Here is a 121,896-nt window from a genome sequence, read left to right on the forward strand (position 1 = left end):
TCAGGTAGAGCCACTTCCAGGAAATTGACAAACAGTCCTCAAAGAATCAACTGGAAACAGGGGGCAACTGGCTGCTTCAGTGCTTGAATCTGAAACCAGCAGTGGTCCCACATCACTGCTAGCCCATCAGGCATCCCTGTGTAAGTTAGAAAAATGCTGAGCTTGGACCTATTTCAGCCCCACGATCTCTGACCAGGCATCTCTGTGCAGGGCTCAACCCCCACAGACAGTGGCCCTGGGAGCCTCTGTGATATGTCTCCTTCGCAGTATTAGCATTTTTAGAACTTTAATGGCTGTTCGGACATGGGTGGATGGATGAAAAGTGATGGTAGTGCAAGAATGATGCCATTGGACCAAGAGATGATCATATTGAGTGAAGTAAGTCAGACAGAGAAAGACAGATATCATGTGATGTCACCTATACGTGGAATCTAAAAAAAAAAAAGATATAAGTTTTATTTACAGACCAGAAATAGACTCATGGACATAGAAAATAAACTGTGGTTACCAGAGGGGAAAGGCAATGAGAGGGATAGATTAGGAGTTTGGGATTAACAGATACACATTAATTTATATAAAATAGATAAACAACAAAGACCTACTTTATAGCACAGGGAACTGTGTTTGGTTTCCTGTAATGAGTCATAATGGAAAAGAGTCTGAAATACACATATATATATATATGTCTGTGTATATATATATGTACAAGTGAATCACTTTGCTGTGCACCTGAAATTCACATTGTGGACTGACTACATTCCACTAAAAAAATAAGGAGGCAAACTAGGCCTGGGTCAAATCTCAGAAATACTTACACACTGATTAGGGCCACGATTAAGAACCTGGAGGACTTTCTGAAGGACATGATGTCTGCAGCCTTGTTTTTTAAGTAGCCTTCCTATGGGTTCTTAAAAGAATGTTCCTTTAAAATCAGAGTTTTTTTTAACAAGGTGAAACGTTGGGGAGAGCATTTTTGTCATTGCTTGAAGGTTGGATATAGCATGAACTGTGCAAGAAACTGCCAGCCATTCCATGTCCCCAGGCGGTCAGTTGGAGGCTGGAGCTGGAGAGGAGAGCCTTGTCCCTCAGGATAAGGCACTTGGAGCTTATCCTGTAGAAGGCAAGAGCTTCTAGTCATCAAGATGAAGTTTCAGCAGGGGCGAGATTTGGCCAGCAAAGCATTGGAGCCATCAGCGCCAGCTGCTTGCGGACCTGTTTGTGTGGAACGTGACTAGGGGCCAAGGCTGTGCCAGATATTACAATAGGAGCTTAACATAATTGATTCACATTAATCCTTCAAACAACCCTAAGGAGCATTTATCATCACCCATCCTGTTTTAGCAATAAGAAACCGAGGCACAGAGGGCTTAAGTAATTTGCCTGAGACCTCCAATTCATGACTGGTAGCCCTAAAATGTGACCCTGGGCAGTCTGCCTTGGGTCCAGACTTTTAACCCCTTCCCAAAACAATGGAGCAGAATTAGCAGCATCAACATGATGATCCCTGTGGTGCTTCTAAAGCCGGAACTCAATCTTGAACTTTAGCTCAGTGGATATGAAGACACTGATTTATTGGTATCACTCAACCATGTAGCCAGTGTACACAGGGCACCTGAGATTAGCCCAGTGCATTAGGCATTTAGGGGTTAAGAAGATGTAGTAGGTTTAGACTTGCTGTCTCACTCCTAAATTAGATGGTTAGACAATATAGGCACCCACTCAACTCCTCTCTGCGAAGTTAGTGAACAGGAAAACTTCTTTTTTTTAAATTTTTTTATTGAAGCATGTTTGATTTACAATGTTAGCTTCAGGTGTACAGCAAAGCAATTCAGTTATACATATACATACATTTTTTTTTCTTTTCAGATTCTTTTCCATTATATGTTATTATGAGAAATTGAATACAGTTCTCTGTGCTATACAGTAGGTCCTTGTTGTTTATCTATATTATATATAGTAATGTGTGTCTGTGAATCCCCAACCCTTAATTTATCCCTCCCCGCCCTTTCCCCTTTGGTAACCATAGTTTGTTTTTTATATCAGTGAGTAACAGGCATACTTCTTAAAGTCTCAAGTCTAAAGGGAGTGTCTTGTGTGTGTGTGTGTGTGCGTGTGTGCACGTGTGACCTGCAGAAGCATTCCCTTTGTTGGCCATACATGGTTAACCCAGCAACGAAACACAACAATAATCATAAACTTACTTAGTGCTAAATGCTTTGTATGGCTTATTCCATTTCAATCTTACAAAAATCCTTTAAAGAAAAAACTGAGGCTTAGAGAAGTTGCAAACGTTGCCCAAAGTCACAAGACTAACCAGTGAAGGAGACAGTCAAGACCAAGGCAGTCTGACTCCGGAGCACCGGCTCCAGGGAGTGACCGTGTATCGTGAGGGAAGACGTAGGTGAGGGACGTGCCTCTTGGCGGCTGTTGTAAGGTTTGCAGTGGTTTTACAGCTCTGGGTTTGCGGTTCCAAAACAGGAGGCATCTGTCTCTCCATGCCACTTTCTAGTACTTTCCTTAGCCTTAGGCCACACAATTATCTTTATCAAACAAGCAAGGGTGGTATTTAGATATATTTTCCTATAATTGAAAGTTTCAGAAAGAATTTTTTATATAAATAAGACACGTTTATGTATTTATGTTAATCACAGTAGTAATAACACCATTTTTGAATACCTGCATCACTTACTAACCATGAAGGCCTCATCCACATCACCTCATGTAACCTCGATACAATCCAGTAAAGCAGTCATCAGCCTCATTGGACAAGAAAGAATGCAAAGCTCAGATGCTCAGAACATCACACAAGGTCAACTGGACACAGCCCTTCCTTTTAAGGTCACAGCCTTACCCAACGCCCCGGCAGCCAGCACACCCAGAGCTAGCTCAGTAAGGCAGCCGCTTCCGGCCCTCACTGCCTCCAGCTTGGGCTCGTCATGCAGACACTCAGTGTACCCTGGTTTCAAAAGCTATCTCTGGCCATTGGGGTCTACACACTCCCCCAACCTTGGTATGCTCCACAGTCCCTTGTCCCAGCCACAGCCATGCAGAATCCCATTGACCAGTCCAGCCCCTGGTCTTCCTGCTGGTGAGGGACACAGACGGTGTTTGAACACAGTCAGGACTAGGTTAAAAACCTGGACCTTTCACTCCATCACCCTAACACTTAGATAATAGATCATTCTTGTGGGGCAGAGGGAGGATGGGGGGTGTGTGTGTGTCTGGATGTGTGTTAAAAGAAAACGCTTAAGTGCAATGTGATATCTTCGTGCGTCCTTGAGCGAGTGAAGAGAATTAAAAGTAGCAACTTCCTCGCTGGTTACTGACAGCGTCCCTGTGTCATTAAGCTTCGCGAAAGTTCTAGCCAAGCCAGCAGCGGTTCTTCCCGGCAGGACTTTCATGCCACTGCCATCACTCTCACTACCAACCAAGGAAATAATAAAAAATATTGGCTCCCCTGATTTGGGTTGGAGGCTCATTATAAAGCCAAAGAGTACTATTTTGTTTTTTCATCCTCTTAAAAATAAATCACCAAGCATTGTGCAGTGTACAAACATGATTTTCACCAGTTGAATAGTTAGAAGAGGACAAAATAGCAGAAAGAAATAGAAATGAAAGCATTTGGCTTACTTCATAGGTGAGACTGGGGACAGAAGCTAAATATGCTAAATTGTAGAAAAACCTTTAAAGCAGAAAGAGAAAACCCTTGCAGACTCGTCCAGCAGCTCCTGAGGAGGGTTCCCTGACCTGGAGTTAGGTTTATCTTCACCCTCTTCGCTAGGTGACGTCAGGAGAACGGCAGCATCTTAGCTCCCGAACATCTCTAAGCCTTCTTTCTCCTCAAGCACGCTGACAACCCGACCTCCAGGTCTTAACTCGTCAACGCCAAAGGCTGTGTGAATTTTCCTCGCAGCATGAACATAGGGGGAAACCAAGCCAGTGTGGCTTTCTTTAGAAAGACTCCATTCCCAAATTGCCACGTCCACGTGGGGTCCCTAAGGTTTCTGATGAGAATTATAAGCTGCCTCCTCTTTTGAACGTATGATGAAATGTATTCCTTTGAGGGGAAAAAATCTGATCACTGTGTCTGCACAAAATGGGCAGTTGGGTTGAAGGCAGGAGGGGAGCACAGAGGGGAGGGTGCTGTGTAGGGTGGAGGAAGATCAGAGCAGGGGAAGAGGGTAATAAATAGAGGAAGTGAAGCTAATTCTCCCTGGAGAGGAACCGGGCAGAGTGTGTCGATTATTCTGCCAGGGAGAATGAGCAGTTCGTCTTAGCTCAAGAAAAACTCATGTCAACATCTTGCCCCCCAAAAGCCTGAGGGGGTTCCCCACAAGGGAGAGGAAGCAGTTTTGAGGGTTTCACCACTGATTCTTCAGCAACTGGCTAGCAAGATTCAAAAAAACTAAACAAAACAAAATAAAACTCATGTGTTACATTTACACCTCCTCCCCCTTTTAAGTTGGATTCTTTATTACCACTGGCATTTGGGGTGGCATTTTAATACCCATGTCAAAAAAGTTGAAAGCAGTTTGCACTGGGGCTGTTCTTTAAGGATTTCCCTCTGTTTTTATCAGCCTGAAGAGCAGAAAAGTGCAAAGTTACTTCTTCCATCCCCATCAATGCCAGTAACTAAGATGCCAAAAGTCCCGATATTAAATGAAGGCTAAATGTTTTTAGCAGGAGATCTGTCTAATGAGCCTGCTCATTTTCAGAAACTCTGGCCCCTCCTTTGGACCATTTTTAATTCAGGCTTTCACATTTGCCAGTTAATTGATACCTAAAAGGCAGATACAAGGCAAAGAACAAACTTGGGAAAATATTTTCCACAAATATGAGTCAAAGGGCATTGCTATGGAGAACTCATACAGATAAGAAAAAACAGAGGCTTGCCACTGGGGAGATGCACAAGGCATGAATAAACAGCTCGCAAAAGAAGTCCAAGCGGCTGACAAACATAGAAGAAAATGTTCATCTCACTAGTAATCAAAGACATGCAAATGGCACACCGAGGCGAGGCCATTTTTCACCTCTCAAACTGGCAAAGTTGGCAAGAGGGTGAGGAAATGGTCCCCCCCCACACCCTGCTTGTGGGAGGGTAACCTGGTTAGTTTTTTAAATATTTTAAACCTCGAAAATGCGTTTTAGATTTAAAAGTATCTCTGACACATAAACTTTCTTCTATAGAACTGAACAAAGCTGCGGTCAAATATTTATGAGCAAGAATATTCATCATAGTATTATGATAGTATAATAGTAAAAAACAAAGCAACAGCCTCAATATCTCACAACAAAGGAGTGATGACACAAATTATGTCCTTTCTGTATGATAGAATAGAACCCGGTGGATTAAAATCGTATTTATGAAGAACACATAATATAGAAGATATAATTTAATATCAGGATTTTTAAACAGGATATATGAAATTAATGCTCTGATCCAGTTACATTTTTTTTAATAGAAAAATGACTAAGTAAGACTGGTTATTTCTGGTGATAGGAACTGAAGGTAACTTTTCTTCATTCACCTTCCCTTCTTCTTGAGGAAGAGTCTAGTGACACAGCTAAAAGCACAGAGTCTGCCGCCAGGGAACCCAGGTCCAAACTTGGACTTTACTTCTGTAACTACACAGTCCTAAGCGGGTAACTGAATCCCTCTGTCTCAGTCTCTCTAACTGTAATATGGGATTTGTGACAGTACTCGCTTCACAGCCTTGTTGTGAGGATTGATACCTGTAAAGAAATGTCATTATATCTGGCCTCAGATCCAGTCCACATTCAGTGACTGGTAGCTGCTATTATATTTTATAGTTGTCGGTATTTTCTAAATTTTCCAGTTATTAACTTAAAAATTAGAATTTTCAAAGCAGTGACTAGGCAAGGCTGGCCTGTGCTGGTCCATGTCTAGAGGACAAAGATGCAGGAATCACAGCTGCCGTCAAGTTGAATCGAAGCATCTGGGTAGTACACTTATTTAAAGAGAAAGAAAGAAAAGACAAAGACAAGAGGAAGGAAAGAAGGGAGAAAGGGAGGAAGGACGGGAGGGAAGACGGGAGGGTGGGAGGGGATCAGGGAGATGCGCTCTGGAAAGGCGATGGAGCATCGACAAATAGGCTGCATCAGGTCGCTGAGTCCTTGCTGGAGCTCCATGTTTAGTATACATGGTGCACAGCTCACACGCACACCATGTCGACAAGAATCACTTGGGGAGAGCAGAAGAGTTATTTTCAAAAGAAAGATTCCCAGGCCCTCTCTTGAAGCTGTTGATTTGATAAGTCAAGGCTGGAAACCAGGTAATCTCTGTTTTTAATAAGCAAGAAAGCTGGGATTCACCACCCTGGCCAGTTAGAAGCACTTCAGAGGTCGATGAGCTACTGAGCCCCACGCCAGGAAGCTAAAAGGATGTCCAGGGCAAGTCCTTCTGCCTAGATTGTTAAATAGAGACGAACCCTAGGAGGCAGGGAGCAGGACTGGGGACATCCAGGGCTTTATAACTCCTTGACTGTTTCATGCCATTAAAAATCACTTCTCGTCCTGTCATTTAAGGCCCATCCATGGTCTGGCCCATCCTGACCCTTCCAGCTTTATGCCCCCCTTGTCCTCAGGCACATTCTCTACCCCCAGGATGGCCCTACACTGTTTCTAGATCACATTTTCTTCTCTCAGCCTTTGCCTGGGCTGTGCCCCTCACCCAAATCTCTCTCTCTCCCTTAACCTCTCAGATTCTACCAGGCCCTCTAAGCCAGGGCCAAGTGTCTTCTCGAGAAACCTGTGTCCCGTCCACTCCTTAGTGACCATTTATATGGATAGCCTAGTTCAGAAGTTTGTTGTACTGACTGGTATTATTTATTGATTCTTTCACTTGTTAAAAAGCTTCAATAATACCTAGTATAAGAATATTGCCTTATAATATGTAAAAGATTTTCATCTCTATTACGTCTTTGGAGCTTCACCACAACCCCCCAAGATGGCTAACGTCATTATCGCCATCAGAGAGTTGAGGAAACTAAAGTTTAGAGAGGCTTTTTGTGCTTGCCTACCTTACAACTACCAATAAGTGGCAGAATTAAGAGACTTCACCAGTGGTCGAAGGAGTAGGGGATCCCCAGCTGAAAACGTGAAATGTGGGGGGTTAATGAGTGGCTGTTCGTTGCCCAGACCTGGGGGAGGGCTGAGGCATCAGGCTCTAAAGAACAGCTGCATCTTGGGGCTGAGCCTATGTCGTCTGCCAGCTCAAAGGGTGGGCTCATTACTGCAGCTGTTGCTGGCTTTAGGGAGCCAGCCAGCTGTTCCTGGGAGAGGGAATCAAAGGGAACAGAGGAAATGGAATCCTGCAAAAATAACCGTGCCTGTATGTTCTCCCTCCTCGTAGCTCAAAGCAGTTCTAAAGATGTAATCTAATTACTCTTTGTAGGAAGACCGGGTTGGGCAAGTCCAAGTGAGGAAGCCAGGCAGAGAGAAGGTAAGTGTCTTAAACTGGCTTTTCCTGGACATTCTTAAGAATGGAAAACAGAGTCTTTGAGGGTTGCACAACCTTCTCAATCATTTATGATCAGCTCTACAGAAGAGTGTTCTTGGGAGAGCTGGGGGAGCCCTGGGAGTGCTGGGGTGGCGCTAAGGAACAGACAATGGGGCTGGAGATACAATCCCCCCCCCACCCCCATCCCTGACCCACAATGCAAGCTGTTGCCCTCTTACGGATCTTAACAACTTTTTCCAACACTTTGGGTACTGTGCCTGCTGATGAACCCTTGGTCTGTTTTTCTCGATATTCTTATTTCCCATCTCACTTGTCACGAAGGCTTCCTGTTCCCCCCTCACCTCTCCCTTTCCTTCAGTCTGGACTTCCTCTTCTCCTTCTCCTTAGAAGACAGGCTGCTCATCCCATTGCTCTATCTTGGCCAGTACAGGTTTCCTGCCCAGGGTGAGAAGGGCCACCCCATTGCCTCTCCAAATCCTGTTTTCTGTGGTCTACTCTGACTACTGGTCAACCCCGCGGTCATGGCCTCTATTGTGTTTACAGTGGGTGCTACACGGGTTAACGCAAGGTTTTCCTCCTGCAATGTGGTCCACTCCACTGGATGATAAGCTGAGGACTAAGAGGAGAGGTTGCCTTTCTTCTAATTACCCTCCACTGCCCATCACTCACTGTGTAATGATATGTATTCAGTGCCCACTTGCTTGAAAACATCTTTACTCTTTTAAACTCATTTTGCTACTGTAAAGTATCCTGTTTTCTACTGGGTTGAACTTTCAAATCATTATGAATTTTTATGGAGAACTTTCCATGCATTTTGATTAGCCCTTTAGGTAGAGACTATTAGTACCCACATTTCACAGTGAAAACTCCGTGGCTCAAAGAGGTAAAAATAACTTGCTCGAGGTCACACGCTAGTGGTCCAAGATCTTAACCATTTGTTACAGTGCTTTGCACAGAACACTGAAAAGACCTTTTGGAAGCGTACGAATAAAGAGTTCTGATATAATAGACGTTCCAAATACATGGATGGGCTGGCATTTGGAGCATGGGGCGTTCCTCTCCAAAGGCTGGTCTCTTGCTACCATATCCTGAGCCTCATCTAGGAACAATATGGTCCAGTCAAGGTTTGGTCCTCTTTAGATACTTATTTGCAACTTATTACATGGCTAGTGACAACCAGCTTGGGGAAGGGGTGGTCGGGAGGGGGTTCAAACTCCAGTCACTGTACCTCTGTACATTGATTATTTGACCTCAGAAGACCTAGGGAAAGGGGCTTGAACTCTGATCTCTGTTTCCTGGGAAGCTATGACCCTGTATCTGTGGGCACTGCCTTGGAGACAATTCCTTTTTGACAAAAGTGATAGCCCTTCCTCTTAACTGAACCAACAATGGGTGAATTATGAGGTAAGCCAGCGAACTTTCTTGGGAAGCCTGAGGCCAAGGCATAAATGGGCTCAACTCGTTTTCAGGAGTAATCTTTGCTGAGAACACATTCTTGCTGAAGCTCTTTTTTAGAGACTGAACTGATCATATTACACCTCAGCCAAACCCTTTGGCAGGTTGTATGCTTCAGCTCAAGGTAACCTGCATGAAGGAGATGGAACACGCAGTTCAGAGCCACCATTGCCTGATGTCTGCTAGGCTGGATCCCACAGTGCAGGATGGAGAAGTTATCCTGGTAGCCCCATGGGCTCTACTGCCTTTGTCTGCTCCCTTTAATGAATGCTCTGTGCCCCCCGGGTTTCTTCCAACACCTACTCCTCTCACGTGAAGCCTGCTCTGGAGGGCTTTCCCCTTCCCTAAAACTGATGTACGCCTTGTCCACCCTCATCCACAGAGATGCTGTGCCTTACAACAAACAAACAGAAAGCCAAAGGATGTTCTCCAGGAGGAATTTCCATTAGAATTGACTAAAATACTTTCTAAGCTTCTATTCTGGGTCCAGGGAGGGGTTCTGATTCTGAGATTCAGAGGCAAAAGTCACAGACTTGCCCTCAAAGAACCAAGACTAGGCAACTCAATATGGCCTCAACCGCCACGTGTGGCCCTTGAAATGTAGCTGAAGCTGAAATGAGCTCTGAGTGTAAACTATGTACCAGATTTCAAATACTTAGTGTGATTTTTTAAAATCTCACTGATTATTTTTATATTATTACCTGTTGAAATAACATTTTGGATATATTGAGTTAAATCAAACATGTTATTAAGATTAATTTTACCTATTTATTTCCCTTCAACAAAATATGGCCAGTAGAAAATTAAAGATTACTGGCATTATGTTTCCATTGCACAGTCCTGGTGTACAAATGTCATAAGAGGAGGTGGATCATGCTATGAAGTATTGTAAAGACGCTGGAAACGTGCTGTGGGAGGAGAGAGAAGGGGGAAATAAGTTTCAGCTGGACAACCCAGGAAGGCTTCCTGAACAAAGTGACATCAGAACTGGGTCTTGAAATAGGATTAGAGGGAAAAGGCTTGGAGGCATCCACACCCAGATCTAAGATGGGAACTTTGGACCTTAGCTGGTTGGAGGACCAAAACAGATTTTGTGGTGCTAGGGTCCTCTGAGTGTTTCCAAATCTGTATCAGAATGTCCTGGTAGTTTTAAAAGAGCACAGGTTCCTGGGATCACCCCAAACCCTCTGAGCCAGAGTTCATGGGTGCGAGGCCCAGACATCCGTGTTTCACAAAGCTCCGTGGGCGGTCCTCCCACAGCTTGCCGATCCCAGTCTGGGAACCTGTGTTTGAAAGTGCAGGGTGCAAACGGTCATCTTTGTACCTCTGAGATGCCAGCCATGGCTAGAAGCATTCTTGGCATCTCTGTTCTTGTTATACATCCTTTGAGGAGAAGCACCTGAAATACAGAGCTTGATAAAACAGCTCACATCCTGGGCCGGTCTGGCAGATTCCCCCACCATGGGAGCCCAAGGGGAGGGCTCATGGGCTGTGCTCATCTCCTTATTACCACCTAAGGTACCTGTTGAGTGGCTCTTGCCTGCTCAGTGACCAGCCCCGGCCAGAGCAGTGATTCCAGCCAAAAAAAAAAAAAAAAAAAAAAAAAAAAAAAAATTCCCTGCAGGCTAATATTTGATCACTCTGGACAGTGTGTTATATACTTTCAAAAGCTCTTTATGGCTGCAGTGGATTAAAACAAGGAGGTAGAAAGAGAGTAAGAGAGAGAGAGAGACAGAGAGAGAAAAAGGGAAGGAGGGAGGGAGAGAGAGATTCGTTATTCTGACTGTACTATGGTGAATGGATCTGTGCCCCCAAACAATGTTATTTCCCGTCTCTACTTTCTTCACCCCCTACATTCCTCTCTGATGTATAGCAGTGTGTCTCTAAGTGTGACCCAAAGAGCCCCTGACTCGGAATCTATGGCAGTGGGGGCCAACAATTTGTCTAACAGACTCTTCAGACGAGTCCTACAAAGTCTGAATTTAAGAACAGTTGGTCTAGAGGTTTGCAGTCCCCAAGGCACTCATCTGGCACCAGATCCAGCAGTTTCCCCTATCAATGTTGGGCAGCCTCATGCATCCTACCCTCTCTCATTTCCATTGGCTCCCTTTGAGCTGTGCACAGTGTCACTTAATGTCACCCTTACTGGGTTGAAAAAGCAATGGCCTCCTCCAAGCCGGCTTTGCTCTCACAAACTCACTTCCAGATAAGCTAATTCATTCAACTGGCAACACACATTTCCCAGGAACTGTATCTATTATGCACCAGAAACCCCCCTATGTTCTGGAGATGTACAAGGAACCAGACAAGGTCTCTGGACCAGGGTGCTCACTCTCTACAACTGAGGTTAGCAGTGTGACAGAGGTCAGAAGTGGGCTTTGGGTGTCAGATGCAGCACACAGCAATCATCGTGTACATTCCCATGTAAATTTTACTGGTAACCAAAAGATTCCCAAAAGTTTTAAAGGTTTTGTGTAACTGAAAAAGGGCTACCAGCTACTGGATGGATTGATAACAACGTTGAGCACTTTCTAGAAAGAGGAAAAGTCATCGCTGGAGACCTAGCAAAACGATGCCAAGGCAGGATCATCGTGACGCTGTCACTAGCAGGTGAACTGTTTGCTCCAGGATGGGTGACATCAAGATGCAGAGAAGTTTCCTTATGCACTGAGATACAAAGGGTCTCTTGAGGCACAACTAAGTGTCACCGATGACAGTCTGTCCTCCTGATGGTGTATCTCATTTCTGAGAATTGAGGTTAGGATGGAGGGATGGATGGCCAGAAAGAGTGTTTTGGTAGAAATGAATTGGGAGCCATAACGTAGGAGCAACTGGGGCTGTGCAGAGAGGGCTTGCTGGGTGAGATTTAAAGCCGTTGGACCAGCATCATCTCCTGCTCATGTTGTTCTGAGCACGGGGCCCCACAGCTGCAAAGCTGACCAGAATCATTTAGGAGAGACCTTTCCAAGGAGCAGCACGATCGACACCAGAATCTAGAGGGGAGATTTCTGCTTCTGCAGCCATTCTTCCTGGAGAGGAAGCTTCCCCGGGGCCTCCGCTGTGAGGCTGGTATCTGGGGAGAGCAGAGAGGATGCCTGAAACTCCCCATCTGACCCCCAGCTCAGCCACCCCCGATGTGTTTGCAGGAATGCCCCGGGGCAGGGGAAGGAGCAGCCCCTCTCTGGACTGGAGCGGGGTGGGGAGTGAAGGTGAGGAAGCTGCAGCTCAAGCTTTGAACCTGATCTCTCACCCTCAACAGGAAGACTCAGCCCCAGCAACGACTTTCTGATGACTCCCAGTTTGGCACTTCAAGGCCTTGTCTTTGAGGATGGGGATGGGATTTTCCAAGGAGGAAGGGAACTTGCCTAATCTTCTGACTTGTAAAAGCCAGTCTCAGAAAGTTTGGGGAGAGGCTGCAGTAGGTGAGTAATCCTTGTTTCCAGGGGAGGCCTTCTTGGTCCAAATGCCAACGCAGGTGGTTGGTGAATGCCGGCTGATCTTCGAATACAGGCTGGCCCTCTCAAGAAATCCACAGAAGGATCGCGTCCAGCTCTTTGTTCTGATGGCTCTTTGCTCTTCAGCCCAGGAGCATGTTTCACAGGCCGGTCCCGTCTGCCAGGAACCTGTGCCCTTCAGCGCGCCCCACCGCCTCCCCTGGGAAAGGACGGTTTGTGTTAGTCTCCTGAGTTCAGATCCTGGTTCCACCAGTCACTCACTGCAGAACCTTCGATCAGTTTTCCCTCTGAGCCAGGGCTCAGCTGTAACACGAGGGTAGTTATGAACTGTATCTCGTTGGGTTGTGGTGAAGATTAAATAAGACAGAGCACCGAGCCCACGGAGGTGCCTGTGGGATTTGTCTCTTTCATCTTTCACGTTTAGCACAGCAAACACACAGTATGTCTTCTCATAAACCTGACACCGGCTACCTTGCATGAGTCATTCTCCGAACCTCTGTTTCCTAGATGGTTTCTAGGATCCCTTCCAGCAGCAAAAATGTAAGGGCCTGAGACTCTGAGCTTGTTTCCAACAGGCTTTCTCTGGGTCAGAAAGCAGCTCTGTTCAGCAAATCCTACGGGGCTGCAGAGGATGGGTCCAAACCAAGCCGTGCAGCTGTTGGGCCGCAGACGTCTGTGTGAAAGATGAGTAGAAAGAAAGGAAAACTCCAAGAGGAGCTGCAAAGGAAGACAGCTGCAAGTCTGTCCTGAGTAAATCAAATTGTGACGTTTATTGGGCTATTTCCAGAATAACACCAGCAAGAAAACTGCAATGGAGGGTAATCTTGTCCAAGAAGGAGCTTAGCTAAGTAGCCTGCAACAGCCAGGCTTGTTGACTGGAGTCAGGCTGGCTAAATGAAAAGGCCATAGGTTTGGAGATACACGGACTTGGGTTTTAATTCTGTCCCCATTACTTCTTAACAGTGACTTGGGGCAGGTTATTGAACCTCTTTGAGCCTCATTTTTCTCCTCCCTTAACAACAACATAAAAAGGTAAATGACGAAACTTGCAGGGAGGTTATGGGGGTGAGAAATTAACAAAAGTACTTGATATACAGTTGGTATTCAATAAATAGAAGCTATATGACTATGAGCATAGCACCCAGGGCACATAGGCTGGAAACCTCTGCACCTGGAGCCATCATTTCTCAAATCTGTACCTGGTACAGCGTAGAGAAAAGGGGGGTCGGCGGAAGAGGAGGCAGGCAAGCCTTGGGCGGGGGAGTAGGTAGAGGGGAGAAAGGAGATCAAAAGGCCTATAAATATCTGTCAAACTTTAAAATGCAAATCCCTTGTCTACAGCCCTGTTGGGACCAAATCATCATTTGTCACCTTTCCAGGAAGAGCTTGAGAGAGGAAAAGGTTAAGCATAGTCTTTCCCTTCATGGAGCGTTTTAGTTTGGTTTGGTGTGCTTTTGTGGACAAGCTTGGATTTCATTCAACTCAGACCTGGAAGCACCAGCAGAGGGTTAAGACACTAACTGCATAAGGTTTTCTTTGTGAATAGACAATGAGTTGGTCCAGGAAACTGTCTAACCCTTACCATAGCCCCTGCAATTTGCATGATACTTGGCGTAGAGCACCTGCCTGTTGAATGAATGAGTGGATGGATGGATGGAAGGATGCATGGATGGATGGACATGAATTCTGAGCATAGTAAGTCATCTTCACCAGCTGATGACCTAGTCCTCAGGGATCTCCTTATCAACACTTCACCGGGAGCCACGGTTAGAGGTGGGGGAGTCCCTTCTGAGGGGTAGTCCTCATAAGGGGCAGCTGTGGACCTTTAAGAAACTCTTGGATGGCCTCTGTCAGTGGCCAGGGCTCTGTGCAGCCCCTCCCTGGGTAGACATGATGCTGCAGGGCAGCTCTGTCCCTCACCTGCCCCAAAGAGGTAGCTTCATCGTTTGAGTCCTGTTGGAGATTTATTTCTCAAGAAAGTATGGAATTCCAGGTTAATCCTACATAGGAGACCTTCAAGGGTAAGAGAGCCAATAATTATGTGACACCCTGGGCCGGGTCCTGGCACATCTCCCCCCGCGCAGCCACCATCATCACTCCCTTTCCTCCTCACCTCTTCCCTTGCTGGTCTTGCTTTCTCATGAAATCGTATTTGTACATAATGTATGAGTGGGCTTATTTTTTGTTTTTTGTTTTTAAGACAAAAGGATCTAACAAATGTGCCCAGACTGGAATGCCCTAAAGCACATGTCATTTACAAGACTCTCCTGGATAAACTCACCTGACTTTGGCTTATGCAAGAACCCGATAGTCCTTTTTCCCCATCTCCAAACTGCCTCCACCATTCAAGCCTCCTATCAAGTTCCTCACCCCTAGGGAGCCTCTGGGGATCGCCTGGGTCCTCACTGACTGACCACTCTTGTACATTCTGATGCCCTCTGCTGCCACCCTTTTCACCCAGGACTTATTTGTAATATCTGTTATTTAAGAACAGAAGAGTCTGGTATCACAACTAAGTTATAAACATCTTAAAGAGAGGGACCAGACATTACCCCTGTGTACTCTTCACCAAGTCTCACCAGAACTGAATCCATCTCAAGATTTCAATCAAAAATCGCGTGTTGGTGGTCAAAGCTCCGGCTTCGGCTTCAGGAAGGTTTGGGTTCAAAGGTTAACTTCATCCACTCCTTCATTCAACAAGGATGTATTAAACGCCTGCTACATAGTAGGCCCCGCTGCCAGCTCTGGGGAAATAACAAAAAACAAGGCAAAATTTCTTCTTTTATGTTGTTACGCTAATGACATGAGACAAGCAAACAAAATCTAATCATCTATGAAGAAGATAGTGAGGTGGGAGTGAGGAAGCAGCTGCTCAGCGAGCGTGCTCACAGAAGTACTAGCTGAAAGGTGTAATGGAGTGTACCACCCAGAGGTCTGCCAGAAGTCCAGGCAGAGGGAACACCAAGTTCATGAGCCAGAATGCGGAATGAGCTCTGCTCAGGGGCTAAGGAGACAAAAGAAAGCCGGTGCCCCTGGAGCCAGGTGAGCGAGAGGGAAGAGGCGGGAGAGAAGGTTAGGGAGACAGGTAGGGGTCAACCGCAGAGGACTTCACAGGCTCTGTCAAGGACTTTGGAATTTAGACTGAGTGAGATGGGAAGCTTTTGCAGGAGGGCTGTTTGAAAATGATTTGTGTTTTATTTGTCTGGCTGATGTGTGCCTGTCAAAGGTCATGAGTGTTTTGAAGCAGATAGATCAGTTAGAAGGCACTTTTTGTAGTTCCTTTAAGAGATGATGGAACCTGCACTTTGGAGGTAGCAAACCAACTGGGAGGAGGAGTATGCGCTAATGGTGTGACCACAGCCTTGTTGCTTTCCTTCCTTGGGTTGCTTTCAAGATGAATAAAAATGTACTTAACGGATTCAATTATAATGGGGCCTCTGGCCCATTGTTGGCACTGTGCAACGGTGATTCAAGTCAGAAATGAATGCTGAAAAGGAGACACTTTTAACTAATGCTCTGCTGAGAACTTGCAACCTTGTCTTGAGGACATCTGGCCCTGGTGGTCAGAGCTTTGAAGGAAGGGGACGAATCTTCTGGGATATACGGTATCCTGCCAGTATTTCAGGGTGTGTTTTATTATTTTTGAATATTTTTTAATTCATTATTTTTTAAATTGAAGTATAGTCAGCTACAATGTGTCAATTTCTGGGACATTATGCCATACACCAGAAATTGACACATTGTGGTCATTTCTTTTCTTTTTAAACTTTTTTTTATTGAGTTATAGTTATTTTACAACGTTGTGTCAAATTCCAGCATAGAGCACAATTTTCCAGTTATACATGAACATACATATATTCATTGTCACATTTTTTTGTCTCCATGAGCTACCACAAGATCTTGTATATATTTCCCTGTGCTATACAGTATAATCTTCGTTATCTAGTCTACACATGCCTGTCAGTATCTACAAATTTTGAATTCCCAGTCTATCCCTTCCCACCCCTCCTCCCCCTTGGCAACCACAAGTTTGTATTCTATGTCTATGAGTCTGTTTCTGTTTTATATTTATGTTCTTTTTTTTTAGATTCCACATATGAGTGATCTCATATGGTATTTTTCTTTCTCTTTCTGGCTTACTTCACTTAGAATGACATTCTCCAGGGACATCCATGTTGCTGCAAATGGCATTATGTTGTCAGTTTTTATGGCTGAATAGTATTCCATTGTATAAATATACATTGGGGTCATTTCTTGAATGTTCACAATAGTGCTTTTCTGAGATTCTAAACTGCTCTGACTCAGTGGCCAGTTTCCTATAAATAAGATTAGTAGAGGTCATTGCATCTCTCTGATGAGCGGTTTCTTTAAAAGGGCCACAGATTTGGATAAATGTGGAGTATATAGAAGCCTTAATTCTTGCCAAAGGAGCCTTGGAGTCAGACTAGCTCTAGGTTCAAATCCTGGTCCTGTATCTTACTAGATGTTGAACTTGAATAAATTCCTTAGCTTCCCTTAGCCTCATGTATAAATAGAGGATAAAAGAGCCTGCCTCTCAGAGTTCTTGTGGGGCATGTATGAGGAATTTGAAGAATCAGTGAGGTGGGTGGACCTAGTAGTAAACAATCGATATGTGTCATTTCTCTTCTCCCAAAATTCATTAAAGTTTTGCATAACTGTGTGGACTCACTCATACCCTTTAGTGCCCCGTATGCCTTGTTTTCTTCACATGTAGACTGGAGACAACTGTCTTCTCAAAAAAAATTATACAGGTTACAGTGGAACACATTTTAATGACATCCTTTGTGGTTCATCAATGGATTTAGCATATCGAAATCAGTAATGCCAAATTTATACAGTAGTACATGTCTCTCAAAAGCTGTCCTTGGCGCATAAATGAGAGGAGAGAGGGGCAGAAGCGTCGTTCCCACTGATGAGGAGGAAAAGCAAGCTGAAGGAGGCTTGTCCAAGGCAGCTAGTCTCCTCCAGAACTAGGACAATTACTCAGACCACTGCCTGCCTCCCAGGTTATAGAAAGTGTCCTTTGGTCTGTTTCACAGGATGTAGACCTGGTTGTACTGAGTCCTTTGACACCTCCCATTGAACTATCCCAGCTGTGAAGTCGTGGGGCCTTCACAAGGTCTGGATGAGAGACGTCTGTGTTTGGACAACCCTGTGAAATAAGCCTTCTGGCATCTGGCAGCCACAGACTCACCATTCTCAGTTTAATAAAAGTGTACATGACTTTAGCGGTAATAATTTCTCTGGAGCAGTTACTGCAACCAGTGTTGGTTTAAAACAAAACAAGACAAAAAGGCAAAGGATTTGTAGTCTACATTCCCACGGATGGTGAATAAATCACTCATTCTCATTTTCAGAGTCAAAGGACAGCCCTTTCAGACTTCACTCACAGCTAAAAGGCAGGTCTCTGTTGGGTGGTAAATGAAGAGATTTAAGTTATGATGATACAAACACTACAGAATTCTTTCATTAGGCCTTGGACCGGAGGATTCAAAACACACAGGCACCTTTTCCCATTTGGGAGGTCAACAGCTTCCTTTTCAGGTCTTGGCACAGAATAATGCTGAGGAAGCCCAGACACTTAATCCCTATTAAAGAAAAGTTCTAATTTGGTGCTTACGGAAAGATTTCTTCTAAATATTAGCAAAATAGTCAAAGTCATTCTGCCCACAGAAGGGTCAGCCGACTTTGCTGATGGCTCCCCCAAACAGGCAGTTTATTGAATTTATCTGGCCTGGGGCTCAATAAGCTATCTATTCTGACAGTCATCAGAAACGTTTCCACATTTTTTGACTATTATTGGGGCTGACTCAACGGCATCTCAGTTTAAAGGCAATGTGGCAAGTCCTTGCAAGAGGCTAATGCAAGCTGTTAGATGAGCCCGATAAAAGCTTTTCCTGGCTCAGAAGGTGATAAACATTGCCACGTTAATCTGCAGATGAAAGGAGGCTGACTTCAGTAATATTATTTAAGCTGTTTTACCCTAAGTGCTACCAGCACCACAGGAACAGTCAGCATGTGATTTAGCCCCTTTACCCTCAGAAAGCAAGGCAAAGCACCATGGCACCTTAAAATGACTTAAAGGGGACTAGCGATCAGGCTGACGGAAGGAACCATCCAACTGGATTTGATCTTTCTCCCCAGAGGATGGAAGAACTAAGCTCCTGACTTCATCAGCAGGCCATCAGCACCCATTCACTGAATGCTTTCCATGCCAGCCCCTCTGCTATGTCCTACAGATTCAGAAATACAAGATGCTCACAGCCTGGTACCTGAGACAAACATGCAAATCAGTCGACACAAAATTACTTATAGGTGATATCTTAGAAATCTATAGGAATTTGTAGCGACCCATTAGAAGCTACATAAACCTTTTTTAGAGAAGACCATGTTCACCCTGAGTCTTGATCAGGAAATAAGAGTTGGTGAAGCAGAGAATCAAACTGTGCAACATTCTGGCAGGGTACAAAATATTGCAATACAGTCCTTACAGATTTGTTGAGAGGATTAAAAAAGCTAGTGAAGAGCCTTAGTTCACACAGAGTAGGCAATCAGGAAATGCTAGTTTCCCCCCTTGCCCAGCAATTTTAAAAATTCCTTCTCTTCTCTTCTCTGGCCAGGTAGGGTGCACCTTTTGTACTTAATGTGTGTGAATTGATGAACTCACATATAAAGCTTTATATGTGGTTCATATGCTCAGAATCCTTTAGCATCCTGGTCAGTTTCTTTGCCACAGTTCTTTTCCCTTTGTCCTAAGATACCCTAGCTTGCTTTCTGCTCCTGATCCTTATTAATTCTTCTCAATACCTGGAGATTCCTTCACCTGCATAGCAGTTTGTTCTCTGGAGAGACTAGAGAGCCAAGTAAGACTCCACAGTTGAAATAGACTGATCACCATTGCTAAAGCATGCCAACTCTCATTCTTTATTCTATGTCAAGGTTACTTCAAACTCGTCACTCAGCCATTGAAATGTCCCCTGCATGTAGTGCTCCCATTCTGCTAATCACATTGCTGCCTAGACTTCAAAGCCTGGTCAAATTCTTTTAGTTTGCTGAAAGAATCTTCCCTCCTCTGAAAGACTCGTGTAGTGTTGGTTGCCTATTCCATTCAACAATTCTGTGCTAGCTAATCCAATTCATTCTTGGATGTAAATATGCCCTACCTTGCTCCAGACTGTCGATTTCATGAAAGTAAAACTTGGGTTTTACCCCACTTTGTCTTTCCAGGAAGCCCTTAGCATTTGACATGCATAATGCTTATTCAGTTGACCCTGAATAAATGTGTCTGGCTTGAATGAATGTGCACTATCCAAATGACTTCACATGGAACCAGGAACCAGTTCCAGCAAGGCTCGGAACTGCATCCAGAGTTAGAAGTGTCAGACACCTCGAGGTCTCTACCATCTCTATCACCATACTCATTCCCAGTGATGTCAGAAATTGGTTAAGTAAGCAGATCTATAGATGAGGAGAGAAGCTTTGGCTAAAGAACCACATCTGAGTCATAAGCACAAAAGCAGCTGAAGTCTTGAGAGTAGAAAATATCTAGAGTGAACAGAGAAAGAGAACTGAAGGAACACAAGTATTTAATGAGAGTGAATATTTGAGCCTTTGAGAATTTTAAAACAAAAGGCAAGGAGATAGGAGACAAAACAAGAGGAAGTGTTGACATGAAAAACAAGAGAACAGAAGTTTCCAAGAAAGAGGGAATTTCAGTAGTCCTAAATTCTGCATAAAAGTAAATTTAACACTGTAAATTGTTTATTAGCTTTAGTAACTTGTAGGTCAATTGGTGACCTGGCAAGAAAATAGAGGCAATGAACAAAAATAAACTACTTGATTTCAGGACTTACTATAACTACTACAGTGATCAAGACAGGGTGGTACTGGAGTGATGATAGACAGACAGATCGGTGAAAAGCACAGTGCAGCAACAGACCCACACTTACAAAGTCCATCAATTTTCAACAAAGGAGCCAAGGAAATTCAATGAGGAAAAAGATACGTCTTTTCAACAAATCGTGATGGCATAACTGCATTTCTGTGTGGGAAAAAAATGTTCCTTAATCCTGATCTTACACTGTACACAAAAATTAACTTGAAACGAATTACCAATCCAAATATAAGAGGTAAAGACCGTTCAACTTGTAGAAGAAAACATAGAAAAAATAGTTGGGACACAAAGATATCTTAAATAAGCCACTGGAAACAAAAATTAATAATAAAGTAGATATTACAATTTTAAATATTCTGTTCTTTGAAAGAAATAGTTAAAATGAAAAAATAAGCCAGACTCAGGGATACAATATTTGCAAAACATACCTAACAAAAAGCTTGTATCCATGAAAAAAAAAAAAGGAACACTTATAATTTGGTAACAAGAAGACAAACTACCCAATTTAAAAATTGGCAAAAAAAATAGAATTTCACAAAAGATATATGAATGGCCAATATGTACATAATACTTAATCCACCAGTTATCAGAAAAATGCAAAGAAAATCACACTGGGATGCCCTATACATCAATTAGAATGATTAAAATGAAAAAGATTGATAACATTAGGTTTTGGTGATGATGTAGCATAATTGAAACCCCCATATATTGCTGGTGGGAACACAAAACAGTTCTATCCCTTTGGAAAAGAGTGTAGTAGTGTCTTAAAAAATTAAACATTTGCTGATCATATGAACCAACAATCTCACTTAGATATTTATCCAAAAGAAATGAAAATGTGTGTCTACCTAAAGACCTATATTTGAATATTCATGGCTACACTATCCATAATAACCAAAATGTGAAAATAACCTTATTTTCCATCAACTGGTGAATAAATAACAAATTATTAATAAGAAAAATACTGTCATATCACTCTACAATGAAAAGGAACAAGATACTAATACACACCACATAGATAATTCTTAAAAACATGCTAAGTAGAAAGTCAAATACAAAGATTATAAACTGCATGATCCCATTTATAGAAATTCTAGAAAAGGCAAACATAGTGAGGAAAGCGTATCAGTTGTTGTCTGGGATCAAGGTTTAGGAGAGATACTTAACTGCAAAGGAGCATATAGAAACTTCAGGGCGATGGAACTTTTCCTTACCTCGATTGTGGTGGAAGTTATACAATGATATACAATTACCAAAATTCATCAAACTTTACACTTAAAATGAGTGTATTTAATTGCATGTAAATTATACCTCAATAAAGAAAAAAGTCAGTGAAAAAGGAATCAAGTCTTTAGATATTTTTTCTGAGAACATAAATCAAGACTGAGTGTGGGATCAGGTGAGCAGTTCAAAACAAAATTAATTACTTCAAAGCAAAACTTCATCCTCATCCCTTTCAATGTATAGCACTGGGTTTTTGTGCACCTCTAACCTCAGAATTTAGAAAGAGCTGTACATATATCTATGCAGTAATGTCCAACTAATGTCAAAACAATAATTTCTTGAAAAAATAAAATTTACATTACATAGACATTTAGAATTGAGATTACTAAAAATGTGGTGATTTTACCAAGGAAATAACACTCTGGGTAGCCATACTGTCACCTTTTCCTATGTCAGGTCTTCAAGGTAAACTTATTAATTTCACAGGTAAATTCATGTCATTTATAATTATTCTAAGCTATTTAAGGGCATTTGGGAAATTTTTAAAAGAGGAAGCTCACAGAAAAGTCCAACTAAGAGTGTTAAGAGGCGTTCAAATGATTTAGTTCACACATCTGATTTTCAGCTTTCAGCTTAGTTGGCTTTAGAGAATCAAAAACGCTCCAATTGTACATTTATCAACAGTTATAAATCAAACATGACATTCACATCTACTATGTATCTCTAGACTTCTGCTCAAAGATACACATGTAGAGACACTGATGCCATTAAATAGTGAGACATCATACTTATTGATATGGAACATTTCTAAGATACATTAACATGTTGGTACAGAATACCTCTGGAAGGATCAAGAAATTAGAAACCATGCTTGCCTCTAGATACAAGAACTGGAGTCTGGTCATTAATGACAAAAAGGAGATTGACTTTTTCACTCTTCTTTTTTTTTTTTTTTTTTTTGGTTCTGTTTCACCTTTATAATTAACCACATTAAAGAATTACCTTAAAAAGTAAATACAGTTGACCCTTGAACAACACAGATTTGAACTGCACGGGTCCACTTTAATGTGGGTTTTTCAATAAATAAGTACTACAGTAGCACATGGTCTGCAGTTGGTTGAATCTGAGGATGTGGACCTGTAATCACAGAGGACCGACTGTAAAGTTCTATGAGGATTTTCAACTGTGCTGGGCGGAAGGAGGGGTCTGTACTCCTAAACACCCTTGAACTGTTCAAAGGTCACCTGTAACACTTACGCAAATAATCAGATTTAAAAAATACATCAGTTCAATTAGGAAAGGTGGGTTTCTCAAGAGCAGCGACTGACTGCCTAAATTTAGTACTCCCCTTGTCCAGGAGATTTTATATATATTAAGTGCTTCGTAAACATAGCACTTTTCTATAACAACATTAAACTCAACTCAGAGCATCTTCTATATTTTAGTGGAATTTTCAATAAACCAAAATCATAACTTCAGAGAAAGCACAAAAATTCAACAGTACTCCAAATTTGAATCTAATTTTTACAATGTGGCATAATGTAATAAATACTAAACAAAACTTCCATCCCTGGTCTCAGGAAAATAAATCTCTTCACTTCTCTGGACTTATTTTCAAGTCTAGAAAGTAATGATGGCTGTGCATATATGAGTGAGGTTAGACTATATACATTTTGGATATTAAAGTCTGAATGAGTAAAATTCTCTTGGCTTTTAAAACAGCTTTACTGTGATATAATTCACACACTATAGAATCTACCTATTTAAATTGCACAATTCAATGGTTTTAGCACATTCAAACTTTTGCAATAATCGTCGCAATCAATTATAGAACATCTTCATCATCCACCCACTCCTCCCAAAAAGCATCTTACTAGCAGTCTTTTCCCTTCTCCGTCCTCAACACTCCCTTCAGGCCAGGCCTTGGCAACCATGAATCTTACCTTCTGTTTATATTCTAGATTTGCCTATTTGGAACATTTTGTATGAACTTAATCATATATGGTCTTTTGTTACTGGCCTCTTTCATGTAGCATGTTTTCAAAATTCATCATACTACAGTATTTATCAGTTACTTTTTTTTTTTATTGCCAATATTTCGTTGTATGGAAGCACCACATTTGGTTTCTCCACTCATCACTTGATGGGCATTTGGGTTGTTTCCACTTTTAGGCTGTTGTGAATAACGCCGCTACAGACATTTGTATACAAGTTTTTGTGTGGAAGTTGTCTTCATTTCTCTTGGGTATACACCCCAAAAAGATTTGCTGTGTCTCATGGTAACTATGTTTAGCCAACTGAGGAACCACCAGCCTTTTTTCCAAAGAGGCTACCTCATTTTACACTCCTACCAGCAGGATATGAAGGTTCCAGTTTCTCCATATCCTCAGACTTGTTTTCGTCTTTTTAAATTCTAGCCATCCTATTAGGTGTCAACTGGTATCTCTTTGTGCTTGATTGGCAATTTTCTGATGACTAATGAAGTTGAGAATTTCTTCATCTGTTTATTGGCCATTTGGATATCTTATTTGAAGAAATGTCTATTCAGATATTTTACCTACTTTTAAGTTCTTTTTGAATAAAACCCTTAGTTAATTAATTTAAAAAATTTTGTTGGAGGGGGAGGTAATTAGATTTATTTATTTTTTAAGGGAGGTACTGGGGACTGAACCCAGGACCTTGTGCATGCTAGGCATGTACTCTGCTGAGCCACACTCTCCTTAAGTTCTTTTTATTGAGTTGTATTCTTTATACAAGTCCCTCTAGATACAAGCCTCTTTATTACTTTTATGATTCCCAAATATTTTCTCCCATTGTAATGTCTTCTTTTTCTTAATGATGTCCTCTAAAACACGAAAGCTTTTAGTTCTGATGAAGTCCGATTTATTTTTTCTTGTCTGAGCTTTGATGTCATATTTAAGAAACCCTTGTCTAATTCAAAGTTACAAAGATTAATGTCTATGTTTTCTTCTAAGAATTTTAGTTTTAGCTCTTACATTTAAGTCTCTAATCCATTTTTTTTGTGTTAATTTTTATATATTGTATGAGGTCGAGACCAAACTTTATTCTTTTGCATGTGGATAGCCAGTTGTTAACAGTGGCGTTTGCTCAGACTACTGTTTCCCCATTAAATTGTCTTGGCAGTCTGGTTGAAAATCAACTGAGCATAAATGGGAGGACATATTTCTGGATCTTCAGCACTATCCCACTGACCTCCATGTCTACCTTTATGCCACTCAATACTTTCTTCATTACTATAGCTTTGTGGTCAAGTTTTGAAATCAGAATCAGGAAAGGCAAATCCTGTCCTACCTTTTTTTTTTTTTTTAAAAGATTTTTTTCGCCTATTCTGTGCCCCTTAAATTTCCATATATATTTTAGTATTAGCTTATCAATTTCTACAAAGAAATCAGCTGGGATTGATGGGGATTGCACTGAATCTGTTGGGGAATATTGCCATCTTAATATCAAGTTTTCTGATCCATGAACATGGGATTTTTTTTATTTATTTAGGTTTTCTTTAATTACTTTCAATGATATTTTGTAGTTTTCAGAGTATAAATTTTGTACTTCTGTTAAATTTATTCCGAAGTATTTTATTCTTTTTGATATTGCTGCAAAAAGAATTTTCTTAACTTCATTTAGTATTATTCATTGTGGGGGCACAGATATACAATTGATGCTTATATACTGACCTTGTATCCTGCAACACTGTTGAACTCATTTATCAGTTCAAATAGTTTTTAATGGATTCTTTAGAATTTTGTAAATACATGATTTTGTCATCTGCAAGTAGCAAAAATTTTATTTTTTCCTTTCCAATCTGGCTCCCTCTAGACTTTTTGAGTGCTAAATAGATTAATGTACAACTTAATATTTGGAAGTACTGAAGTCAATATTGTATACATTCATCTTAAAACAAAACGGAAAGAAAAAAGTGCTATAAAAGAAAAAGAACACAGGAAAAACCAATGAATTGAGAGGCAAGAAATCTGGTTTCCCCACCACTATTTAATTAGCTGTGTGATCCTGAGCAAGTTTCTGATCCTCTCTGGTTATACAATCTATTTTCCAAATCTTCTTCCACTTGGCAGACCTGTGAACTTGGGATATTTAAGAAGTAGCTTTCCTCAGTTTATTCTGCTACTATAACCATAATTTTTACTACATATATTGATCATCTTCCACTTTTTCCTTTTTTTTTTTTTCGTCCCTCACAAAAGAAAGTAAGATTACTGAAGCTGGGAAGACAACTGAAAGTATCTTCACATTGTGAGAAAATATAACTCTCAGAAAGGCATCATAGAAGACAATGTGAGAATGTAGGCAGTTATAAAGAGCTATCCTCTTGGGAACAAGCTGGAATATCAAAAAATGCTTTAGAGGCCTGTGGAAGAAATGAGTGAAAAAGAGGAAATGGAGGGAGCATTTATTCTATCTAGTACTGCAGTAACTTTTTAAGAATATAACGAAGGAATAATAAAGATTATTTTTTAAAATGGCAAAAGTATGTTATAAAAATATACATCACCTGAAGTTTTCACTACAGAGGACTGTTTTTTAAAATCAAAGTTTTAGGTTACAATTTTTTTTATCACAGTTTTGATTGCAAGTGACTCACAACATATAAAACCACATTAAATTTTTCTACTATACATTAACTAGAGACCTTCCCTCTGCTTCTGCTAATGCCATTAGAATGCTGATTTGTATCTGAATATTCGAAATTTCATTTCAAGTGTTTTGGAACCTTAGTTTTAATCTCTGACTTAAAGGAAGAGGACTATCCAAGTAAGTGCCAGAGTTGTCTTTTTCTTTATGACACTGCAGAAAACTCAGAGAAACTTTTGCTGCATCTGGGAAGGAGTTTTCCTCATTTCCAGCTGTTTTATAAACCTGGACACACTGTTCAGTTTCTTTTCTATGTGCCTTAGGGTTATTCAATTTGTTGCCGTCATTTTTCTTGAATCCAGCTGGGCTATACTGCTGAGAACTCTGTTTCATTTTTCGAGTTGTGAACTTAGCTTTTCCAAACTCTGGGACACTTTCTTCCTCAGAGGAAGGTCTATCAAGGCAAACACTCTTCTTCATTACAATTTTCTCAGTGATTTGTGCATCCACTTTTCTACTACGATTGAAAGCAGTATTTGATGGTTCAGTTCTAACACTGGAGGTCCCTGCTATTGGGTTATTGAGAGAATAAGGTATAGAAATATTTGCTTTATAGTTTTCTTGAAACAGCTGGTCTCCTTTTAGAACTTTACAGTTTCTAGATTCATTTTGCAAATTAATTCCTAGAAGGTCCTTTGAAAGATGTGATAGACCATCAGAACTACTGTTAGCAACACAGTGCTCTTTTACAGTAAGGAGTGACAAAGTTTTTAGGCCAACATCTGGTTGCACATTATTCTGAGGATATGATGATTTTATATGTATTCGTTCCCTTAAAGGCAAATCCTGAAGATGTAAACCAGTGATGCCAGAAAGCAGGTGCTCTTCTGGAGCAGTCTTTTGAAGATTCCAATCCAACAATTTATCAGTACTTGTGGTGTACCATTCTGATTCACGTGACAACTGCTCTGTGATATTTTTAAAGCTATCAGGGATAGCTGTCTCAAGTTCTGATTTTGGACCATGAGAGAAAGTATTCTTTGGGATCGCTGGAGAATTACTAAAAGAAGTACCTTCCCAGTCAATGGTGCTCAAGTGCAGATCAGCAATTGTGGATATACTATGGGATGAGGTACTGGGTTGACTAGATTCTGCAGTTACAGCTTTAATTTGCTGTGTAGCCGAAGGTCTCAGAGAAGATACTAACTGTTCCTGTCTATCCAGACAGGGAGCCTCTTCAGGTAAAAGCAAGGTATCCAATGATGCAGAAATAGATTCTTGGGGTACCGTAGAATCGGGGAAAATTTCCAAATTTAACTTGGAACTCTGCTTAGAAAAGATTTCACATGTGGGCTTGAAAGTTGTGTGTGACTGAAAACTCATCATAGTATCTGATTCTGGCAAACTGCTTCCTTTGGACTTAATTTTCATGCCTGAAAAGAAAAAAAATGTATAATACAATTAAAATCTATTTTATTTTCCTTAATGTGGGTAAATAAACTAGAGCTGAGGTCAGAAATCTATATAAGCAATTTTTGCCTTCTTTGTCTTAGCCCATTCCTGAAAACTGCTGTATATAATTATTATAAAATTATTAATGTTATAAATGAGTGTTATACTATAAAATAATGTTCAAATTTCCTGAGTTCTCAAAAATAAAGAAAATGTATTTATAATCCAAAATATGTTACACATACTAGTTGCTCAATAAAAGGTTAGTATAATTACTATTATTAACAGTTGGTTAAGTTAGCAGACACCAAGTAGAATGGTTTATTCTTAGATTATTTTAGATTTTAATGCCAAGTTTGTCAAGACAGAGAAGCAGGACAGCACAGATTCAAACAGGACAGGTAGCTCTTCTGTAAAATTTGTGAGTGGCATAAACAGTGGTCAAATGTAACACTTACCTTTTTGTTTCTTCCCTTTAATTTCTGACTTTTGTTTTTGATAAATAGCAACAATCTCAGGATAAGCTGCTTCAAACAATGATTCTTCTTCTATCGTTTGCAGAACCAGTTCTCCGTGTTCATCTTCCATAGCATAATGTTCTAAGGGAGTAAAAATACAATAAAAATAACTCAATTACAGGTTTGAAATATTCCATTTTTCCAGGTAACTCAGTTTACCAAGTAGACTAGGTCATTTGCAAATGGATAATTCATTGTAACTCTTGCTTTACAACATCTCTATTCTAATAATCTGTTGATGCTAGTACAGAAGTGATTTTCTTCCACCCGGGAAGAGCTGGAAGGAGGTTCCTTTTAAATTAGAACTTGAAATTTCTCTTGCTTCAGAGATGGTAGGAGCAGTTTAGAGAACAGAGAGCTTTGTTTAGGTAAGATTCGTTGGTTTTAATTTAGTATACTAAGTGTAAAATTCCAGATAAAGAATGGAAATAAACAATTTCCTAAAACTTCAACATTGCCTTTCTGTAGTGGTAGCTTCTGAAAAGAACAGAATTGAAATAGTCATCAAGATCTTCATTCCAGGTGAAATAAGCCAGAAAGAGAAAGAAAAATACCCTATGATACCACTCATATGTGGATTCCAGAAAAAAAGAGGACACTAATGAACTCATCTACAAAACAGTAACAGACTTGCAGACTTAGTAAACAATCTTATGGTTACCAGGAGAAAGGAGCTGGAAAGGGATAAATTTGGGAGTTTGAGATTTGCAAATGTTAGCCACTATATAATAAAAATAGATTAAAAAAACAAGTTTCTTCTGCCTAGCACAGGGAACTATATTCAGTATCCTGTAATAACTTTTAATGAAAAAGAATATGAAAATGAATATATGTATGTATATGCATGACTGCGACATTGTGCTGTACACCAGAAATTGACACATTGTGTAACTGACTATACTTCAACTTAAAAAAATACAGATATATATTACTGTCTTCCAGATTATTGTTTCAAATGTTATCAGTCTCTTGAGGATATACCCAGGCTTACTGGACTCACAAGCACCTCATAAATGAAAATGAGAATGCTTATATGTAAATTTACAGTAAGATATGTAAATAGCAGACTAGATTCTTGTGTTTATCCTATATGAGGGTGAAACTGCATAAGAAGCCAAACTATAACAAAACTATTCGTTGAAGAGTTTAAAGTAGAAACAATGGCAATAGGTGAACTTAGGGTTTTTCTTAGTTAATGGGGTACATTTCTCCTTTAAGGAATAATTCTCACAAGGATAAGAGAAAGGAGGAACCTAATCCTCAGTTCTAGACAGAGGAGATGCGCTGCCAGGCTGGGTTAATGGCACTGTCTTTCCTGAAAATTTACTATGGTTGGTGGAACTGTTCCTAAACAGTTTTCAAAATTCTTCAGCTTGCTATTTTCCTATTATTGCTTAGAATGGCTGAGCTAATTCTTATCATTTAATTCTTCAAAGTTACCTACAACTTAAACTTTCACTGACAAAGCTGTTCTCTCATTCATTCACATATAATTACACAATCTAATTTCAAAGCCAAGTAGAAATGAATTTGGGATTATTTTTCATTTTAAATGATTTGTGCTTTCCTTGCCCTCAGACCTGGGGCTAATTTACAGTTCACTGTATTTCTATCTGTAGAAAATAAGAGTAATTTCACTACTAAATATTCCCATGAAAACTAGACAGAGTAAAGAAAGACGAGGAAAAGTACCTTAAATACTATTCAGCAAACTTGATTTCTTTAGGCCCAGCTGTACAATGAAATACAATGACCAGACCATTTGTAGCAGCATTTTCTTGAGAAATATAAATTAAAACCATTGCCATATTGTTTTTATAAACATTAATTACAAAAGAAATATCAATTTAAGGCACTAAAATAAAAACGGTTAAAGTTTTTCATATTTACTATGAGCTTAGGCTATTTACATAGCAAGGCAAACTATGAAATTAATCCTTGGTGTATGCCATACATTTCTTCTTCCTTTTTTTATATACATACATATGTTTTACATATATATATGATATTTGCTAAACATACATGGTCAAATGTTATAAATTTTCCTTAAAGTGCATACATACCAGGCTTTTCCCATTCTATTTCAAAGCAATGAACTCCATTTCTAATTCGAGTTTTAATGATTCTGAAAAAAAAAAAAAAAACTTAATGAAGTCCCATTGCATTAGTTATTCAGAAATTTTCAATATGTAAATTGAAGAATTCAGTTTCCATTAATTTTTATTCTGTTTTTACAATATTCTAAAATATTATAAGGAATTATTGTATAGTTATTCCTTTGACTAGTTTATTTAAAAGATAAAGTTTATAACTGTTAGATCTTATCAGTAGATTTTTCCTTTCATTATTATTCAGTGTTCCTCTTTTCCATAACAATGATTTTTGTTTTAAAGTCTATTTTGCTTCTGTTAATTTTGCTACATCACTTTGGTAAATATTTGACTGGTAAATCTTTTAAATCTTTTTATTTTCAAACTTAGCATAATTTTATTCTGCACATGCCCTGTAAGCAGTATATTGCTGAATTTTGTTTACTCATTTAGTATAATGTCTTTTAATAGATGAGTTTAATCCACCTACATTTATTGTGATTACTGCTATCGCTGTACTCAATCCTTTATCTTACTTTGTTTTCGGGTACCAAGCTTTTTCTCTGCTATTTCCCCCTGTAACCTTCCTGCCTTCAGTTTGATAGTTTCACTTTCCTATTTTATGTATTGGTTTTAAACCTAGAGACTATTTCTAATTGTTTTGACGGTTACCCTTAAATGTCTACATGCATACATCGGGAGTTTTAGTTTATTATCATCATCATATACTATCAAGCGTTATGAAGATATTTATATACTTACTTTTTCCAGTTTATTAAATTAGCTAAATATGTTTTATCAATTTCCATGCCAACCACTGTTTGTTGGAATCCACATCTTCCCTGAGTTCATTTTTTTTCTTGCTGAAATCTTCTTTTAATAGTGCTTTTAATGAGGGTTTGTGAGTGGCAGACTCTTGGTCTTCATATGTCTGAAAATGCCTTACTAACCAGCAAATAATTTTAATAATGTCTATCTATGCTGCCAATTATTTTTACTCAAAGCTTTGAAATATTACTCCATCATCTTCTCGAATCTACCACGGTCATAAAAAATGTATGTTATCAGATTGTCATTCCTTTGTAGCTTAATTTTTCTCTTTAATGTTTCCTCCCACCAAATTTTTATTCTGAAAGTTTTCAAACCTTAAGAAAAGTTGCAAGAATACTACAATGAATAATCATATACCCTTCACTGAGAGTCACCAATTTGCAGTTTCAGTTCCTCCATTCATTTTACATTTTTGTTCCCTTTCTGGTCCATTGAAATAATTATCTAGTTAAGCCTGGCTATAGCTTTTAATATTTATTTCTTTTAATACTCTATAATTATTATATGTTTAAAGCAAAAAGGTGTGTCAAAGCATGAACTTACTATGTTATCCTGAATGTAAGCCCTGAATAGGTTTTTAATATTCCAGTAGACCTTTCCTTCATCTTTATAAAACAAGGAGATATATATCCCACTATTAAAGATACTAATAAGAATATTTTTGATCATAAGATATTCCAATGAAAATACAGGGACTCATTCATACAGTTCTTTATGTTACCGGATTGGCTGTAGTTGGTTAGAGTTCCTTCTCCCAAGCTTCCTTTCTATCATGTCATAGTGGGTCAACAGCACCAACAATTTCTCACATGCATAGTGATTGGGCCATTCCATTTTTTCAAGCGTAAATCTCTGTAAATATAAAAATATGACAAGATTTTGTTACCTCTTGGAGGCAAACAGCAGTCTCCAGTGATACTATCTTTTCCTTCAGAGTTAACATTAGTTAAAGTCATATCAACAAACATATTCCCAGAAAGAACAGTGAGCTTCTGAAGGAGGCAATATTGCATAATGATTAAGTGTGGGGGTTCTGGGTTGGAGTGACAGTGGATTTCCTAGATGTTGGGTAAATTACTTCATCTCTTTCAACTTACGTTTTCTCTCTGTAAAATATAATCCAGCACACAAATTCTGAAGTTAAGTGAGATTACATGTAGTGTGTTGTATATAACAGCAAATTTTAAATGTTCAGTAAATGTTGGTTGCCATTACTATCACTGTTGTTGGTAGCGACAAGCAACAAGTTAGTGAGCCACTCTGTTTCTCTAGCTACTGTACCAGGGGTTAATATAAATAATCTCATTTAAACCTCATGGTGATTTCACAAGATAGGAAAACATATAATCAGGGTCACACGGTGATGGACTGTCCAAATTTAAATTTAGGTCACTGATTTCAAATCCCAGGGCCCTCGTAAACTGTACTGTCTTCCATAACAATATACTTGATCTTTACATTCTCTGGTTATTAGCCTCTCTCCCCCAGTAGATCCCAGAATACAATATATCAGTACATGGTATTTAAGGTGTTTTGTAAAGAACAGCATAATTGTGATTCATCTTATGGTTTGCAAAGTATAGTTACTGTGTGGCAAAGGAATGAAAATTAGAAAGAAAAATATATGTGCATTCAACTAGCTAGCTATTTCAAACCTTTCAGACCAATCAAAGTGATTATCCCTTCTCGTCTTCCACCTATCCAACTTTACACTGTAAAGAAGGAATTTATTTTCAGATACCTGAAACAATAATAAATCAGGTCTTTGGTACCTGATTTCCTTCACCAATTTATCCTTATTCATAAGGAATTCTTGAACAACCTAGCAAGAGAACAGAAAATAGCAATTGAGACTTTAAACTTTTTAAAAAGCTTCTGAGATTAAACACATAGTTGAATTATCATTCATTACCTCATGGAATGGGAATCCCTCACAACTGCAAGCTTTCCTGAAAATAAATTATATACATATTATTAATACAATCGGGCAATTTTAGACAGACTCTAAATTCACCTCATCTAACCTCTAATTTCATGAAAAATGTCTTTGTATAGTGCCCCAGTCATCAAACTTCTCATTGAAATATTATGAAATTACTATCTTCTAAGATAGCCTAATTTTTGAACAGAATTAAGAAAAGGATTTTGTGGAACATTACTAACCTACACGAGGGAAAGTTAAGTGGAAACAATGACCACAGGTGTACAAATAGGTCACGTCAGAAAACAATCAGTACAAAAAACAAACAAACTTACTTCTTAATGCTGCTTTCTACTGCGTTTAGTTGCCTATCATGTTCTGCAAGGTGCCACTCACAAGGACAACGGTATTCATAATCATGCGGTTCACAATACCGATTAGTTTTACATAATTTGCATCCATTATGTTCATGATCCTTAGGTGAACCTTTATGGAGACATAAAAAGTATGATTCTCACTGCTTTTAAGAATTAGCCTCTGCATACATTTTTTTTAACCCTTATGCAAACAAATTCAAAAACAAATACTGCCTAGCACAATGCCTAGCATATAGAAGGGTTGTGATACATTTAGGTTGAATAGAGTAATGAACACAATAGTAATTCTTAGGATAAAGTAGGTGTCAAGCTATTACTACCACACGACACTTTTTTTTTTTTTGTAAATGACTCTTCTATCTGAAAGTGTTAATTTATAATATGAAATTATGCATTTATAATAATCAACAATGGAAAATTTTGTGGTATTTGTGTAGTTACAGACAAGAAAAGTAGGATATTGTTAGCATAACAAAAGATTAGTTAGTAGAATAATTCATGAAATGGTTTCTTTAATAAGAATTTTAAAATAATACAGCAGTTAATTACTTCTGCTTGTGATGAGCTCTCAGTTACTTATATAGCTATTTTCAAATTATACTTGGAATATGAATAAGTTATGATTGTGGTCTGGGTGTGGGGCCCTGGCGCCCATTAAAAGGAAAGCGTGAGTACCTTCAACACTGTTTTCAAAATACAGAAGAGCCTAAAATCATCATTTATAATGTATACAAAAACCTGAATGGCATTTTATCCATAAAAGCATTTATTTCTCCTATGATGTCACCTATAATCCTAAAATGTTAATGAAACATATTAAGACAAATAGATACAGCAGAATTTCTTTTAAAAGATGAGCTAATATGATCGCCTAACCTCTTCTGGGAGCAAAAGGCCTTTTTGACTCAGTACATGTCAGAGACCTCATTTTTTTTAATCAAGACTAATGAAAAGGATCCAAGCTATTTTCGGTAACAGTGAACATGTGTGAGAAATTAGTTTAAGTTATTATTTTCACATACAATAAAAATATACTGTAGGACAATTAAGAATTCTTTAAAGATACAAATGTAAATCACCGATATAAAAACAGATGGTTTCACTTCCATTTTTCCCTAAGATTTACCAGTACACTCGTTTTCTTCTTAAAATGAATATCTATATTGAAAATATAATTTTAAGATTGAAGCAACTTGATAACATAGTTTAAAACTGTACTTATATTTATCATTTACATCACATCATTTCACTTAATAAATGTATATCAAGTGCCCGCTGTGTGTATGTGACACAACTTCTGACTCTGAGGAGTCCCAGTCTGGTGAAGAAGGTAGGGATGTAAAAGGTAGTTTAAGAACAGAGATGAAATCATAGGTATCAGACATTAATATTTTAGAGATATCATGCCCTACGTCTGCTTACCTGGATGGGAACACACAGAGCAATGAGCCACTTTGTTAACAACTGGTGTTTGTGAATTAGAGTAACAAGATTTTTCATTCCACTGATTAAACCTTTAAAAGAAAGTGGTTTTAAAAAGAGAAAAATAATAATAAGGTCACCAAGATACCATGTTCTCAAATGTCAGGCTATTCTGTACCCTTCCACCTGCCTACTTATTCTCCTTTAGCAGTAAAGTTGCTGGCCCAGACTGAGAACATAAAAACATGAAAAAATAAAAAATAACTAGGGTGAAGGTTAGTCTAAATTAATAAAAATTAGAATGACAGATAATTACAACAAAGTGTAATTTCATTATTTTCAAGTGTGAAGACAAACATTTTATAAAATGTTGCCAAAAGTATACATTTGCTGTAACTGTTTCAGTAAGAATTATTTATAGTTAGCCATTATTGTTTGCTTTTCCTTTTTTATTTTATTCTTTACAATTCCTAAATGACTCCTTAACTCACCCCCATGCCAAAGTATACCTTTTCCTTCCTGCTTTGGAAAACACTAATCGCTGATATTAATAATGAATAAAGTCTTAGATCTTTCAACAGCTTTACAGCTGAAAGAGAAGCATTATAGGAAAGAACACAGCCATTTGAAATCTTTTTTGTGGTCATCGCTTCTTCAGTGCTACCACTTAATATTTCCTTTCACGCACTTACCATCTCATACCTACTGAAGGCCGAGACTGTTTTAAATCTCCCAGTGTCTCAGTTCATTTCCTTCTTATTCATTCTATACTTTATCATCAGTAATATCAATTTTTATAAAACACTGCTCTCATCAAGTACATATAATTAACATGCTTTCAAAACTAAACAGCATAGTTTGTAAACTGCAGTATACTTTGTACCTTAATTGTCTTGAATCCTCAAACTGTACAGTCTAAATTAGAATTAATCTGTCACTAAATTTGTGGCTATAGAACTAAAAACAGTCAAGTAAAATTTTTGGTCAAGTGTTACTTATCGAATATTTGCAACATCTCAGGTATTTCATTTATAGAAAAAATATACTATCAAAGTACATATCAAACATAATTTAAAACATAAAATTAATTTAATGTTATTTTATCTTTACTTGTCAGTAAATAGTCTAAAATAGCCTGTGCCAAATATTCATGGTTAAAAATATACGCATTTGACATCTTACAACTTGTGTATGTAGTGAGCTAATGATGAAAAAACAAAGTATGGCTTAGGACATATACTCTCATGCTTCTTTTAGGAAACTTAAGAATAAATAAAAATAAGTGATTTTAAATGACTATATAGATCAGCTTAAAAACAAAAAAAACCCTTTTTGGAAAGCATAATACTTTTTGTAATATTCACTATCAAGTTCAACAAGAATAAAAAAATGGTATCACAAGAGAAAGTAATTTTTAGTTACCTCTGAAGTAAACTTTGCCCATTCAAAATCTTTATAAGTTTTAGTGCTTGCTCTTTTCCAACTCCAGGGACACCCTTTCAGAAAGTGGAAAAAGAAATTTAAATGTTAATAACTAGGGAACAGATACATGAAGTATGATATGTCCATTCAATGTAATATTGTGCAGCTCAGAAAGAATGAGATACCACAATGCGACAGGAAAACATGTGCAAGATACATTATTATATAAAATGAAAATTGCAGAATAGCATACAGTATGATTTAGATTTGTAAGTTAAATAACAATTACATTATTAACTTATGCAAAGAAAAAGGTAAAGGATTACATACCAAGCCACTGACTGTTTTTTTAGGAGAGGGAAGAACAGAATTTTAGAGGGTTTCATTTGCTATGTTACTTACTTTGATAATATTTTAACTTGACCCAACTTTATGTTATACTTGTAATCAAGAAAAAGCATGTTCATGTGGTCATACAAACATTTACTATTTAAAAACTCAGACACCAAAAAGTAACGAAGGAGAATTCCAAGTTAGCTCTTGAAATTAATAACTTAAGAAAATTAAAACAAGCAGTAAGTTTCTAATACACAAAAATATATAAATAAATGTCTATTTACAAGACAATTTACAGTTTAAATTGAGTCTTCCAGTTCCTCTAAAAGGTTATTAATATATCTCTGTAAGCAAGGCTGCTCTTTAGTTGATATGCATCTGGACACTTCCAAACTGGTTAGCAAATAGCCACTGCCCAAATATACTGAGTGCCTGTCGGCAAAGGGGTCTCCCTCCTAACCTGAATCCCCTTCCCAACCCACCTACACCCAGGATTCAGCTACTAAGAGGGTAGCACATGGCACAACCAAGGGTATCCAGAAGAGTGTTCCATCTCTGCAGCCTATGTCTTGTAGCATACCAGCCACTAAGTATTTTGTATGTCATTCTTCTTATATTAGCATTTGGTTACATATTAAAATTTTTGAAGGCAAGTCATGCTAGTACAGTCTTAAAGAGTTTTAAATAGAATAATATAGATAGTTTTGGTTGCAAGGAACACAAAAGGTCAAAATGGCTAAGGTTAGTGGAATAATACCACAGCAGCTAAACTGGGTTTCTGTGAATTCAAGTTGGCAAGTTTTTTCTTACATTCAACATTGGGCTGTTTTTAGACTTTAATTACAATAAAATTACATAAAGGAAGTAGGAATCTTCTATTTCAGAATGAGAATTATAGTAATTTTTTTGTGTGTTTTTTAACAGTTTTTTTCCTCCTGTTTTATTAGTTTAAAAAAAAATTGTCAATTTCTCTCTTTGGTCACTGGTGACATAGATTACAAGTTAGACTTAATAATTTTACGACCCTGCTATTTTTCCTTCTTGTAAGCTCTGCTGAAAAAGAATTATATATCATCCTCTTTAGACTTCTCTTAGGGATAGAGTCTATAGCCTGAGGGATTTAGAAAGGATACAGAGATGACCAGCAGGGATAATGGGACTATATAAAAATAGCAGGAGCTACAATACAAGTCATTTTATATTTTTAAATGTCATATTTAAGAATCGGGTTATCCTTGTAATTCTTAATTCACACCTCACCTGCTGTACCTATTTGTTACAGAGTGCTATATTGTGTATCTTAAGATATAAAAGGTTTTCATGAACAAAACTCAATGTAATGCTAAGAGGCATGGAAGGATGAATGGCTAAACCCAATAATCATGTTGCCTAGCAACAGTAACAATAACACTGAGCATGTGCACAGTTAGAAAGCTACAATGGAGGTTGAAAACCAGAACACAGAAAAACAGTGACAGAAATTAATATTGGCATGATACAAGGAAAGAGTAATTCCGACATTTCTTTAAAAGGGTAGTCAAACTTGAATGTGAATCTCTTAGAATTACAGTTTACCGAGACTCAAGCTGTGGTACTAGTTATGATTCTATTCTCATTTATAACATTCAGTGTCACAATGAGCCAGCTTTTTAATGCCACTTGAAATGCTGATTATTTCAGTTATTGAACAGGTTATTACATTTATATTCTAAATTAGGTTCTTAATTATATAACCATATAATATTCATATTTATGCAGCATGTAAGGTATTAAAAAAAGCCACTACGAATATTAAATAAATAAACACAACAATTTCAGTGCACCTTTGGAAGATAATCACAGCCAAGTAGTACTGCCAGCCCAACCAGAGCATCTCTATCCAAACCTAGTTTACTCTTGATAGATGACATCGTATAGCAGTCAACATGTGGGTCCTGGAAGAAAGTATAGACTTAGTTGCATCTTCAAAAAGTAAACATTTGTATATTAAACAACATTACAGAGAATAACTTGTCAAAGTTGTCTCTAAATGTTTATTTTTGAAAGTTCAAACAGGAAAATTATCCTGATCACAGAATCCTCACAGAATTTATCACTTCAATACAGAAAATAAAGTCATAGCTTAAAAATAACTTTAAAAATTATAGTAGTCACTTTTTCCCTCTTTATCATTTCTTGGTGTCTACAAAAGTAAGTTTTTATCTTATAAAATTAAACATTGTAAAATGTATATTATAGAAAGTAAACATTCCCTGTAATTGCATCATCTGCAGTTAACTATTAACAGCATTATGTATATTCTTCTAAAAAACATTTTCTTTGATGTATATAAATATTTATTATTACTATATTGTTAAGTAAAAATAAGATTATACAAAAATACTATTTTTCAATGTTTTTCCCCCCTAATATCTGGGTATCTTTAATGTCAATAATACAGACCTTTTTAATACTGCTTACTATTACATCAGAAGGCAGTGTTTATCATTAGGGACACTTAGCATTTTCAGAGACATGACAGAATTTTCTGGCAAGAGGTTTAGTTTTCCTGGCTCTAATACACTCAATGTCTATAGTCTCCCTTGCCCAACCTTGAATGATTACAAACTAAATGTCCCCTGGTAGTAATATCTCTCTTTGCATATTTGGAGGTGTTTTTGAGGCTTACTAAAAGTGGAAATTCTAAGTCAAAGCAACACATATTGTATGCAATTTTATAATATATATTTGAAACCAATCTAGACTTAAACCTTGTGAAACAAGTCAAGCCCCTGGAAGAGAAATACACATTTCAAAAAGAATGAACAAGCAGTGATATTTTTAATACGAGTAAACATTTTATTTAGCAATTGCTATGTGCCAAGCACTATAGTAAGCATTTTACACATTTTAGTTCATTTAATCATGTAATAATCCCTTTTTAAAAAAGGGTAGTTTGCAAAACAAAACGCTGAAAAAGAGAACCAAAAAAATACCTTGGTGTTCATAGTGAAATTCCTATAGACAGTCTGGGCCCCATAAAGAAAAGCATCTCCATCATTGGTGAGGCAGCCATCTGCGTAACCACTGGCATTGAGGTAAGCACACATGGCTTCAGCTTCCCCAGCAGCCTGGACCCAGGGAATTCCTAAGCATTCCAGCATATCAAGACACTGAAGAGAGAAAGTACATGCAACAAATCTAAGACCATTTTTATTGCCGTTTTTATCCCCCCAGTGTTTAACTTACTTGTATATTACAAATATTAATAGCAGATATTTAGGTGTTTTGCAAATTATGATATTTAAGAAACGGTAATTTGAACACTGACTACTTTATGGCATTAAAGAATGATTGCTAAACTTTAAGCTGTAATAATAAAAATTATATTGTGGTCACGTTTTTATTTTTTAAGAGCCCCTATCTTAGACAAAGGTACTGAAATATTGAAAGTAAAACAATATCATGTCTGGGATTTGCTTCAAAATATTGTTAGACTAGGGGAATGGGTGTGTGAGATAGGTAAAACAAAATTGGTCAAGGGTTGATAATTGTTAAAGACTGGTGATGGGTTACTTTTATATTGATTTAAAATTCTCTGTAATGAAAGTTACAAATTTTAATGTCATTAAAAAGTAGTCCATATTCAATAAAACAATTAAAACATTACTTTTAAAACAATGAATATATAATTTTTATTGTTCTATTCAATGTTATTATCTAAAGCATCTGGAAATATCTTTAAATAATTGTTATTTAAATAATTAATCACATTAACATTTACATCTGTAAAACTACGACAATTCTTCTTACATGATGGCCACCCCAATATAAGCTCTTTCAAAGATTTTTTTTACAGTTTTGGCTTGAGGTCTTAAAGTTCACTTCCTATCACCTCTCCTGTACAATGAACCTCCCATATTGAAAGCAGTATGACCCTTTGACCCTTTCCTGTTTGCCCATTTCTGTTCCCTCTAACCTTGAAAGAACTTTATAGGAGTGAGATCACTAGGCAATTTAAACTAACTCCTGACTTGTACTCTCCTGAATGCACACCATGTCTTCCCTAACCCGTTGATTCTTTTCCTGGATTAAAAGAGGTAAGAATGAAGAATTAAGTAATTAAAGAATGACTAGCTCCCCACCCCCAATACCCCCCTTGGCAATCCTGCAGGGAGATCACATGGGCAAGGACTCATCTGAAGAGAGTCAGCCAGCCTGCACACAATGGAGAGTGATGCAGAACCCAACCTTCTGCCTCAGTGACTCACTGAGACTCTTCCCCACTTTTTCCTTTAAAAACTGTCATGGCTGAGCAGAATCTTTGGAGATGGCCTCAGGACATGCGTCCCCCTTCTCCCCAGATTGCTGGCTTTTCTGATTAAAACACCTTTCCTTTCTATTGACACTTGCCTCTTGATTATTGGCTTTTGAGCACAAGCAGCCGAACCTGAGTTCGGGAACAATGTTGTGGGAAATCACACAGGGATCAGTTGTTGGAGTGCTTCTCAGAAGTCAAATGTCTGTGCAGGATGTTTATATCAATTTGCTGATGTACAAATACTCTGCTACGATTTTCTTCGAGTTATGAATTTAACACAGCTGAGCAGCTTATAGTTTAGTTTTTAGTGCATTCTATCATTGGGGGTACACTGGGTATCGTGAGGAAAAGAGGCTATTTACTTGTAGTTTCTACAGACTGAGAGAATAAATATCATCTCTTTTGCTTTAATTGATTGTTTGTATGCTATATTATATAATAAAAACCTCTGCCAGATGTTGCCCAAGCTGGACAAAGTTCAGAAAGACAAAGTACTATGTTGAAAAAAGGGATACTTTTCAGGACTCTGGCTGGGTGGCTTTACGGAGACAGTTTCGTTACAGGTATTGCTTCAGTGTAACACCATAGTTGTTTCTACCTTACCCTTAGATGAAAAGCATCCCTTTTTCAGATTCTGGAGCCATGTCCTTCCAACTGTTTTCAAAAACCAGCACAGAATTTGTGACAAGGCTGGCTGTAATTTCCTCTCCCCTACCTCTCTATCATGTGGGGTGGAGGCTGTGTTAGAGGCTAACTTGTGCTTTTCCTGCTTATAACTAGAAGATGGCAGTGGATTTGGAGGACATAAGGTCTAGTAACTGCGGGTACAGAAATATAAAGATGAGTAACAGGTGGGCAACACTGAATCAACGTTAAATGCCTAAGAACACCACAATTAGTGAAATAAATAATAGAGTAATTTTCTCAAAACGACATGCACATCTTTTTGCTTTATACTGGGTAGTTAATGCCTTAAGTATGTGAACCACATATATTTCTAGGAACTGATTATACAAGAAATAATTAGAATCTAGTACAGACATTTTCTTCAGTTACTGACACTCTAATTAAAGTGGAATAGTCACTAATCAAAATTTGCTTTTTTAAAAAGTCACATAAAAATTAAAAAAACAGACAAAATTTCTGGAGAAAAATGATTATTAATTTATGTAATGCCTTTTAAAAGAAATTAAATTTTTAACCAAAATTAAGAAGAAAAACAGGGATATGAATTCAAAGCAAATATGACAAAAGGTCTATATCCTTAATATATAAAGAACTTGAACAAAAAAAAAATTAAAATCAAGAGGTAAGTGAGAAAAGGATTATCCACAGAAGAACTAAAACTAAGCTAAATGCTTAATCTCACCATTAAAAAACCAACACATATTAAATATGTATTATATTTATTTATATGTAGTGTATAAACAAAGAAATAACTTTGTTTTTTACAACTTACATAACACAAAGATAAACCTCCTCATATCCAGTGATCTTGTGGGTGCACTGAAATTGCTTATCTCATATCTGAACTGGTAGAAAGCAACTGGCAAAGTTGTAAAATCATTCCTAAACTTTGGTCTATCAATCCCACTTTGGGAAATTTTATCTTAAAATCACAAGAAAAAGCTATGTACATAAAAAACATTCATCACAATTTCATGTATAACAGAGAAGAATTGAAAAGCAAACAACACACAACAATACACAATCATGGGGAATGATTTCACGCCTCCACACATGTTGTACAACCATTACAAATTGTGATTTTGAATAAAATATGGCAATAGAGAAATATGAGTATGCTACATTACATGAAAAATCCAAGATAAAAATTATTTGTGCACTGTTACAGCAATTAAAAATCCATTTGTAAAGAGACTAGTAATAGCTTCCTATTGTTTTACTTCTATATTTTACTATTGATTTCTTTTCTCTTAACTTTTATAAAAATATATAATATTTCATAACATAAAAATATATTAAAATGTAACAGTAAGTACTTTTTAAAATTACAAAGCCCTAAGGGAAAGCAAATATGTATTCCATCTATGAATTGGCATTAATCCTGAATGACTGAAGTATGAATTAAGGAGAACTCTATTCTGTGAATTCAAGTGCTGAAGACGTCATAAAACATCACATGTATCAAGAACTGACTATGTACCCGTTACTTAGAGATACTATTCTCTAATTTTCACCACATGCCTGTGAAGTATTACTATCCCCATTTCAGAGTAGGAAACAAGGCAGAGTTATGTCAAAAATCTTGCCCATTGCCCTTTCTAGATGCTGGAGTTAGAACTTGGACTTGGGTCAGTTACACTTCAAAACATAAACTCTCTTCTCTGTTCACACTGGTCTTCTATTTACAGTAAGGTTAATAAGTACTGAAAATACTGAACAACAAACTTTATCAGAGTAAAATACACTCTCTAATTCAAATCAGAATTATTGAATTAAATCTGAATGCTCACCTCCTTTAAAACTGATTTAAAATGTGACCTCCCTGTTTTCTGAGAGCATGTTTTTCCAGAAGGCCCATACCGAATCTGATTCCTCTTGCTCATGACATCAGCTTTCAGCTTTGGGGGTTTCCCTTCCATAACGAACACCAATTTTACATCCATCAGCGTTAAATATGAAATACGAAAAAATAAATTCCTAAAATATAAAATTAAAAATACATCAATCATCATATATTGAAAGCAAAAATCAATATAGTATAACAATGGCAAGAACATTAGTATCAAAAATGTCATACACAACAGCATTTTATTTATTATTAAGATTTAAGTGTGCAGTCACTGTGGAAAACAGTATGGCTATTCCTCAAAAGACTAGGAATAGACTTACCATATGACCCAGTAATCCCGCTCCTGAGCACATATCCAGAAGGAACCCTACTTCAAAAAGACACCTGCACCCCAGTGTTCATAGCAGCACTATTTACAATAGCCAAGACATGGAAACAGCCTAAATGTCCATCAACAGATGACTGGATAAAGAAGATGTGGTATATTTATACAATGGAATACTATTCAGCCATAAAAATGACAACATAACGGCATTTGCAGCAACATGGATGTCCCTGGAGAATGTCATTCTAAGTGAAGTAAGCCACAAAGAGAAAGAAAAATACCATATGAGATCACTCATATGTGGAATCTAAAAAAGAAAAAAAAAGAACATAAATACAAAACAGAAACAGACTCATAGACACAGAATACAATCTTGTGGTCAAGTTGCCAAGGGGGAGTGGGTTGGGAAGGGACAGACTAGGAGTTTGAAATTTGTAGATACTGACAGGCATATGTGGAATAGATAAGCAAGATTATACTGTATAGCACAGGGAAATATATACAAGATCTTGTGGTAGCTCACAGCGAAAAAAAAGCGACAATGAATATACGTATGTTCAAGTATAACTGAAAAATTGTGCTCTACACTGGAATTTGACACAACATTGTAAAATGACTATAACTCAATAAAAAAATGTTAAAAAGCAATTTAAGTGCACTGAGAAGTCACGGCATGTTTTTACCAAAGGAGATTCATGATTATTCTAATCACTATGTGGAAAGTGGTTTGCAGTAGAAGGTCAGGAGAGGACAGAGGGAAAGATCTCATCTTAGCAGGGCAGATAAGAGATGTTGGCATACACTGAGGTAATGCCTCTGGACATCAAGAGGTTTGTGAATGTACAGTATATTTTGCAAGTAGAACCGGCAAGACTTCCCAATGGATTGGATGTGGGGAGGGATGAAAAAAGGGGAGAATGGCTCCCAAATATCTGGCTTGTAGTCACTGAAGCATCCTAGAGGGTACGTTAAGTAGGCAACTAGGTATGTGAGTCTGGAACTCAAAGAGTAAGAGGTACAAATTGTGAGTTACCAGTAAAGAGATGGCAGATCTAGACACGTCAGCACATTTTTAAATATCAAAATGTCAAACAGCAACAACAAAAGAAATAAAGTGGAAGCAAAACCAAGATATCCACTGCTTATACAATCATCTATTTATATTCTAAGAACTTGTACTCTACCTGAGGTGGGGCTTCATGACGGTTCCAATCATTTTTTTGACTGTCTGTGCTTCACATACCCAGAGACTCAGATCAACTGCAATGGTTTTCCCACTGAGACTGTGCAAGAGGACGTGCTCTTTAACAGGCTCCAGAATCTGCCACAAGTCATTCACTCCCATTCTCGTGGTTATCTGTTATTATTTGAAACACACTTTTCAAAAGATTGTTAAAAGACATAGAAGCTCAGAACAGAAATTCAAACAATATATTTTGAGCTAGTTTGGGGTGACTCATAAATATACTATTCTTTTAATTCTTTCATTAGTCATCTTCTCAGAAGAATTGAGAACACAGAAACATTAAAAAGGTGGTAATATACTTAGTGGCTTCAAAAACACTAATGCAACTAACAGATTAAAAGTCATTGGATTAGAGCATGCTAAATTTGTCCTTAAAATACACTCTTGTCACCAAATATAGGTTTCTCTATAGTACTGAAAAACAGTTATTTTTTAATTTAACGTAACTCAAATGTCAGTGGTACCCTTGTCTCTCTTCATTCTTTCCTCTTCTTTTCTACGTTGCCTTTAGTAGTGGCTGAAAATAAAATTTTCTGCATGGTTACATTAATATTGTGTTAATATTGCATGAAATTTGGAGGTGATAATTTTGGATAAATTTGGAAAGTGATAATTAGCTGTGTTCCAGCTAATAATAAGAGCTAACAAACCAGAGATGGGTAGAAAATCCAGGGATGTGGTAAGACAAATTTGCCTTGAGAATTCACTCCTTGATTTACATACCTAAAGTAAGAATAGTATTAATCCTCTATCATAATCAGGAAAAACAGAAAGGCAAAAGCAAGGAAGCATGCAAACACACAAACACAACACAAGCAAAAAAACCAAAGGTTAATGAAGGAAAAGAGGCAGAAAATGAAGAGTTGAAGGAATACGTAATTATCCTTTTAAAAAGAGCATTGGCTTTTTAAATTGCAAGGTCATACATGTTCATTGTGGAAAAATAAAAAGTTTTTAAAAAATGTTAAATGTTAATGTTAAACTCTTTTCTATGTGCTCGATATTTTAAAAACAAAATTGGCTTAAACTCTGCTATTGTACCTGCTTTGGTATTTTCTATAGGCCGGTTTTTCCTTATTAAACATCTATATCTGGTTTTCTTTTCCTTTGTTATTATTTGACAAAAAATAGTACGTAGCATTTGCAATGAAGATTCAGTCTGACTATATAACAGATTATCATCCTCTAAACAACGACCTTAATTTATTCCAAAAACACAAGGTAGGATACAAAAACATATCAAGTCAAAAGGCTATTACCATAATGCAGAGCCATTCTAAATAAAATGTACTGTATTGTTTATTCTGTTAACTGAGTCCATACTAAAAGCAAATGTTCTCAAATTGTATGTGGCTGCAAAGAAAATTAATGCTGGAACTGTGGCTGTCATTTTCTCTGAGCTTTTCTGAATCTTAATTTTAAATGCGGCCAATGTTACCATAATTACTATTTTGTGCACTCATTTTTATGAAGAGCTGCACAAATATTTGCTAGTGTGTTGCTTTAGAAGGAAAGATAGACAGATTTAAATGTAGAGAAGAAAGCATTAGATAGTTAATGGTGGCTCCAGTGCTCAGATTGTCTATTTCACACCAAGAAGGCCCACTGATTGAATGTGGGTGGCATCGTGGTAAAGATTCAGAGTCAAGGTTTTATCTCTTTGTTAATGTAAAAAGTTGTAGTTAATTCTGGAAAAAGAGTGGGGAACACATATATTTTTCTAAGGCATTATTATAAAGGGAAACAAGCTTTTTAAAGTGTTAACCATCAGAACATGTAAAATTCAGAAATAGAAAGTTTGAGGGGGAAGTTCTTATTGATAATTGTGCTTTCCTTTATTTGTGACTCATGCTGGATACTGGCATGGATTGCTATTGAGGGAAATTAAACAATTCCTCTCTGGAGGAACATTATCATAGCTGATCTTATTTCATTTAAATCTGACCCTGACTCAAGCTGTCAACATTTTAAATGCAGGTATTTCCTGATTTAGCAATAGCTCTCCTAGGAATTTACTTTAATAAGATATGTTCTTAGGTGTTTATAGATTTATATACAAGGATATTCAATGTAGCACTCTTTGTAACAGTAAGACACTGGGAAGAACCAAATACTCACAATAAAGGATACAACTTTAAGTAAATTATGGTATGTTCAAACAATGGAGAAGGTGATGCAGCAAATAAAAATGGTATAGATCTATATGTATTAATAAAAAAAAAAAGACTCCAGGTTTCAAAATGAAAACAGGTTCAAAATAGGTTACTTAGTAAGAATGACTGAAGTTGAGGGATGTGAAGAATTACTCTTCAAAGTATATTTCTTTATGTTTATTTTTAAAAATAACCATAGGCTTGTATTACTTTTCAAATTAAAAAAAAAAAGCTTAAAAAATGTGGTTTTATTTGTAAAGGGTTAGGAAAAGAAACTAGAAATCTTCAGATGGTTCATTTCCTGCCTAAATACTAAGTTACAAAATATGTACATAGTTCATGGGTCAATTAAAAAGCAATATTCTGCAACTTTAGGAGTACCTGAATATCAAATACAGCTTCAGCATGGCTTTTTAGGTATGAGAGATCACATTTTCTGGTTTCCTTCAGAATACCTTGGAACTAGTTGTGTGGTCTTAGGCAAGGTATGTCTTTTCTCTGGCCTTTCCAGCCCTACGTTCAATCCTTTCTACCATGTTTCTAATGCTTCATTACATAAACTGACTATACATATATAACAATAGTAATGAATGAAGACTTTCATGTGGTGCAGCGTTGTTTATCATGACACATACAAACACATTTATGTATAGGACTGTGATGTAAACTGTATTCCTTCTGAGAGAGGTAGAAAAAAATTTGAGAAATTGACCAGGTAGACTCTTAAGTTTACAAACTGTAGTCCTTTAAATATTTCAAGCACATTAGGATCATTCTGTAAAGGATCATTCTGTACAGACTTCAGTGGAATATATTATTCACTGGGGCAGCCATGTGTGGAAAAAAAATAAGCCCAGAGCTGATTCTATTAGTATTTTAAGATTCCCACAGATTGGACCCCTTCAGGAAGATAAAAGAGGGCTTTTAACTAAACCTGTGAGTAATATCTTTAATATGATCATTACACTTAAAACTTAATTACCCATGTTATTTTAATTTCTTTTGTCAGTTATGTCACAGAACAAATTACTGGTAGTTGAACAGATATCATTAATGAGTACCTAGGACATCTATTTTGGCTTTTCCTTTATTATATGAGCAAAGACTACAAAGTTGTAACAATGCCTACTTAAACACAACTAGTATGAACAATGCAGGCAAAATGAAAAGTCTGTAAAAAATTATCTGTTAGTTACCATAAAGTTAAATTTGAGTTACTGTTTCTGAGCTAAGGTGTTCTCCACTTTTCCCCAGTTATGTGACATTTTCTAGAAAGAAATGTCTCTTTCCTTGCCAGTTTTTCTGGTCACATTTTTTTCTTCCAGTTTTAAGGAGATATAACTAACATACAGCACTGTGCATGTTTCAGGTGTACAACATAATGATTTCACTTACATACATCATGAAACAGTTACTACATAAGTATAGTGAATATCCATCATCTCATACAAATTAAAAGAAAAAGAAAAAAAACTTTTTCCATGGGATGATAACTCTTAAGATTTACTCTCTTGACAACTTTCATATATAATGTACAGTAGTGTTAATTTTATTAATCATCCCTAGTACTTACTTATTTTATAAATGGAAGTTTGTAACTTTTGACCACCTTCATCCAATTCCTTTTTAAACAACTTTGGTACCTTAACCTCAAGTCCCCATGTATCTACAGAAATGGATTTGAAAAAGGTTAGACTCTCTCTCATGCTCCCCACGTATACTTCTATAAAGTAGTAATGGTCTGCTTTGTTTCATTCATAACCATGAAAGAATTGCTGCTATCATGAAATACGCTTTTTTCCCTCACTTTTTTCTTGGAATCATAGGAATCAAGGACACCTTTTTAGGAGCTAGCCTCTCTCTGACATGCCATAACAAATCTGTTTTTTTTTTTTTTTTCTCTTATAACTTACCATTAGTTAATTTCCATTAGGCCTTGAATAACTGGAAGGCTTTATATAGTCTTCACTTCTTTTAACTAAAAAATGATAGATTAGAACTATGCCAAGTAACAATATTTAAAAGGCTGAGGTAGGCGTAAGAATTGGAAAGTTAGCAGACAGACTTACAGGAAGAGTAATATTTTTAGAGTCAGTTAGAGGCAGACTACACTGGAAAGGACATCATTGCTGGGTCCCCTTTGAAGACTCTTATTATGATGGAACTCTTCTTCCCTCCCCCTCTCTAACATTTATCCCTCATCATCTGACAACTCCTCTGAGTTCTTGATAAGAATATCTAACCCCCTATTTTATCTTTATATGGATGAGTAATATGCATCTAATTCTTGATTCCATCACTTCTCAAAACTGTTCTAGCCCTAGTCATTCTCAAACATCCAGTTGCTTAGGCCAAAAATCTAGTAGTCATTTTTGACAGTTCTCTTGACTTTGCTCTCTAACAGCAACTTGATCAGCAAGTTTCCTGTCTCCAAAATACATCCTAAACCCCCATTTCTAATGATCCTCCCCTGGTGCTGCCTGTAGTCTCCTAACTGGTCTCCTTACTTCCACTTTTTCCTTACCCTCCACCCCCACACAATCATTCTGCTCATGGAAGCCAGAATGGTCTTGTTTAAAAATCTAAAACATATTAAAATCATCATCTCTTAGGTAATGGACAGTGAATTTTCTTAAAGGTGACATAACTTCCGCTTGTCACCAGTTAATTTACTTCATTTATGGTGCTATCTTATAGCCAGTTGTAAAATGCAGAAGATATTAAGCTAAAATTATAGTGTTCTAAATGTTAACACATTCTTTTAAAATAGGATTATCTTCAGTAGAACTACAACCCAAGGTCTTTAAGTTCATTCATGTTCCTTTGAAAATCATTTGTAAAAGGAGAATATTAAAAGAATACTTCAGTAGTTCTAAAGGGTAAATTATGTGAAATATCTATTTTATGAAAAATAACACCATAACATGTTTTAAGAATGTAGTTAATCCAAAATGTCTATTTCCCTGAGACATCATTTTCTATTCCTTATCATTTTGTTTTTTGCACCAGCCCTTCCTCTGCAGTGATATTAAGTAGCAATAGAAAGACGGTAAAGTTATTTAAAGTTCCAAAAAGGGACAGAATGCAACAACTCTTAAGATATTCAAGTACAACTACACTCAAAGTCAGAACAGATGGTTCTTGCATGAGGTCATGATCAACCTGATAAGGTTACTTGAAAATAGCTCAGCATTAAGTAAAATTTAAAAATACTACACATAGCAAACTCACCCAAAACTATGGATAATTTTATCTTGCATTTTATTTTAATAGGGTGAAAACTGAAATAACTTCATAGCCTATTAGTGGCTTCAATTTATTTACTTTAGTGAAAGAGCACTGGACTTGGGATAGAAAAGCTAGAATTTCAGTCTTGGATATACACGGACTAGCTGTATGACCTTGAGAAGACATTTAACCGATCTACGAAATGATACATATTAAACTAGATGAATTATAAGATTCTGATATCCTTTGAATCTCATCACCAATTTTGATAGCTTGGTACTAAAAAAAAAATCACTATTTCAGGTATTATTGCTTGGTAGAAAGACCGTGAATTTCTAGTTTAAAGAAAGAGTTTTAAGAATCCCCTTCAGGTTAAAAAAAAACAGATCCCTTTGATGTAACCATATGGTGCCCCATAAATCAATTTATGCTTCTAAAACTTCCTTAAAAGCGAGTAAGTTTTTATTGGTTAATTATAAAACTGAATGAGGTGAGAAAGGCACAGAACCTTGCTAATTCCACTAATGAATCAAATTTAAAGAACATAAAAAGAAGTCAGCAGTTTGATTTATGCAAAAATATACATTTTATTAAACTAGCAGTTTTCCAGTTTTATTTCAGTTTTAAGCAAAAACACTAGAATTTTTTTAACAATAAAGCAGGAAATATTTTAAATTTCCCAATTTCCATTCAGAATGACTCTATTTTCATATAAAGACTGGTAAATTGTACAAAGTTTATTTCAGCACAGGATTGTATTGTATAGGATCTACCACAGGATTCCACTAATTAATACTGTTTTTTTTATTCTTCAGCTTTATTTTTATATGAATTTAACTTAAACTTTGAAACATAATATAACCCAGGCTTAACTTACTTGTTACTAATAAATATGTATTAAATGCCTATGCACCAGAACTCTCCTTGGTGGTGCAGACACAATAATTAAAGATTAAGCCCTGCATTTAAGGAACTTGGCAGAGTGTGATTAGAGATAAAGAGAATTATAACAACGGGACAAGTACAGGCACAGAAGTAGGCTAGAGAACTACAGGAGTATATAGATCTAAAGATACTTTATCTAGTCTAGGGCATCAAAGAAGGCTTCCTACAGGAAGTGACATCTAAGCGGAGACCTTCCAACTGTGTTTCCCATCTTTTACCAACAAGGACCCCTTAGGCCAGATGTTGTAGTGTTTTCATCTATTTTGACTACGACATATGTGTATCATGGCAAGGGCCAAAACAGGAACATATATTTGATTATCTTTAGAAATAAAAGAGTGTCTTATGGAAGGAGTTTCATTACAGGAGACCGGAAGTTTGATATCAGCTTCTTCGGGGGTGTTTTGGGGTAACGGTAAACACCACTTTTTTCCATCTAAAAAGCAAGATTTTGGAGTAGAGAAAGTAGATTATTTAGTTGGTTCAGCGTATCACGAGGAGAGGTAAAGACAGAAGCGGTAGGTTAAGCCGGGTTGACAGGAGCGCTAAAAACTAATCCAAGGAATTTAAATTTCATTGGTTCCCATATTTATTGTGGGGATTTACAACATAGGTTCGCACGGGGGAAAAAAGATTGTAAATGAACAACCACAATGCCTTAAGGTAATCGCTATAATGGAAGTATTTTCAAAACACAAAGTTCACACTGAAAAAGAGGAACACTCAAGTGTGCCGAGGGGGATCCGGGAAGGCTGACCCAAGATGGCCTTGGACGATGCGAGGGAATTTGCCCCACAGCGCGCGGGGGGAAGGACATTGGGGACGCCGTGGCCTTGGCACCGCCCCGGAGTGGGGGGCGGCGACACTCCAGGCGCGTAAAGTATTGCCGGATCGCGGCCGGAGGCTCTGGCCGCCGTCCTACTGGGCTCAAAGGGAGCCGCTGACCGTGTTTTTGGAGGCGGGCGAACGCGACAGGGACGCCAAGGCAGAGCGTGCCCCCAACCCAGCCTGCAACGGAGCCAGTGGAAGGGCCCGGGCGGAGTCGCCTCTCCACCGCTCTGGGGACTTACCGGGACAACCCCTTCTCCTTGGCTTTGAAAAACGCCCTTCCGTCATTTACCAATTTGGCCTGAATCCTAACTATCGCTGCCTCCAAGCTTCTAGATTTTCTCTTCGCAAAAACAAAAACAAAAACAAAAACAAAAACAAAAACAAAAACGAAAGAAAAAGAAACAAAAGAAAGAGAAAAGGAAAAACTTGCTCTTTCCATTCCCAAGCGAAGACTAGCCTTTGGGGCTTAGCATCTTGACCCGGAAAGCTCCCTGCAAGCACTTCGAATTCGGCGCGTTCTCCGACACGGCCCCGCCTCTTCCGGGAAATGACTGTCCCCTTCCCGCGACCGAGGCCGCACACTCTGCTTTCCCGGCTCCTAGCCGGTCTGTTGTACGCATGCGTGAAGCTGTCGTATGGGCCTCCGAGCTTTTTCCCTTTCACTTAGGCAAATCACCCGCCTCCCACCTCCGCGTCCTGCAGTCGCCAAGCACGGAGCTCCTGCCCGCTTCCCCCATCCGCCCAGGAGCACTTCCGGCCCCTCCTTTTAGACGCCAGTGGCGCGAAAACTCCAAACGGCGCACGCGCGGGCGGAGTCCCGGCGGGAGGGGGGGCGGGGCGCAGGCGCGGAGCGTCCCGCGGTGGGAGCCGGAGCGACGGGGCTCCTGTCTTCTCCCGCGGCGGGCGTACGGTTCCCGGCGGGCCAACGGCGGCCGGCCGAGGCCGAGGCGCCCCTACAGTGGCTTTAACGTCTGGTTGCACCGCGACAGCCCCGCGGATCGGGTTCCTCGGGGAGACTTCGATTTGTTCGAGGTAGGGTGAGGGCGCGCGCTGTCGCTCTCCCTTGCTCCTGGTTCATCCCCCTGTCGCTGCCCCTTTGGCCGGCACCCCTCAGCTCACTTGGAGGCGGCCGGGTCGGCGGTGCTGCGGTGGTGTCCAGGCTGCCCCTGCGGCCCGGGCGGGCCAGCCGGGATCTTCGCGCCCTCTCCGCAGGCGGCACAGGTCCCCTCAGCCTCCAGAAACTTGCCCGTGTCCGCTGGGCCCCTCCCTCGGGCGGCTCTGGCCGCGAGGCTTGCAAATCCCAGCTCGGGCTGCGGGACCCGGCGCCCGGCCCCAGACGGCCCTTTGGCTGTGACGAGTGGCTTTGAGGGGGATAAGGGAAAAAGGTGGAGGTTGCGTTCGGATCACCAATCTGGTGCTACTACACAAGTAGCAACTTAAGTATGTTTAAGAGATATATGTAAATATCACTTAAATTGGATTTGTTGTTAAATCCTAATTTCATGAAAATGCAAACTGTATTATCTAGAAAAATTAAATTGTGGTGTTTGGAGGTTTTATGATGGCATTTCTTTTCCCTCATTTTCCTGTGGAAACGAACTGGAAAAGAATCACTATTGGAAATTGCGGAACCACAGGACTCAGGGTAGAGAAAGAGCTGGAGGACCAATAGGGCTGGAGGTGGTACTGTGGTAATTCCTAGAAGGAGCAACAATTTAGTGTTTATACCCTGAAGACAGAATTTATGTGAGCGACTACTACGCTGTATATTTCATGAGTTGGAGAGTAAAAGAAAGTGTTTTAAAGAGAAGTTGTTCCGAAAGGTATATTCAAAAGAGAAAAAGTCCACATTCCCTGACTTAGACGGCTGCTGTATAATCTTTTAAAATATTGGGTAGCTTATGCACTGGCCTGTGTGGGTGGGGAGGGAGCATATTAGAACTTATACTTAGATTTGCTTTATCTCATTCTATTACTGTGTGAAATATGCAGGGTAATAATTTCCTGTGGGGATGTGTATTTACAAGCTTTTTTTTTTCTTGAATGGTGTAAGTAGAAAAAAGTTTGGAGATTACTAGAATATTGCCTAAAAACATGTTTTTGTGTAAGACAGAACCAGTGTTGTGTGACCATGGGCAAGTTTACGGTAACACCTCTGTAGAGTTCAGTTCCTGTTCTGTAATTTGAGAAAATAACGTAGTACCTAACGCACAGGATTCTTAAATGTGTTGGGGCAGGGGTCCGGGTAGAGAGAGAGAATTTCAGTTTTATGTATGTGTCCATCTATAATTAGTATAAAGTATTAGAATTGAGTCTGGTAGAAAGTCAGCACAAATGACATGTTAAAGTGGTTACAGTGAAAAACAAGTTTTATTCCCGAAAGTTTGTTTTACTGAATATATTTTACTGGGTGCCTGGATATAGAATTTTGTATAGATACAATTTTGACTATCATTTTTAGACCTAAGTTAGGAAAATTAATCAAAGCTGTACTTGGCTTACTTTCAGGAATTAATAAATAACTCAAACTTTTACCGTAATGGTATGCTTTGTATGTAAGACATAATTAAACCTCAGAGTTACACACACACCCACACACACATTCACTCACTCGTAAGTCCAGAAAACTGAGGGTCAAGGGTAGACACTTACATTAATGTTAGTGTTTTTGATTCACTAGTTAATAAGATACATCCTTCTCACTCAACATACTTTCCCTGGTAAACAAATTCGGAATAGTTTCTGTGGCTTTCTTAGCTCCACTCCCAAATCCACCTCTAATGCAGAGTATGTTTTACTGCCCACCAGCCTGTCTTAGTATCCTAGGAACACTTCAAGCCCAGTGTTTTCAAGCAAAATGTGTTATTTATCCTCTCTCCTTGCCAAACCTGGTCAGTGTACGGATAATGGCATTTAGCATTTAAGAGTGAAGGCTGTTTCTGAAAATTAAACACAAAATGAAATTTTATAAAGTAAGCCCAAAGTTTTAATTAGAGGGACAAGTTACATAAGAATTCTTTTTGTAGTTTTATATATTAACAAAGGGTAGACAAGAAGATGAGCAGATTAATGGCCAGTTTCACTGTCTATACATAGTCAAACTTGGCTAAACTCAGTTTATGCCGGGAGGAACTTGGGCATTAAAGAGAAGTGACTTTGGGCTTTGACAAACCTGAGTTTGCATCCAGGCTCTGTTAAAAGTTATAGCTACGTAAGTCTGGGTGTCTGTTAGTTGAGTCTCAATATCCCCTTTTGTAAAATAAGGACAATATTTATCTCCTAAGGGTGTTGAGGATTAAAGAAAAGGTTTGTACTTCTTAATCCCTTTCACTTATTTCACCTTCCCCCTCCTCTCCTCTCTGGCAGCTATCCATTTGTTCTTTGTCTGTGAGTTTGTTTTCATGTGTTTTGTTTGTTTTCATGTGTTTTGTTTCTCTTGTAGATTCCACATATAAGTGAGGTCATATGGGTATTTGCCTTTCTCTGACTTATTTCTGTTAGCATAATACCCTCTAGATTCATCCATGTTGTTGCAAATGGCGAGATTTCATTTTTAACAGCTACATGGTATTTGTGTGTGTGTGTGTGTGAGACATCTTCTTTATCCATTATCTGCTGATGGACACTTAGGTTACTTCCACATCTTGGCTATTGTAAATAATGCTGCAGTGAACATTGGTATGCCTGCCACTGCTTTTGTTCAGCACCCCTTATCCTTTAGAGACAGGTCTCTTTTGCCCTGGTTCTCACTCACTCTGCCTCATCTGTCATCTGTATTGAGACCACAGGGATTTTTTAAAAACACGAAATGCATGTTCAAATTTTATCTGAAGTGCTATGCTTAGTACTTTCCAGTTTTGCTCATCTGTAATTGTTTGATTGCATAGACTAATGACTTTTTCACTTATTTATATTACTATCTATTGCATCTCATATGATTTCATGATATATTTCAAGCAGTGTGCTTAATTAATTCAGTGTGTTAAAAATTAGGTTGTTTAGTGTAGAATGAATATGTCCGTGGTGGTAGGAGGAGTGGAACTGGGGATGATGTAAACAGCCCATGGCATATACACAAGCAACAGCAATTTGCCTTTTTTAACTACTATTTTCTGTTGGTAATTGCGGTTCTCTTATGTCTGTTCTCACTGCTGGTAGCCCCTACATTGATATTAATGGGAAGTATGAATTATTAGGTACTCAAAGTAAAATTTACAATTTAGAAATTTATAATCCTGTTAAAATTCTTTTGGTTGCTATCAAATTTCCTATGTATATATTTGCTGTAATTAACCCTTGGTTATTGGTTTTTCTTCTTGAACTTATTTTTATTGATAATTTGCGTATTTGTTACTGTTCCTGCTCTAATGGAATTTGCTTTCTGTGAGAGAGAAATATGTTCCTTAATTCTGATTTTTTATTGTAAATAAACAAATATTAAAGACTATAGGGAGCTTTATGGATGTATTGAAAATTCCAGAGGAGCTTCTTCCCCCCCTTTTTTATGTAATACAGAATATTTAAAAGAATTTTTCTTTGCATCTATTTATATGTCTCTTTAGCTTATTGGAAGCAATTTTACTGTTTTAACCTGTATTTAACTCTCAGGACAGTCATATGTGTTTTTAAAAATCCATTATCATTAAATTACAGAGTGATTCCCTTTTTAAAAGGTAGGATCCTTCTGTGTCTGTTAGATGCAGGTTACTATGGCAACCTAACAGCAAACTGCAAACCCCAGGCCAAGCACAGCAAATAAAAAACATCGTCGTCATGTAGCACCGTCTTCTGTGTGGTATAGAATCTCACATTCATTGTGAAAAGCTAATCAGCTAATCACATATACCTTCGTGCCTCTTCTTACCCCCAATTTTATTTGAAAAAGTACCATTTTCTAATGGGAAAATACTAAAATCAATCAGCTGATGTTTGAGTGTCTGCTAACTGCAAGATCATCTATTAAGCATTAATAAAAGCAGTGTCTAAAAGGTTATTTAATATTGGGAAAACCAAGAAGTAATGCTTCATCTTTGCTCTTCTATAATAAATAAATGTCTGTAATTGAGAAAAGAACAGCGGTAAGAGTGGGAAAGAAGGAGGTGTGGGGAAAATAATGGCCTGGTAGTATTCTAGGGAATTGAAATTAGCAACAAGCTGAAACCAATATGCATTAATTCTTGCTGCTATTAAATAATTTGAGAATTATGTTTGATTTTCAAGTTCTAAATTAAGAGATTCAAAATAAGCATTAAGGTATTTGTTAAAAAAAGATACTGAATGTTATGTAATTGTGACTATAACGCTAATACTGTCTCAAAAAAGCATTTGTTTAGGTTAAATGTCCTTCGGACGTTAACTAATAAACTCTTTAAATGGTGTTTGATTTATCATGATAAATTAGGTTCCTTGTTGCCTTCAGAATAGGATAAAGTCAAAGTTTTTTAATGTTGTTTACAACAATTCTTATTAGACTTTAATGTGCTTGTGAGTCACCCGAGACCTTGTTAAAATGAAGATTCAGATTCACTTGGTTTAAATTGAGGCCTGAAATTCTGGATGTCTAACAGGTTCCTAGGAGATGTGACTGCTACTTGCTGGTCCTTGGACCACACTCTGTATATCACGTCTACCAGTCATTCTGTGGCTGGCCTCTTTGCTGCCCTACCTTTATTATTTGCTACCTCTACCTTATAATGTATAACACAGTATCATGGACATGCTTATAGTACTTCCTACAGTAGCAGTTTGCCAAGTGGGGTCCAGGGATCCATGAGACTCTTTCAAAGCATCTACAAGATCAAAATTGTTTTCATAAAAATACTAAAATGTTATTTGCGTTTTCCACATTCATTCACTTATGACTGTACAGTGGAGTTTGCCAGAGGTTACAAGACGTGTGATGATACCATTGCTATGACAACTGATGGTATGTGTACTTGTGTGTTGCTTGTTTTAATGTTTTTCAGTCTTATTTATAATATGGTAAAATTTAAAAACAAACGCTCTTTGAGGTCTTTTGTACTTTTTAAGACAACCACATCCTTTGGAAACTGCTGCCCTAGAGTTTTTTAGTCCTTATGCACAGAGACTCACATCTAGAACTTTACCAGAGCTCTTTCTGTAGCTCACGATGACAGTTGGGCTGGGGTGGGAGTTTCAGCTCCCCATGTGGACACTGCAGTGGGGTGGCCTCCACACGTCTCCGGGCAGTGGTACAAGGCCTCTTCTGACACCATCCAAGGGGAAGTAGGAGTAAGTAGCATCCTGTCACCCCCTGTTGGGGGTGGGCATCTGAGTTCTCTCAGTGGTCTCCAAGTGATGCCACAATCATGGCTCCCTACTTGGCCTGCACAGCCTTCTCTGACACCAGCCCAGTTGGGATGTTGATATTCCTCCTTCTGGCGTCTCCAGGGTGGAGGTCCAGGCTACCACTTGGCCTTTGCTGACACTGGGTAGAAAGAGGAAGGACTGCAGTTTTTTCAGTGGTATTTGACTAGAGGAGAGTGATTCTTATCTAGTTTTCTGTCTTGTTCTGCTCCCCTTTTCCTGTTGTTTGTCTAGAGAGAGCAAACTTTTTTAGGCCTTCTTGTTTTTCCCCTTCACTTGTTGGTGTTTCCCCAGTTGCTGGCTTCTCCAAGTCTGGGATAGTTGAAGCAAAACAAAACTCAGGGAACCACCATGGTGTCATTCCTGGGTTTGTGAAGTCCCTAGCCAATCTACTTCCTTCTCTTTCAGAGTCATCTTTATGCTTGTTTTATAGTATGTATGATTTTCATGGTTTTTAGTTTTAATAAGCAGGAGGAATAAGGAAAAGTACATCTATTCTATCTTCTTAGAAATCTTTGTGTGCTTTTTTAGCTTGCACTTTGGGTAAAGAATTATAGACTGAACTCTGGCCCCACTGCTTATCTCTTATATTTGGTTGTATAAAAATATATGAGTAAGCATTAAAATATTCTCATTAAAGAAAAACTAGATTTGATAAACTCAAATAATTACTTTGGGGAGGAAAAATTTAAATTTAAATAGAGTTCACATGAAAGGAGTCATGACGATACATGAGGATTTTACAAAACAAGGTAATATCGTGTAGTAAATTTGAGACTTTAAATTATCGATGTTTTGGAAAATAAAATTACAGCAAAAATGTTCTAGGAAGGTACAGTGAACCTGTAAAAACCAGTATACAAGAAAGAAATTGATGATTTTATAAAATTAAAATAGTCTCCGTTATCTAATAGCTTTAAGCTTTGTTCTTTCTCACTTTAAAAAATCATTTAAATGTCATTCATGCCGTGGTAGTCATTTCACAGCATTAAAAAGATGGGGAAACTACCCAGTTTAGTTAGTGAAGCATGCATTGTCATAATAAAACCTGACAAAGATAGTTGCCCAAAACAATTCCAACAAAATATGTATAGATTTTTTTTATATTTCTTTAAAATTGGTCCTGTCAGTATAAGTTTGGAAAGCAGTGGATAAAACTTAAACACCGTATGAAGTCTCTTTCTCCCTGCCCCCCTTCTCTCTTGCATTCCTTCTCTAGAGTCCCTGTTTTCCTGTTTGCATACATCTGCTTCCTACTGGCTTTGTAACACCACTCCACTAGCCTCTCAGCGCACACGGACACTTAAGACTGGCTTTCTTGCCCTGCATGTACAGTGTCAAATGGAGCTATTATCTCTTCTAGTGAGGCCTGACCAGAGTCTTTCAGTCCAAGTTCATGAGAGAGAAAATCTCATTGAATCCACTGCTGCCCAGGTGTCTGGTACAAACAAGGCTGCTATGGTGTAATACTAGGGGCACCTAAATGGGTTGAGACTAAAATTATTTTTTCATATTCTTATATCTTAGGAATTTTTGATTACCTGCGCCATGGATTTTTCTTTCCAGTTATTCAACAAGCAATTATTAGGTACCTACCATTTTAGATCTTTAATTGTATTTTAAAGAGAAAAGGCAACATTTGGAGTAGTCATAGCATTCAGTTTCAATCAAAGACCATCAGCTTTGACTTGGGATGCAACATTCATATGTTCAGAAAATCTTGCATGATTTTAAATACTGATTTTCCAGGTATAAATTTTCTAGTATATTGGTTAAAAAAAATAGACAATCAGCGTGGACTATTTCTTTGGCGAACAGTTAAGGGACACTGGTGGTACTAGGCAACACTGCTTCAAATATACTTCTTTGGGAAAATAATTAATAGAAGTTTTATGTGATTCCCTGTTACCTTATAATTTGTAAAAATTGGATGATTGCTCTGGAATAATTTCAGAAGGCATTATGTCATCTCTATTAACAAATCTAGGATACTAGAAACCACAGTTTCACAAATAGAATCTGTCACCTTTTGAGAGTTTAGGAGTTAAAACACTTACATAGGCCCATATCAATAAAATCTTGGCCGTGAATCACTCTGAAGTAAAATCAACTAGTGTGGCATATACAGATGATTTCTTTTTTTAACAGCACAAATTTATAATCTTATACTTCTGTAGGGTAGAAGTCTGGCATGTCTGCCTAGGCTAAAATCAAGGTAGCAGTAGGGCTGTGTTCCTTTCTGGAAGTGCTTGAGTGTCGGTGTCCTTGACTTTCCAGCCTTTGGTGACCACCTGCGTTCTTTGTCTCATGGCCCCCTTCCTCCATACAGATTATATTTTTACTTTTTTTTAAGGTAAAAATGAATGGACGTAATACTAAAACTTAAGCTCCGTCTGATTTATGTTATTAAGTTTAATGTATGTGGAGCAATCAGACTGATGCTGTATTCGATTTACTTCAGTGTCACTCTAATATTTATCTAGACCTGATGGCCAAAAGAAAGGAAGAAAATTTCTTCTCTCCTGAAAATGCCAAAAGACCAAGACAAGAAGAGTTGGATGATTTTGATAAAGACGGTGATGAAGATGAATGTACAGTTTCTTTCACTAATGGTACCTCTACTTTGGTGAGTACAAAGCTACAAAATTATGTCTTTTGATTGGCATGTTTCTTGTATCTAATTTATATGTCATATTCTTAATAATTCAGTATCAGAAACCAGGTCTCTGGCTGCAGAGGAAAAGTAATGTGATTTTTTTAAAAGCTGAGGTAAAATAACTTGACTAATTTTGAAGTTTATGTTGATTATTGGAAAAAATTATTAGAGAAAACAGTGAAACAAATAGCTGATTCTTTGGGAAAATATCAACAAAATTGACAGACCTCTAGAAAGATTGGCAAAGAGGAAAAAAGAGGGAAGACACACATTACCAGTATCAGGAATGAAACAGTGGGTATGACCACAGACCCGGCAAACATCAGAGAGGTAATAGGGGAATACTGTTATCAACTCTACACACACAGATTTGACAGCTTAGATGGAGTGGACCAATTCCTGAAAGGCACAAACTACACAGTTCATTCAATATGAAATAGATCATTTGAATCACTCTGTAACTATTAAGGAAATTTAATTCATCATTTAAATCACCCCCCTGCCAAAAGATATCTTTGGTCCCCATTAGTTTGACTGGTCAGATTAGGTTTCTGCAAAGAATTCTTAGACTTGACACCAAACATACAAACCATAACATGAAAAATTGATAAATTGGACCTCATCAAAATTAAAATCAAAAACTTTCTTCTGCAAAAGACCCTGTTATGAGGATAGAAAATCGAGCTATAGACTAGGAGAAAATATTTGCATATCACATAGCCAACAAAGTACTAGTATTTTGTTTATATAAAGAACTCTCAAAATTCAACTTTTGAATTCAGTCAAAAGCAAATAATCCAATTTGAAAATGGGCAGAAGACAATAAAGAGACATATCAGTGAAGTGGAGGATATACAGATGCAAATAGCGCATGACATAATATTCAATATCATTTGTCATCAGGGAAATGCAAATTAAGACCATAATACGGTGTCACTACACATCCATCAGAATGACTAAAATAAAAAACAAAAACAAGAAACAGTAACAACACAAATGCTGGCAAGGATGCAGAAAAACTGGATCATTCATATATTGGTAGTGGGATTGTAAAGTGTTACAGCCACGCTGGGAAATAGTTTGGCAGTTTCTTTTAAGAAATTAAGCATGTAACTACCTATCATATAACCCAGCGTCTGTCCCAAAGAAAAGATTTATCTTCACACAAAAACCTATGCCTGAATGTTCATAGCAGCTTTATTTGTAATAGTCAAAAACTGAAACAAGCCAGATGTCATTCAGTGAGTCAGTGGTTAAGCATGCTGTGGTACATCTATACCCGGAAATACTACTTAGCGATACAAAGCCATGAACTACTGACACAGGCAACGTGGACAATTATCCTGAGTGGGGAAAAAAAGCCAATCTCAAAAGGTTACATTCCTTATGATTCCATTTATGTAACATTCTTGAAATGACAGTGTTTTAGGAATGGAGAACAGATTAGTGAGCTGGGGTTAAGCAGGGGGTGGATTGGGTGGGATGTGGATGTGGCTGTAAAAGGGACAACCTGAGGGATACTTGTGGTGATGGAAATTTTCTCTGTCTTCACTGAATTGATATGAGTAATCTGGTTGTGATATTGTGCTCTAGTTTTCAAGATGTTACCGTGGGGAGAAGCTGGGTAAAGGATTCACAGGATCTCTCTGTATTATTTCTTACAACTGCATCTGAGTCTTCAATTAAATCAAAATGTGCTTTTAAAAAGTTTTCAACCATGATTTCCAGTATTCTTTTCATACAAGAATATAAATGTTTTGTTCTTTTTAATAAGTTGGTGTCTAGTAGAAGGGAGCCAGGGACTTTTTAAAATAAACTATTAAGAAAGCTGGAGACATTATAAGTGTTCTTCAGAAAAATCTGGAAACTTTGGTAAAATATGGTTGGTTTATTTTCATATTTCTAACTACAAAGTGTGACCACTGTGTGCCAAACTCTTGGTTAGAACATTTATAAAACTTTTCTAATCACTGCATTTGCAATATGGAAATTATATCCCCTTCCCCCAGGGGATACATTTAGCATGTTTGGATATATTTTTGGTTGTCACAACTGGGGCAGGGGAAGGGTAGGTGTGCTACTGTCATCTGGTAGGTAGAGGCTAGGGATGCTGTTAAACATCCCGCAATGCACAAGAGAGCCTCTCTAACAAAAAATGATCTGACTCAAAATGTTAGTATTGTCCATATTAGGAAACCTTGTGATGCGTGTATTCGATCCTTTAAGGATTACTCATATAAAGTCTCCAGTTAATTTCATTTACTCTCTGATTGAAATTAACATTTAAAGTTATATTTTCTGTAACTTTTTTCATTGATAGCACTGCTCATTTTTCTCCTGCCAGCCAGTGATTGGGTGATTTTTGTGCATGAATTAGATTAATTGTTTTCTCTCATTGTTTTTTATTAATAGACTGCAGCAGAAGTTGGAATAATTGAGAGTATTCAGCTAAGAAACTTCATGTGTCATTCAATGCTTGGACCCTTTAAATTTGGTTCTAATGTCAACTTTGTTGTTGGCAATAATGGAAGTAAGTGCTTTTGCCCTCTTCCTTACTTGACTTTGAGCAGTACATTGGGACGATAATGCATTAATGTTTAAAAATAGGCGGCCATTAGTGCTGATAAATCTAAGTTTTAGACCTCTGACTTGTGATCATGAATTATTTCAGTATTTGCTGCCAGTCTATGCTTTAAGAAAATAATGAGGTAACTCTAGGTTTATTATGCTATAGGCATAAACATTCCTTGCTTATTCTTTTGAATCTATGTACCTTAGAATTCATACTGTAGAAGAGAGGGCAAGCGATCCTCGTTGCAAGTGAAACAATACTGTGTCTTATTTCTGTTAAGTGTTGTAACAGAGCATGAATAAGGTGCCATGGGGATCCAAACATGAAGGAAACTAATTCTCAACTGTTGTGGCCAATGAAAGCTTTAAGAGGAGTGGGTATTTGTGGTGATACTTGAATGAAATTAAAGATTCTTTAGATCTTATTGGGGAAGAAGAAGCTGAGATGTTCCAGGTAAAGACTGCGCATCAGCAAAGGTTGGGAGACGTAGAACCAGATGTGTATGGAGAGAGGGGAACAAGCTTAGATGGTTTTATCGTATCATACGTGGTAGGGATGGGCAGAGGCTGACACGGGAGAATCGTATTGTAGGTGATATTGTTGAGGATTTTGAATGCCGTGATAAATATTTTGAGGTTTCGTTCAGAAGTCAGTGGGGAACCAGTTAAAATTTCAGCGTATAGAGATGACGTGGTCAAGATCTGTGAAACAAACTGGCACTTTGTAGAGAGTGGGTTAGAAGAGGGAAGACATAGGAGTTGGACCAGTTAGGCAGCGTTGTGATAGACCCGCCAGGTGTGAGGTGTTGATGCTTGATTGAGCCAGTACAGAAGGAGAAGAGGCCTGCCGGAGCCCACGGCTGGTGACAGTTCCAGAACGTGGAACTGGTGCATGGAGCTCCACGGTCAGCTTAGTTGTTGTTCTTTCTTTTCGCTACTCTGTTGGGTCAAGAGGAGTGTTTTCAGGAGAGAATGGACAAAGGGACCACTGCTATGGGGTCAAAGGAGACAAGAAGTAAAGACAGACTGGTGGGTTCTGCAGTTAGATCTTTTTTCTTTTTTAACTTTTGAAACAGTGATTTATTAATATAATGCAAGTAGTGGAGGCAGTGAATTTAGAATTGAAAAAAAAAGGACAGAGTTAGGATAGGGCTTGAAAGGCATTCCGGGAACTAAGTTGGGTTAACCAGTGTCTACTTCCGTTAATTTGGGGTATATTGTGGAAGATGATGGGCTGATAAGAGTTGATTGAATTGGTTGATCATACTGTTGAGAAAATAGTTACCATATTCTGGGTAATTGTTACAGATTTTGGAATTTTATTTGTGATGTTTTATGTCTGTTAGGGTGAAAAAAAAGTATACTTTTCAAAGAGCTAGCAAATGAATAATGTTCACATTAGGAATAATTGTCAAAATATTACATAAAAAATCTCTATATTACTTATTATTTTTTCATATTTAAGTTCATTCATTCAATAGATATGCAGGTGCCTATTATGGGCTGATATTGGAGATAAAGCATTGAAACAGACAACAGTCCTGTCCCTATGGAGCTTGCATTCAAGGGTTCAGAATAGTTTCTGACTTCTGAGAATTTATGGAGAAAGTAAATTTTAATTGAATTAGAATGTAATAAAAAAATTAGATGAGTTAACTGTATATGGGTAATTAGGAAGATAAGTTCATGTAATAGGCTGATGGGCCAGGATGGTACAATGAGAGTTTCAGGTTGAAAGGGCATCGACCATGTTTTCCATTTCCTTATTAGTGGCAAAAATTTGCTTCCTGAAATGTACTGATTTTTTTCTAATAGCAGCAGCTGAATATTTCATGATATATACAGCTTTTTGTTTGTTTTTAAGTTTGCTGCTTTGGCACTGGAAGAAAATTAAAGTATAATTATAGTATAACACTTTATTTCAGCGTTAGACTGGTTCACATTTTCATTCAGAAATTGTTTTACATCAAATTGTAGGAGTCAGCCTTTTATTCCCCCCTCTTTCTCTTTAATGAATGTGAATTCTTTAACACCTGTTTCTGTAGGTGGGAAGAGTGCAGTACTCACAGCTCTCATAGTTGGTCTTGGTGGAAAAGCCATTGCTACTAATCGAGGATCTTCTTTAAAAGGTTTTGTGAAAGATGGACAGAAGTAAGTGTTTGCTTTCTGCATGTATTCTCAGTCCTTTTGTAAGAAGCAGCTTCTTTAGATCCCAGTTCATGTAGACATTATGGGAAATGAATTGACTTCCCAGAACTGGAGCAGAGGAGTCCTGTCTTTTCCCCGGTTGTCAGCAAGGCCCACTGTTGCCCATGCATCTCTCCTGACGGAATGCTTGTCAGTTACTGCCATGTGCCTGCCCATTGACACTCCTGTTTCTGTTACCTTTCTGGAAGAACAAGCCAGAATAAGTATTTATGTACTTCTGTTTAAAGGAATATTTATAAACATTGGACTTTCCTGGCTCTTGACCCAAACACAGCTTCAGCAAGTCCACATTGATACGATGCAGGCTAAAGCAGAGTTGGTTACCACCCAAGGTGGTAACCCTAGACAGAATTTCTGCCTCCAGCTCTCTAAGATTCCAAAAAAGTATTCGACGCTGTCTCTGATTGTATATGGTTTACTCAGGCGATTCACCAGTGAGTTTGATTTGAGGACCACAAGCATAAGTCTCTTTGTGGTCCACCTTGACCCGTGGTGAATGATCATATAACATGTGACTTTATGTGTGTATTTCCTTGTTACAGCTTTGCCTTCACCTGACTATATGTTGATTGCCTGGTTTGCATCATCATAGACTTGTGGCCTTGTTCACGCTGATCCCCTTATTTTTTTCAGTTCTGCGTCAGATAACTTTGTTTCTTCTGATAACTGGGTGTCCCAGACTCTGCTCTGCCAGTTCCCAGAGTGCAGCTCCTCCCCTGCTCACTCCTCTCTCACATGCCCAGTGCCCAGAACTTCTGGAACTTGGATAATTAACAGTGTTTTCTTTTTTTTCTTTTCTTTTCTTTTTTTTTTTCCATGTAACAGGCTTTCCTTCTGTTCAGTATTATATCCATCTAACTTCCCCTATTTTCCATTTTTTTCTAAAAAGTACAACAGGGACAGGAGAGTTATCAGTCACGTTTGCAGGTTTCTTCTACATCTCAGAAACCTTTGGAATCTTAATCCTAAGCCAGGGTTCCAAGTTGGCTCAGGTGAAGGGAAGAAAAGATACACAGAAAATCATTTCCCATGCTCTGGCCTTGGAAAAGAAGTATTTGGTAACAATTCTCCAGCATATTTGCTATCTGTTCTTACCTTATTTGGGCCCTAGCCCAGCGAGGTCATCTCTCCCACAATCTCCAAACAAAATGATGTCTGAAGTCAAAAATTAGTTATTTTTTTAAACACTTTTAAGTTAATGGTCCCAACCCTGTTTCAATTCATTATTAACTATACATTTCTTAGTTGTCCGAATGGTTACTTAGTTTACCTAGCTAGATAACACATTGAACTTTCAAATACAAGCTTCAAGAAGTAATTGTTTTTTTTCTGTATCATTAAATAGTTTATGTCTCAATTAAAGATTTTTAATTTGTTTTCTATTTGGGAAGTACCTGGACCAAAGCAGAAACTTCTTTCTGAGCTGTATCCTTGGAATACCATTAAAAAAGAAAGAGAAAGGCTAGCTGGCACAAATCACCAACTTTGAAGGACATAGCTGCCTGTAGATAGAAATATTAAAATATTTTAAACAGAGTTAATAACAGTTAAAAGATTTAACCTGAGCTCAGTCTCCTTTTTACTGACCTTGTGTGAAAAAGTAGCTAAAAACAGCTTTTCCAAACCCATTACTGTTCCTTTAGTCCTCCCTTTCCTCACTTAAAACATTTGGTATCTATAAAATTTCCCTTATTTTATAGTCTCTGATTCTGTCTTTTTTACACTTTTTTACAGAATCAGCTCATTGAGCTTTTCAGTTCTATTTTGCATCTAAAAAAATGGACTATCCCGTTTTTCCTGGGAAATGTCTGTCAGTCTGACACTGCTCTGAGGTGGTCCTAAGGACTCTGTCCCTTCCCTGGCCTGAAACATTACACTCTCCATCTGAGACACTCAAGCTCTGGGCTACCTTTGTTGAGGGTTTCAACTCTCCATAGAGATGCCTGCCTAGTATGGTTAGAAGCCAGAGAGCTGTGCCTTGAGGCTCTTTCCCTGGGGCTCTGCCCATTGATATCCCCCAGGGCTTTGCAGTGGTACAGGTACAGTGAGGGGGTTCTCCGAATATGTCTCCTCCTCTCTCAGGACCGATGTCTCATGCCCCTAACTATTGAGGTTCTTCGACAGATTCAGTTCACTGTTCCCTCTCTTGGCCTTCCTAGTTCTAGTCTTGGTGGCATTGGGAGTTTTGCACTGGCCTGTTTTTGACATCGGCTGTGGCACTGGGAGTGGATTATGGAGGGATGAAAACCCATTCCCCTGCTGTACATCCCTGATTTATTTAGTCGAGGTTACAGAGCTCATTGCAGATGAGCTAGCTACCCAGAGAGGGAACAGATGAGTCACATTTTTACCTGGCTTGTCCCTTGCTCTTTGTTCTCATGGCCATCCATGTGCGATGCTGCCAGTCCCTTCTATGCAAATGTTTTCTTCCAGAGTTGAGAGAGAAGCCACATCCTCACTGTGGTGCTGCCTGTGTTGTCGTTCTGCAGGGACTCTCAGTGGTAGTCTCTCTTCTCACTCAAGGGTCTCCTGTATTTACCAACATTGAGCTCTATGGCTCTTGACCCAAATTCAGTACCAGCGACATTACTGTAGTGGGGAGACAGCAGGTAGTCCCAGCTCAGTCATCCCTGGCTCCTTCTACAGGTTTTTGAGCATTTATTGTGAGGTTTTTGTGGGTTTTTTTTTTCTGTAAGCCTTAATTTTTTTTAAATAACTTGCTTTTCTTATATTTATTAAACTCATATGGCAATAGGATACCAGTACCTCCAAAGTTCTCACAATACTAAAGATAGCTTTCAAGTGCAAGGAGTAGCTAGGAAGGAAAATAACAAAGTAGATGTTGACTAATCAAGGGAGAGGTCACTTTATTTTTAAAATGTTTTCATTAGGTACATTCCCTTAATATTAGGTAATCATAGTAGTTAGTGAAATAAAATATTTTTGCTCCACATTATAGGCCAGCTACCCTTCCCTTATCATATACTTTAGTTAATAGTTTTCAGCTTTGACTGTTCATTAGAATCAACCCAGGGAAAAATCTCATTAATTACAACTTCTCAGGAGCATATCTGTCTTAATTAGATATTTCTGATTAAACACACCCACACACCTCCTCCCACCCCAGCCACTCAGGGTAGCTTCACAAGAGGAGATTTCTCATAAAGATTCAGGGGTATATATCTTGGAATCTGCAGGGAGGAAGCATAATTGGATCTCAGCTGACCAGAACTGAGAGAGAACTCAAAACCCAGGATCTTTGGTCTCTGGGTCTTTCTTTTTTGTGTCTCTGGCTTTCTTTGTGTCTTTGTGTCTGGGCCTCTGTCTCCCTCTCCCTTCCTTAGGTCCGGTCTGTGCTGCAGCCTCCCTGGGTAGGCTGCACTTCTGTGCTGTCTCTCCTCCCTCCCCTGTGACAGGCGTGCAGGTGTATGATGTGTTTCCCCCTCATTGTCTCCAGTACATGTGCTGTTTTTTATTCTTTAAGTCTTTGTTACTCTGTGTCTTTGTGTTTAATAAGGCATTTATGTCTTAGTGTCTTAGTCTGTGGGGCTGCACGTGTAAGGAAGTGCTCTTGTGTTCTCCATATCTGACTCACGGCCAGTACCTGTGATGGTGTGTCTGTTAGTCTGTCCAGGTGGTCTCCCAAGATCTTATCTGTTTTACGCTCCTGCTTCTCTCTGCAGTGTCTGCAGACTTGGTGCCTGCTCGTCAGAGTATCATGCCCCAAATTGGTTTCTCTAGTCCCAGAGGCCTCAGAACTTTGTAGCTCCAAAGAATCACCATCTTTCCACTTGACTGTGTCTTAATTTGACCTTGTTTTTAGAAGCTTGTGATTTTGAAATAATGTTAGACTTACGAAAGTATTGCAAAGGTAGTATAGTTTCCCTTAATGTTGACATGTTCAGTAACTAAGTTGCTTTTATTCAAAGCTGTGTGCTTAACATTGGTACAATATTAGCTAAACTACAGACCTTATTTGAATTTTACTAGTTTCTCTGAATTTGAGTTTTTAAAGAAGGGAATCTGGCTCAGTTAGTCTCCACTTTCTGTATTTAGCTCAGTCCCTTGAGGGAGGGATGGCGGCTGCTGATCTGGCTGCTAAGCCCTCCTTCTGTGAGGGCACTTGCTGGCATGGAAGAGAGGACGGAGCAAGAGCTGAGCATTCTTCAGGGTGTCTAATGGGATATCAGTTTACGGTGAAGTTCATCTTGAGTATTTTTCCTTACATTTCCTGCAAATGGGAACAATTTTGAAGTATGATTACAAATACATTACAAAGTTTGTTAAATATATCATTTAAGTACCAGTGCATTAGAGAGCTTTAGCATTTTTGCAGGTAGTCATGTTAACAGAGAAAATACTGTCTGCATTTATGTTTAAGGAAATTATAAGTTTGTATTTATTAATGCCCTCCATTAACTTTTTAAAAAATTTTCTACTGAGTCTAATTTTAACAGAAGTTGGAGTAGAATTATAAAGATTGATTTTTTCCCCCTCATAATTAAAATATACATGGCTATAAAATTTTAAGATTTAGTTTACATTTCTTGATATCAAATACTTTGGCTTTTTTTATTGCCAAGTAATTGAAAAATTTAAGTTGTTTCCCTTAATTCTAATCTTCTTAGAAAATGTTATTACTTCTTGTTAATTCTTACTTCATCATTCTTAAAGCATCAGGATGACGCTTAATTGTATAATTAAAAGTAGTTAGTATAATACTGATGACACATTGCTAATAGGAAAATGTGTAACTTTTCTACATGATTTAAAACAACCAAAACTTAAATGGATTTTGTGCAAATGTAGTATTTCTGTTATGGATAGAATAGTCAATTGTTTTTTATAAAGTTTCTCTTATTCTCAGCTTTACTTGTTGGAGAGGCATGATGTCTTTACATTATTCTGTAGTAGCCTGTCAGCCATCAACTGCTGGTATAAAGCTACTTTTCAAATGAATTAGCCAGGTTACTTGGAAGTTTTGAAAATTGTAGTAGCCTGATGTTGTAATTGTCCTGTTCCTTCATGTGACTTAGCTTAACCTTACTGCTTTAGCTCAGCAGATATCTCTATAACGTTAAGGAACAGAGGAGATGATGCCTACAGAGCAAATGTGTATGGTGACTCTATAATTGTGCAACAGCACATCAGCATGGATGGAAGTCGATCTTACAAATTGAAAAGTGAAACAGGTTTGTTATGAATTTCTCATTTCATACAAATATTGGTAAATATCCAGTTAGAAAGAGTTAAGTGATTGTGCTGGTACCATTGAAAGAACACATCTCATCTTTTGAAGCTGCTTTCTTATAAGAGGGTTGTTCGGCTGCATGTATGTATATACTTAAATATAGTACACATAGTTGTTTTACCACAGGCCATTCTACAGCAGAACCATGATTAGCAGAATTTGGGTCTGTTTGAAACAGGCTAGGATACACTATTTTGATCTCACCTGCAGATCTCCGTTCACTCCTAGAGCTTCTATCACATGTGGAAAGAGAAGGTTAGCCAAAGATAGAAAAGGGCATGAAGGAGGAGGGGGTGGGTATAAAGAGTTACTGAAGAGATAGATGAGGAGGGAGAGAAGGTGTTCGGCTGTGGGAAGAAGAGAAACACTGTCACTGCACCTGTGTGCTGCTTTCTCTTCTGTACTGGTGTCATGGCTAGTGTGTCATCCTGCTTCATTCAGATGTGTGTATATTCAGTGGTACTTTCCTTGGTGACGCCGGGAAAGTGAATTAATATTTATATATAAATAATTGCTCATTTAAAAAATGTATTGTTGCCCTAGAAACAGTCTGGTCATTTTATGTTTTCATAACTAGGCGCCGTGGTTTCTACTAGGAAAGAAGAATTGATTGGAATTCTTGATCATTTTAACATACAGGTAATTGCTAAATTTGTGTTTCAGATGAATAAATACAACTGGCTACTTTTTTGTGTGATTTCATTTGTGGTGTAGAAAGAATTTAAATGGCCTCATATAAGTAAATTGACCACATGGTTGATATATATACTATATTGTTAGTAAAGTTCCTTAAAATGTCCTAATCCAGCAGGAGCCTTTAATACATAACATATCATCTTTAATTTGACAGAAACTCAAGAATGTCTGGTCTATACTAAATGTGTACAAATGTTAGTTTGTGCTAAAGTTTATATTAATAAAATGTATGTTATAAACTTTCTTTGCTTTCTGCTATCCCAGTCAGAATAGCATCTACATTTCCTAAACTCAGTTGCTAAATTTTTGTAGAAATTTATTCTAGAAAGATAAAGAAAGCATTTCTTTATGTATTTTGGAGTTATTCATCATACCTGTAGGAGACAAGGATGGAGTCTGTTCACTAAGATACTTTGACTGAATAATTGGACATAGGGCACATATAGTCCTGTAACATTAGCACTGGAATTGTTTTTGGAGGTCATCTAATCCAGACCCTTTATTTTGTAGGTGAGAAACTGGGAGCCAGAAAAAGTACATTTGCACTTAGAGTTGTCCAGGCGTGGTTACTGGTAGAGCCTGTACTGGGATGCAGGCATCCCTGTTCCGTTCTGATGCTCTGCCCATTGTATCACTCTGCCTTATTCCAGGATTAAGAACACCAAGAGCAGTCACCAAGGAAAAAGAACAGTTATGAGTCTGGGTCTCTTTCCCAGTTTGGTTTAGAACAAGTTGTCCAGAAAAACTTTCTGTAATGGTAGAAATATGCTGTATTATGGTATCTAGCTACATACAGCTCTTGAGTACCTGAAATGTGTGACTGAGAAATCAAATGCTTTATTGTATTTTATTTAATTTAAGTGTAAAATACTGCATGTAGCTAGTAGTTAGCATACTGGGCAACAGAGATTTAGAAAAATGATTAGTAAAATCTGGAGAGAAGCAGATCCAGCAAATAAATTTGAGACTAGAATGCAGGACAATTTGTTAAGCAAAATCAGGAAAAGGTAGGGTTTATGAATCATAGTTGTTGGGAGAATCTTGAAGGACATCTAGTATAGTTATCACACCCAACACTTAACCCTGTGTAGAATCTCCACCAAGTGTTCCTTCAGCAGGTACTTGAATGGATAGTGGTGAGAGAGTGACCTGTACCTGGGGCTTCTGATTCCTTCTGTAGATAACTGTATTTACTAAAAAGGTTTTATTAATGGGAAAAGTTGAATAAAGTTTCCTTCAACATGTTTATTTTCTTTTGGGATATTTGAAGATTGTTATCATAACTCCTTTAGTCCTCTTGTATGATTCAGTAAACTAAAGGTTCAAGTTCATTGATCCAAATACAGAGGTCTAGAGCTACATTTACTAGTACAGTAACCACTAACCACATAGGGATAGATATTGAGCACTCAAAATGTGGGTAGTCCAAATGGAGATGAGCTCTAGTGTGAAATACGCACTGGGTATTGAAGGCTTAATGCAAAGAAATAACTCAATTTTCACATTGATTACATATGTTAAACTGATAATATTTTAGATATATTAGGTTAAAATATGTTATTAAAATTAATTTTACCTATTTCTACATTTTTAATGTAGCTACTAGAAAATTTAATTATACATGTGGTTTGCATTATATTTTTGTTGGACAGTGCTGGTTCAGAGTAACCAGCTGGAAGGAGAGAATTTAATGTCTTTAAGGACCTGATGGTAGTTGTTCCCCATGCCTCTCCTTACCCTTTCTCTGAAGTTTACCTGTTTGTGCTTGCCTTTTGCTTGCTCCTGGGTCTCAACAGGTAAAGCTGCCAGGTTTTTAAATAATCTCTAGAGTAATATTGAAATTAGAGTCTCCATTTCAAGAGGATGTAGAAAAAGTAATCTGAACTTGGGTGAAGCTATTAATCCAAAGTTGGTAATAAACTGTCTGTCATTAAAGCTAGGGCATTGGGTCTTACTTTTAAGAAGTCAGATGCAGTGTGAAATTAAGATAGAACACAGTCCTTATAAAAAAATTATGTGGCAGTCAGAGTCTGGTCTACCTATATAATATGAAAAGTATGATATGTAGCAAGTTCTTTGTAACTGTATGTTTTTTATTACCTTAGAAGAGAAGACCCAAAATCTTACTTAAAAGAAAGGTTTAAACCAGTAGTATACTGAATAAAGTATGATCAGTATTTTACAGATGGTAAAATGAAGGAGTTAAACATTTTATTTTCATTTATACTGGTTCTACATATTCTATACCTTACAAACAAGATTATTTTCTAACATGTAAATTACCCTGTTATTAACACTAAAGATACAAATAAGTGATCCTGAATCTTTTTGAAACAAGTTGAAAAAAAAAACTTTTCAGCTGTACTTTGAACTATTTTACAATGCAGTTACTTTAACTGTAATTTGTTAGCCAAAGGTAGTTTAATTTAAGCAATGGCTTGTTTAAAATGACTCCTCCTCCAAAAGATAGAAATGACTCCAGTATTTCCATTTGTTTTATAATATCCTCATGAAGAAATAATAGGAAATAGGAAATCTGAAGAACTGCCATATGAAAAATAAACAATACTTGTCATTATAGTTCTGATTAGAAGTAACTGAGTTGGATTTTTTTGTATTTAGTTGGAGGAAGTAACTAACTTGCCTGAGGCCACATAGGCGGTTCAGACAGAGCCAGATAAGAGCCCAGGTCAGCGGACTCTCATGCTAGAGCTTTTCCAGCTCTGTTGTCTGATGGTTACCCAGTAGCAGAAGAGTGATATTCTGTACAACAGGTGAAAGAAATGAAAACTTCCTAATAAAACACTTCTTTAGAGAGTTCTTGTGTTTGTGCCCTTGTGTAATGACAGAGTATTTAATTTTGACTATAGTATTTATTTTAGTATCATGGAATTTTGAAATATTTTCTCCGTATTAAAATTTTCTAAGATTTTCCTCTTTGTATATTTACCCTCATGCACTAACCCTTGGCTAGTACTTAGCCTTCCTTATGGCACCATAGGTCACTTGCAATGTATATTTCAGTTCATTTTTCTTTCAGGCATCAAAGTGAAATATTTAAAGATAATCTTTTTTTGTTTGTTTGTTTCAGGTAGATAATCCAGTTTCTGTTTTAACACAAGAGATGAGCAAGCAGTTCTTACAGTCTAAAAACGAAGGAGACAAATACAAAGTAAGAAGCACTAAATTAAACATAAACTTAACCAAAAAGAATACATGTATAGATTAAACATACATACCCAACATTACTCTTGATCACAAAATAAATATTGCGTATTTTTTTAAGCTACTATTTAAAGTAATACTGTAGCACTAATTTAGGAAATGGTTCAAGTAAGACGGAAGCATAATTTTCTTGGTAAATCCTTGCTTTAACTTTCTGTCTTTTAATTCTGAGAGAGAGTGAATTATTCTGAGGGAAATACAATCTGAGGGAAATACAAGGGAATGATTGGCCATACTTACATAGTAATTTATAAATGTTAAATTGTTTAAAACTTTTTAAAAAGCCAACAAAATATTTGATACCACTGCAGCTTACAGTGTAACTTTTGAATGGGTTTTGGTATTTCCTGTGCTAAAAATTTACGGTAGGTTAATACCAAGGACACAGATGTTTTCTCTGTTTTCATATTTGCTTAAAGAATGGACTAACAGTGAAAATGAGCTTTCAGAATGGTATTCCATTACACCAAAAGTATTTTTTCACAGAGTTGTAAGAACTTTTGCAATGTATATATGAGCATAGTGTGTTAAGTAAATTTTGGGTTTAAAAGAAGACATGTTCTTTTGTGTTTGTGTTTACTTAAGTGTGCTTTTAATGCCTTTGTACATAATTGGTCTAAAAGTTTTTAGAGAACAAATCCTTTTTTTCAGAGTCCCGTGGACATTCACAGAGTCCTAACTGTGCTTTTCTTGTTGATGTAGTTCTTTATGAAAGCAACCCAACTTGAACAAATGAAAGAAGATTATTCATACATTATGGAAACCAAAGAAAGAACAAAGGAGCAGATAAATCAAGGAGAAGAGGTTTGTAAACACATAATGCAATTATTTTTTGAGATCAAATTCTTACGGTACTTACATCAGGTAGATGGTATTATAAAATTATGTACCTATATATCTCTATAAAACTAGTAGCATTTTCATAACACCACATGAAGTATAGGAAGTGTGGTTTTTACATTTAGGCTATTTGTGAGTCTACTTTTTCTTTTATAGTAATGGGTGTGTCCATGTCATTATTGTTCTGATTAGTTCTTTAATTACTTTACTAGTGCTCACCACACTCAATTATGTACCATCGGTTTCCTACTGAATAGTCAGGTGAATGACCCCAAGAATCCTGATATGTATTTACCATTAAACTATTTACTATAAACTAGAGGACAGGACAGTATCTAACATGCTTATCTCTTGATGTATGGCTGATCGACACCGCAGTAAGATACTACTAATTCTCCCTTAGAAGTAGTTCAAAAATGTAGTATTTCTTTTGATGGGAAAATAAGCGCACGCCTCACGCTGATACTGAACATAGTATGCATTTATAATTACATATGGTAGATAACTTTTTTATTACACCGGTAAAGCGTTAACATTTTAAGCACTGATAGCTTGGTAGCAGCTGTTGCATTGGTACTCACTAGCTTGGCAGTTGTGCAAATTTGAAATCACCCAGTCCAGTGTGGCTTACTAACATTTGTTTTCACATCTGCTCTATTTTGTTCTTATGCTTTCCTCTTCAGAGTCCTGAAGAACCCACCTTCTCTCTGATACTCAGAGACCTCAGAGTTATAAGGCTTATGTTTCAGCTGTTTCTCCAGAATATTAAGTCCCCCCAATTTTTATGTGATTCTTTATGTTGTTCTTTTGTCATTTAGTCAAGTTTTATCCGATCAGTTGCTTTCAGCAACTTCTTAGCATGTTCTTTTGCTAAGATAGAATTGTATTAATGATTGACTCAAGTCAGATTTTTTAGATGTTACACTGACCTTTTTAATTCTTTGAGGGATACATACTTAAATTTGGGTTTATAGTTGTATGGGTCATTAAGTGAAAACTGAAAAACAAAGATGAGGTTGTTTATTTTTATTCCCCATATTACTTCTTCAAACCTGGAGTATTTGATCGTATACAAGGAAGTACTATAAACTGTAGAATTAATGTAGCACTTTATTGGAGTATCAGTGTTATTACTGAGGAAAGGAAATATTTGCATACTCAAACAAATGTACATAGTGTATATTACATTTATTATTTTAAAAACAGTAAATCAGGACTCTGAAGAAATTTGTTTCAAACAGCTTGATGTTTAAACACCCGTTTTATAGTGTACTTTGTCATCAACGATTGAAGATATTTTGGTTATGAAGTTTAAGAAGTGTTTCTCTGTATCATGTAACAGAGCTTCTTATGGTGTAATACGCACTTAATAAGAACTTTTTTCTAGTTAATTAAATGTGCCATATTCTCGAAATAAACTCTGGGTTTGAATAGTTTAGTCTTTAGGAAATAGAATGTGAAGATTAGAAGCTAGAAGTCGTTCAGCCATCAAATAGTGAGTTCTGCCACCTGCCTGTTAGCATTGTGCTTTGGCCATGACCATTTAATGGTAAATACATATTAGGATTCTTGGGGTCATTCACCTGACTATTCAGTAGGAAACCGATGGTACATAATTGAGTGTGGTGAGCACTAGTAAAGTAATTAAAGATTAGTTTATGCAGAAGCACTTAATAAGGTGCTAGCAAAGGGGGTTAGGGACAAGGCAGGGGCAATGGGAGGGGTATAGTTGTTAAGTAAGCAATGTTGAAGGTAAGAATGGAAGGATGCATAATACCAGGCAAAGGATGGTGAGAGTGAGGAACTGTGTTCCAAGAAATAAGCATGGTTTGGGGTCTTGGGCAAGAGAGCACATGGTGTTTTTAAAAAGCTGAAAGAATTCCACATTGGCTAGAGTGGAGAACACAAGAATGAGAGTTAAGAGGCCAGATTGAGGAGGACCTTCTAAAAGCTAAGGGCAGTAAAACACATGGAAGTAGATGAGTTGATTGAATGTATGTTTTCAGTAGATCACTCTGCTGAAGAAGAGGGTGAATTTCTGAAAGGAAGGAACAAATGTAGAGAGATCGGTGAGGAGGGTAGTATCATTGCCCAGAGAGATGATGATGCCATTGTGAGTTAGGGCAGTGGCAGTGTTGATGGAGAGAAGAACTTTGAAATGATTTGGGCTGATGTTATGTGGGACATGGAAGGTGATGATGAAAATGGAAGCCAGATTTGTGGAGCTGAAAATGTGAGGAAATGGAAGAGCTAGAGATAATTTCCGTGAAACTTGGATGGAAAGGGGAAGACGACTTTCCAAGGGGGAGGTGGTGCCCAGGGATGGATGGTGGTGATTTTGTTTGTAAGTAGGAAAGATAAGTTGGTAAAGATTTAAATGGGATAATGGAAAGGAGTCAATGAAGAGGGTGAAGTAGAAAAAAAAAAAAAAAGGAAAGAGGATGAATAGGATGAAAAATCAAATAATTTAGACTTCCTGAGAAGGCAGAAGAGGGTGGGTAGGATCCAAATATAGGTAGGAGATACGGACTGGACTTCAGTATAATGAAGCCAACCTCTTTTATAGCAGGAGGAAGAGAAGACTGCTTTAAGCTTATATACAAGCTTATTGAAAGTTGGAGAGGGTTTCTTCTGGATAGCTTCTAGATTCTGTGAAGTAGGAGGCAGGGAGGATGAGTGAGCGGTTAGGATGGCGGGGTATATGCGATTTGAAGAGAGTGATGACAGACTGAAATAACCCTGAAGAATGGGAAAGTGACTTGTATTGGGAAACACACTAAGGGCCACAGTGTAAGGCCCTAGTTGAACGTGGTAACCATGAACAAAGAGGAGAGGCTGTCTACCCAGGTGGGCAGCTTTAGAAGCTGTTTATGTGTCACTAGAGTTAATTTTTGCTTAATGATTTTATTGATAAATTATTAAGAGAAAACTTAGGTAAGAAAAAATTTAACATTTGATTTTTGGAAATAAATTCCTTGTGAGCCTTCCATGATCTTTGAAATGGTTCTGGGTTTCCTTTGCCCAGAGTGGTCCAGTATATCAGATAGGGAATTGAGAGAAGATGGGAGACTGAGTTTTCTCTGCACTTGTGTGGTCTTTAACCTTTTATTCCTTTTCTCTTCTTCATCTGAAGAGTGACAGAATTAATAAGATTATTGCACTTGGTAAAAGTATACCAAAGAACCAAAACTATTTTTATTATTGCTTTAATTAAAGAAGTCATTTCCTAGCAAATCTTTTTCACTACTTGTTTAGACAGCATATTCAAAAGAAATACATTTACAGAAAGTCTTGTGTTTTAAGTGTTGGTAAGAAATATATTCTTTTTTCTTATTTTAAGCGACTTACTGAACTGAAGCGTCAGTGTTTGGAGAAAGAAGAACGCTTTCAAAGTATTGCTGGTTTGAGTACGATGAAAACCAATCTAGAATACTTGAAACATGAAATGGCTTGGGCAGTGGTAATGTTCACTTAATTACTTATTCACATATGCTTGTAATATACAGAATATATTTGATTATAGTTAGTCTTTTATATAATTTGCTGTATAATTTCTTTTTTAGGTCAATGAAATTGAAAAGCAATTGAATGCTATCAGAGATAATATCAAAATTGGAGAAGATCGTGCTGCTAGACTTGAGAGGAAAACAGAAGAACAGCAGGTAATGATACTCTTTTATACAGATTTAGTAACTAGAATCTTACGAGAATGCTGATATTAGACTATTTATAATGTACAAAAGAAGCAGTTTCAACCTATATTTTTATCTGTAGCTGAATTTATTACTTAAGTAAAGCCGATTTAAACTCTTGTGCAAAGACCGTTATGGCAACTCTCTTTAAAAAAGAGTACTGTGTTTGGATATGCTCAGCCTGTCTGAGGCTAGGGATGTAGAACTGAAATTCATGCATGTGAACAATGGTACTTTGTTACGGACTAGAGATACTAAAGTATGAGGCTTTTTACTCTTGGGTTCATTAAGGAGTAGAAACATAAAACAGCCTGAAGAATGAAGGGGTACTAGGATGATAGTCAATTAGAATAGCGTTAAACCTGAGTATCATGAAGTATTCAAATTCAGAACTGAACACAGCACCCAAAGATTGCTAGTGGAGCTTTCAGGGAACTGAGTGTTAGGGTCCAGAATCAAGATTGCCCATCAGAGGATTTCGTGTTGGTGGAGCACATATGGGACAAGTTGTTGGGTCTATTAAGGTTCATTTCAACCTGAGATCTAAGAGCTCAGGTAAAAACTGCTATTTATCTAAAATTTAGGAAACCCCTAAGAGTCTCCTACTTGGGCCTAGAGGTAGAAGTTGGTTGAGTGGTAAATAAAGGCAGTAATTTTCTGTCTGGCGTTTCCACGTGGATCTTTTACCATAGAGCCACTCTTTATGTTCTCCTTTTCATTCTCTTTTTAACAGCTTTATTGATACATAGTTCATATACCATACAATTCACCCATTTAAAATGTACAGTTCAGTGGTTTTTTTTTTTTTAATATATTCACAAGGATTCCTCTGCTGTTGTGCCAGAAGTAGAACGTGTAGCCTTTTCTTTCTTTATGGGAGCCGCCATGTACTCAATGTGGCTGACTTACATCTTAATATTTTGTTCTACTTAGCTTGGGAGTTTCTGGCTCCCAGGCTTGGTTGTAGTGCAGGGTACAATCTTCCCTACCTTGCTTTTTCTTGTCTACCCCTGAGATAAGCATATAAGTCTTTTTCCTTTGAGGGTTGTATCATTAAATCCATGAAAGGTAATAGATAAATATATAAAAGTAACAAAAATGGTGAAGATTTAGTGATCTCTTTAGTTTCTTACTCCTTTTTCTGATAGTAAATGGAAATTCAACCCCACCAACCTCTCACCTCAGATTTTCATTTTTTTGAGAATATTCTGAATTTTGCTAAATTCCTCTCAGCTTCGTTTCTTAGCTTGTCATAAGGCAAGATCTTAAGTTACTTTCCTTCTTAATTATTCCTCAGTCTGAAAGTGAGATCCAGTCTGATTAATAAATGCTCATTTTTTTTCCGAACGGAAAAAGGAGACTCTTGAGGCTGGGTGATACTTAGTTCTGTGGGGATGTGCTCTACGTAAGTGTATGGGCACGCTGTGTAGTAAATGGTCAATTTCTGGATAATAAGATATCTTATTATCTCTATCCTTCCCATCATGTCTTACATAAAACCTTTCACATAGTATATACTTATTTATTGATTATAGAATGACTTTTGAATGGATAGTTTCTGAAGAAATAGTGTCTAAAGCAGACTTTAAGTTTATATTAGCCTAATTTAAAACTGAAAATAGATACCTTATGTTTAGTTTGTGTAACACCTGTACCAACTTCAATTTTTATTAAAAAAAAAACATACAGATGACACTATCGATGTTTCAATAACAAAACTACAGTACCATCCTATAAAATGCTTCCTAAGTATCCTACATACTGACAATTCTCTGATCTGTATCTCCTATTCAAACTTTTTTCCTGAGCGCTTGATTCAGTATCTGTCTTCACATCCTCACCTACGTGTTCCGCACGTTCAGACTTGGCATTTCTAGTTGAGTAACTGTGACAGGGACTTTACAGCCCACAAAACCTGAAGTGTTCACTACCAGGCTCTTTCCAGAAAAGATTTGCTGATCCCTGATCTAAGTAGTTCTTGTATTTGTCACTTCTAATCTGTTCCTATTGTCAGTGTCACATTTTGGTCCCTAATTATTTTTGCTCTAGAATATTACAGTAACTGCTTACTGAAATCCTTCCCTTTTTTTCCCTTCACCTCACCTCCTGTGTACTTCCAAGTGACTGAATGTGTACATTTATGTATGGACTTGGTCGTCTCTTGTTTCCCTGTTGTCTAGTGTAAGCTGATCATTACGGAGTTCAAGGCCCTTCCACCGCTCCACCTCATCTGCCACCACTACCTCTCAGTTTAAGCTCCAGATACATTTTTACTTCCTAAAATAGGTTTAATGCCTTTCTACATGCTTTTCCATCTGGCTGTAAACATTTCCCCAACTTTTTTCTGGGACATTTTGATTACTCTCTCAAGTCGCAGCTCAAATGCTGCTTTGAAGGCATCCCTAACTTTTTCTGACAGATCTGTAGGTTCTTTCTCTGTGTTTTCACAATTATAAATATACATACCTATACATACCCTAATTAAGCATTACTGCATCCAGACTGTATGATCAATTTGCGTGTTTGTTTCTCTACAAAATTGTGTCTATCTCCTTTTAATTGTGTTACTTGAAGACAGTTGTTATTATGTCTTTGTATCCCCAGAAGATAGCACATTTGTTGCATAACTAAATTATATTTTAGTATCTTATATAATTATGTTTGTTTACCTAATTAATGTCTTGAGTTTAGTTGGAGTAAAATTAAGTTTATTATGAGATGTGAACTATATAGTTATTTTTAGAGAAAATGTATTCCAACAATGTTTTTTTTTTTAAAGGTCAGACTTAATGAAGCAGAAAAAAAATACAAGGATATTCAAGATAAACTAGAAAAGATTAGTCAAGAGACACACGCACGAGCACCAGAATGTATGGCATTGAAGGCAGATGTTACTTCTAAGAAAAAGGCTTATAATGAAGCTGAGGTGAGAGAAATTTTCCACTATTAAAAATTGCATATCAAATATAAATACTGTTCATTTATTTTTTTTTAAAGTAGAGGTTTTAGAATTGAGTAGAAACCTGTGTTGCTTTCAGAGTTTAAAAAAAAAGTAATGATTTCACATGGCCCTATGTATATACTTTGTTTTAAAAATACGTGTCTGCACGTATTCAGCCTCTGATTGGAAGACTTGGCACAAAAGTAGACTTGAATGGAGTATTCGTTTTTTCATTTTACTAAAGTGTGTCTAATTTTTTCAGGTTTTATTTAAACGTTCCCTAAACGAGTATAAAGCATTAAAGAAAGATGATGAGCAGCTTTGCAAAAGAATTGAAGAACTGAGAAAAAGGTACGATAGTTACTTTGCAGTTTTCTTGGTTACCTCATTTGGTAATAAAGTAATTCAGGTAAAATGCAGTATTTTATTTTCTGTATTGCTAAAGGAATTTTATCACATTGCTTTATGTTTTTAAAATGTTAGATTTTTTCATTTAACGTTTTTCACTTTGGATTATTTACCATTAGTGCCGATCAATCTTTGGAACCTGAGCGGTTGGAAAGGCAAAAAAAAATATGTTGGTTAAAAGAGAGAGTGAAGGTCTTATACGATCAAGAAAGTTCAGTCAATCAAGAGATTGAACAGTTTCAACAAGCCATAGAAAAGGACAAAGAAGAACATACCAGAATTAAGTAAGTGTCAACATTCTTAGATTTTTTTCCAGTTACTTGAAAATCATATAGTTTTCCTCTTTATGTTAAAAGAGAACACATTTTTTTGGTTGTTCTTCCTCATAATAAGAGGTTTTGGTTTTTTTTTTTTTTTTTTTTGGTAAGGGATCTTGTAAAATCACTTTTCTAGTAAGACTTTTCTTAAACTTGTGGAGTTGGATAGTTTCTGGGATTTCTAGTCCTTATCACTATTGTATTTTTTTTTTTCATGCGAAGTTTTGAGATCTTCTGACAATTTTCTCTGGTAATACAATTGTTTTCAAATAAATCTGCTTTTAGTTTTTAGGGTAGCTGTGTCATTCATTGGTATGCACGTGTTAGGGGATAAGACAATATTTCTCTACAGCTGCATCACATATCTGTTCTGTTTTTTCCACTTGTGTTTTTTAGGGAAGAAGAATTAGATGTGAAGCATACACTGAACTATAATCAGAAGCAACTGAAAGAACTGAAAGATAGTAAAACTGATCGACTCAAAAGATTTGGCCCCCACGTTCCAGCTCTTCTTGAAGCGATAGATGATGCTTACGGGCAGGGACATTTTACCTATAAACCCATAGGCCCTTTAGGTATTTGTCACCATTGGTCACGATATAATAAAAATTAGAAATACACTTTTATTTTCAGGAAGAGGTCTGTTGAATCTAGTTTTAAAACTCCGTTATTAAAGAACTATGCAGTTGCGTGTAGACTTTTTATGTATTTTAAGAAGTAATGATAAAATCATTTTAAGCTTTGTAACTTTCCTTTTGTATCTTTAAAGCATTAAAATAGCCAACAGAAAGAGAACTTAGGAAAAGGAAAATTAGTTATCGGGTTGAATAATCTAGTTCTGATTTTTTTCCTGAATGAATAAATCAGTGAACTAATTTGCATGTAATCGATTACTAGGAAAATGCAGTGGTATCAAAATACAGTTAAAAGACCAGTACCACCTGAGTTTTGTGTAACCTTTATGAAATTACTTATCTTTTTAATTTCTATTTAGTTAGACAACATTATTTTTAAATCCTCTTCCAACTGTAAATCTGGGGTTATTTAGTTATCCTCGTATATACATGAGAAGAAAAAATCGAGTTCTGAGGAGTTATCACTTAATTCTGTACATCATTAGGTGAAAATGATGCTGTAAATGTAAATATAAGTTGTCGGTGAAGTACTATATAAGTACAGTATTATGTACTATATTAAGTATTTTAGTAATGTCTCTTCATTTAAATGAGAAAAGTACTACCTCTATACCAGGATCTGTTTCAGTCGATGAGGCATTTTTTTTCCCTCTCTAAATCTAAAATCCCAGTATTAATCAGTTTTACAGAAAATAATAAAGAATCTATAAACCTTTTGGCTTGATTTTCAAAACACCATTCAAAAGCTGGAACAGTATATACATACATCAGAAAAACACTGTTGACTTACATTAGAGTGGGACGGTTTTTCACAGGATCTGGTGGGTATTCCCAGTGTATCCAGTGAAATGGGGGTACTTCCCACTTGGTTAAAATAAGGTCTGTAGTATCATTTAAATTGCTTCAGATGAAGATATTTTGAAGTCACTTATGAACTATCATTAGAAAAATAGTTTAACTACTATTTTAAGGTAAGTTTTTGTGGTCTTTTATAATTTTCTCTCGTTTTTAGGAGCTTGTATTCATCTTCGGGACCCTGAGCTTGCTTTGGCTATTGAATCCTGCTTGAAAGGACTTCTGCAAGCCTACTGTTGCCATAATCACGCTGATGAAAGAGTGCTTCAGGCACTGATGAAAAAATTTTATCTACCAGGGACCTCACGGCCGCAGATAATAGTTTCTGAGTTTCGGAATGAGGTGTATGATGTAAGACACAGGTAAGGCATCAGTAACTAAAAACTGTTTCTGGTTTTGCTTAGTCATGGGCAGACTCAGAAAGAATGAAAACATTTTTAATGTTAACCGTATCTACACTGATTTGTAAAATTCCATCCAGCTACGTCTTTAATTTGAATCTAGGTATTGGAGATACACAGATAAATGAGAGATACTCCCTTACACAGGGTCTGTTGTGAGGCACATACAGGTGGGAAATGGATACTGTGTAGCTTAGAAATTATATACCAATGAAGGAAATGGTGCAGACCTAGCCACGTTAAGAGGAAGGGTCGGAGGAAAAACTCTGACACTCGTTTACAGCTCAGCACTAGCTTGTCCACAGAGTCCATAAAGAGCTGTGACTGTTTTCTTTGATGACCCTAATAGACCATCTCAAGGGTATCATACCCACACGGGCCTCTTTGCTAGCTGCTGGCTAACCAATCACTTTACTTTTAAAAAGTTACGTGTATATGTATTCCTATTCCCAGACAACGTTTTAAATTTTCTTTTCTCTCTCACCTCCATTTTTTTCTGATAAATCCTATTTTTGCTTTTTTCAATTAAGTCTAGTGACGTGTGCCCTGTATTTGAATAAATTTGTATGCAGACACTACACCGGCACTCATTTATTCTCTGTCAGCTTCAATAAAATTCCATCACAAGATGCAGAAGTCGTTCAGATGAGGGAGCAATTAAATGTTAGTAGATAGGTTAGAGAAGAAATCAAAGAAGAGAGAATAAGTGATCAGTCTTCTAATTGATGGGTTTGTTAAGTGGTGGAAAGGGTTAATTGCCTTCTAGGCAAATAGAACTCTGTGTGAAATGTGTATGGAGATACGGTGTCATAAGTTAATTCTGCAAAAAATACCATTTGCATTATTGATAGGAAGGAAAATATTAAAAGATGTTTAGGACAAAATCAATAAAACCTGTTACTTGAATGTAAAAGAAGGAAGAATTGAGATTAAGAGCTAGATTTCTGGCTGGAGTGACTAATTAATAGATGTGCCATCAATTAATTTAGGAGACGTGTAAGAAGAAAAGTGGGTCTGTCAAAGGTAGGTAAGTCTTGTTTTGGAATTATTGATTTTGAGCTTTTAGGCTAGAAATAAGTATTTGGGGATTAGAAGTGTAGTGTTTTCTCTCACTGCATGAGAATTCGAACTTATGTTAATTTCTAGTTTTGATCCCAGGTTTCTGAAAATGTGATAAAACTGGAATTTCTATTGTGCTACCAGACAACATCGCTTATGGTATAAACGACCCCTGACAAATTAGTTGCACCTGGACTAGGAGAATTCTAAACACCTAGTGGGATTGCCAGTGTGGTGACATGTCATTGGGCATTTCCCTATGAGGACCTTGAAAATTGTGAGGTGGTTATGAGAGATCCTGACATCTGTGTAGAATGTATCCTCCCTCCTGCACCTGGGCCTTTGGGGGCCCAGAACAGTAGTTCCAGACAGCTACATACATGGTCTGCTCTACATGAACTGCTGCGTGGTTGCCCATGAGTCCTGGCACTGCCCTGCTGGCATGTTGTTTCCCAGCCATTGTATTCATCTCTTAGCAGTATACTGAGTGTGACTAATAGTATCCTGTGAGGGGTGCAAAGGTGAGCTAACTTTGTACAGTGTAATGTCACTTTTCTTGGAAGTAGGTGGATGTATGTGTTGAGAACAAGGTCCTCAAGGAGCAGGGTAAGAGGTTTGGGAGAATGAGAGAGGAAGCTAACCCAAAGTCCCTTAAGATTCAAACACCTAGTGGCTGCTGGAGTTTTCACTAATAATGTTGGGTTTTTCGAATAAATTTGAGTGGAGAATGTATACTGTCGGATTAATACTGCATTAAAATTTTTTAGAGAGGGTGGGTATCACAGAAGAAGAGGAGGGAAGCAATTGAGGAAGTGCTATTGGGAAAGTATTTAGCAGTTGGCCATGGGTTTTAGGCTAGGTGAGGAAGAAGGTGAGGACTGGGAGAAAATCTGTAGTTCGACGTTGGTCAATTAGAGAGTGGATTTACCAGGCATGATAAGGCTGGAAGGGTGCCAGGTTGTGGTGGAATAGGAAGTTAGGGTGTACTGGGAGCAGGTCTGGGGGATGACAAAGTCCACGTTATTTGGCTGTAAGAGGAGGTTGAAGTGAAAGTTGTGAGGAAGTTGGATACTAATCCTTTTGACTATTGACAGGATATTGACAAGTCTTGGGTCAACTTTTGCAACATTTTAAAGGAGTGATTTTTTTTGTGAAGAATTTTATCAGTATAAATTGTTTCAGATGCTAAATTTAAAAATTTGGGCATTTTATTTTAATGTAGAAAAAGAAAAGTGAAACACTAGTAGACTTACAATGAATCAGATATATTAGACTTAAGGAGATAACCTCAACCAAGGTACGTAGGAAAGTGCCTCAGTTTCTGGGAGACAGTGGGGAAATGTAGTTTTCCTTCCTATCAAGATGGCCTTGTTTCCTGACTTTGTAGGAAGCAGAGGCCACTGAACTCCTCAGCCTACTGTTGCCCGCCACTCACCGTGTCTGCATTTGTACTTTTTGCTGCATCTCAACACAAGAGATACTCTTTCTTGCTAAGGCTATTCTGCTTTTGCTCTGAATTGCATACTTTCTTGCCTGATTCATGAACCATTTCTTTAATTATTTTGACTCAACTCTCTAAACTTTCCTACTCCATTGACTTCTTACCCCTTTTAACATCCTAGGTCACTGATCTGTCTCTCCCATCTTAAAATCAAACTCCTCCCAGAGTAACTGTGCATTCACTTCTTGACCCACTGCTCTCTGGCCCCTGAAATATTCATTATGTTCTCCAGTTATTTCTTTGTTGCCAAATACGATAGATACACATGTCTATTTTTGTTTATTTGTTTACCCTCTCTTAGGTATTAGATACTGTTAAACACACCTTCCTTGAGACCTTGTGCTCCTTGGTTACTGTGACGCTACTTCCCTGGTTCTCCTGCCTCTCAGATGTTCTCAGCCTGTTCTGTAGGCCTTGCTCTGTCTCCCGCTCCTTTCATTCTGGTTCTCACAGCTCTGTTGTTGGTTTGTTGTCACTTCTTAAAAACGCCCGAAATCTTAAACATGTTTTTCTCTGTATTTAATATGATTGTGGTATTTTTCCCTTTTACGTGGCTTTAGAAATTACGTTTTTATTAAAGATTTCTTTGAAGCTTAATGAGGACCATCGAATCAGTCTGTCCTGTGATACCTCTTACCAGTGAGGCTCATCGTGCTTGCCTGGAGGTTGACACTGCAGTTTTCCTGTGTCCCTCCCTTCCGCTTTAGGCTTTCTGCTTTATGTTGTTTGGTGAGCCTGTTTCATACGGTCCTTTCCTCGTCTCACTACTGGTATGTCATTGCTTCTATTCTTTTCTACTTTTAGTTCCCCTAGGCTGATCTTATGGCATCTCTCAGCATGCAACTAATTGTAATATAAACCAATATGAAGTACATCCCAGGGAAGTTGAGCAAGAGAAGGGGTGGCCGACGTGGCGCTTTGGAGCAGGCTCATCTAGCAGGTGCCTGCTCGGGAATAGGTGCTCCTTCCCAGCACGGAAACCTGCGCTTTCCGTGGACTGGCCAGAGGCTGCGTTTCACCACAGTCTCCTGCCACGTACCCTCCCTCTTAGACTCTCGTTCCCTCTCCCCTCGCCCCTCACTCCCTACTTTGTTTCACTGATACCGCTTGACATTTCTAGAGCACCCACCCGCTCTTCTTTCCTATCTTTGTTATTACTTCCACTTGGACTCTATCCTAAGGTAACTATCCTATTTCTCTGCCTCCTTTTACAGGAGAAACTCCTCAGAAGAATTTTCTATGTCTCTCATTTCTCTCTTCCCCTTCTTTCTTGAACCTCCTTCACCCCATACCAAAGCAGCTCTTGTCAGGGCACCAGCGAGCCTTGCTGGGCTTGGTCCTGCCGTCTTCCTTCCTTACTGCTCGCTCATTTGACCCTGTTGATCATTTCGTTCTTCCCCTAACACTTTTTCTCTTGATCCTTAGGACCTCCCTCTTCTGGTCTTCCCAGATCTCAAGATGTTCTTTTTTTAATGTCTGGCTTATTCCTTCTCACTTGGGGACCTTTCATGTCAATGTTCCAGACCTCTTCTCATGTGCACCTGCTCCCAGCACTGAGTCCCCGGGTGAGCTCATCCAGTTTCATAGCTTTAAGAGTAGTCCATACACTGATGATGACCAGACTGTATTTCTAGTGGGGCTCTTTCCTCTGAGCTTCTGAATCATACATCCAGTTTGTATTTCCCACTTTGATGTCCAATAGACATTTCAGATTTAGCATATCTAAAAGCCAAATTTCTGATATCCACCCTGAAACCTGCTCTTCCTGTGGTCTTCTTCATCTCCATTTTTCAGTTGCTCAAGCCAAAACCTCAGCCATCCTTGCCTTCTTTCAGCCATTCCACATCCTATTGGCTGTACTTTAGAATATGGATCCAGGATCTAAACCCTTCTGCAGTGACCACCCTGCTTCAAGCCATTCACATGCCTCAAGCGAGTATTGCAAAGGCTGATCTTCCTGCTTGTGGTTCCCTTCCGCCCACACTCTCAGTATCCCAGCCAGAGTGAGGTCAGATCATGTCATTCCTCTGCTCAAAGTGCCCTGTACGTTCCCATCCTCTTTAGGCCTTGCTGCAACCTCTCAAGCCCACGTGATGTGTCCTCTTGTCATCTCTCTTGTCTTTGTCTCCAGACGTGCCCCCTGCACTGCTCATCCACCACAGCAACCGGCCTCCTAGCTTCTCCAGCAACCCTTTCCAGGGCCTTTCCAAGTGCTGTTCCCTGGGCTTTTCAGGATGTAGATGTGACTGTCCCATTTCCTCAGATGTCTGCTAATTGTCACCTTAGTAAGGCTTTTCCTGACCTTTTTTTCTGTGAAAAAGCACTGTATGCCCCCTTTTCTTGATTTCTGTCTCCCTTCAATAGAATGTAAGCTCCATGGGGAGAAAGATATTATCTGTTTGTTCCCTGCTGTCTCCTCATCCTCTAGAGAGTATCTGGCACATAGCAGGTGCTCAGTCAGTACATGCTGAATTAATGAATGAATAGGTGTAAAACATATATATACAAAGATACTTCTCTTTGTTTTGGAATTCTAGAACTAAGCACTAAGAATGCCTTTGCCATTTCCCCTTTAGCCAGTCATTGCTTCTGCACCTACTGTTTTTGGTATGTGCATGCTTCAGTGCTACGTATTATAGCTCAGATGCTAAAATTATTTAGTTGAAAGATTGTCTCTTTAGGGAGCCCAAATTACAATTCGTAAGAATATCTTCTCATATTTCTTCTACGTTGATAACAAACTTAGTTTTCCTTATCTCAGTGAGAAAATTGTTTAGCTATTTAAAAATGTGTTTTAATTAGTTGCCTTTGATGTTTATGTATGATAGCAGTATAAGATTTAAAGAAATTATAATTATTAATTATAATGAGCAATAAGACTTAATGATTAAGAATCTGGGTTCTAGAGCTGAGCTGCCTGGTTTAAGTCCTAGCCTGACCACTTAGCTAGCTTTATGACATTGGGGAACTTATTAAACTCTCTGAAGCTTCCTCATCTAAAAAAAAATGAAGAGAATAATATTATCTATCTCATATAGTATCATGAGGATTAAATGAGCTAATATAATATCCACAGGGGATTGATTCCAGGACCCTCTGTGGATGCTCAAGTCCCGTGGTCGGCCCTCTGTAGCCACAGTTCCACACCTCCTGATTCAAACAGCCGTGGATACTGCACTGCACACCGTATTCATTGAAAAAGAATCTGTGTATAAGTGAATCCATGCAGTTTACACCCGTGTTGTTCAAGACTCAACTATATTCATATGTTTAGAGCAGTGCCTAGTGCATGTAGTATTAAATAAATGTTTGCTAATAAAATAAAATATCCTATTACAGATGTTTTCAAGTGTTATCACTTATTTCCCATGTTTTGTTATTGTCTCTCATCTCCTCACCCATTTAAAAAAATATATAATTAAAGTTTGGTAAGTTAACCCGCATGTATTTTTGTCTCCTAGAGCTGCTTATCATCCAGAGTTCCCCACGGTTCTGACAGCTTTAGAAATAGATAATGCAGTTGTGGCAAATAGCCTGATTGACATGAGAGGCATAGAGACAGTGCTGCTGATCAAAGTAAGACCAGATGCTTGCTGTATTTTGTTTTTAATTTCCTAAACTGTGGTTGGTTATACAAATTCCTATTCTGCTTCTGTATCATAGCGTTGTTGATGGTTCACTGTAGAACTTTCACCTCATAGGAAAACCTGTAGACTAATACAGAGCTGGTTGGTTTGTGCATTTACTGCCCCAGGGAACTTTATAACTTTTGGCTATTCTTCATAAAATAATGACACAATATATGTTATTCTTTTGGTACGTGATGATCAAAGTTTTTTTTTGTTCATTCTTTGACTACCAAATCCAGTTTTTATTTCCCCTTACAGATACCATGCATTATTACATTCTGATTTTTAAACAAGTACTTTACTTGATATTTTATGAATTATTTTTCTTAAAACTTCGAGCTCTGTAAAAATAAGTCAAGTGTTTATTCTTCATCAGCGTATGTATTTCTGTGTACTTGTTGGATGTGATCACCAATATTGTGTTTCAGCTATTGGCATAAATTTGCTAAGAAAGGACAAGGAAATTCAAAACCAATGTGTAATTAATGTAAACAGAGTCTGCTTCTCTCATGAATAGGAACTGAGAGGCTTGTGCACATGTATATTGCAGGTTCCTGTTGTAATTATCTGTGAACTTAGCCCTCTGTGTTTTAGACAGATACCTGAAAGAAAATAGTGAAGTCCTTTTGTAATGGTCTATCCTAAAGGAGGTTGATTAGACCTCAGTTAAGCCTGATCCCCTTTTTACTTCCTTTTGGAAGTAAAACATTAAATATTTCCAGGCTTTCCCTACGTAATTCAGTATACTAATCTTATTGAAATCAGCTATTCACTCACATCTTTTCTAGGGTGTAAAAATCATTTAGAAAAAATACAATTTCACTTTTCTACGAAAAATAAGATTTCTAAAGTAAATATTTCCATGTGAAAATGTACTTAAAATAATTTTTAATTTTAAATATACAGCAATATTAGAATTTAAAAATAAAATATATCAGTTTGTTACAAAACATTGTTTCCTATTTTAAAGACTCTTAATAGTTTAGTCCTTTAAATCTTGAAAGTTGTTTTTTAAATTTTTAAATTTATCTTCATGAAAATTATTTCATTTGAATGTTTAAATAAAACTGCTTGAATCTTAAAGTAGTGATAGGTAACATTTTGAAATTGTATACAGCAGAAATGCTTTGGCATAATTTAAACATCTATTTTCCCCTCTCTTCTTTCAGAATAATTCTGTAGCTCGTGCAGTAATGCAGTCCCAAAAGCCACCCAGGAATTGTAAAGAAGCTTTTACTGCTGATGGTGATCAAGTGTTCGAACGGCGTTATTATTCCTCTGAATATACAAGACCTAAGTTTCTAAGCAAAGATGTGGATTCGGAAATTAGGTTGGTGTTCAGTGTAGCTTTACTGTATCATTCCCACTCCTTCTTTGGGGTTCATTTCCTTTCATATTACTCTATTAACAGTTGTGTCAGTGAGTAATAGGGAGTAATCTGTTTGGGCTTAATTGGTCATTTAGCTGGATGTGGAATTCTAGATTGACACTTATTTTCCGTCATCACTTTAACAGCAGTATTCTGGGCTTGAGCAGCTGGTCTGCACATTGCTTATTACCAGTCTGCAAGGAGGGCAGGAGCTTAACTCAGAGTGTGAATCAGCTGCATCACTGTCCCGTTGTTCAGTTTTGCTGGATTTTCTCAGCAAGAGTGCAAGTGTGCTGCTTTACATTCCGGCTCAAGGTCCTTGTTACGTCTCTGACTGGTGCTTTGAGTTGTTCTGTTCTAGAAGAAAAAGCAGTCGGTACCATTAGAACACATGCCTATGCAAATAAAGCTGCTGGAGGAGACAGTGAGAAGCTGAACGAAAGACTGAGTGTACTGAATGAGATTCCAAAGCATGCAGAAATAATTTTTGGTACCAAAAAGACATGATTTTCCCAACTGAACATGTCAGTTGAGGAACTGATGGGATGGATGGAACTAAATTAATGATCTAGAAGACCTCAATTAGAAGACCTTAGAACTTAAGTAAAAGAACTAAGAAAACTGAGTAAAAGTGAAAGTATTCTAAATGGCTTGTATATGTTGGGGGAAATGAATTTTGTTGAAGTAGATATCTGGCTTTTAAATTATATTAGTTATTTTTGTGTTACTATGAGAGTAGCATAAAGGAAAATTGACATAATGTTTATTGGAAAGTGTAGTAAGTTTTTTTTTTAGCAACAGAAAACTGTTGAATGACTAGCAGCTTGCTGTTAAGGCTCTCAGCACACATTTTAAATTGACACTGAGTCTTTGTAATAGAATGAATGAAAGTCCATAAACATTTGAATGCACTTGTATAAAAGAGACCTGTAAAGTGATAAATTTTTGTCCACTGTGCCGTAACACTTAAATCAGCCCTTTGGGTAAGACTAAATTATATAGTACTCAAGCAAACATGAATGCAGATTTACAGCATTATCATGGTGGTGTTATTCTGTGCAGTTCACACTTTTTCTTTCAACAGAACATGTGTTGTGCATCTGTGTCCCAAATCTTTAGGAAAATATGACACATTCTTAGAAGAGGTTGTAAGTGTATCAGCAGCAAATCGGGATCCCTGATTTCTAGCATTTTAGTAGTAAGGGTTTAATACTTACTTTTGAAGTTGATAATTGGCTTCATTTTTAGCTAAAAATATTTGCATCAATGTGTAGTGGACAGAGCTTTGTTTTAAAAGTCAGGTGAACGTTGTTTTTTTAAAAAAATTGCCTCCAACATTGATAAACTTTATTGATTGAAAATATACTAAGTTCTGATGTTATTTAAATGATATTTTGAAAATCGGTTTTGACTTGAACCAGTATGATAGTTGTCTGATATTTGGAAGTTTAAAAGAATTTATTGGCATTTTTTAAATACAGAAAAATATAAATTAGAAAACAAAACTAGCTCATAATCTTATCTCTCCACAGTCCCTATTGACATTTTAGAAATAATTAAAAGCAATATATGCATATAGTGAGAAAATTCAAACAGTACAGAAAGGTATGCAATGAAAAGTGATACCCTTTGCTCCCATCCCTCTTTCAAAAGTAAGGTAATAGCTTAACAGCTTCTTATATCTATTTCCAGAACAGTATATAGACTTGTACCATATATATATGATTTTTTAAAATTGAGATATATCTCATATGCCATAAAATACACTCTGTTTTAAAGTGTACAATTTAGAGATTTTTGTGCAACCATAACTGTTAATCTAATTCCACCACATTTTTGTCACACCAGAAGGAAAACGCATCCCCATTAGCTGTTACTCTCTCATTCCTCCCCGCCTCCAACCCCTGGCAGCTGCTGATCTACTTTTGGGTTAGTCTTTATGGATTAGTCTATTCTGGATATTTTCATATAAATGGAATCATATAATATGCAGCCTTCTCTGTCCAGCTTCTTCCACTTAGTATGTTTTCAAGGTTCATCCATAATTGTGTTGTGTATAAGTATCCACATGGTATCTTTGTCTTGCTTTTTGTCTCAGTATTGTATCTTGGAGATCGTTCCATATCAGCACATTCACAGCTGCCTAAACCATAATTTACCTGACCCTGTTCATGGATGTAGGTGTTGTCTGCTGTTTTCTCCTGTTACAGCAGTGCTGCACTGAGAACACATGTATATCCTGTCATACTTTTCAAAGGATGTATGTAGCTTAAATTCTAAATGGTAAAAATGCTGAGTCAAAGGATATGTGAATTTTAAAATCATTTAATAGCTGTTGCCAAATGACTCATTGTTTTATTAACATACAATTTATGGCCCAGTTTTAAATACTTAATAAAATTAAATAATTGTTAATATTTTTAATATTTACTATTACATGAGCCTTAATATTTATTAAATAAGTTAATATTTAAATTTTATTTTATTATATAAGTTGATCACTTTCACAGTTTCATGGGAAAGAGTGGCTTCTTCATAAACAACAAATATCAGTGAGTACCTCCTATGCCAGGCACTGATCTAGGCACAGTATACAGCAGGAAACAAAGTATACAAACTCCTCTGTCTTGGAGCTTATATTAACAAGGTGGAGGTGGACTATAAACCAGTACTAACTAGGTCAAGCGCTGTGGGGACGCACAGCACAGTGAGGGCTACGGAGTGAGGGGTGAACTATTAGGACAGGCTTTTCGGAGAACGTGTATCCATCCCACACAGACAGTTCACACCTACTGAGCTCAGTTTTAATACATACTTCCTGAAGTAGCAAACGTTCTTTCTCCATGTAAAATTTAATTAAATACTAAGGAGGAAAACTACATGAAAATGTGTAAGAGTGCAGTCTACTCAGCAAAAAGGAAGCTGTAAACTTTAGCCATTTTGTTCATTTAAATTATGTTGATTGCTTAAATGTATTCTAAATATTAGAAAATAATCTAATAACAGCATATTGTTTGTACTCATTTTGGTCTTTATTTTTAGTTTAGGCTCTAGATTTCAAAGTTTGTTTGCCTGGTTAAATTTTTTTTGTTGAGCAAAATTGCTGTTTGTCAATAAAGATATCGATTTATACATCATAAAATGAATGTTTCTTATTAAATCCCAAGGAGCCATCCTAAGTTTTTGCATCTGGCCCCATTTTTACCAGAAATACCACAATTACTCTCTTCTTTTTCTCATTTTATCATTTGTTTCTCATTCATTCAGCTAACATTTATTGCTTTTTTAAAAAATTTTGGAAATTCTACAAGGTAAGCACAGTTATAGTAGTTCATCAAATTTAAGGTGCACTATTATTTTATATACTAGTAAAAAAGAAAAAAATGCTGCTAGTTGAAGCATGAACTGGAAGATGATTTCAGAATTCAGACATGTTAAAATGTGGAAAAATACACATCTTAGTAGAAACTCTGGCATACGCTCTTCATCAGAGAAGACTTGTTCTTAACCGCCCAGGTGGTTCTCTTCCACCAGGCACGCAGTTTGGGAGACCGTTGTGTGTGGGTCAGTGCGGCAGGAAGAGGTCACTGCTCAAGACGGGTGCCTCTGCGGGCTTGCAGACCCTTTATGGCTCTGTACCTGCTGACCTTACCCGCCACCTCTTTTCTTTGTCTTCTCTTTCACTCCCCACACACTCAGCGTTTATTCATCACAGTAAATGTTGAGCTGTCAGTTTTGTTTGTTTTCACTACTCTATGCCTTCATGTATTTCTTCCCATTTTTTCCTCTAACTGGTCCAGCTGGTAAAAACTTTGGAGAACACAAGTCAGTTGTCACTCCCAGACTCACTTTTATGTTGCCATAGTACTGTGGACACGTAGTACAGTGTCCTGTTTACATTTTAATGTTGCAGTTTATTTCCTTTTTGTCTGATGCCTTTATGTCTTAATTCTTTTGCTTCCTCTCTCTATCACTGTGCACAATGCCTGCCATACACAGATCATATCATAAATACTTATTAATGAAATAAGTAAAATTTGATTCCAGTTTAGAAGGTATTTTTTGAAATCTATATTTTCATGTTATGAATTACTTGGTAGGAATAGAGAACTAGTTTAACTGAATAGGGTTTTGTATATGAGCTTTTATAAAAGGCCTTTCTTTGTAAACATCTAAATATTTGTAATATTCAGTAGATTTAAAGTACTTTTTAATCCTGTGTTTTCTACTAAGTGACTTGGAGAATGAGGTTGAAAATAAGAAAGCCCAGATATTAAATCTTCAGCATCATTTGTCTGCCCTTGAAAAGGATATGAAACGCAATGAAGAATTTCTTAGAAGATGCGAACTGCATTATAAAGAGTTAAAGGTAAAAAAACATCATTTTGTTTTCTTAACTATCACTTCCAAGTTATTTCTAAGGTCTTACCATTCATTTAGTTAGATGAGTAGTTCTCAGATTTCTGGGCCTCAATCACCTTTATAGTCTTAAAAGAGCTTTCATTTATGTGGGTTTTAGCTATCTATCAATATTTACATTGTTAAAAATTAAAGCAAAATTTAAGACTATTTGTTAATTCATTTGAAAATAGTAACAAATATGTGTTAACGTAAGTAATAGTTTTATGAAAAATAATTAATTTTCTAAAACCAAAAGTATTTAGTAAAAAAGATTGACATTTTAATATTTTTGTAAATCCCTAATATCTGGTTTAGTATAATTCAACTGAACTGTCATAGCAGCTTCTACAATCAGTCCATTGCTGTATTACACATCATAGCTATAAAGCTCCTGTACACTTGTAAAAAAATTGATAGTAAAAATTGTTTAAAAAAATAATGTCTTAGTGTTTTTATGAAAATAATTTTGACCTTATGAACCCTCTGAACGAGTCTCAGAGACACTCAGGAGATACTGGGATTAGACTTTAAGAACCACTGGAGTAATCTTTCCATAAGTTGAGGCTGGATGCTTCGGGAAAATATTTTCCCTGTTAACTCAATGTTGTCCTCATTTTAAGTGCTAAGATGGAGTACTGACATCTGTTTTGCATGGGAATGGATTAGCAATAAAGGTGACCAAAGAAGACTTTTTACAGAACTTCGTTTCGTTCATTTAATACTTACGTGTTTCTTGCATTAACTATGGAATCCTTCTGTAACATAAAATAGTAGAACTTTGTCAGTTAATACTTTCTTTCCAGGGTTTTTGTTATTGATTTATTTTTATGTTACTAAAATCTAAATACTTTTTTTTCCAAAAGATGAAAATAAGAAAAAGTATTTCTGAAATCCGGGAACTTGAGAATATAGAAGAACACCAATCTGTAGATATTGCAACCTTGGTAAGATTCTTCTCAATTTAAATGCAGTATTAAAGGACAAAACCGTCACTTAGGTTAAGAGTATGTACTCTCAACTTTTTTAGAAAACCCTTTTACTTGGGGCTACTTTTTATGATTACTGTCTCCATTACAAATAAGATAGAAACTACCTGGTGTATGGCCTTCAAGTTCCTTAATATTTTGTACATAGAACTTGCACGCATAATAACTGGTTTTGTCTTCATCTGCATGAAATAGAACTATCAAAGCTGAATTTGTGTGTCTCAACAGTGCCCTTTCGAAACAAACTACCTAGCATAGTATTTTTCAGAATTAGTATCAATGTAAGTGATGTCTTTCACTCAGTTGTAGTCGATCTCTGCATTGTTTTCCTTTTTCAAGGGTAATGGTTTTAATTTGCCACATATTTGTTACTCTGTTTTAATTTCCTCTAGGCGTCTTTTTATGACATTCAGCTTAGCTTCCTGAGTTATGATAAGTAATGAATTAGATAGATTGCAGAGTCTTGTTAAAATGAATAAATATTTACCAATTGTCTGCTGTGTACCAGGCCCCATGTTAAATGCTGGGGATACAACAGTGAACAAAACAGACTGAGTCCCTGCAGCGATGGGCTTTACTCCAGTGAGAATTTGTGTTCATTTTTTTTCTTAGTAATCCGGTTTTCCACTTGGTGTTTTCTGTTTTAATTCCTTTTATTGATAGACTAACTTTCTTAAAGGTATGGACTGTGTCTTGTTTATTTTTGTCTGCTCAGCATCTAACACATTGTCTGGCACAAGACACATATTTATACACTATATTTTGAAAGAAAACGTGAGTAGATAGAATAAAAGTTACCCTTTTGATGATGACCTCAAGCACAATATGGTTTGTCTTCTAAATGTAGTCCTTTCTTGTTTTTGAACCTGTTTTCTTCTACTTCCTAATTTACCATTAAGAGTTCGAAAATATCCTGATGTTCTTTGTATTTGTCTTTATCTGATTTGCTTGTAGCCTGTAGTTTCTCCTCTTCCAGAATTGTTTGTACTGTTTTTCTATTTGGTAACGTAAGTATTTTAATTGATTCTTTATGCTCTGTAAATGTTACCAGGAAGATGAAGCTCAGGAAAATAAGATCAAAATGAAAATGGTTGAGAAAAATATGGAACAACAAAAAGAAAACATGGAACATCTTGAAAGTCTGAAAATAGAAGCGGAAAACAAGTATGATGCAATTAAACAGAAAATTAATCAGCTATCAGAGCTGGCAGACCCACTTAAGGTATATATTGTTACTCTGCTATATATATTTTTTCTGTTTTAGTTTGATATCTGCAGTATACTTGCTAGATATTACCCAACAGAATTTATGGTTAAATGTAAATATAATTATATAAAAACTAGGATGTAAAACCATTTTCATCATTAGATCAATTAGACTTAAACAGTTCTGCTCACGCCTTTAAGGAGAATAAATTTCCAAATTTCTGTCCCCACAGAAGATTACAGCTTTTGTTCCCTTTTTATTTTGTGGGATTTTTTTCTTCTTCTTTTAGAACCAGGGGCAGAGATATCTTGTCTGTCTATATGATTTCTTTGCTTGCCTGTTCTGTTGTCCTGCCCACCTTTCCTCAGTAGCTTAAGTAGTTGATATAAAAACCAATTTGAAATGAAGTGCTACCCAGTTTCTGTTTATTAACAAATTTCCATTGTATTCCAGTCTGAATTCAGTTGGCTTTTTTTTTTAAGCATATGCTTTTTAAAACCAAATCTAAGGAAATAAAATTATTTAATAATTAAATTCTGTAAATTTTACCATTTTGAATAGCTTTGTTATCAGTAGCTTATTATCATTTTCATTTTGTGAGTAGTTCAATTATTCTCAAAACTTCAAATTTTGTTTATAAGACACTGAGAAGAGTCAATAGTATGTTTTAAGAGGAGAGAGTTTATGTTGATGATATAACCCCCGTTTTCAGCAGGAAAATTACCCCCTTTGAATCAAAATGTGTTTAGGTATTTTAGAAGTTTAAAAGAATTTGTGTGTATATGAACTTTACTGTAATTGTCTCCACTGACGATTTTAGAAAACATAATTTGTCAAAGGAAGTTAGAAGAGGAGCTGCATAGAATCAACTTTTCCCTGTTTATGGTGGCCTCTCTGTAGTTGCTTTACATAGAGCTGTGATTCCTGCCTGCTGTTGTAACGCAGGGTGGTTTAGTTTTTTTCCATTTGAGATAAGAATAAAAAATGGGAAGATAGACTGATAAATTAACTGTTTAAGAGGAATATAAAACTTTAATAATAAAGTTGTGAGGAAGGAAAAAGTATTAAAGATAGTGTTGAAAAAGACAAGAAAGTCATTAATACAGGAATTAGAATTAAAAAGACAAAAGTCCAAGATAAAAAAGAGGTCAAAATTAGTTTTTAAAAGAAAATAGAATAAGAAGGAATAAAATAAATATGAAAATCGTCCAGAATAGGAAAGGTAGAATTCAAAATGCAGGAATTTTTTAAACAAAGGTAAGGTAAAAGAAGTGTTTAAATGGGTGAAGAATTGAGCAGGGCAACTTAAAATCAAAATGATGAAGTATGCCTAAACAATATAGAAAAAGAAATAATTGGTACCGAAATTATCCCAGATAACTTAAAATTAATAAGAAAAAATGAAAAATAAGCTATGTTCTGTTCTTTAGGGACCTCTAGGCTAAAGCAACTCCTGGAATTTTGGGAGTCCATAAATAAGTTCAAGAGCAAAAGATATGGGCAGAAAAGGCAGTAGAAATTCTTGATCTCTCTTTGCCTTGGTTGCAAGTAAGTGAAAGCTAGGAGGCAAGTCCTTCAGTAAACCTGCGTGCAGTCAGCTTATAGCCACAGGGTTTTCCTTTGCAATATCACATCCTGCTAGCCATCAGTAACAAAAGGACCAAGAAGATTTGGCTGACAAAATAATTTAATCCCTCAGAAACTGTCATCATGATGTATTAGCAGCTTCTAGGTATAATCTGTTCGCTGTCAGGACATTTGTTCATTTGTGTCAGAGGGGTAGTGAGGAGTGGAGCACTCTGTTCAAATATGCAGTCCCTGAAATCTTGGCGTAGGGAATATTTTTCTCACTTTGGATAGTTTATTTTGATTTACACTGCAAACTTAATGCTTTAGTTGCAAGTTAAATTTTCTGTACAGAGAGCGTGGCGAACGTCAAGTCTACGGTGATAGCTGGTCAGCATTATTGGAATAGGAGGGCCTCTCAGTTTCTGATAGAGATGATGTTTATTTGGATTGAGGCTGACTGTACTCTTGCAAATTCCAAGATCTAATGATTTACAGTTTTTTAAAACCTCATAATTGATGTAGGACTGTATGAAGCAAGTAGCTATAATATATATTGTAGCAATTTATTCAGTGTTGTTGAGTAAACTAAAATTGGTTATTTAGTCATCAAAGAGAATAAAAATTTTGAATGATTCTGTCTCTTCTAGCATCTCAGCCTATTTTTTTTAAAGGCTGTACTTTCTTAAAGGTTAGAAACTACAGATTTAGGGTTACATCAGAGTTTAATTTTATATCTTACCTGTTCTAGTCCTCACCCCAAAACCACGATGAATGTCACTAAGTGGCTTTTAATTTCTCTAGGTCTCTGTTTCACCATCAACAAAGTGAAATTAAAGGAAATACTCCCTTGGTTCCTTTTTAGTTTTAAATTTGATGGTACCTAGTACATAAATGTATTAAATATATAAGGACAAATCAAAAGCCATGATAAATATGGAGAAAAGGACATTAACACCTACAGTTCTTTTCATCCAATTTTATATCAAGTCTTTCCCTTTCTAAAGTTGCTAGGAGAAAAGATTAACCAGTATAAATGTGTCCTGATATAATTGACCCTTTAGCTCCACAAAGCTGATTTGATTCCCTAAAGCAAACTTGGGCATATTTATTTTGAAGGTTTCTACCAAAAATGATTAGAAAATTTAGTGTTCAACCATTCTGTTTTCATACATTATTCCAATTTCTAATCATAGTATCTCCTACTACATGAATTGCACCCATTTTCTTTTATTTTGTTCAACGTAAAAGAGCAGGTTATCTCCATCCTCCATATAACAATGTTTTTATTTTTAATAGAACTGTTACAAAAGCTGTATATTATCAAGCGTCTACCATGGATATAGTTGTTTTTGGCAGTACGAACAAGATGCAGTAAATTGTATTCTTAGGTCAGGAAATAGCCTAAATCTTCTCTGTTATATGAGGTAAATACTAGGAAGTTTTAGATACTTCACATGTTCTTTCTCTTCTCTTGGGATATCTTCAAATCTTCTGTCTTTCTTGATGCGGCTGTTTTGGTTTGTGTTGGGTTTTGTTTTTAACTGTGACTGGCTTCTTCCGTTTAGCATGGTGTTTTCAGGATTCATCCATGTTCTAATATGTATCTGTAGTTCATTCCTTGTATTGCCACACGTCATTCATCGGTTAATGGCCATTTGGGTACTGCTGCTATGAAAATTGGTGTACAAGTTTTTGAGCAGAGACGTGTTCATTTCTCTTGGGTAGAAACCCTGGAGCGGAATTGCTGCACTACATGCTTACGTTTTGAACTGTTTTCCAAAGTGACTGCACCATTTTACATTCCAACAGTGTTTGAGTGTCCCAGCTTCTCCACATCTTGCCAACACTTATTATTGTATGCCTTTCTTCTTTTAACCATCCTGTTGTGTGTGAAGTCGTATCTCATTGTGGTTTTAATTTGCATTTTTCTTATGTCTAATACTGTTGAGCAGATTTTCATGCTTTTATAGGTCATTTGTGTATCTTTGGAGAAATGTCTATTCAGATCTTTGCCCTTTTTTTCACTTATGTGTCTTTATTGTTGACTTTTGAGTTCTTTATATATTCTGGACATATATTTATTAATGTTTTTGGTGCTATTATAAACATTACAGATTTTTGATTCTTTTTTTTTCAATTATTCCTACTATACAGAAATATTACTGATTTTTGTATTGGCCTAGTAGCCAGTGACCTTTCTTAACTCACATTAATTTAAAAGCTTTTTCTCTGGAATTTATTTATACACAGTCATCGCCCCTTTAAATATGGTTTTACAAAACTTCCTGTCCAATCTTTATACTTTTTATTTCCTTTACTTATTTTAATTGAACTATCCAGGACCTCCAATAAATGTTAAACAGAAGCAATGGGACTACACATCCTTGCCTTGTACTTAACAAGAAAGCATTTGATATTTTGTCTTAAAGTACTGGTTAATGGTTAGCTGCTGTTTGTTCTTGTTTATATTTCCTCTTTTCATTTCTTTCTTTTGGGATTAGACAAGTAATTTTTAGTGTTCCTTTTTTAAATCTCCTCTACTAGTTTGTTTAGCTACAACTCTTGTTTTGTTTTTCCAGGGGTTGCTGTGCGTTACAATACGCATCTTTACCTTATAGTCTACTACTGTTTATTTTTAAAGTGATCTTGAAATAGCTTCATTACAATTATATTTTGTGCTCAAAATTGTGAAGTTAAACCTCCAGAACTGATGACCAAATAAGGCAGTGTTAAATTTCTTTGCAACCTTTCTTTCTCCATCCTGACTCACCTTTTTTTAAAACCAGGTTTCCTCTGTTGGGTACCTCTATTGTAGCTAGTACTTGGCGGGAGGGTATAGCTCACTGGTAGAGTGCGTGCTTAGCATGCGCGAGGTCCTGAGTTCAATCCCCAGCCAGTACCTCCATTCAAACAAACAAACAAACCTAATTACCTTCCCCCCTCAAAAAAAAAAAAAACCCGGTATAACATCCAACACTTGGATTGTTTTAAGTCTTTTCAGGCTAACGTGGCTTCCCATGAAACCACCTTGTTTACCAAAATAAAGGTGAAAGCACAATAACATATGAGACTTCATGTAAGAAGCGGAACATGATAATGTGATGTCTCATTTTGGGGAACTCCTCGCTTCTGTTCAGACACACGTGGATGTGAGCTCTAACACTTGCCTCTTCAGGCAGCATAATCCTATCTACTTTATTGAGTGGTCCGTTAGTTTGTATCTGTGCTGATAATTTTTTAAAGCAGTCTTTTCTGTATAGATTATTTTGCTTTTATTTAAACAGGATGAATTAAACCTTGCTGATTCTGAAGTGGATAACCAAAAACGAGGGAAACGGCATTATGAAGACAAGCAAAAGGAGCACCTGGATACTTTAAATAAAAAGAAACGAGAACTAGATATGAAAGAAAAAGAACTAGAGGTTACCCATCACTTTCTTTAATGTTTTGTTTACAACCTTAGTCATGATGATTAAAGTGTGTTTTCCTTCACGTCCTGTTTCCAAACATAAGCAAGTTGTCTGATGAGTATCTATTCTGTATGGAATAACACCCGTCTTGGGGAATCAACAGAGGAAAAGGCCGAGGGACTCTCTGAGTATGGGAACTTCATAGACTGACAGGAGGGGGACTTTAGGCCAGACTGCAGCAGTCCTGCCTCTGAGTGGTTTGGAACATGGCACTTACTCCTTCCTCTAAAATAGCTCCTTAAATGCCCAGCTTGGCAAGTGCATAGTAGCTTTGTGTCAGAAAAAGGCACGCCTGCCTCTGAGTGACTTGGGTGTGAGCTGGGCTGGAATTCAGCTGCTACTTACTGGATAACCCTTGCTGACAACTGTTAAGTAGCAGCTCTGTTTCTAGAGGAGAGTAAGTTGAAAGCAACCTTGGCCTAACCTAGAAGAGATGGATTCCAGCTTTGTTTTTACATGTCTTAGGAAAATTATTTAAACTCTGTAATCTATTGCCTTACTTGCTTAAGACTTATTTTATAAAAATTGTGAATATAAGTACTATGTGTAGAAGTGCTTTGAGGTTTTTAATATTTTACAAACATGAGGGGCTTTTTGTTTGTGTTTTCAGTACTATGTGGTGTTTAGAATCCATCCTAAAACACACAGAAAGCTATGCCTGACCTCAGCACTCTGGGTGCCAAACTTTTCATAACTGCTCCTTGAAATTTGTTTCATTAGGAAGTTATGGAGCTCTTACAAATTATTAAAGTTATGTGTACTAATGCAATTTTCTCTTGAAGATTTATGACAACTCTTGGGCTGTATTCTCAATATAAAGCTTAGAGAAATAACATTGACATTAAATGGAATTAAAATACATTTCTTAAACATAAGTTCAGAATTTTACTTTGCATATTTTGGCACAAATAGTACATACAGTGAATTGTTACCTCAAAGAAGAGTTTAAAGTTAAGCATCTGTTATCTTAGGAGAAAATGTCACAAGCAAGACAGATCTGCCCAGAGCGGATAGAAGTGAAAAAATCTGCATCAATTCTGGACAAAGAAATTAATAGATTAAGACAAAAGATACAGGCAGAACATGCTAGTCACGGAGATCGTGAGGAAATAATGAGGTAAGTGATTGCTAGCTTTTGTCTTTATGATATTACCCATGAATATTATTGAGACAAAAAATGTTTTATAAATCCCAAATTTGGGTAGAGTGTTGCTATGGCATATAGTTATAGTTAAACTAGTCTTTCATAAGTGTGTTAGTAATAATAAACTTTTCCTTCGGAATTATTACAGAACTTACTATGGAATGACGTTTTAACATAAATGCCATTTTTATACCTGTATGATTCATATAGACACAAGAATATTCAGCTTCACAAGTAATCAAAGAAATGCAAATCAAAACAATTAGAAGCTGTTTTCATATGCGTCAAGATGAGAAAAATACATACTTCATGTCAATGAGATTTCAGTGAAATGGATATGTTTATATTACTCATGAAAATGAAAGTTCTAGTTTAGTTAGAACATGTTTATGAAGCAAGAATACCTTGGTTTAAATTGGCAATTTTATTACCTACTAAAGTAATTCTGGAAAGTTATCTAACCTCTGAACCTTAAATTTCTCATCTATAAAATAGGTGTAATTACAGTACTTACCTTATAGAGTTGTTACGAAGATTACATGACATAACCCATATAAACAGAATAGATTGGATACATAACATGTTAGATGTTATTAGTCTTTCTGAAAAGCTTTAAGGCAGTTTATGTTAAACACCTTTACAAATTTTAATTTGGCCAAGTAATTTTGTTGTTATAATCCAAAATGAGAAAAACAGTTTGTACTTGGGTATGTTTATTACAGCGTGTTTTTAAATTGACCCAGTAGTTGATTTACAATATTATATTAGTTTCAGATGTACAACATAGTGATTCAAAATTGTCATAGATTATACAGTATGGTTATAGAACATTGGCTGTATGTCCTGTGCTGTACAGTACATCCTTGTAGCTTTAGTTTATACATAATAGTTTGTATAACTGAAAAATTAAAAATTGTGTACAACTAGAACATAATGATTGAATTGTAGTAGAAAATTATAGCTATTAAATTTTATGAAGTTTTTTAATATTAAAAAAGGCAGGGAACAGGAGTGATCTCAATTCTAATTTCAAAAAGATTGGGGAGAAAGGGTAAGAAAAATAATAACAAGTTTTTCTTTAAAATAGGCCATGTTTTAAAAATACAGTGTAAAATGGCAGTGTGTGATTATCTTAGATTCTTTTTGCTGATGGATATATTTCCTTTAAAAAAAAGAATATACTTCAGTGTAATATTATTTTGCATTTCACTTACATTGAATGTAGTTAACATCTTTCCATGTCTTAGGGACCGTTTATTTATATTTCTTTTAATGTGAATACTTTTGATGTGAGGAATGTGTTTTGTCTTTTTTCAAATGGCTACTTAGCCATTTGAAAGGTTATTTGTCCTCTGATTGTTTCCGTAAGAATGGCCATATGATAATTTTTTTTTGTATTTTTGCAAGTTCAAAATTATTTGTCTCTAGCTTTTGAGTTGGAAAGGTAGTTAAGCCTCCTACAAAATCCTTTTCCTCCTGAGTATCTATTTATGATGATACTGGTCTGTCAAGTTCTGTAACTTATCAGAATGTCAAATTCTGTGATCCTCTCCTTGCATGTGCGGTCCTTTTTAAAAAATATGTAGATTTGAGTCTAACTTCTTAAAAGTTTTCTTTTGTTTTACTTTTAAATATTGTCTGTCCTGTTGTTAGTTTTCTTTTTTGAGGTCTTCGGTTATACGTATGTTGCATATCCCTTGTCTTCTGTAGTTTGTCCAACCATTTTATCTGTTTTGTTTTTTTCTTGTTTTGTTTGCTTTTCTCGTTTCTGATCTCTGTGTTTGCCCATGCGTCATCTTGTTTTGTCTTCATATCTTTGTTTTTGGGGGTTTTGTTTTGGTTTTTGTCTGCACTTCCCTGCCGCTGTCTTGGATTCTGCAGGTTCTTGCTTTTCCTCCTCTTGTCTGGTTGTCACTTTCTGTTGTTTACCCGTCTGTTAGCTTTGATTTCTTTGATTTATCTATTCTTTCAGTTCTTTGATGTCGGCTTGAGATATTCCTTCGTGGTAGCACTTGTCTCATGTTTTGTTTTAATTTAAGGTGTTTAACTGCAGTTTTAATCTGCTTTATGACAACGTTGTTCCAATAAGTTTTCTTTCTAGGGAGAGTTTATCTGCTCTTTTCAATTCTTTTTTTCCCATAAATGTCTCTGTATGGATGCTTTGTGCCTTTTTTGTTACTCGTTTTTTTAATTGGTTGGATTTTCCTGGACTGGACATTTGAAGGAGGATGGGATGTGTAACAGAGCCTTGGCTGGAGTTTGCTCTTCACACGTTGTCAGGATCTTTCTCTCCGTTGCTACAGCAAGGAGCTGTCACCCTCCATGGTAGCACTTCTGAGTAGCCGTGTCTCCCCTGCCTCTGTGACCTCGTTTTGTTCAGACTGGGGCTGGAGTGACGCTAATGCTCACCCTGTGTTCTTCTGTTCCCACCTTGGCATCTTTCACTAAGTGGAACATGTCTTCCACTCTGATCCTGTCCTTTTTAGAAGGCCTGTATGTGCTGAAATTCTCTTAAGATCTGCCACTCTGGGCCCCACTTGGGCACTTTCTTCATCACCTTTCTCTGCCTTTTCTAGGCTTGGACTTTGCTTCTGCCCAACCCTGCTAACAGCTCTCCCAGGCAGGGCAGCACACTCTCAGTGTATTTTGTCTGGAGATTTCTGAAATCTGCTATTGCCAGGCCCCCTCAGCACTTCCTGTTCATCCCTATTAAATATATAGTTGAGACTTTACGTGATGTTTCATTGAATGGCATTTATTTACTTAATATTTTGTTTATAAAATAGGCAGTATCAAGAAGCAAGAGAAACCTATCTTGATCTGGATAACAAAGTAAGGACTTTAAAAAGGTTTATTAAATTACTGGAAGAAATAATGACTCATAGATTTAAAACATATCAACAGTTTAGAAGGTAAGTGCATTAAAAAATATTATCGTGTATATTTTTGGTTTTTCTTTGCTTTCACATTCTCCCTTATAAATAATAAAATTAAATTAAAAGAACTTTCCTGATTCAATTAGAAAAGATGGTTGGTGAGATCCTGTAACTGAATGAGAATTCTGGATTTGAAGGGACTTTTATAGTGAGCTTATCTAATTTTATCACACTCCCACTAGCACGAGTGGAATATAAATTAGTTGAATGATTGATACATTCACATGGACTGGCTGTAACATAGTAGCTTTTATTTTTTGTGGGATAACATCTTTATTCATTTTATAAATGTTTATTCACTGTAAAAGGAAACGAAGTGGTAAAAATGTAAAGTCATGGGCAAAAATCACCAAAAATTTCACCTGTTAACTGTGCACCATTGTTAGCATCTTGGCATATTTTCGTCTGGTCTTATGTGCTGATTTAGAGATGCTATATGTACAATTCTGTATCCCTGTATTCTGTCTAATGGGCCCAATTTCTTTTTTCAAGGTGTTTGACTTTACGATGCAAATTGTACTTTGACAACTTATTATCTCAGCGGGCCTATTGTGGAAAAATGAATTTTGACCACAAGAATGAAACTCTTAGTATATCAGTAAGTATCTTAACTCTTTGCATGTGATCCTGAGGAGAGTTAGCTGCTGCATTTCTCTGCGTGATATACTGATAAGCTTTAACCTGTTGTCATTGGACAACAAAAGAACTTATTATCAAGTTAAAGATAGCCCTTGTCAAAGTTTTGAATATTAAATTGGTTTTACTAACTAAAGCTGCGATTTTAGCTTATTTTTTTCCCCAGACAACCACAGTATTTTCTTATGATAATAATTAGGAATTTTATTTTCAATGACCAATGTTTACTTTCTCTTTTTACTCCACTGGTCCTTTTTTAAAATTCGTACAGCATTTTAAATTATGTGGCACATTATGTAAAGACCATATTCTCCATCTCACTATAGGAAGCCAAGAAAGAATTTCTTAAAAGAATGTTTGACCCCACGTAATTATCTTTGTACTATTAGTTTTGGAAGGCGTCTCTAGATAGCCTCTTTCCGATAAACGAAGCCACCACTTTCAACTTTGTGGAGTCTGTGTGTGTGGACTCTTTCATAGTCACGTGCATTCAAGGACGGAGTGTGGGATACAGTGTTAAAATTTTTAGTCAGGAGGTCAAGAGCAACTACCCACTCTGAATAATTGGGGCAAACTTTTCAAATATTGGCTTATTACTACTCTTAGTTGCCATAAATTTTATTGTTTCATTTTAATACTTAAAGTAGTAATTTGCAATACATACATACAACAAAGGACTCATCTAAAAAATTTTAATAATAATAATAATTAAGAAAAAGAATGGCAATGCACTTAAAAATGGTTAAGTCAGGAACTCCATTAATTCACCAAGTGGTGAACAGGCACAAGAAAAAGTGCTCAGTATCACTAGTCATCAAAGAAACACAGATTTATACCATAGTGAATTACTGTCACACTCCTGTTAGTGTGACCAGAATAAACAAGACTGATGCTACCTATGTGGTGAAGGGTGGACTTGGAACTCACACCTTGTAGTGGGCGTATAATTTGGTACAACTAACTTAGAAACCTGTTTTAAGGGTCTATTAAAGCAATTCCACTTTTCAGAACTCTTCAAAAACTAGTAAAATTCATCTACTATGATTAAAGTCGGAATAGTGGTTCCCCTCTAGGGGCTGGTGGTGGCAGGAGAGGACGCAGGGACTCTGCTGCGATGCTGGACGTGTTCTGTCTTGACCTGAGTCCATTACCTGGCTGTGTGTGTACATGGGTGTGTGCGTGTGTGTGTATATGTCAGAATTACTGAGCTGAACCTTAAGCTGTGTGTCCTTTACTGTGATAAATTACACTCTGATAAAAATGAAAAAAAAGCAGAAAGTATTAGTTGTTTGGATAATATATTCCCAAAGCTATAATTAATTGTACAAGACAACTGAAACTAGGCTTTCTAACATTATCATCCCTGTTATTCAAAAGACTGTTATTTCTCTAAGAATCTTTCAGTTATCTAGTCTTCATTTTACAAATAAGAAAACTGAGACTGAAGCCCCGTGATAAGTTTACTAATAGACCAGGGATAAAAGTTAGATCTCCATAATTTATCTGGGGCTTCATTCATTAGAATGATACAAAACGTGGTTTGGGAGCAAGACTGCATCCTATTAGTTTTCACTTTCATGTAGGATTTTTTGTGTGTGTTTAGTTGGTTTCTTTAGCTTTTTACTGCTTATGTGTTAATGTTGCTTTTTCATTTGGATTTCCATAGAGGATTCAGACTTCAGAAGATAAGCATAAAATTCCAATGTATGTTTAAATTCAGAATGTTTTATAACCCTTAGAAGATAAGAAAATAAGTGGATGCTCACTTGAGAACCACATAATTTTTCATACAGTGTTCTGGAAAATATGTGAAGCTATGTGTCTCACCAAACACGTGCTAAAACTGGCTGGTGCCCTGGTTTTTCACCTTGAGTGCATATATGTATATCTACAATTCTGTCAACATGAAATAGAACTCCTTCCAATGTTACTTGTACTGTCTTCTCAGGAAATTATATGAAAGCATTATCTAACTAATTTTAGTTTTGTTCCCATGAGCACTTGTTTAGTAAAGAGAAATTGTTAACAGAGAATTTATGTATTTAAGTTCATTGCTGCTGCTGTTCTTTGGCCAGCAGGGGCCTCTTTAAGTTGGTCCTGTGTCCTTTTTACATTCAGTAATTACTTTTAAAGCAGTTTAACCACTAGATGTCACTGTAATTCAAGTAGCAAGATTATCTTAGCACTTATGAATGTTTGACAAAAAGAAATGAAGAAAACAGTACTATTTACAGTAGCACCAAAAACAATAAAATACTTAAGAATAAATTGAACACTGAAAACTTAAGACATTGATGAGAGAAACTGAAGAAGACACAAATAAATGGAAAGGTAACCCTTGTCCGTTGATTAGAAGAATTAATATTGTTAAAATGTCCGTGCTGTCCAAAGCTACCTATAAATTCAGTACAATCTCTCTGTAGATTCCAAAGGCATTGTTCACAGAAAGAAAACCAAATCCTAAAGTTTGTATGGAATTTTAAAGATCTCTAATAGCTAAAGCAGTCTTGAGGGAAAAACAACAAGTTTGAGGCATTACATTTCCTGATTTTAAGCTATGTTACAAAGCTCTAGTAATCAAAACAGTATGCTGTTGGCATAAAAATAGACACATAGACCAATGGAGCAGAATGGAAGGAGCCCTGAAATAAACCGATGCATATATGGCAAACTAATACTTGACTAAGGAGCCAAGAATATACAGTAGGGAAAGAATTGTTTCTTTGATAAATTGTGTTGGGAAAACTGGATATCCATGTACAAAGGAATGAAACTGGACCCCCTATCTTACACCTCTCCAAAAAAACTCAAAACAGATTAAAACCTTAAATAGGCTTCTTGAAATCATAAAACTGCTAGAGGAAAACATGAAGAAGGAGCTCCTTGACATTGGTCTTGGCACTGATTTTTTTGGATTTGACACCAAAAGCACAAGCGACTAAAGCGAAAATGAGTAAGTGTAACTATATTAAACTAAAAAGCTTTTGCACAGCAAAAGAAACTGTAAAACAGACAGCCCACAGAATGGGAGAAAATATTTGCAAATCGTGTGTCTGATAAGGAGTTAATATCCGAACTACATAAGGAACTCATACATCTCAATAGCCAAAACTGAACAATCCAGTTAGAAAATTGGCAAAGAACCTGCATAGACATTTTTCCAAAGACAAATGGCCAACAGGTGCCTGGAAAGGGGCTCGACATCACTAGTCATCAGCAAAACCACAACGAGGTATCACTTTACACCTGTTAGAATGGCTGTTATCCAAAGGAGCAGAGAAAACAAATGCTGGCAAGGATGTGGAGAAAAGGGAATGTTTGTGCACTGTCCCTGTACCAAACTGGTACAACCACTATGGAAAACAGTACCTCAGTTCCTCAACAGATTAAAAATAGAACTACCATATGATTCAGTAGTTCCACTTCTGGATATATATCCAGAGGATACAAAGTTACTGTCTCAAAGAGATATCTGCACCCCCATGTTCATGCAGCATTATTTGCAATAGCCAAGACATAGAAACAGCCTAAGTGTCTGATGAATGGATAAAGAAAATGTGGTGTGTGTTTATACATACATGTGTGCATATCTATGGATACCCACACGTACATAAAATAGAATCTTATTCAGCCATAAGAAAAAGGAAATCCTGCCATATGTAACAATGTGAATAAACCATGATGGTATTATGCTAAGTGAAATAAGTCAGACAGAGAGACAAATACTGCATGATCTCACTTACATGTGGAATCTAAAAAAGCCAAACTCCCAATCCAAGAGCATGGAATATCTTTCCATTTTTTAAAGTCTTCTTTAATTTCCTTCATCAATGGTTTATAGTTTTCTGTGTATAATTCTTTCACCTCCTTGGTTAGATTTATTCCCAGATATTTTATTACTTTGGGTGCTATTTTAAAGGGGATTGTTTCTTTACTTTCTTCTTCTGTTGATTTATCGTTAGTGTAAAGAAATGCAACTGATTTTTGAATGTTAATTTTGTAACCTGCTACCTTGCTGAATTCTTCAATCAGCTCTAGTAGCTTTTGTGTGGACCTTTTAGGGTTTTCTATATATAGTAACATGTCATCAGCATATAATGACACTTTTACCTCTTCTTTTCCAATTTGGATCCCTTTTATTTCTTTCTCTTGCCTGACTGCTGTGGCTAGGACTTCCAGGACTATGTTGAATAGGAGTGGTGATAGTGGGCATCCTTGTCTTGTCCCAGATTTTAGTGGGAAGCTTTTGAGTTTTTCACCATTGAGTACTATGCTGGCTGTAGATTTGTCATATATAGCTTTTATTATGTTGAGATATGTTCCCTCTATACCCACTTTGGTGAGAGTTTTTATCATAAATGGGTGTTGAATTTTATCAAATGCTTTTTCTGCATCGATTGAGATGATCATGTGGTTTTTGTCCTTTCTCTTGTTGATGTGATATATTACACTGATTGATTTGCATATGTTGAACCAGCCTTGTGTCCCTGGGACGAACCCCACTTGGTCATGATGTATAATCTTTTTTATGTGTTGTTGGATTCTATTTGCTAAAATTTTGGTGAGGATTTTGGCGTCTATGTTCATCAGTGATATTGGCCTATAATTCTCTTTTTTTGTAGTGTCTTTGCCTGGTTTTGGTATCAGGGTGATGGTGGCTTCATAGAATGAGTTTGGGAGTATTCCCTCCTTTTCAATCGTCCGGAAGAGTTTGAGAAGGACTGGTATGAGTTCTTCTTTGTATGTTTGGTAGAATTCCCCGGTGAAGCTGTCCGGTCCTGGACTTCTATGAGATCGCTCATATGTGGAATCTAAAAAACAAAAACAACAAACAAACAAACAAAAACAAAGCGTAAATAAAGGACAGAAATAGACTCATAGACAGAGAATACAGACTTGTGGTTACCAGGGGGGTGGAGGGTGGGAAGGGATAGACTGGGATTTCAAAATTGTAGAATAGACTACACTGTATAGCACAGGGAAATATACACAAAATGTTATGATAACTCACAGAGAAAAAAATGTGACAATGAGTGTGTATATGTCCATGAATAACTGAAAAATTGTGCTGAACACTGGAATTTGACACAACATTGTAAAATGATTATAAATCAATAAAAAATGTTAAAAAAAAAATAAAAGATAAAAAAGCCAAACTCATGGGAGCAGGAGAATGGTTGCCGGGATGAAGGAGTAGGGGAACGAGTGAAGGCTGACACAGGATACAGGGTATTTAAAATGAACAGATCCTTTCCTATGTTTACTTCTAGGAGTTTCATGCTTTCAAGCCTTCTGTTAAGTCTTTAATCCATTTCAAGTTAATTTTTGTGAGTGGGGCCCAGTTTCATTCCAGTTTTCCCAACTTAGTTTATTGAAGAGACTAACCTTTCCTAATAACATATTCTTGGCTCCTTTGTCAGATATTAGTTGGCTTTATCTGTATGTGTTTATTTGTGTGTTGTCAGTCCATTCCATTGGTCTGTGTATCTTTTTATGCCAGTACAAATACTGTATTGTATACTTGAAAGTTGCTCAGAGAGTAGATTTCAAATATTCTCACCACCAAAAAAAAGAAAGAAAGAAACTGAGTTGATGGATATGCTAACCTTATTGTGGTAATCATTTCGCAGTATATACATGTATCAAATCGACGTGTTGTATGCCTTAAAGTTGTACAATGTTAAATGTCAATTTTATCTCAGTAAAGCTAGGGAGAGAGAAAAAAAAACTGTAACAGCTTTAGGAAGACTAATGTAGTTTGAATTATTTTGATCGCTAACATTTGCCTAACATTGGTACTATTATTATTAAACCTTCAGAATTTTGGTATGTTAGATCTGGTTATGGTGAGAAAATGTTTTCCATTTGGTTCTCTCAAAATAAAACAGAAACCACCATTATACAGCTCACTGCTGTACTGTAAAATATTTTAAATGGAATAGATATTTCCACACCACTAAATGATTTTGTTATCTTTTTTTTTAAACTATGAATCCATTTTTTCTAATGCTAGCCAACCTTTTTTGTAAAGAATTTAATGTTTCTTTTCTATACTTTGTTTTTTATTACCTCATTCAAGGTTCAGCCTGGAGAGGGAAATAAAGCCGCTTTCAACGACATGAGGGCCTTATCTGGAGGTGAACGTTCTTTTTCCACGGTTTGCTTCATTCTTTCTCTGTGGTCCATTGCTGAATCTCCTTTCAGATGCCTGGATGAGTTTGATGTCTACATGGTAGTGTTAACTTTTAAATTCTCTAATTTTTTTTTTTTTAGTTTAATGTGTATTTGAAAAGGAAGCAACTGATTGTCTAGTTTTATCCCTAACAAAAAAGAGCCTTTAGCCTGTGACAAGTAGAAGAGAACTAAAGACACCCTGTTCTCTCCCTTGCTGACATGCCACACCGGTAGGGACCCCATCCTGGGTTTCAGCCTATTCCCTAGTTTATTTCCATCTTCTGTTTTAACACAGAATTCTGAGCAGTTCACCGCCCTGGCCGTGACTCACTCTCGCCACCATTTCTTCTCTCCCTTCCTTCACAGCCACGTTTTTAAAAGAGCAGTGTATATGACACAAGGGAGCAAGAACATTTGACTTTAAAGTTTAAAAACTTAAGATTGAGACCTGTCTCTGTGACTTGGACAAAGTACCTGTCCTCTCTGGGCCTCAGTGTCTGCCTCTGTGAAGTCAGATGGCTAACCTCCCTGCCTCACAGGGTAGTAGTGAGGCGCATGAGGTCTTGTGTGTCATGTACTCACTGTGGCGTGGACACACAGTAAGTCTCCCCAAATCAGCCGTCAATCTCTTTACCTCTCCGTGCTTCATTCTTTACTAACTCCACTGTAATCTGGGTTCAGACTACAATACTGCAGCAAAACTTGGTTAGGAAATATCATAAATGAGCTTTGATTCTTTGAAGAATTTGGCACTACAGAGTGATCTTCCATCTCCTAAACTGTGTCTTCTTACTGCCTCTTCGTTCTCGACCTGCCAATCCACCTGCCCTAATTTGGGTGCCCTTAAACATTTGAGGCCTTTGTTTTTTATAGTGTTGTTAATTTTCCTGGGTACTGTATCCTACCTACTCCACACCTCCTCCCCCCACACCCTCCCACAGTCTACAGTCTCCTACTGACATTTGGATACCTACCAGCTCTAAGTATCTCACTCCGACATCTCTCTTGCCCTGTAGGCCCATCTGCCCAGCCTCCTGTTAGACACCATCTAGTGAACAACCCACTTCTTGAACTCAGCATGTCTGAGACTGAGTTTGTTTTCCACTCAAAGCCTTTCTTTTCATAAGTTCCTCTCCTTGGTTAGTGGCAAATTCCCATCACCAACCCAGCACCTACTGCTCAACCGGTGATTCATCTGTGATTCTTTCCTTGTTATTCACACAGTAAGTCCGACCTCTGTTCCTCTTTTAAAATATCTCCCTGGTCTCTCCCATCTGCTCCTTCCTGTCACGTCTCCTGTCTTCACCTCTTGCTTATTGTAATCGTTTCCTGTCCAGACTCCCAGACTTCAGTCCTGCTCCTTCTCCTTTCTCCTTCACCATCTTGCCAGGTTTATCTTTTCTAAAATAAACCTGATTGTGGTCACTGACTTGTTTAAAAGTCTCTGGTGGTCAGTTATTCTGTGTTTGATAAATGTTTGCTTCTGTAGGGCGTGAGCTCCTTCACGGTACATCATATCCGCCTACTTTTTCAGTGGGATTAAGCTATTTGTGGTTTTCCAAACACTGAACCTCTGCCCTTTGTGCATCACATCCATGTCACACTCCGACTCACCTTTCAAGACTCAGTTCAGATGTCACCTTTATGTCACCTTCATGACCACCACCCTGTCAGGCAGGATTAGGGACTTTTTAGAGCTTCCTCAGCCCTACTTTACATCAACTCATACAATTATATTATTTTTATACTTTATAGTATAAAGTATTACATGTATACATATTATTATATATATTATATATATTTCATTCTGTTGCAGTCCCCTATTTTCATGTCTGAATCACCCACCAAATTGTAAACTTTTTGAAATTATCAACTATTTCTTAATATGTTTCTGCCTCCTAATGCCTAGCCCATAAATGACGTTTAGAAAATGCTTATTTGTGAATCAGGATTCGTACTTGTCAGTGCTGTATAATCCTTCAGTGTTTTTTTCCCTGTGGTATCATAGCTGAAGATTAGTTAGAAATTCCTCTGAGAATTGGCTTCAAAGCTAATTCACAAATCATAGAAGATCATTGTTCTTTCCATGCAGCATTTTTGTTCAGAATGCCATTATGCAGTCTTATCACCCATTTTATTTGTCACATTTAATTCTGAACAATTTCTTTCTCTTTCAGAAACTTAGAGGTTCTTAATCAAAATGGCATTTTGCCTTATTGAAATTATTCAGAAAAGTGTACCCAACTTAGAAGAACAATCCAAAGGAAATGAATAAATTTTTTTGCTGCATTGGCAGCTCTGTTATTACTCAATGATAGATAGGCTTTCCTAGGGCAGTGTTTTGAAAGGACAGTGTTCAGTTGGGGCAAGCTCTGGTTACTTTTAATTTTAAGTTAGGTTGCTTTACAGATATGCCTAATGGAAGAATTTATAGAATGAGAGCCACTGAGCAGTGTAGCCAGGATGCAGGTCCCCTGTCTGCCTCGGGAGCCTGAGTTCTAAGCCGCCATGCTGTACTGTCACACGTGCTTTCATTTGTCTGTGTTTTCGAATTTCAGGAGTTTTCAGGGGGTGGGTACTTTGATGTTTAGCTTTTTCTGTTTTTTAACTCAGATTAATTTATTTAGCATCAAAACCTGTTATTACCAAGCATTTTTTCTTACACGCTGATGTGCTTATTTAACTTACTTTAAAGATTCAATTGAGAGATTAGTGTATAAATTTAAATTGGCTCACATTGTACAAGTTGTAGAAGATGACGGGGACAGAGTTTTTAAAGCAGCTTAAAATCATTGAGGGAAAATTTGACAGAGTAAATTTGAAACTAGTCACTTTTGATACCTTTCTCCTAAGTAATTATACTATTATTTTATATATTAGATTCATTCCATAACATCTAGTTGTATCTTCTGACTATTTTCTGATTATTTTAATTGTTAAGTATATTTGAGGCAGGGAGCTATACTTACAAATACTTTTGACTATAGAAATTACATGGAAGATATCTATATTTTTGGGTTTTTTTCCCCTAATAATTTTAGATATCTTCCCCTGTGCGTATGAATTGCTTGGCCGCATAGATAAGATATGGATGATCTCTAGATAAAAATCCAGGAGTTTGTAACAGCCAGCAGGACGCTGCTTTCCCAGGGACGTGATTGACATGGCAGCACTCTGACTTCTGCCTTGTTCCCCAGGACATGGTCAACCGGAGAATCGCGATGGACATGATCCTCAAGATGGCAGATTCCCAGCGCTTCAGACAGTTTATCTTGCTTACCCCTCAAAGCATGAGGTAATGAGGTAACTTTTTAAAACTCTCTGTGAATACACACACACACATATATATGTGTGTGTGTATATATATATATATATATATGTATGTAAGTATATAAAAGGGGACAAGAAAGCTTTTATATTCTTTATTTTAAAAGTGCAGATGCATAAATGACCAGTAAAAAGAAAAATTAGCCTCTAAACTAGTTCTACAGATTTAAGGTAGTTTTTCCTTATGAGATATTTAAATTTTTATTTGGGTTATCTCCCTTCCATAACAGGGGCAATTTTATTTGAATATGATTGTTGACTTGTTAATATTTCTACTTTGAATCTACTCTTCTGTGGTTGTCATGACCAACTAATATAAGTTAATTTTGTAATTCTACTTAGACTAAAGAAACAGTTTATGATTTCCCTAGTCTCGACTCTTTTCCTGGTGACTTACAGGTACCAGTCTTTCTAAATTAAGAACTCTACTCTGCTGTCAATCAGCACTTAATGGGTACCTCCGAGGTGTCAGGCTCTGTGTCACTTAAAGTTGCTGTTCTGTCTCTAACGTGGTCACTTGATCATATGGGGGTTTACATTTGTGACTGAAAATGCTCAGGTGACTCCTTCCTGGCTAGACAAGAGGAGTAAGAGGTAGAAATAGCTGAAACATAAATCCCCTTCATTTCTTCTTCCTTTAAACTGAAAAGCCGTGGTATGTAGCAGGAAGTCAGTTTTCCAAAATGAAAACAACTTAATTCCTTATTGCAAATGATATTTCTCCTAGAATTTCAGATGCTAACATATTCCCCCTATTAGCAGATCACAGCCATTTAGACATACTTTCATGATGTAGTATTAGAATTTCATCTGACGCAGAAAATTTTTCTTGGAAGTTGGAGTAATTAACTTTGCTTCCTCTAGTTCACTTCCATCAAGTAAACTGATTAGGATTCTTCGAATGTCTGACCCTGAAAGAGGACAAACCACGTTGCCTTTCCGGCCTGTGTCGCAAGAGGAAGAAGAAGACCGGAGTTGATCTGTGACCCAGTGCGCCATGTCCTCGTGTTGAAAGATTTGTAAAGGGAAGAACATTCAGGACGATTTGAGGAAATAAAATGAAATTGAAGATACTCTAAAATAAACTCCTTTATGTATCTGACCACAATAAAACATGTAAATAAGCCTAGGAGACCAACCACAACCAGCAATTTTAAATTACTGTTGCTTTACTTTGAAAAAATCAATTTCACAGTACTGGTTTTAAATCTTTTTAAGTTTGTTTGTTTTTTATTTTAACCATCTACTTTTATAGATTCTTTTTCAGAAGTAAAATTTTGTACATATGTACATGTACATATCTGTTTAGTTTGGGTTCATTTCTATAGTATTTTGTAAGAATTAAAATAAAAGTTTGAGCACCTGGTTATATTTAGTTTTGCTTTTCCAGAATATTACTTTATTCTCATTGCAGGGGGTGGAGCAGCGCACAGGCGGGCTGTGGACAGGGACCAGCTTACAGTGGATTTATTGTCTGCTTTTTGCTTATTAATGAGGAGGGACCTACACAGGACTGAAAAAAACTTTGGTCAAAATCTCTGCACAGGTAATTTTTAACCCTAGAGATACAACTACAGATTTGGACTGTAGTTTTAATTACTGTGTTTTGTCACATTTAAGATGCTCTCTGTTTACGGGGCACTTTCTCAGAGTACTAAACACTGCCAGCTCTGACACAGTGCCTTTCAATCCCTGAACCATCGTCCACCCAACTAAATGTTGGAACTGGATTATGGCATGTGTGCACCCTGACCTGAAGCGTGCCTGCCTGCTTTCTCGTCCCTCAGTTTGCAGTCCAAGGCCTCTCAAGTTCTAGCTCGGCTGGGAGGCCAGAGGGACTGTGCAGTGCAGGCTGAGGAGAAGGGGTAAAGCTGAGGTGGAGGGCGGCTCCCCCTGGAGCAGAGAAGTAGCTGGGAGCCAAAGGCCCAGCTGCTGGTGGGGAGCTGATGTCAGTTACAGGACACAGCCTGATTAGCGCTGTTAAAAAGTCTGCTTCTTAGAATGATAAATATAGCCTGTCGTAAGCAATGGTGTTTAAGAACTTTTTTTTTTAAGAAAACATGGATAAACTACTGCCTATGTTTGATACTAAGATTATTGCTAACCTTTTTAAAAAGATGTGGATGTCCAACAAGAAAAATTCCCTATATTGTTAGCAATAAATATTTATGAAATTGAAAAGGAAGTATTTTAAGAAAAAGGCAGTATTTTAAAAGCAGCGGCATTATTACTGAGAAAAACTGGGGTTTGTGTTTGCTTTTGGTGAGGGGAGGGAGTCTAATTTAGTCTTAAGTTGAGATAAATTGGCAAAGGAAAAGTCCAAAAACTTGTGCGTTTCTATTCTGAGAATTTACAGAAAGAGGAAATATGTGCCGAATGTTTTAAACACCCCCCCACTAACCATACAAAGTCTGATTTTTTTAAAGTTACATTTATAACTCATTTGTATCAAAGCTATTTTAACATACATGTGCTTTTTCAAATAAAAAAATGAAGTAGAATATACCAAATGCATAAACTTTTATTAGCTAAATAATTTCAGTGTCTGAATTTTTGTGATAGTTTTTGAGCGTTACGGTTCTTAATACAGAATGGGAAATAGAATCCTCAGGTATCCAAGCAGTTTGTTGAGTTGAAGGTTATTCATTGCTTTGGGCTCACAGTTTTGGTTTCAACTATTATAAGTGAAAATATCTTCAGTTATTATTCTAATTGATACTAACATTAATTAGAATAAAAAATTGTCTTTTTGAAATACGTGTAACTTTTAAAAATAAAACTTTAAGTTTATATGTATTTAGGGTCATGCTTTTGTAAATTGGGGAAGGTAGTATTAATTGACAAAACCAAACCTCTTCAGGAGTAGTAACTTGAATGCCTCATACAGAGAGGACTTTTCGCCACCGGTTCGTCATCGGGGCAGCTATGCCTGGACTGAGTCATGAAGTCCAGGGAAGCAAGGAAGAAATGCCTCCTTGGATTCTTAAATCCTACCTTCTCGGATCTTTTGGGGTGGACATGATTAAAAATTATTCTCAAAATGACGTATGTGATTAGTGCTAGTAAACGAGGATGTAAAGGCATTGCATTCTTAAATATTTTCCGTATTTTCCCTTCCCTTCCTCCCATCCCCTGGTTCTTTTTTGCATGTCTTCAAAATGTCTGGGCTGTTTATTTATGGAGACCAAAATGCTTCAATTCTGTGTAAGAAACTGTTGGCTGGGACTCACGCTGGATCAGAATTGTTGCCAACTGTGATTGAAAACCAAGGAATCCAGAACGTCTGATTGAGTTTTCCTGAGTACAAATTAGATGTCGTACAATTGAGCATGTTCTGAGTCGGTCACTTTCTGCTTTGATTTGTTTCCTCATCTACATAGTGCCTGCACTTT

At 37.1% G+C, this 121,896-nt stretch overlaps 2 protein-coding genes across 3 annotated transcripts; one reads left to right on the plus strand and one right to left on the minus strand.

Annotated features, from left to right (window-relative positions):
* Positions 1-25,300: 25,300 nt before the first annotated feature.
* Positions 25,301-52,503, minus strand: GEN1 (GEN1 Holliday junction 5' flap endonuclease). The gene is made up of 14 exons (XM_010999679.3): positions 52,313-52,503; positions 44,855-45,027; positions 43,287-43,473; positions 39,485-39,661; positions 38,333-38,443; positions 36,174-36,247; positions 34,752-34,843; positions 33,288-33,438; positions 32,944-32,980; positions 32,773-32,853; positions 31,753-31,883; positions 30,174-30,235; positions 28,051-28,191; positions 25,301-27,573 (listed from the first exon to the last, which is right to left on the minus strand). Exons 2-14 carry the CDS (start codon positions 45,013-45,015, stop codon positions 26,264-26,266), a joined length of 2,715 nt encoding a protein of 904 aa, XP_010997981.3. The 5' UTR covers positions 45,016-45,027; positions 52,313-52,503; the 3' UTR covers positions 25,301-26,263.
* A 404-nt stretch (positions 52,504-52,907) lies between these two features.
* SMC6 (structural maintenance of chromosomes 6) lies at positions 52,908-121,300 on the plus strand. Of its 2 annotated transcripts, none has more exons than XM_031466607.2 (27): positions 52,908-53,105; positions 60,884-61,026; positions 63,469-63,586; positions 65,673-65,778; positions 70,891-71,027; positions 71,664-71,725; positions 74,874-74,954; positions 75,710-75,811; positions 79,188-79,307; positions 79,411-79,509; positions 82,319-82,465; positions 82,743-82,831; positions 83,008-83,172; positions 83,602-83,780; positions 84,853-85,057; positions 91,118-91,232; positions 92,455-92,615; positions 96,888-97,023; positions 97,919-97,999; positions 99,093-99,263; positions 104,102-104,239; positions 105,259-105,404; positions 108,218-108,343; positions 108,860-108,965; positions 115,083-115,235; positions 118,375-118,472; positions 119,369-121,300. In XM_031466607.2, exons 2-27 carry the CDS (start codon positions 60,889-60,891, stop codon positions 119,481-119,483), a joined length of 3,294 nt encoding a protein of 1,097 aa, XP_031322467.1. In that variant the 5' UTR covers positions 52,908-53,105; positions 60,884-60,888; the 3' UTR covers positions 119,484-121,300. The 2 variants fall into 2 exon arrangements, with proteins under 2 accessions (XP_031322467.1, XP_064350787.1); XM_064494717.1 differs by lacking the exon at positions 52,908-53,105 and adding an exon at positions 58,182-58,325.
* Positions 121,301-121,896: the final 596 nt, after the last annotated feature.

Source organism: Camelus dromedarius, chromosome 15 (genome assembly GCF_036321535.1).
Source record: "Camelus dromedarius isolate mCamDro1 chromosome 15, mCamDro1.pat, whole genome shotgun sequence".
NCBI classification, from domain to species: Eukaryota; Metazoa; Chordata; class Mammalia; order Artiodactyla; family Camelidae; genus Camelus; species Camelus dromedarius.

Bases quoted from the DNA above. Each gene is read 5' to 3' on its own strand.
- GEN1 (XM_010999679.3), bottom strand. From the start codon at position 45,015: ATGGGAGTGAATGACTTGTGGCAGATTCTGGAGCCTGTTAAAGAGCAC. The intron at 28,192-30,173 runs GTATGTATGCAC...TTACTCCCTTAG, and splicing joins AATAGAATGGGAAAAGCCTG to AACATTATGCTATGGAAGAT. The intron at 27,574-28,050 runs GTAAGTGTTACA...TTTTCTTTTCAG, and splicing joins TAAAGGGAAGAAACAAAAAG to GCATGAAAATTAAGTCCAAA.
- SMC6 (XM_031466607.2), top strand. From the start codon at position 60,889: ATGGCCAAAAGAAAGGAAGAAAATTTCTTCTCTCCTGAAAATGCCAAA. The intron at 92,616-96,887 runs GTTGGTGTTCAG...TTTTCTACTAAG, and splicing joins GATGTGGATTCGGAAATTAG to TGACTTGGAGAATGAGGTTG. The intron at 105,405-108,217 runs GTAAGTGATTGC...TTTATAAAATAG, and splicing joins GATCGTGAGGAAATAATGAG to GCAGTATCAAGAAGCAAGAG.